The sequence below is a fragment of the Miscanthus floridulus genome, chromosome 6, assembly GCF_019320115.1.
Source record: "Miscanthus floridulus cultivar M001 chromosome 6, ASM1932011v1, whole genome shotgun sequence".
Classification (NCBI taxonomy): Eukaryota; Viridiplantae; Streptophyta; class Magnoliopsida; order Poales; family Poaceae; genus Miscanthus; species Miscanthus floridulus.
The window spans coordinates 41596493-41736327 of record NC_089585.1 but is presented as its reverse complement, the minus strand read 5'-3'; the positions used below and the strand labels follow the sequence as shown (position 1 = coordinate 41736327).

General features: G+C 41.3%; 5 protein-coding genes, 3 long non-coding RNA genes, 1 other non-coding gene and 1 pseudogene across 18 annotated transcripts; 6 read left to right on the top strand and 4 right to left on the bottom strand.

Annotated features, from left to right (window-relative positions):
- Positions 1 to 14080: 14080 nt before the first annotated feature.
- On the top strand, positions 14081 to 14728 carry LOC136458142 (uncharacterized). The gene is made up of 3 exons (XR_010759915.1): positions 14081 to 14220; positions 14329 to 14506; positions 14592 to 14728. It is a non-coding gene; the product is annotated as an uncharacterized lncRNA (long non-coding RNA).
- A 4525-nt stretch (positions 14729 to 19253) lies between these two features.
- On the bottom strand, positions 19254 to 19904 carry LOC136458141 (uncharacterized). Its single transcript, XR_010759914.1, has 3 exons — positions 19868 to 19904; positions 19586 to 19765; positions 19254 to 19484 (listed from the first exon to the last, which is right to left on the bottom strand). It is a non-coding gene; the product is annotated as an uncharacterized lncRNA (long non-coding RNA).
- A 4313-nt stretch (positions 19905 to 24217) lies between these two features.
- On the bottom strand, positions 24218 to 34589 carry LOC136460527 (uncharacterized). Its single transcript, XM_066460187.1, has 4 exons — positions 34258 to 34589; positions 24609 to 24704; positions 24507 to 24560; positions 24218 to 24464 (listed from the first exon to the last, which is right to left on the bottom strand). Exons 1-4 carry the CDS (start codon positions 34587 to 34589, stop codon positions 24218 to 24220), a joined length of 729 nt encoding a protein of 242 aa, XP_066316284.1.
- A 5451-nt stretch (positions 34590 to 40040) lies between these two features.
- Positions 40041 to 70197, top strand: LOC136460526 (peroxidase 2-like). The gene is made up of 4 exons (XM_066460186.1): positions 40041 to 40096; positions 40390 to 40525; positions 56762 to 56768; positions 69266 to 70197. Exons 1-4 carry the CDS (start codon positions 40041 to 40043, stop codon positions 70195 to 70197), a joined length of 1131 nt encoding a protein of 376 aa, XP_066316283.1.
- Positions 41453 to 46914, bottom strand: LOC136455971 (uncharacterized). 10 transcript variants are annotated; one of them, XR_010759305.1, is made up of 9 exons: positions 46510 to 46885; positions 46246 to 46409; positions 43090 to 43143; positions 42638 to 42748; positions 42317 to 42414; positions 42079 to 42172; positions 41973 to 42000; positions 41814 to 41863; positions 41453 to 41669 (listed from the first exon to the last, which is right to left on the bottom strand). XR_010759305.1 is itself a non-coding variant. In XM_066455711.1 (6 exons), the coding sequence occupies exons 2-6, from the start codon at positions 46300 to 46302 to the stop codon at positions 42119 to 42121; spliced, it is 486 nt and encodes a 161-aa protein (XP_066311808.1). In that variant the 5' UTR covers positions 46303 to 46409; positions 46510 to 46886; the 3' UTR covers positions 42078 to 42118. The 10 variants fall into 10 exon arrangements, 4 of the variants coding, with proteins under 4 accessions (XP_066311808.1, XP_066311811.1, XP_066311809.1 ...); XR_010759304.1 differs by having other exon boundaries at positions 41453 to 42000; XM_066455711.1 differs by lacking the exons at positions 41453 to 41669; positions 41814 to 41863; positions 41973 to 42000 and having other exon boundaries at positions 42078 to 42172; positions 42317 to 42526; positions 46510 to 46886.
- LOC136457272 (uncharacterized) lies at positions 49854 to 52633 on the bottom strand (annotated as a pseudogene).
- On the top strand, positions 62545 to 63726 carry LOC136458140 (uncharacterized). The gene is made up of 4 exons (XR_010759913.1): positions 62545 to 62709; positions 62790 to 62862; positions 63513 to 63579; positions 63665 to 63726. It is a non-coding gene; the product is annotated as an uncharacterized lncRNA (long non-coding RNA).
- Positions 70198 to 78768: 8571 nt separating the features above from the next.
- Positions 78769 to 80167, top strand: LOC136458139 (peroxidase 5-like). The gene is made up of 2 exons (XM_066458133.1): positions 78769 to 79190; positions 79289 to 80167. Exons 1-2 carry the CDS (start codon positions 78957 to 78959, stop codon positions 80048 to 80050), a joined length of 996 nt encoding a protein of 331 aa, XP_066314230.1. The 5' UTR covers positions 78769 to 78956; the 3' UTR covers positions 80051 to 80167.
- Positions 80168 to 91479: 11312 nt separating this feature from the next.
- On the top strand, positions 91480 to 92576 carry LOC136458138 (peroxidase 5-like). Its single transcript, XM_066458132.1, has 2 exons — positions 91480 to 91719; positions 91815 to 92576. The coding sequence occupies exons 1-2, from the start codon at positions 91480 to 91482 to the stop codon at positions 92574 to 92576; spliced, it is 1002 nt and encodes a 333-aa protein (XP_066314229.1).
- A 32750-nt stretch (positions 92577 to 125326) lies between these two features.
- Positions 125327 to 125435, top strand: LOC136461985 (small nucleolar RNA R71). The gene has a single exon (XR_010760517.1). It is a non-coding gene; the product is annotated as a small nucleolar RNA R71 (small nucleolar RNA).
- The last annotated feature ends 14400 nt before the right edge of the window (positions 125436 to 139835 follow it).

Sequence of the window (139835 nt, the reverse complement as noted above, 5' to 3'; positions counted from 1 at the left end):
ACCTACAAATTAATCATTTGTAGGATCGTGCGTAGGACCAATCTGTGGGTGGCTAAAGCACACTATTCATGTCCTTGAAACAAATTGTCTGTTGTGATTTGTGCTAACATATCTTGAACGTTGTTTATTGTGATTGTGGTAACACACACCTCTTATTTGTCCTTGTTATTTCATAGAAAAAATTGTCTCTTGTGATTTGTGCTAACACATCCTGAACTTTGTTAATTGTGATTGTGCCAACACACACCTCTTATTTGTCCTTGTTCTTTCATAGAAAAAATTCTCTTGTGATTTGTGGTAACACATCTTGAACTTTGTTAATTGTGATTGTGCCAACACACACCTCTTATTTGTCCTTGTTCTTTCATAGAAAAAAATTGTCTCTTGTGATTTGTGCTAACACATCTTGAAATCTATTAATTGTTAGTTGTGTCAACACACATCTCTTATTTGTCCTTGTCCTTTCATAGGAAAAAAATTGCCTCTATGATTTGTGCTAACACATCTTGAAGTCTGTTAATTATGATTTGTGTGAACACTGACCCCACCAAAAACAGATGGTATACCAATTAACTTGCATACACGGGTAATAAGATTGTATAAGCTTCAATGAATTAAACGCATTTTATGACTATCCTCGTACAAAAAGAACATTGTGTCATAAAATATGAAAAAAAATATGGTATCATCCCGTAAAAACATAGCACTATAGTGTTATGAGATTGTTTCAGGGTGTTGTCATTTTTTTGTCATCTCTGTGAAATTTCTTGATAACCTGGGAAGTAGGACTCCATTCATTCACCTGCTAACTCCTTTGTTGATGTAATACAACATCTGTCAAGAAACTAAACTGCTCATTTTAATGCAGCCAGTCTTGAGATGAGGGACAGTGACCCCGAGACGACACTTGAGGTAGACCCGAAGGCGAGCGAGAGCTTCCTGAACTAGAGAAAACTGCAGCTAGAGAGCTATGAGATGTCCCAGGCTCCCAGCAATGCAGGAGCAACACGCTGCAGCCTGGCCTTGTGATCATCTCACTGGTAAGTGGTGAACATAAAGTAGAAATTGCATTTTCAAAAAGTAATAGTTACAATAACTGAAACGTGCAATTTTCTTTTGTATTGTATGAAATGATTGTCATGGTATAAATAGTAGAACAATTGATTATGCAACTGGTGGAAGAACTTTCAGTCTTAGTTACACACATATATCTGGTGTTGCAACTGAATGTAGGCCTTAGTTTTTGTGTGTGCGAAGTGTTGTGTGTCAGTTTGATCTCTAATTGGAAGGATGTGCTTCTAGCAGCTCATGCATGTCGATACAAATAGGATCATGCAAGAATGGTTAGCAGGATCTTCTTGTATAGATCAGATTTGTAGTTTTTGTAGCTTGTCACTGTCTGATTGTTTCTGACAAGTGGTAGTGATTAGAGAGTCAAGTTTATGCCTCTACGCAAGTCTAGGAAGCTCTCAAATATCTTGTAGAGTGATTATGGTCCACTCTGAACATCTAGTTCTTGAAACTGAGTAGCAAGTTACTGATAACTATTGCACCATATTTTTAGTTTTAGAATTGCATGGAACCACTTGTCATTGTACACTTTTAGCGTTGGCAAAGATCTTGCATTTGGGACCGTAAAAGCTTTGTTCGTCCTCTCATAGTGGCCTATTTTTACTTGTGATCTTTAATTGTCCAGTATGGGAAACATTAAACTGAAGTTTCAAACAGGTAATTGCAGTCTACTATAATTTAAATTGCAAGATCCGCGCACTGCAATTTTAGTTGCGAGCATATGCAATATGTTGTTGTTGAACAAATTTGCCTCATGGTTGTCTTTTCAGCTAGCTGATTTAAGTGGCTGCTGATTTTTGCATTTTCTGCAGCTTGTCTTGTATGGAATGACGTGCTGAACTCGACAGACTATGCATACATGTGTTAGGAATACTACCTGCAGTTTGAGATAACCACTGTCAAATACATTTAGAGTGAGTTAGGGATTTACCTATGAATTTCTATACTGTTAGACTGACAAGATTTATGTTGCTTTCTTTGGTAGTTTCGTGGACATAATTTGCCGATTTACAAGTTCATGTATAGTTTTCCTTCCATTCTTTCTTGTGGCTCTAAGGTGTAGTTTATGTGTTTCTTACCACTAAGTTCAGTCTGTTTCTTCCCTTTGAGAAGTTATATTATCAGATTGTCAATATTTTGGTTTTTTCTTTTGTCTACCTATATATTTGTCATCATGGTTAATTGATTCTCCAGTAAAATTGTGGTAATTTGTCTATATTACCTGATGATTGCTCTTATGACTTTTCTCATGAGCCCCATAAATTCAGATACTTTCATTACTCCCTGTATTAATAAGATTATCTATTGTAGCAATAGATGGGTAGCTATCCATTCTTTCATCACAAATCACACTTATTGATGTTTTCTGCATGCTACATATTTGTGGCTCATGTCATCTAAATTAGTTTTGTAACCTTTTTGATCATTGCCATCTCTGCTAGTAAAATCACTTCGCTTCATAATGTTATCTATAATGAGCAGCGTCCTCCATTATGTTAATTGATTGCAATCACCAATAATGTAAACTGCAAGGATAGAGCATTGCAAATTTAGTTGTGAGCATGTGCAATTTGTGGAATTGTAATGAACATGAAATATGTGCTTGGTTGTATCTACTTATGATCTCTAAAAATTTTGCCACTTTGTTGTGATCTGCAGTCTGATGATGGGCGTGAAATGTGTGCAATCATTATTTACTGTAAAAACATTTATTGACAAGATGGATTGCTATGAACACCTATGCAAACACTAGGTACTCATTATGTCATTGTTCTATTTTAATATATGCACTTATTGCAAGTCACTTAGGCTGATATGAAATTGTTCTTTGAGTCTATATGTGGAGAGGTTGGTCATTCTTTACTTAAAATATCATTTCCCTTGTGTATAGTTTGTGTTGCTAAATGTCTATAGAAATGACAATTTGACTAGCGTAGCTTCATTGGCTCATTTTAATTTAGTTTCTAGACTGGTAGTAGTGTTTTAGCTTTGGAAACCCAATTTAACTGAGGTGGAAATGGATGTGCAATGAGACTTGGAGATTAGGTAGATTGCAGTTTCAGAACCTATCATTTTTAGGCAAAACTGGAGAATATTAGAACAATGAGTTTGGATCTTTGTTTTGTCAAATAAAGCTTTTTGAGAGATGCGGGATAATACTTTTCTCTGGATCTTTATAATATGTTTTCTTTTTTCTGTGCTCATTAGAAGTCATTAATTATGAATATAGGGCACCTTCACTCTGAATCACTCCCTTGATAGAGCACTGTCTAGTTAATTGTAGCGGCACAACTACTGGCCTGGTATGGTTTGATCTTGAGTTGTCACCATATATGCATGCCCTACTTGTAATTGCTACTAGTAGCAGTACTTGACAATAATACAAAAATAGGCAATCATGCAGGGACCAATGGAACGTTGAAGGCATGCATGATTATGATATGCATGCTGACTGCTGGTGGGAGCTTCGCTTCCGAAAGATGCAGACTATGATAGGGAACCACCAATTGTGACTGCTATGGCAAGAATGGAGAGACTAGTAGCGGTTATTCATTGACATTGTTTACTGAGAACATCTCATTGTGTATCTAGATTCAATCGTGGTGTTTCTTTCTGGCTGGAGGTTGCAGTGGCAGATTTGTAAATTATGTGTAATATTTTACTGGACCAATAACTACGTTGTGGCCCAAATGAGCACTGAGTTGATATAGCGGGTATTGGTAACTAAACACGTTTAAGGTTTGGCGGGCTCAGTAGCGCGTGGGTTGGTTTTACTGGGTTCATTTGCGGATCCGTTTGGCTTGCTAGAAGAAGAAAAACAACAGGGACAGATCTGAGCCCTTGGATGCAGATCCAAGGGTTGTGGACGTTGACTGAAAAAGATGTAAATTTCAGTCGACTGGGATATAGCAAGTCCCATAATTTTTTATGTCGGCCAACATTGTAACGAAAAACTAGTTCTGCCTACTCTTTTCAAAAGCTTGCCTATAACGATTATTAAATTAAGAACAAATATATAGTTTAACACATTTCCTATTGTACAGTCGCCTGAAATCTGGGCTCTCTCTCAGGCGATGTTCATGCGGTCTGTTGGGTATGATCTTTGTTATCGGGTCCGGGCACTGGAGGCCGCATCTGCTACTACCCAACGGACCGAGAACCCAATTCAGACACTGTTCGTATTCCTCGATCCCCGCTCATAGACAGGAAAGGTATCGTGCTTTCTGGAGCTCGTCGTGGTGGCGATTGTTCTGCCCCTCTCCGTGGTTCTCCCCATCGAGGCTTGTCGACGTCCCCTCCTCGGCGATTCGGAGGCTCGCTGCTCTGCCATAGCTTGAGGTCAGTAGGTACCTTCTTACGCTGCGCTCTCTCCCCTGATTTGAGGTCTCTTTTTTTGGGTCATCTCTGTTTATGGTTCAGTAGATCTACGATTTGATTGCATCTTTGATGTATTTGTGGTTCAATTTCATGGAGGATGAGTCTGCTTGCTTTTGCCTCACCTGGACGGGCGTTGTCTCGCCGAGGATTTGGCTTGTGTCGTCGCTTCAGCGGCAGCCGACGAGCGACCGGGCGGAAGCAAGGTGGGGTGGGGATGATGTCAGGCGAGGTGGAGGCGGGGTGATTTGTGCTTATTTAGCCCCTTGATTTTGCGCTTGTTTGATTTTGTTGCGGGTTTTTGGAAGCCCCCTGCTCGAGGGGTAGCAGGACAGGCGCCAGGGCAGCTGCAGCTTGCCTCCATGCTAGGATAACGCCTCTTTGGTCTCCATGCTTTGGTCTGGTTCGATTTGCGGCTGGGATCGAGGGGGAGCTAGGATTTGTGGTTTGATTTGTTTGATCTGTTTGACTTTGATGTAGTATGTGAATTTATATGTTGCTTGTGTCCTGTATGGATGTTTTTCTGACTGAACTGATATCATCACTTCCCTAAAATTCCAAATGGTGGTGAGAATGACTGGGCAACCCCCTTCTCTGCCGTACTGCACCAACGCTTGCAGTTGAGGGCGTTTGGCTACAGAGAATGGTGGGGAGACATTTACGCTGCTTGCTACTTAAGTGCTTAATCTAGCCAAGCCAAATTTTGGATGCTTTATTTTACCAAGCCAAACTTTAGTGTAGTTTTTGTTGTTCTGCTTTGCCTATGCTGCTACATGATGTGGTGTCGATTTGCTTGATTGGTAAAATCTTCTAGCGTGAGGAGGTCATAGGGTTAGAGATTGGTGGTGTTTATGTTTGTTGTGTTGGGTTGAGCGAGCTAGCTACGGCCCGTGCTGTGCGCCATGGTGTAGCAGCCTGAGCATTAGGGTGATTTGTTATTGTTATTTGTGTGCAATGGTTTTTATGGTCAGCAATGGTGCTTGTTTTTTTTGCTTGGGTTAGCTCAGCTATTGAATTTGATGTCTCTCTATATATCCATCATTTGTGAGAAATGGACAACATTCATTTCTATTGACTCTAATAAACCTAAACCACCAAAGCCTTGGGTGGGGTATGTCCTCTTCCCATTTAATCACACGCTATTTCTTCTTGTTCCCCAGCCCCTGTCAAAAATTTACAGTCCTTTACAAGCGCCTCACAAATCCCTAATAAAACTAGAAAAACCAGAGCATATGACATGCATGGAGCACGTAGATAGGTGCTCCCAAATGGGAGTTTGGGACCAGATAAGGAGATGCCTTGTCCGGTGCCCCTCCTCACCTACAAATCAAACCACTTCCTGAAAATTTGAAATGCCAATGAATCTTGTGGAAGATTGCTTACTTTAATTAAAGGGTCGGCCAGTGCATGCAATGGATTGAGTCTACTATTAGTAGTAGTCTGGTACTAGTATATGCATGTTAGTGCAATGGATTATGTCTAGTGTTGCATGTGTTTTTAAAGTGTGAAAATCATGGCCCTTGTCTTGAGGTGATTAAAGCTCTAAACCCCTTCGTGGACCATCATTAGTGCACTGAACTGAGACGTGCTGCAATGCAGTTTCAGTTTCAGTCTTTTAGGGTGACTGTAAGTCTGTGATAGCCTTTTTGCAACCTGCATATGAAAAACAAGTGGAATTTCATCAGAAAATGCATGCACAGCCCTTGTCTCGAGGTGATTAAAGCACTAAACCCCTTTCAAAAGCTAGATGGAGCACCATTTGTAACGGCAAGGCACGGTCTTTGCAACCTGCAGATGAAAACCAGTGGAATTTCATCGGTCAGTTTATTTGGTGTCGTCAGATCCTTTGGCTGGTGACTAGTGAGAGAATCTTGGACCTCCTAGTTGCAACGATGAAAAATTCAGGCAGGCAAGGTCACCAACATGGCCCAAAAAATATTCAGAGAATCGAGTTGGGTGTTCTAGAATATATAAACTTAGCTCGGATGGATCCATGAGCTCTGAATAGATTATCATAATATATGTGTGAGGACATTTTTTTTACATTTACCAATGCTTGTGTTTTTAGTTCCATTTTTTTCAACAGTCAGATTTCTTGCTTTTGGTTGGTGGTCTAGCCATGGTTTGTGGTGGTAAGGACTGAATTGATTTGTGTTTGTGTCTGCATGTGTCTGTGTTCTTCATGTGATTGGTTCTTCATGTGTCTGCATGTGTCTTTGTTATGTAATTTTGATAACCGAATTATGTGTTGTACTATACTATTGTACTATCTGCATATTAATAGGAAACCATGAGAGTGGTATGCATTCCGCATTTCAAGACTGAATTTTCTTTGCACAATATATGAAAATTCTATAGGGTGAGCAATACTGTCCACAAGCAGCATGTCAAGCATCTAGGTGTTCTGGTCAAAATCATGCTCCTGTTCTAGTAATTTCCTTCTTTATATAGAAGTCCTTGTACTAGTAATTTTAGCTTCTTATGCACTTGACATGCTAGGTCCTGACCCCTCATCTGTCGAGAGCTTTGCTAAATTTCAATTCGATTGGTTTTTTACTGCAGCTAGCAATGAGATCATTAACCATTTTTTTGTTATGTAGCCATGGATGATGATGAGTTTCTTTCTGATGGTGAGTCTACAAATGGTGAGAGTGAGGATGATCTTCCTAACAACTCAGAAGAGGAAACTTCTGATCCTTTCAATGATGGCGAGGTACTAAGTTCATTTTGACTTTGTTTTTGTGTGTGCACTTGTGTATTATAATAATTTGATATTTGATATATCTTGTTGCCTTTTTTAGGATCCAAATCCTGAAGATGATAATATTGATACTAGTGAAATGCTGAAAACTTTGAAGCATGTTCAAAAAGCCGTTTGTGGAGTATGTTCTGAAACCTTTGTCTATTAATATCTGATATATCATGTTGTGGCTGTTTTAGTTTTGTATTACTCCTGTAGTAGTAGTAGTTTAGGGTCCATGCTAGTTTATTGTTCCTGTATATACTGCATGATTATTATACTGTAGATGATTGAGTGATACTGGTGGCATTGGTCCTTGCCTATTTTTCTTTTCTGTTCTTGAATGCTTGATCTCATCATGCACTTTTGTTCTTGTATAGTGCTATTTGCATTTGAACTGTACCTGATATTTTTGTTTCTATTATGTATTCTCAGTTTGCTAAGTTTGTTGAGAAGAAAGGGAAAGCAAGGGGTTCAAGTGTCCAGACTGGAAAGGTAAATTCAGTAGCATTACGATTGAGCGGATGCATGATGAGAATGATATTTCAGGGAATAGGTTTTGTTCAAAAAACATAGCCAACTAATCAAGTTTTTTGCTAAATTTGTCACCATGTTTAGTGATTCTAGTATCCTAACCAGATTTTCTTTTTTGTTGCATTGTTTTATAGAGTATCAGAACAGTTAGAGGTAGAGGTAAAAAGAAATTGAGTGACGCTGCAGGTACATCAGAGAGACCAGGAAGTAGGTTTAATAGCAAGTACTTTGGAGAAAAGATAATAGCAAAGTTGGATGAGCGCAAAAAGAAAATTATCAGGCATCATGGCTTTGGAATTTTACTAGAGTACGATGGTTGCTCAGCACCCAGAGGCTTTATGCAATGGATAGCAGATCAAGTAGATGTGAGTTGTAGTGACATAGTAGTTGGAGGGAAAGTGATTCCATTGGATCCATTGTCAGTCCATCTCTTTTTAGGGCTTCCAAATGATGGTGAAGATATTAAGGAGAAGTATACTGAGTCTACGAAGAGCAACTTCCTTTCAGCAATCAAAGAGCCCTCTTTGCCCATGATCAAGACATTTGGGGACAAGTTGGTAGGAGGCACGTTATCTGATGATGACGTGCTTTGATACTTCATGGTTGTAGCCTTGTCTACATTTCTTTGTGCTAATTCTAGTACTTATCCGAGCCTGCAGTATCTAGGTGCATTGATTGATGTATCTAAGGTGAAAGAATGGAATTGGTCAAAGTTTATCTATGATTGGATGTTTTCTTCCATTACAAACTACAGAAAGAAGCATCGGAGTACAATTGGTGGTTGCAGATATTTTCTAGCTGTAAGTGTGCCTATATTTGTATTTTTTTTTCCTTTATTCAGTTGTCCATTTTTTGGTTATGCAACATGTTTATTGATGCCTTTGAAATCATATGTAGGGTTATTATCTTGATTATATCAACTTTGGAGTACGTAATCAGCTGCCCCTAGATCTACCAAGAATCCATTGTTGGAAGGGCTTGATGATCAAGACCTTTGCTTCATATGATCGTGTGTCTGGTGACATTTATGGAAAGCGATCGGTGAGTAGTGAACCTAAAAATTCATATTTATAGTTGTGATGTTGTGTATCCATGAGCTTTATTGATGTATCATGTATCCTTGCTGCATGAGTTTAGATCTTTCTAGAGTTGTATAAATGTTTCTTAGTCTTAGTGCCCTAAGGCTCTTCTGATTCTTACTGTCAGCAAAATGTTGACCTTGTGCTTTCTTAGAAAAAATTCTCTTCTGATTCTGCTAACACAACTTTTCATCTATTTATTGTGGTTTTGCTTGTCCAATATACATTGGTGTTGTATTGTCTAGTATGAAAAAATTCTACCAAAAATCTTGAGTGTTGATCTTAGGTTGCTTACTTGATCAAAGGCATTTATTGCAATCACCAATAATATAAATTACAAGTTATGACCATTGCAATTTTAGTTATAAGCATATGCAATATGCATGTTAAATCTGTGCAAGTGTCATCTTGTATTAAGTTCATAGCTCAAGATTGTGATTTCTGTAGCGATGTTGTTGGTCTGACTGTGATTAATTTTAGAGGCTGCCTGTTTAGTTTTTAGAACCAGTGGCTATCTATTTAGTGAAATTTGGTAATACATTGAAGAAGCATGTTTTAGCCAATTATCTTGATGGATTGATAATGTTCTGTAGTCATAGAAGAACAAATCTTTCTTTAACTTTTTCCTTTTTTTATATCTTTGTAGTAGTTGCAGGCAGTGTTTCATTTTGTCCTGTGTAGTATTTATTAAGTTTTAGAAGTAATTTATCTGTTGTGTGATATCTCAAAACTTTCTACATCTACTTGTCCTATCCAAATAAAAGCTCTCCTTTACTTTTCTTAGCCAAATAAATGGTCTGAACACCCTATTGAAAGAAAGCTGTGTTGAAATAGAAAATATCTTTCTCTAAATTTTATTCTAAAAATCATACATGCATGATGAATCCTGGGGCGTTGGATGGTAATCTAATAGCCCCTAGTTCTCTATGAAGTTTGTGTGGCTGCCCATGCCTTGTTAACATTCTGTTATTGAGTTTTTGTTGACTTCTAATGCACATCTAGAGTTGTATTAGCTGTAAGGGTTTTTGGAGATCACTGGTTGAGTTGATTTTATGTAGGTTAAATCCATCGATGACACATGCTATGCTGAAGAGTATCTACCGGAAGAGGCTTGTGCTCTTTTTAGGAGAACTTTGGATAGACGTTGTGATTTCATCAGGACAAATGTATGTGTCTTTGTGCAATCCTTTGATTTGATCATTTCATTACTCTTGTATAATGAAATTTACATGATTCATATGTTACTATTAACTTGGCATTACAGGACATGGATAACATGTGCAATATTTTTGAAAACCACCATACAAGACTAGGCTTTAGGAGCCTGGGCACACTTGTTGCTAAGATGTTTATGTACATGCATAGGACTCATGTAATTAATCGTGGTGGTGATGCTTCTGATGAGGCTGAGGGTTCTGCTGCTAGAGTGCCCCCTCCAAGACATGATGATGGTGATGATGGAGTTGTTGATGGTATCCCTGCTGAATATGAAGCTCCTCTTCCTTCTCCAGCACATCATAATGGTGATGATGATGCTGTCCGTGCTGAATATGAAGCCCCACTGCCTTCTCCAGGACATTTTGTTATGCCAGATGATGTCTTTGATGCGGGAATGGCTGGTGATACAAGTAAAACAGCTGTGAAAGAAGTGGATGGTGCTGCTATTGCTGCAAATAATACCATTATTGAAGATGTGCATCCTACAGTTGCTGCTCCTACTGAAACAAATGAAGAAGAATGCTCTGTGACTGATAAAATTGAATCTGATGGATTATACGATGGATCTAGTGGTGAGAATTGTTGTGCTTCTTAGTCAACTGAAATTATTCCTTCCAAAGACTCATCAGCTGAAGGTACATGGAATGTCGTGTAACATTTATTTCTGCATTTAGTTGATTTGTTTGTATGTGTGTTCATAATCTTATGATTATTTTCAGGTTCAGCTATAAGTAAAAGGAAGAGGAAAAGATGTGCATCACAATATTCGAGTGCCAATAGTGTAGCGTCTAGGACTCGACTCTCTCAACGTCTTGGCAAGTCCCCTCTGAGTCACATAAAAGATCATAATGCTGAGGTGAATGTTCCTATTTATCATTTTATTTGTCTTCAGTTGTGTATTTTCTAAATTGTTATCTTTTTAGGCAACTGTGCTGGATCAAACTGGAAATGGATGTAACAAGGATAATACTATAGTTACTGAGGAAGACCAAGTGTTAACTACTAATGTTGCAACTAAACGTCAAAAGCTCCATCTAAAAGTGAGTTTTGCATTATTTGGTTCTTGTTTTTATATGCTTTTGTAGCTGTTCTGCTATTCCATGATCAGATAGACATAGGTTCCAGCATATTTTTGCTGTTAGTAATATACACTACTAGGTATTGATGTAGTAAATGAAATACCCTACTGAATAGACTTGTTTCATTCTGTTCTCTATTGTTTAGGAAGGCGAAGCAACTATTGCATATACTGCTTCCCCCTTGGTTCCTACTATTCATGAAGGCGAGACAACTTATGCGACCGCTGCTATCTCCTTGGTTGGTATAGTTGAGAGGGCCCCAGGTTTGTCCTGCTGATGAAAAAAAATGCTTTATGAAATCTAAGATATGTGAATTGGGCTCATGTTTGAGCATGGTCTCTATGTAGGACAAACAGGAGAAGCACCGAGTCTAAGGAATGCTATTGGTTCTCTGAGTGGTCTTGGTCCATGTGGAGTGGAGAATGCTCAAGCTGGTTCTAGAGCTGACTTGGATGAAAATGCATTTTCTACTCAAGATCTTAATGGTTAGTCCCTATTTTTTATGTTGCATTCTCTTTATCAGTAAATTGCACCTTTGTAATTCTGCAATTGTAGTATTTGAGTTGTGCAATATGACTTTTTTTTATTTCATTTAAGTTTCAGCATTCTTTATTGTCTTTTTTTTTGCTGGAAAAGCACCTGTCAAGGAACCTTGTCTGAAGACGAAGACTCCATTCTTTCGTAGCCCTAGTGTACCTTCGTTCAGAATGTTTGAAGAACTAGATGACTTAGGAAATTATGTTGCAGATCCTAACTTGAGGCGCCCTATTGGTACAACTTGTGATACATCTTGTCCTCTTGATAGAGCGTTGTCTATGGTACATGTTCTCTTCCATCTTGTTTATTCTTCCCATGCTAAGTCATTATATATTATGTATATGAAATTTTATTTATTCTTTGTTGCTGCAGTTGAGTAGAGTTTCTACTTCGGGTCAGAAAGTTGGTGCTAATATGTTCCATGGAGGTGTCCCTGGAAGTGCATTTTGTTTTGTTTCTGTAGATGCCAAGTAGTTTTTGATGTACAAGGAATGTTTTACCACCTGATTTAGTTTCATTTTTTCATAGGTTGAAACCAAAAGCAACTTGAACTTGAAATCTAGGTCTACATCTAAAGAATGGGTTTTTGTTGATAAGCCGACGTCTCCTAGAGGTGGTAATGTGAGCAATGAGGAGACCATTGGCACTGGAAATGCTGGACTAAGATAAATGGGAATGTTGAAAATGTAATCCTCCCTATTGCATTATATCGATTTTGTATTGTGATGTAACTTTTGATCTCTCTGGTCTTATTTCTATATTTATTGTTGTTTTAGGACATTATCCGTATGGAGTCTTTACCTTTAACTGAATATTTTGAGATCGAAGAAGATCCAAGTCAACCTATTCCTCTTGCTGCAGTCAGTCCTTATGGAGATCCTATAGAAATTGTAAATAGGCGTACCTAATCTTATCATTCTGGAAAGTTTGTGGTGGGAGATAATGTGATGGTGCCTGCTTCCTTTTGCTTTATCTTTTTTGGAGACATGGTAGTAGAAGGGGAAGTAGTTAGTACAATGCTACATGGTAGTAGTTGGGGCTGCTTTTGGATCATGTAATAGCTTGTATAAGTAGTTGTAGTAATGTTCATACTCTTGCGAACCAGTACTAGTGTTGTATATATATTTGGAGTAAATGCCCCCTTCTTTTTTCTTTGTAAGTGCATCGTATTGTGTTTGTGTGATTTTTTGTGATGCAGTTTTAGGATATATTGAAATTATTAGATCCTTGCTCTAACACTATTAGTTTTTCCATTTTTCGAAACAATTTTATGTGTTCCTTGTTGTATGTTTTGCAGACACCTATTCAATCACGTCTTCCATCCCATCAGTGAAAAGTTTGTGGTTGGTGGGCCTTGCTTGTCTGCAAAGTCTGTTGGCAGCAATGGATTTGTATTGAACTCTGAGTCGTCCAGTGAAGCTGTTTGGTAGTCTTCGAGTTCAAAGGTTGCTATTCATCATCCTAGACAGCTTGCGAAGCCCAGCATGTACAAGATCAACCCTTTTATCATCCCTCAATCCAAGATTAGTGTGTCCAAACTTGAATCTAATGTGTATGAAGCTGTTTTGAAGATGGGAGAAAGCAGCGAACACTTGAAGTAAGTTTGAAATTTACACAATTTTCCCATTCTTAGCCTTCTGCAGCACCATGTGTTAATACTTGTACCATTTCACTGTGAATTGTTTTGTTTTTGTGTTTGCAGTCTAAAAGTGGTGGATTATGGGTTTGTTGTTGTCTTGTTGAGTGCACTTTCATCTTCTCTTCGGCCTGGCGAAAAGGTCAACCATTTTATAGTGAACGCATTTTGCAAGCTGCTGTTCCTTAGAAAACACCCTAGGGATTCTAGAAAGCATTACTTCTTCTCTAAAGTTGGGGTTAGTAGTCGCTGATGTATTCTTTGTAAACTATATGTTTGCGCTATATGGAAATAATATCAGTCAATTTGTTATTGTAGGATTATCTTATTGGAAATCATGGTCGTGATGATGAGAAGGAGAAGGAGCTATTTGAGACTGTTGTGAGATGCTTTAAGGGTGCTCATTGTGCCAGGCCTTTAACATCAAGCGACTATGTGCGTAACATATCTTCTCTATTATTTGAAAAAGAGTACTAGCATAAATGTTGTGTTCTAGTCCTACTATGTGATGTTACTAATAATCACAATGTTAGTTATTTTGTCAGCTCTATTTTCCAATACTCTTCTATGATTGGTGGTATGTTGTTGTACTGTATTTTAGCCTGAGATGTTGTATAATCTTGGATTCATGCACAGTGTGCTTTGGAGTAGACTCAGCTTTCCACAAAGCTGTGAAAGATGATTTTGTAAGTATCAGTTTGTATTTGTATATGCACCATTTGTCTATTTTCAGTATTGCAGTGGTAGTTTTTTCCCATCATTTTTAGTGCTACAGTTTTTTACTATATCCTTCATTGAAACAAATATTATTTTGCATGGTGTAGTCATTTTCTTTTTGCCTGATTTGTAGCTAGAAAACTTGGCCACCGTCTGGAAACAAGTTGTTAATATCGACTATGGCTTACATGCATTCCATGTCTTCTTTGGAACTGTACCCCAGCAATCTGATAAGTATGTGATTGTAATGTAGTCCTTTGATTTATATAGATCATGTGGATTTTGTTTGTGCTTATAGTCCCATTATTTCCTATTTTTCCCTTTTTGTTTTTCTTTTTTCAGCATAATCAATGATAGTGGTGTGTATGCTATAAAGAATCTAGAGCATTTTGAAGTCCATCTGAATATGTTGGAGAAGTACACCGAAGATGATATTAGTCAACTTCGCATCAAACTTGTTAATGACATGGTTTTCAATGAATACAATAGTGCATATGATGGTACATGCAAAGTGAAGGAGGTAATATTAGTTCCAACGTCACTTTGTTTATTATAACTTCATGTTTTTTAATCTGATTGTTTGTTTCTATTTTTTTCTTTCTCAGGTCTCTGGCAATTTGAATCAGGGAGCATGATTTGAGGCTTGTCTCTAGATCTTGCGTTTAGGTCAATATAGGGTGTAGGTTCTTGCTATGAGTGCATGCCACTTTGTAAAGAAGTAGCTAGTTTGGTGAGAGCATTTGATGCTAAAGTGGTTGTAAATTTTAATATACATTGAAGAGGCTAAAGTAAACAAGATGATAATATTCTGTTGGATTGCTGATGTTAACTCTTTTGTACCCATTATTCTAGCTTTATGGTTTTCTCTATAAGTGTTTTTTGTTGTGTACTACTAACCTTTTATAGGGAAGACAAGGAGAAGATTGAGGGTTGTGCATGTTCCTCTTGTCTTCTTGTTTATAGATAGTTCAATTGGGTCTTGTGTTATATTATTATGAGTTTGATTTTGTTCTTATAGACCAAGATGTTGAAGTATGACTTTTGTGCATGAATACTAGAAGCACCATGAGGGTACGCGGTCAGTTAAAGTCCAACCAGCATCTTATTGAGATCCTTTGTCCTCAGTACCATGGCAACAGGTGAGTTTTGCATTTTTTAAATTTAGTCTGTGTAGCACTTGCTTTTTAACTCATTGATAGTTGTTGAATTGATCATATGATGACAATATGAGTCGCCTTGTTATATGTTTCTTGTGATTTCTTTGTTATTTGTGATTGTGCTTACCCTCACCAAGTTTTTATCCTTGTCCTTCCATAGAAAGAAATTGTCCTTTGTGATTTGTGCTAACACACCTTGTCTTATGTTTGTTGTGTTTGTGATTTCTTTGTTATTTATGATTGTGCTAACCCTCACCAAGTTTTTATCCTTGTCCTTCCATAGAAAGAAATTGTCCTTTGTGCTCTATCCTATGTGATCTGTGTTTGTGTTAGATGAAGGTTTGTGGAGGTAGGCCAAGATGTGGGGGTTGTTCCATCTATGTTTTTCAACAAATTCTATGCTTGGTTTGAATATACCAGAGTATTTGTTACTACATAGTTCATAGGAGGTTCGATGGCCTCATCAACAATTGTTATGTGTTTTTCTTGATCTAGAATGATTTCATCATTTAGTTGTCTTTCCTGTTCTGTATATTCTGTGCAACCATTTCTTGCATATTGATTATGTATGCAACCCTGCTTTTATTTAATTTGGTTGTTTTCTTTAGGGGTTTAAGAATTTTTCCAAGTCTGCAAGAGAACTAGTAGACCGAATGTAGAAGATTGATAGTCCATGAGGAAGTAAGTTTATCCATTTGCCTTTGTCGTTACAGTTGGATCTGATTTTCCCTTTGCTTTTAGTCTTATGAACTGCATTTATCATGCAGTTCTACTTGTGTCCGTGGTACCTTGCAGTATATTATACTATAACCATGCTGCCATGCTTGCTAATATTTGTGTCAACTTTTTCCTATGTATTATGATTTGACTACATTGTCTTGTTTGTTGGGGTTGTCTGTATAGGAAGATGGGAAGGCCACCTAGCTCCAATTCTGCCGATATCAGGAGTGGGAGGCCACCTGAGCAAGTTAGAGCAGAACATGCCATTGCTCAAGCAGAGGGTCTCCTTTCTTGATATTGCTAGGATTTGTGAACTCTTTGTGTGAGTGATTGAAATATTTATGTGTTGATAATTTTAGTTGTGAAGCATGATGGTAATTTTCATAACAAGGATGACTTAAAAGTTGTTATTTTTTGCAGCTTGCAACAAAAAAGGAAAATGACAATCCAATTGAAACCATGGATGAAGCATATGGCAGGTATGTATGTCTGCACCAAGTTCTCTTAGCAGTAGCAGTAGCTGTAGGCCACTGCATATGTAAACCAAACAACTTAAATATTCAGTTATGTAATTACAGTTTGATGTAATGTAAATTGCAAGTGTAGGGCACTGCAATTTTAGTTATGAGCACATGCAATCCATGTTTTATCAAGTTGCGGCCCAGTAGTCTCTTCCAGTAGCCTCAAATAGATACATTTCATTGTAGGTCTAAAGATATAATAGTACTGAATTTACAATTGCTCTATTACTAATAAATTACATAAATTATTTGGCCACTGTAATTGCAGCTATTAGCATTCCATCTCTTGTTTTTGGTTTTCTCAATTCTTGACTTTCCCCTTCTTTGGTTTGCTTGCTGCACTTGCACTGCTACTATTTATTGGTGTTGTCAACATCTCCTGCATGATAATATCAACAACATTAGATGAATATACATATGAAGAAGTGACATCTGTTGTTGTAGTGCTAACATTTACTTTTTGCCTATGTTTCTCTGTGTTACCTGATTTCCTTTTCTTTGTTTTTTAGGCACAGGAGGAAGATGCTTTTTTTGGCATGTCTTGATGTTAGACCCTCCTTCACGACAGTGTGTACAGGTAAAGTTGCTTTTTGCTTTGCTTCTGATGTCCTCAACTATTCCTATTTGCCTGGTCACTTTCTTGGGCCTTCCTCTTTTCTGAGCATTATTAGGGTCTTGCAAAAGCATTGTATCACTTTCTTGAGCTGATTCTGTTTGAGGTAGTCTGACTACATCATTAGCATCTTGCAAAACATTAGTACCACTTTGTTGAACAGATTGTGATTGTTGCAGTCTGACTTCATCTGCTGGTTCATTGAGTTTTCTTTGCATTCGCTCGGCTTCTTCTAGAACATAGTTGAATGTTTCCATTGTTCTTGATCCATCTGAAGTAATATTGCTCAACTTGTTTGACAATATGTTGTGCCTCAATGGCCTGCTCTTCTCAATCTCTATTTCTGGTACAGTATTCTACCTTGTCAACTGTTTCCTCTCTTTAGCCCTCCATCTTTCAATGAAATAATTGTCATCTAGCTGAGATATATTTAGGTTTGTGAGCACCTTGATGATATGGCAGCATATTATACCATCTTTTTCAAATTTGCAACATAGACATCTGTAGTTTTTTTGTGTCAAGTCTACTGTCACAATGTATCTCCTTGTTTTGAACTCAAACTGCCTATGGTACTCTGATTTTAACACTGCATAAACTTGATCTTTCTGGAGTTCTTGAGCCTCATACGTTGTTGCCAATATGAGCTCCTTTTGAAACTTGAAGAATATCTTTCTATTGTACAGCCTTGTAGCCTGCCTTTTGAACTCATATGCCATACTCAACCAAGGCATTAATCTGGTTTCAAAGTCCTGTTCTGCTTGATTCTTTTCTGTTGTATCTGAAATTCTTTGGAACTCATTCATAAATCTCATAATACTATACCTTGGTGTGACATCCAGTTTGAATAATGCATTTGTTCCTTCACTTCTCGCTATAGAGTTGATGAAAGGGAAGAAATGCTTCTTGAAGTAACATGGAACAAAATTTTCCCTATTAAACCACATGTCATCAAGGTATCTGAAGCCACCGACATCATATGTTTGTGGCAACTTCTTGTACAAGTACTCAAACTCTGTTTTGGTCAATGAGTTCCTAAGAATGTCAAAGAGATCGTCATGTAGCTTCTTATTCCTTTCCAATGAAAATATCCTACCACCTTTCTCCTGAGCTTTCTTCACAATGTGGAAGAAGCAGTTCTGATGAATAGTGTCCAATAGAACATTTCTGATAGCAGCCTTCATTGCTAGGTCCTGGTCAGTGATTATAGTTTTAGGGTGCTTTCCTCCCATACAAGTCAGCATTGTCTGAAACAACCACTCAAAAGTTTCTGTAGTTTCATCCATTATGAAAGCGCAGCCAAACAGGCAATTGTCCCCATGACCTATAATACCAACAATTGGTGCAAACTTGAGGGAGTACTATTTGTGTTGTAGGTTGTATCAAAACGATGCAATCTCCAAATTCCTCATAGTACCTTCTGCTTGTACCATTGGACCAGAAAATGTTTTTCACTTTGTTGTTTTCATCTATGGAAAACTTGTAGAAGAACATTGGGTCCTCAGCCTATTTCTTAGAGAACTAGTCATACACTTGCTGCATGTCATTATCCGATGTTGCCTTATTTATCTTTGTCTTCTCATTGCTGATATGTTTCTTGTTGTACGGAGTGACATCCCCTCTTATATAAGATAGGACTGCCATAATCTTCCTATCTGGTAGGTTCACTTTGTTGAATGTTGCAATAAGTTCCTTCTCCATTTCAGTCATCCTAATCTATGAAAATAGTTTATTCTTCTGATCCTTGCTTGCAAACGCATGATTATGCTCAAGATTCAACCTTGTTATTGTCCATTCTCCATTCTGTAGTGTGACAACAAGTTCAGCGGGGCACTCGGTTGGTACAAGCGTACTTGTTTTCCTTTTGTTTGGCACAGGATTAGGTGTTGGTGGTGTACCAGAAATCTTCTTTTTGTTATTTCTTGCGCTTTGGACTCCTAAAATAGAAATCTTCCTTTTGTTGTTTCTTGTGCTTCGTACTCCTGAAACATCAGTGCTATCATCCTCCTTTCTCTTACCAGACTAGTTACACTTGTATGTGACCCTTGTTACCTGGCCATAGTTGTGATCTTTCTTGTCTTGGCACTTGTATGTGTGCCATTTGACCAATGAAAACCTGACTATAAATGAATAGTCATTGTAGAAACTGTACGCATCTTCTGTTGTTTTGAATTTCATGCCTAGCTGAGGAACATGCCTGCTAGCATGTTCATGAGACAAACGCTCAGCTACCATAATACTTTGGCTTTCAATCTGAATTGCCCTGAGCTCTTCTTCATCTTGTTCTTCACTTGCTACTAGATGTTGTTTTGTCATGTTGCCATCTGTATCTTGCTCCCCTTCACTGCCTTGTTCATCTTGTCTTTCCTCATGTACCATGTTTTCTTCATTTGCAAACTCTGGTACTGCTTCTGATTCTTCATTTCATAGGCCGTCTACATCATCTTGTGGTGGCTCATAGATTCTGTTGGTAGTGATGAACATCCGGTTCTGTTTTCACTGGTAAGGAAAAAGGTGTACTGTTAGATATTTCATCTTGTATTGTAGCAAACAAAGTAATTTAGTTGTATATGTAGAGAACAAGTAAATACCTCTAGTGGAAATGGCTCATTGAGTATGTCCATGAAACTTCCTGTCATTTCAGATGACAAAAATTCTTCATAATTCTGATTTGAAGATTTAGCCTGAGCTATGACTTGGTTCATAAGGCTTGTATAGCTTGATCCGCCCTGTGATAGTACATAACTTGTTCCTCCTGGTGACATGATCTCCTGCAAATTTTGGGGTTCACCATTACAATAAAATGTTAGTTCTTTTGTTAGTACCCATTTTTTTAAAAAAAAATTGTGAAATGCGAGTTTTAGGAATCTCACTTCTTGTCTCTGCATTTCTTGTTCTTGTCCATAGCTGCTGCAGTTCACTAGTGGTATTGAGCTCTGCTGTTATAGCATGAGGTCAGTCAAATGCCAAGGAGATAGAGAGGAAGACAAAGTAGTGGAATAACACATTGAAGCAAGACAAAGTAAGTCAAACTTGTAGTGCCTGCTGCATTATTATTATTATATTTTTTGCACAGGGTTTGATGAACTTATATATGTCACACTGACAATATGTGTTATAAGTTGAATTCCTTTTTACCTCATGAGTATTGTTGGCATTTTCAATGTTTGTATGAAACATGTAGTAGCTCTCAGGATTGAATTCCACTTCTCTTTCGGACGCACCCTGCATATGAAGAAGACTATCATGTCCATAACAGTTGTAGTCTAGTAGTGCTGATGAACTATCCTGTTCATTACAAACAAACAAAAAGAAACTCAAATACCAGTAGTTGCAATTAGGAATATTCTAAATTACAAGTTTGTAGCATTGCAATTGTAGTTTTCTTAATATGTAATAACTGCAATTTTTATTTACCTCATTAGTATAATTGAGGTTTACAATGTTTGAATCAAAATTGTAGTAACTTTGAATATTGGCTTCTAAATCTCTTGCTAAAGCACTCTGCATATATTAAGATAAACTGATTAGTGAAAGCAACACTGCCAAAGCACTCTGCATATAATAAGATAAACCGATTTTTCAAACATGTTCACAATGTATGTTAGCTGTTATCTCTGATAATTGTGTAAGTTCCAGTCCGGTGTCATCACATCCAATACCCATTTCCCTTAAGAAGTCTTCATCTCCTATTTGATGCAGTCCTTCGTTGTGAACCTGCATAAACATGCAACAAACTGTTATTTTTAGGTGTAAGAAGATCTTTTGCATTGCAATCAGCTAGTGGGCAGTGACATTTGTGGTGGTCATCTAAACTTACAACCAAAACAAACAAGCAAGAAAGAAGGGTGTCTGCCTCTATGGCAATTCTGTCATGTGCAAGGAATTCCACAAGCTGATTAATTTGTGATCAAGTTGCCTCTGAGTTCTTTAAAAGTTTCCCCAAAATCCTATACAAGTTACCTCTAAATCCTATACTAGTTGCCTCTGAATTCTATACAAGTTCCCCCTAAATCCTATACAAGTTGTCTCTGAATTCTATACAAGTTGCCCCTAAATCCTTTACAAGTTGCCTCTGAATTCTATACAAGTTGCCCCTAAATCCTATACAAGTTGCCTAGATTTATAACACATTGTTCTTGTAGTCATCAACCACCATGTAGGCATGGATCCCACTAGATTTGCTCTATGGTCACTATTATGATTTGTAATTGTTGGAGACAGATAACTGGAAATCTAAATCGGTTTGACAAGTGTACTTTACTTTGGATAACTATAGAGCTATAGCAACAGCAACAAAGAAGACAGAAGCAAGATGGTTATGGTTCAGGTGTTTCAGTGAACTGATGCAATGAGAAAAAGGAGATGAAGGCAAGAAATAGAATAATCTTGCTGGTTAGTACCTTTTTCCTAGGCAGATCATATCCTTTGCCCTTGTTCATCTTCTTGTGTTTTACCTGTGCATTTATTCTCTAATTTTCGCTCTTCTCTCCACTCTAATTCCCCTTCTAGATCCAGATTAATTGGGGGTGTTTCTTTCTTGCTAGAGGGTGTAGTGGCAGAGCTGTAATTTCTGTGTACTGTTTTATTGGGCCGAATATTGGGCCGAATAGCTGCTTTGTGGGTCGAATGAATAGTTATTTGATATAGCGGGTATCGGATCTTGCACCCGCTAAGGTTTGGCGGGCCCGGTAGCTGCTTTGGTTGGGTTTGCGTGTTCATTTGCGGACCTGTTTTGTTGCCTGCTATAGAAAAACAACAGAGAACAGATCTGACCCTTGGATGTAGATCCAAGGGCCCTGGACGTCGCATGAGATGGTTCATATATTTTAGGCGACTAAAATATAGCAACTCCCATAGTTTAAAATAAATTCCAAACTAGCTAATGTGCCGATGGGCCAAATTTTCCTTATAAACTTTTGGATCAGCCAACCTGGATCATATGGACTCAAGCGGAGCGCGCTGATGGGCTGAATTTGGCCGGCCCGTTCCAGTATCAAACCGAGATACGATCCGTCTATTTTACCTATCTGTCATCTGAATAAAAGAGCGCTCTAAGTAAAAACTAACAAGGAAAATCAATTAGATTTCAACAGCGCGAATCCCTTGGCAGGTTGTAATATAATCATGTGCTACATACTCACGTCTTTCTTCGTCTGTCAACAGTGTGCCACCCTCTCTCCCAAATTATAGGCCATTTTGGCTCTTCTAGGTACACAGTTTTTGCTAGACACCTAGATATACAATATGTCTAAATACATAATAAAAGATGTATATCTAGAAATTAAAAAACAACTTATAAATTGAAACCGAGTGAGTACATGTTTCTGGTCTACCCACAAGCCCATCTATGAGGTGTCGTTGTCCCCCGCCCGCGGCGTTGCCGACTAGCGCTCCTGCGTGAGCCCTTTCCACGCTGTCAGGATACGCCTTTGTGTTGTCTAGGACGATCTCTCCCTGTTGCCACGCCCGTTGCTGGAGGTTGTGGAGGTACCCCATGCGCCTCCGCCAACAGAGGTGGTTGCCACCACCGAAGGGGGCCTCGCACATCCCCACGTGTGCGCCGCCACCGAAGGGACTTTTGATACTTACCGGGAAGTCATGTCTGAGTTTTAGTTTCGTGCCATTCTTGATTTTTTTCTTCTTGGATCTTCGATCATAGCACTGGTTGACAAGATCCATCCGTGACCTCATACCATCCTTCGTCTTAGTCTTGATGTCTAGCAAGACGCCAATGGTGCTTTTGAAGACATTCTTCTCGAGGTGCGTGCAATCGATGGCATGGGGCATATCAGCTCCTTCCAGTATGACATGTACTTGAAGAAACATGACTACTTCTTGAAAGGAACGGGGGCAATAGGTGGTTCCTCCATCTTATCCCGCTTCCTCTTCTTCCTTGTCGTGGTCCCATCTTCCTCTTTATTCTTCTTTCCAAACTCAACATCTATGCCCTTCACCATGTCAAACACCTTTTGCCCGTACCTCGTCCTTTCTAGCTCATCAATTTGAGGCTCATCCTGGTTGTCGAAATGCTTATTCATCGTAGCTGCCCGGTACCTGTGCTTTTTGATGAGGAATCGCCTATGCCTCATGTACACCATTTTCTTGGATGCATTAAGGTAAGTGTAGCAGGTACCATCAATGCAAACTACACAACCTGACTTACCTTTGATCTGCCCCGACAGTGAAAAAAGACCAGAGTAATCGTTGATGATGACAAAGATGATGGCTTTTAGAGTGAACTCCTTCTTTAGGGACGCATCCATCATCTTGAACCCTTCTTCCCATAGTATCTTCATGTCCTACATGAACGGCTCTAGGAACACATCTATATCATTGCCTGGTTGCTTCGGTATAGAAATAATCATGGTTAGTAAAAGATACTTGCACTTCTGACATAGCCAGGGAAGTAGGTTGTAGATGGCGAGGATGACCGTCCAAGTGTTGTGCGAGCTGTTGAGATCACCAAACGGATTCATCCCATCGGTACTCAGGGTGAACCTGACGTTCCTCGCCTAGTCACCAAACTCTGGGAACTTGTCATTGAAACACTTCCACTGCTTGCCATCGGCGGGGTGTCATAGCTTGCCATCGCCCTTCGTGCGCTCATCAAATGCATGCCAAGATATCAGCTTAGCATCCTCGGGGTTCTCGAATATAGCACGCAGATCGATCACGGGTAGGTACCACATCGACAGGGCTAGACTTTTCCTCTGTGTGTAACCCTCTTCTTCCTCATCCTCTGGAGACGTGATCTGCTTCTTTGTGGTACTCTTCTTGGCTATCTTCTTCTTTAGCCCTCTCGAGGCTCTCTCGTCGTCCATGTCCGCGTGACAACCAGCATTCCTCTTGTACCAACTCGCGCCACACTACGAACAACTCTGCAAGTTCTCATACTTGCCCCGATATAGGATACAATGATTAGGGCAGGCGTGGAACTTTTTAAGCTTAATCGCCACTGGCCAGATCAGCTTCTTCGCTTGATAGGTATTGGCGGGCACCTTGTTACCCTCTGGGTATGTGTTAGCAAGGATACATAATAGGTCATTGAAGCTAGTGTCGGACCAGCCATGGCAAGCCTTTAGCATCAACATCTGGAGGTTAAAACATAGTGTCGTCCACTGCTTCGGACAATCCTTATAGAGGGGTTCAATTGCTGCCTGGTTCATCTCTCTAAAATTCTCTAGCCACCTCGGGCTCCCAAACAGGATGTTGTCATGGTCCTAACGGTTAGCAAGTTCCTCAAAAAGCTCCACATCCTTGGCCTTCATCACACCAGCCGGCTCACCGCCATCCCCATCGCCACTATCATCGTCGGCCATGTCTTGGAGCTGATCATCCATCGTGATGTAATCACGGTCTGTATTGTCGCCGACCACTGCTGGTGAGGGTTGTTGTTCTACATTCACCGTCGTCGTCATTGTCGATGAGATTCCTCCAGATGCACCAACACTCGGATCCTCTGCTTCCCTGTGAAACTTCTAGACGGTGTAGTCCTTAACAAAACCATACCAGACCAAGTGAGATTTCACCACGTTATCTTCGTTGGCAAGAAGGTTCTTGCAGCTATTACACGAACAAATGGTGTGTTTCCGCTTCAGCCTCAGACGATACCTTTTCGCAGCGACAATAAACCTTGTCACATGATCCAGGTAAGAAGCATCCAGCCTTGATGTCTTGTACATCCATTCCCTATCCATGATCATGAACCTTCCATGATAAATAATGAAAATGGCACATATAAGCAGAGCAGTACAGAAAAAATGTAGCCGAGTAGCTCTAGATCTGATTTCTCTCTCCTCCATATGGATCTAGATCTAGATTTAGAGAAAAAGCAACCAAATCATGGAAAAGAGAGAAGATTGAGGGTTGGAGAGCAAGGATCAACCTCTTGTGGTGCCCCCTTCAACAAATCCAAGGGCAAAACCTCTTCCCCTAGAAAATGGCCACTTTTGGGGGTTTTGAGGTCAAAACCCGAAAAAATCGAGGAGCCGTGGGGAAGAAGGGTGGGTGTGGCTGCATTTATAGCCTAGGCTTAACCAAGGCAAGCACTATAAGAAAACTACATCTGTTAATAGCCTCTTAACAGAGATGGTTGCATTGTAGCAAACGCCTCGATTAATATATTAACCGAGGCGGTTACCCTAACTCAACCGCCTCGGTTAATGCTGGTTAACCGAGGCGGTTGCGTTAGGGTTAAAGATGGCAACGGGAATTCCTCATCGGGGGGACGACTCTCCATCCTCGTCCCCGCGGGGACCAAAATTCTCTGTCCCCGTCCCCGTTAACACCGTCGGGGCTTGAGTTCACCCCATCCACGTCCCCGAGTGGGGAATTATCCCCGCAGGGATCCCATCCCTGTTCCAACGACACAACCATTGCCCATGGAAGAGCAGCCAAGAAAAGTGCAGGAGCAGAACAAATTGAACACCATGAAATTCCAATAGCTTCCAACACAAAAGCGAGACCATTCCAACACGTCTTACATTCATCATCGAACTCACAAATGGATCTAGCAGCACACAGATCTAGACGGCAGGAGCATCATTATACATACATCATAGCACTTACAGATGGATTTAGTAACACACTCAACAGACCACATGTTAGCAGTAGGTACAGCAAGGGATTAAAGAAATGGAGCAAGGAATCGGAAGAGCAGAGTGGAGACCCATCCCTGTTGCTTGCTGGTTTTTGGCCGGATTTGAGCCGCCAACTACCGTAGTTCTCTCCTTGGAACGTGCAGCATAGCAAGAGCAGGCTCCGGCTCAGTGGCATGCCCGATGGCTCCGGCTATCAGATTCCATGCTCCACCATGCCCTGGCGCACACAGCGGCCAAGCAGTAAGGGGCTAGCGGAGGTGTGCCGTGTGTGTGGAAGGTAGAGTGGAGTGGAGGGGAGAGGCGAGGCAAGAGACGGAGCAGCGTAGGCTGGCGGCGCTGTGTTGGCGGCTGCTACCAGGAGGAATGAACGAAGAGATAGGATTAGGGTTAGTCACGATATATATATATAAAGTCGCCTGGGTCTTTAGATGGGCTTTCTCTTCTGGGTCACGCTTGTTCCTTTGTTAGCGGGGCGGGGATACGGGGAACGTGCTACCATCCCCATCCTCGCCAGCCCCGACAGCGAGCAAGTTTCTACCGTTTAAATCCCCGTGGAGATGAATTTACTACCATCTCTGTCCCCTAATAGGGGACTTCCCCGCGGGGATTCAGAGATCGAGTCCCCGTTGCCATCTTTAGTTAGGGTAACCGTCTCGGTTAATATATTAACCGAGGCGGTTGCCTTTCTCGGTTAACAAGCATTAATCGAGGTGGTTATATTACAATGCCCACCTCGGTTAAGGATTAACCGAGGCGGTTACTGGTCCGGCTGCCCTGCCTCAAATAAACGAGGTGGGCAACCAAGCCGCCCGCCTCCGAGGCCATTTTGAAAACGCCGCATAAAAGATTTTTGTGTAGTAGTGTCTCTAAATAAACGGATTATTATGAATCTGTAAATATTTATTTATAAGCGCTACATAGAAACCTAAAGAAAATATAAATAGATCTTTGAACAGTATGTGAAGCAGGGATAGCACGATATTTCATTTCACCACTTTGAAATGAAACACTTTATCATTAGCCATCTTATTATATTGTCCATAACAACATATTGCCACCATTGCAAATTATAAGTTATTCTAGTTTTTTCTAACTACATAGTTTTTTTACTGTGCATCTAAATGTACATTATGTCTCAATATATATTAAATGTTATCCCTACATTTTAAATTATAAAACGTTTTGGCTTTTCTAGATATATTGCTTTTAACTATATATCTAGACATAGTGTAGCTATATATATCTAAAAAAGTCAAAACATCTTATAATTTAAAACGGAAGGCGTATATATATATATATTATATATATATATATATATATATATATATATATATATATTAATATATATATAATATATATATAATAAAAGCAGAACGATGTAGAACGGAAGGAGTAGAACCTTAGAAATGACTAGGGGCTGAAGAGGAAGCGCTCGTCATTGCAGTTTGAACCAAATTGGCTGTATCAACGTCTATGTACTGCCACAGCCCAAACTGGCTGTACTAGCCTATAATACCACGTTTAACCAGGTCAGCACTCAGCAACACCTTTAGGTATGCATTGCTGCAAGCTAACATTATGGACGTACGCACATTATGACTCACCAAAGTCGCAAGACGGGCACCTTCCCCGTTCTGCTGCTCTCATTACCGGCGCCACTAAGCTCAATCATTGATTACTGAACCGGTAGCCGAAGCCATGAATATAAACCCTGCAGGCCCAGCCTGAGAGCTCAGCATCCGTCTCTTCATGATCAGCTAGACAGCTACTCAGCGTGCCACCCGGCTTAGCCGATCAGGCTTCAGAATCAGAAAGAAAAAATGATGCTCTCGGCGGCAGTCATCTTCGCGCTTGTGGCTGTCCAGGCGGCGGTGCTCCTCGCCTCCGTGCCGTCGGCGCAGGTTAGCGAGCTGGAGGCACTACGTCAAAAAGCATTTGTAGGGGCGGTTGTAGACCATTTGTAGGGGCGGTTTACCCAGCCGCCCCTACGCAAGGGTCTCTACAAATCATGCATTTGTAGGGGCAGTTCCCAGGCCGCCCCTACAAATCGATTTGTAGGGGCGGCTGGTGTTTCCAGCCGCCCCTACAAATCTATTTGTAGGGGCGGCTCTTATTACCAGCCGCCCCTAAAAATCTATTTGTAGGGGTGGCTGGAAACACCAGCCGCCCCTACAAATCGATTTGTAAGGGCGGCTGTAGTACCAGCCGCCCCTACCAACGGGTATTTGTAGGGGCGGTTCAATCTAGAACCGCCCCTATAGTACGTTTTCCCGCAAAAAAATCGTTTTTTCAATTCAAAATCGCTTTGCCGAACGTCCCACAACCAACGTTCCGAACCGCGTTCGCGTTGCCGAACGCTCCGTGACCAGCGTTCGCGTTGCCGAACACCCCGCGACCGCGACTACAAACATAAGAGTATTCTATAAACTACAATTACAAGTCCAATTCACATGAATATATACAATCCATCATTAAATATACAAATTCCATACACATTGTTATCAACGTCCTAGAGCTAGCCTTTCTGTCTCACGAAGGTGTTGGTACTGAGGATTTGTACCTAACTCAGACTCTCGGTCATGGTAGGCGCCTCTGACGTGTACAATCTAGTCCAATATGAAGTTGCAAAGGTCGTCGACGAGCTCTAAGAGTTGGTCATCCTTGTATGGGTCTCTTTTCATTCCTTTCTCTTCTCTCCACTACAAGAAAACAAGTTTCGGTTTAGTATTTCATACCATTTACGAAGTTTTTATACTATGGGTGAAGGGGTTCAAACTTACCCTTAAGGAGTGTCTCCTGCAGGCATCGGTGTTACCCATCATAGAACATATATAGTATTCACAATGTACACTCCCAAGCTTCTGCTTGGGGCACTGTGTGTTTTGCATATGAAAATGTTTAGTAATGCTTTTGACAGCCATGTAACGGAGTACTGAAGAAGTAAGTTACACTTACCGCACATAGTGTTTTTATAGCCAGCTTTTTCTTCCTTGCTGGATCATGCCTTCCATGATGATTAGTGACATAGAACCTAAATGCCCTGTTCGAATTATTTTAGCAAATACAACTTGTTAGTATCCAAAAGTGAACGTTACAAGTATGTATATAAACATATAAGCTAATGAGGATTGTCGATATGTACACGTCTTGAGAATCGATATGAAGTCTTTGTATGTCACCGTGTCCTTATCTAATGAATCAAAGACCCATGCCATGGTCCTCCCGACATCGACGGCTATACAAATCCAGTGGTTGCTGCATGGATTTAATCATAGAACTAGATAAGCCCTTTTGCATCGAATGAAATATATCGAACAAAGCTTTAAGTATAGAGTTGAGCTTACTCGAAGTTGTATGGTAGCCATATAGTAGAGTGGTGTTGGAGATTTTTGAAAGCCAAGGCAATGTATGCCGCAACCTTAAGGGACTCTTCCCTTGGCTTCGCACTACGGATGCGCTCTTTCTCCCGAAGAGTCTTTGCAGCTGCTAGCTCTTTGGCATCAAGTGTCCACCGTTTAGGGTAATAAAAATTTGTTTGGGCTATAGCTTGAGGGTCTACATACCTGGCTTTCACACTTGGCATTTGTTTGACAATGTGCACTTGCATTCTACAAATCACGGCGTGGGTTAGTTACAACATAATTCAAAGATTACATTCATATCATATCGGGAGGACAAGGACTTACAGGCACCACGTGCGAATTAGATTCATCTCCATTTCTCCCAGGTGAAAGCATGTGTGCATGTCATTGAAGTCAAAGACAATTTTCCTGACTGGGCTTCCAAATGTGTCGGCCGCTGAGAAACACCAAGGTGCAACTAGTAGGTTCCCGTATGAGATCGACTGGGGTTGTGGCTGTAGTGAAACCTTGGCTGCTAGGAACTTTCGGAGGGCTGCCAACTAATGCCAGTTCTCTCGGCGGCGTCACTAATATACGTGGCTCCGTAGACATTCCTTGCTCCTCTAGCACCTTCACAACTAGAGCCTTCACTTGGAGCTCAAGACTAGTCTCCTAGTCTCGGCCATGTTTCTTGTACATGTGTCTATCCTCTTCGAATCCTTGCTTCTAGGTCATCCTTTTCCCTAGCCCCCTGGTGCGGCCTGTGTGCTCCTTGTTTCCCAAGCCAAGGCTAAGCTCGTCCCTCTCTCTGGAAGGATTGAATGAGCCCGTCTCTTTGTCTTCAGCATATTTCAGTATCCTTGATACCGCCTCTTGGGTCTTCGGCTTATCAAACTTAAAATTACTGCCGGATGGTTCTGTACTCCTCGCATATATCCAGTTCCTTGAGCATACCTTCAAGTTCGTCACATCGATATTCCCAGCAGCTGTGGCCTCTTCATCCATCTTCCTAAATTGCTCTTCCTTGGCATAGTAGCCACCGGGGCCTAGATGATGGTGGTGTTTGTTCCTCTTCGCCAGCTCGGTGTTATGGGCACTGAGCTCCAATGCCTCCGCTGAAGTCTTCTGAGCCACGAGCTCCTCCCATTGACTAGGAGTTATTTTGCCGAACTCGTTGAAGGGAGTTAACCCCTTTTGGATATACTTCGTGTTGAGCTCCGACCTCCAACGTCGAAATGACTCTCCCATCATCCTGATAGCATTTTTTACCAATTCGTGCTTACCCTCCAGAAATCTAAAATTGACCTTCAGATGCCTATCCCATAGTGCACTCTTTATGTTCTCTGGTACCTCTTTCCAGTTAGGGATTGCTGGGTTCAATTTGTCTCTTACTAGGGCCTCGATCGCATTACGGAATCGTCCTCTTAATTCCTTCAGCTCAAGGATCTCCCCTACTGGCCCAACCTCCGTTATCACATAGCAAGCCTTATCTGGATATAGATTTCCTTTTCTATCCCCTTATTTCCTCTTAGGCTTGGTAGTCGTGGTTGTGTCTTGAGTTTGTTGAGCAGAGCCATCGTGATCCGTCTCTGTGGTTGTTGCCTCTGCTCTCCTTTCCTCTACTCCGTCTTGTCCAGCGAGATGTCGCGGACGTCGATGTCATCTTTTCTGAGTTTCAGGAGGGACCTATATATAGGATAGGTCAAAGTGTTAGTAGAGGTAACACAGCCAAAGCTTTAGCAAAATTTACATGCTAAGGCTTCTTCCCTACCTCCTCGTTCGGGTTCAAAATCCTTGTCCAAATCTTCCTCTGTTGGCCTCCTTCTTGCTTCAGGTAGGAAAGGATCCTTGGGACTTTCATATCCCTCTTCTGACTCATCATCCTCTTCTTCTTCGCCTTCAGCAGCCTCTCCTTCGGGGCCTTCCTCCTCGTCACACTCCTCCTGAGTAAGCATCACTTCTAGATCCTTTTCTACCTCATTATCGAACTATTCCTAAGTAAGCTGGTCCTCTAGTGCTTGCTCCTCAAGGGTTGGCTGCTCATCATGCTCAGGGCATCGAGCTGCACTATCTGTTGTCCGCGACATTATTTCGCGCTTTGTTCTAAAAGATGCAAGAAAGTGTGCTTTAGGTATGTGAGAAGGTATAAGAAATCAAAAAGGTCTATAAACCAAAGTAGTCCTATAAAACAACAATATAAAAAACGAGAAGTAGCAGTGGTAGAGGCCTCAGAAATATGTCAATCATCATCTGATCTTGAACTTGGAGCATCAAGGCATCATAACAGAGAAGAGAGGAGAAGGTAATGTAGGGGCGGCTGCTAATGATGCCAAGTTCCTCACAAGTTCTTGATCATCAGCTCATATTCCATATAATGTATGGACTTAGACAATTTCATCATCGACAAAACAAAGGAGAGGAGAGGAGAGGGGAGATTTGGCAAAAAAAGCAACAACTGCTTAACAAACATAGAGAGGAAAATGTGTAAAAAAGCAGCTGCTGCTTCCCAAACATAGAGGATAGGAAAGGCAGCAAAAATAGAGGAGAGGGGAGATTTGGCAAAAAAAAAGCAGGTGCTGCTTCCCAAAAAAGCAACAGCTGCCATACTGACTTTGCTCGATCACACATGAACATCATATGCTTAATATCTTCTGAACCTAATAGGCAGATTGGACAATCAGGAGTAGTAGACAGTAGTAGTAGGGAAGTAGTAGAATTAGTTGACAGAAGTACAAGTAGTTGATAGAAGACAGAAGTAGAAGTAGTAAACAGTAGTATTAGGGAAGTAGTAGAGTAGTAGTAGAAGTAGCAAAAGCTGCTTAGGAGAGGAGAGGAGTAGAGTGGAGTAGAGGAGAGTATAGTAGTAGAGTAGTAGTAGGAGTAGCAAGTAGTAGTAATAGGAGTTGTAGGAGACCAGCCAGCAGCTAGCAGCCAGTAGTTAATAGAAGATAGAAGTAGAAGTAGTAAACAGTAGTATTAGGGAAGTAGTAGAGTAGTAGTAGAAGTAGCAAAAGCTGCTTAGGAGAGGAGAGGAGTAGAGTGGAGTAGAGGAGAGTATAGTAGTAGAGTAGTAGTAGGAGTAGCAAGTAGTAGTAATAGGAGTTGTAGGGGACCAACCAGCAGCCAGCAGCCACTGGTACCAGCCAGCAGCCAGCAAGCCCGATACTGCCTAATAAGTAGAGTAGTAGTAGGAGCCAGCAAGCCCGATTACAGCCAGCCAGCAGCATTCAGGTACCAGGTAGATCACAACATTAGGTAGATCACAGCATCAAGTAGTTCACATTCAGAAAATAGCACTGAAATTGAAACTGAAATGAGCACTAAAACTGAACTGAAATGAGCACTAAAACTGAACTGAAATGAGCACTAAAACTGAACTAAAATGAGCACTGAAAATTAACTAAAATGAGCACTGAAACTTAACTGAAATGAGCACTGACACTTAGCTGAAATGACCACTATCCAGTTTTTAGAAATTTAATAGTACTGATAGCTAGATAAAATTTAATAGTACTAACAGCCACTATCCAGGTCATAGGCTTAGCTAGATAAAATTTACTAATGGAATGCATCTATGCTGTCTAATACTCACATCGACCTAGGTACCAGAGAAGCAAAGACACATGATCTGCTATGCCCTATTGTGCCATCTTCGATAGCTTAAGGCTCAGTTTAGACAAGTGAGAAGCAAATGACTCATTTGGACTAAAAACTTCACCTATGCTATCTGAAATATATGTTTTTTGCATCTACATTATATATGCTCTTGTATTGTAACAAATATCACTAATAGCAAACAGTAGACTAAAGATGATGAGTACATATTCAAAAAAGAAAGAACGATCACTACAAGCTGAACTGTAGTAAAATTAGCAAGAGATGAAAAAGAATCCATATATGCCCAGAACTAGAACATCCACACATGCAAAGCCTTTTAACTAAAGCATGACCCTTCTAGTTCAAAAGGCAAAAAAGAGTTAGAGGGACCAAAGTGGATCTTGCCATATTGTTGGGATCATGCACCTTAACTCCTGGAAAGGTGAAGACGCCCATGCAAAATGCATACACCAGCCACAAAAAAGGCACGAAAGCAAATGAAGGGTTACGATCACCAGGACAGTCAAGTGAAAACTTCAGGCCTTCAGGGGAAATTCTAACTTGGCCATAGTGCGAAGGTAGCGGTAAATTTACCAACAAGTAGCCAAATTATAAAGAACAATGAATGATGTCTTTCTACTGGACATGTAACTGTATCAACCACAGCATTGCATTTGACAGATACCTGACTATGTCCGGACAATACATTACAGCCATATTATTGGGTCACATGGTATTTCTAACCTATAGTGGACAAAATTATACAAGAGCAATATAGAGCACTCTTAAATGGATGTAGCACTCAGATGTAACACATTACAGCAAGTGAAGGCAACTTGAGTAACGATGAGTGACATCTGTGTACCAGTCATGTAACTGTATCAACCACAAGATTGTATAAGACAGATACCTAACTATGACCGGACAACACAAAACATATTACTGTATCATACATCTTTAAATAAATACTATGACCTAATGAAACTATCATGGGAGAAAAATATACTGCCCAATGGAACACATAGTAGCATTACGAGATGCAATATGTGTAACGATGAGCAGATTACATACCCTAGGCATGTAACTGTGTTCAGCCAAAGAAATAAGGCAGACACCTGACTATACCCGCGTAGCACCTAATTGAATGGCACCCACAAAACCAAATGACACATGCCACTACTCACAAAGCAAATCAAGAAGTCAAACGCGAGATAAATGTGGGATCAGATACAAGAGCAAGATCAACTAGAAGCTATTCCCGCTCGGTCAGGTGATCCCGACTGTACTCTAGCTGGTAAAGGGCCATTACAGAACCAAACTGTCTCATATGCTATCATGTTTGTCCTGACCTGATACTCTGCTAGTTAATGTGAACTATCTGATCTCTCCCATCTCAAGACCTATCATCTCAAGGAAATGCAATGGGGTGAAGAGGCGATGGAGAAGTAAAGGGACTATTGGGCTGTGGCAAGAAAGTCACGACCTATACTTTAGCTGATGAACATTATTTGACCACCACAACCATCCATGCTCGCAAACATATGGGGGAGAACAAGCAATGGCCATCACACAGTGAAATAGATCCAATGACAAAAGAATTCATCTGGAAATTGCGAGAAAATAATGTACCGATAGGGCGTGTGTGCAGCATCCTCGGTGTGCACGGTAACAATGTACCGATAGGAACTAAAGTCAAGAAGAAGGTTAAGGGATGGAACAAACCTGAGCCGAGGGCCGGGCGTGGGTCGTCGGCGTGCGGGGGTGGGCGCCGGGGGCCGGGCGCGGGTCGCCGGGGGTTGGCACGCGGGGGAGGACGCCGGGGGCCGGGCGCGGAACGCCAGGGGTCGGCGCGCGGGGGCGGGCGCCGGGGACCGGGTGTGGGTGTCGGCGCGCGGGGGCGGGCGTCGGGGGCCGGGCGTGGGACGCCGGGGGTCGGCGCGCGGGGGAGGGCACGGGACGCTGGGGTCGGCGCGCGGGGGCGGGCGCCGGGGACCGGGTGCGGGTGTCGGCGGGCACGGGACCGGCGGCGGAAACCCTAGGCAGCTTGACGGCATCGGAGGAAGAAGACAGCGCCCAGACGATGACTCCCGTGCGCTTCCCTCCTATTTATACTAGGTACTATTTGTAGGGGCGGTTCCTGATCCAGCCGCCCCTATAAATGAATTTTTAGGGGCGGTTCCTGATCCAATCGCCCCTACAAATATTTTTTTTAAATTATAAATTCTATATTTTTTATATCACAAAAACACAAAGTAATATAAAAAAATTGTGTATATACACAAATATAATATTTTTTATTATTCTATATATGAAGAAATATATATATAAACAATTGTAGTCAAAACAATATAGAAAACAAAAAAACAAAAATTAAAAATTTGAATTTTAAAACTTCGAATACAATTTTATGACGTTAAATGAAATAAAATGAAAATGTTGTAAACATAAAAGTTGTATAACTCATCAACATGTACAACTTTTATTTTGGTCATCTTGTCATGTGACTTTGTTTGAACGATTCAAATTTTAAAATTCAAATAATTTCAACTTGAAACAATATTTTGAAAGAGTAAATGATTTCACATGAAAAACTCATGAATACCAAAGTTGTAGAACTCATCAATATGTACAACTTTTATTTTGATCATATTTTCATTTGACAAAATTCGAACAGTTCATATTTTGAATTTCACTAAATGGCAACTTCAAATAAGATTTTGAAACCTTAAATGATTTCAACAATAAAAGTCGTGAACAAAAAAGTTGTTGAACTCCTCACTATCTACAACTTTTATTTTGGTCACTTTTTTATGTGACAAAGTATTAGTAAACATTGTTTATAAATTCACATGACTCATAGTTTCATAAACTATACGAGAAACATGTTGATTTGTGAACAATGTTTACTATCACTTTATCAGATAAAGAAATGATCAAAATAAAAGTTATAGATCTTGATGAGTTATACAACTTTGGTATTCATCACTTTTTTAGCTCAAAACATTTAGTGGTTGAAAATCTCGTTTGAACTTATCATTTTTTTAAATTTGAAAATTTGAAGTGCTCAAACTTTGACAAATGAAATTTTGTAGTAATAAAGTGGATGTTCAAATAGAGTCATCTAGATGTTGCAAAGGGTAGTCTCACACACATGCATAAAATGTAGTCTCATACACATACAAAAATATGTAGTCTTACACACATACATAAATATATAGTCTCACACGCATGCATAAATGAAGTCTTACAAATACACACTTACACAAACACTCCACGTTCAACAACTAGCTAGCCCGTTGTAACGATTTTTCCTTTGATACCTTTTCGTTCCCATGGCATTATGTCTTTGGGGAGGTTCTTTTCCACAACACTGATCTTCTTAGGAAAGTCTGTGAATAGCGGCATCTCATCATACTTATTGTAAGCTTCAACATCATCCACGCCATCGACTCCAATAATGTGTTGTTTCCTAGAGGCAACCACGTGCTTTGTCTTCTTCTTTGGGGGGAGGTTACTTTGTGGGTCAGACATATAGAAAACATGTGCGACACGTGAAGCGAGCACCCAAGGGTCATCTTGGTAGCCTAGATTCTCGAGGTCCAGGACTCTCAATCCGATCTCGTTCAGTTGGTGTTGTTTGATCCAGCGGCATCGAAACAGGGCCACCGTTATATCCCTTCCATAGTCAAGTTCCCATATCTCTTCAATGATGCCAAAGTATTGGATCTTTCACCCTAATCCATCGAGAGCCTCTATTCAAACACCGCTGTTTTAGTTCACATATTTACTATCCTTTGTGTGGGTATAGTACGTGTACCCATTGATGTCATAAGCATTCCAAGATGTCACTTATCTCGATGGCCCCTCCGCCAACCTACTGATGGTAATAGAGTCTATGGTTTCTTCAGGCGGTATGTTTTGGTTCTTCAACCATGTAGTTAGTCGTTGCTTGTGCTGTTTCATGACCCAATCATCCGAATGGCCATTTCTCTTCGCCATAATGATAGCCAAGTGTTCATCAATATACGGTTGCATCAGTTGTGTACTTCTGCAAGACACTGTAATGCGCTCGACTCACCTCTTTATAATCATGGTCGATGAACACTTTTCTACCACTGGTGCCCTTCCCAGCCAGCCTATCCTTATGACGAGAATCGGGTTTACCAATCCCTTTCTGTACTTTTAGGTACTCTTGACAGCACTCGACGACTTCTTCAGTACTATAACCCTCTATCATGGAGCCCTCTAGGTATGCTCGATTATGCACGTATCGACTTAAAACCGACATGAACCGCTCATATGACCATATTTCATGTAAGTAGCAAGGGTCAAGCGCCTGTATCTGATGAACCATGTGAATCATGAGATGTGGCATTATATCAAAAAAGCAGGAGGTAAACACATCTCTAGTTGGTTTTGTGTCTCCACCACAAATTCATGTAGGTCACTCAGCTCTTCCTTGCCAATCGTCTTCTGTGAGATCTTCGAAAAGAAGTAGCACATGCGAGTGATGGACATTTTCAAGAACTCTGACTTTATAGCCCTGATTGTAATAGGTAGAAACACTGTCAACATCACATGGCAATCGTGAGCCTTGCAGTGTGTTATTGATAAGTCCTTCATTGACACTAGCTTCTTCACATTCGCTGAAAACCCTAGTCGGGACTTTGATCCCCCTCAGGAAAGTGCATATAGCTCTCTTCTCATCTTGTGTTAGGTTGAAGCACGCCGCGGACAGAGTGTATTTTCCATTAGCCTCAGGCACCGGGTGAAGCTACGGCATCACGTTTAGCTGCACCATGTCTTTCCATGCTTTCAGACCATCCTTTGACTTGCCTGTGTCCATTAAGGTAGCAATGAGACTCTCAAAAACATTCTTCTGCACGTGCATAGCATCAATGGCATGGGGGACCTTCAAGTCTGGCCAATAGGCAGATACTGAAAGAAGATCGATTGTTTCTTGAAAGGTACGCCTTCGACAGGAGGTGTGCTTCTATCTCTGTTGGTCCCATCCAGATTCTTCTTTCCATAGACGACGCATATGTTTTCACCATTCTGTACACATGTTCTCCGTTATGACGTCTCTCCGGAGGGGGTTCAATCTCCGGGGTGTTGTCATAAAATCTAAAAACAATTTGCTGCGGTACTTGTGACTTGTTTTTAAGAAGCGTCGGTTCCTTAGGTAAACTATCTTCTTGGATGCATCTAGGTACACCCATGTAGTACCATCCAAGCAAACCAAGCATCATGTCTTCCCTTTGATCTATCCAGACAAAGCAAACAGCGCGGAGTAATCATTGGTAGTAACAAATATTATTGCTCTACATATGAAGTCCTCCTTTCGGAACACATCGTACATCTGCTCCCCATGCCTCCATAGCCTCTCCATTTCTTGCATCAAGGGCTCGAGGAACACGTCTATATCAATGCCTAGTTGTTTAGGGCCAGAAATAAGAATAGTGAGGAGAAGGTACTTTCTCTTCTAACACAACCATGTTGGAATGTTGTACATGGTCAAGATCACTGGCCATGTGCTATGGTTGCTCATCCTCTCATTGAAGGGATTCATTCCATCGGTGCTCAGGCCAAACAGTGCATTCCTTGGGTCATCACTGAATTCTTTATGCTTCTTATCAAACCTTTGCCACTGACTATAATCAGCCGGGTGTGCAATCTTATCATCATCCACCTTGCGCTCATCATCCCACCATGTCATGAGTGCGGCTTCTTTAGGGTTTAGGAACATACATCGCAAGCGATCGGTCACTGGCAGGTACCACATTACCAGAGCAGGAATTCTTCTCTGCTTTGCATCGTTGCCTAATGGAGTGTCCTCTGGGGGCTGAGATTCTTGTACCACATTTTTTGTACCCTTCTTATTCCTCTTTTTCCCCATGGATGGTTTGTCCCCACCGTAAAGGTCATTGTTCTTGTACCGGCTGGCCCCACACCGGGGACATTTATCCAATGACTTGAACGTTTTGCCATGAAAAAGTATACAGTGGTTGGGGCATGCATGTATTTTTTCAACCCCCATTGTCAATGGACTTATGACCTTCTTCGCTTGGTACGTGTTGGCGGGAACTGAGTTTGGTTGTGGCAGCACCCATGACAGGAGATGCAATAGATCATTGAAACTACAGTCTGACCAGCCGCACTTAGCCTTCAGGATGAGCAGCTCAAGCACAAAATGTAGTAATGTCCAATGTGTCGGACAACCCTTTTCAACACCATACATAGTCTCCTTCGATGCTTTTGTCACTCTTTCCAAATTTTCTAGACCTTTTGGGCTATTTAGTAAAATCTCTGGTCCAAGGGTTCGAATCATGTCATCTAAATCATCTTCAACTCCGACACGTGCTCCACCATCATTATTGGCACCACATTCGTCGTTACCATCCCAACCACCAGCATCACCACCTTATTCATTGCTAAACTCAAAATCCATTCGTGCATCAAGCTCTGCTGAATATTGGGACAGGGATTCTATGGTTTCGTCGTCGTATTCCTCCTCATCCTCGTCGTTAACAATAACCATTTCACCATGATGAATCCACACTGTGTAGTCCTCAACAAATCCTCGCATAATCAAATGTGATCTGATGATAGTCACATCTGTCCATGCCATACGGTTTTTGCAATCTTTACAGGGGCAAATAATTATATCCTTATTCTCTTTCAATGTCGTTGCATGCTTCGTTGCGGCTTCAATAAATTTATCCACCTCTTCACGGAAACCTGCCTTGAACCTTAACGAACCATACATCCAAGAGTTCCTGTACTCCATCTTTTACAACAACAAAACAAACATTAAAGGACTACTTATTCAGATATATATAAAAATGAATCAAAGTAATAATTATTTGAGAATAATTGTATATACCTCAGATATATATGAATATAAATCTAATATAATTACATGAAGCATACAAACACACCATGGTAGAGAAAAATTAATTAATGGCTTATTTATCCATAAATAATTAAAATACATATTTATTGATTACAATAAACAATTTCAAAGACAACAATTAGCAATAATTATACTTTACCCAATATCTTTCATACAAACTCTAGTCCAATTTTATCAAACATAAATTTATAAAAACGAAATTAATAAAAAAAACCAAACCCTAGATCTAGATCACATGCACATGAAACATCCATAAAACTAACTAATGGTTCACTAAAATCAAGAAACATGGACCAAATAAGGGTATGATCTTGTTTCCCTCCCTAATTTACCCTAGTACATTTAAAAGTTGGGTCTAATTTGCTCATAAATAGCTCAAGCACTATAGAAGAGAGAGAAAAACAAAACTCTAATTACTCACTAACCAACCATTAAAACTTCAAAAAAAAGTTTGGAATAGCATTTTCTTACCTTCTACAACCTCTCCACCAAAGGATTTGAGACCAAAACCTTCCCCCCCTTAGTAGAGCAATTTTTGGGAGGTGCCCAAGGTCTCCCCACTTTTTTTTCATGGGTTGGAGTGAGTGACCCGATGAGGAAGAAGGAGCTACATTTATTTTATATGGAGGGCATTTGTAGGGGTGGCTGGTGATTGAGCCGCCCCTACAAATCGGTGCTATAAATACGGGGCCATTTGTAGGGGCGGCTCAATCACCAGCCGCCCCTACAAATACCATTTCCAGGGGCGGCGGGTAATTGAGCCGCCCCTACAAATCAGACCCCATTTGTAGGGGCGGCTCGTAACATCAGCCGCCCCTGCTGTTCCGTTTATAGGGGCGGCTGGTGTCTGGACACCCTAGCATGCCACTGTAGGGGCGGCTCCATCACCAGCCGCCCCTACAAAAAATTTGAATCGTTGCTAAAAATTGTTTTCTACGTAGTGAGGTCGGGTACTACAGCAAGAAGTGCAAGGGCGTGGAGAACGTGGTGAAGTGGCACGTTATCACGGCACTCAAGGCCAACCGCCGCACCGGCGCCGCTCTCGTCCGCCTCCTCTTCCATTACTGCTTCGTCAGGGTAAGCACGCACATGAACGTCTGCTGATTATATTTATTGTAGTAAAGTGTGTGGCGTGAAATGCATGTATAACTACTTGACGGTAACACTAGTGCAGCGCAGGGATATAGTAACACTGTGTTCCGGTAGGTTAGAAAAAGTGTTACTAGTTCTCTTAGTAACATATTATTTTCTGTGTTCTAATTGGCCATTTACTATAGACTGATTTATTGTAACACATTTACTTGTCTATAGGAACATTTGTCTAGTGTTACAATGATTTTTGTTGTAACACTTTTTTTTTCTCCAGTAACACTTCACATTATGGTAGAATGGATAGTTTGTAACACATTTACTTATCTATCGGAACATTTGCCATAGTGTTGCAGTAACAATTTTCCCCTGATGCAACAATCTAAAATTGTCACAATAGGCCAAAAAGTGTTGCAATAAACAAAATTGTAACATAAATTTGGTTGGGATGCGTTGCCACTGATGTCGTGGCAATAGGTTTGCACAACACTTCATTTTGGTGTTGCAATAGACCCTCTATTGCTACGACAAATATTTGGTTGCTACAGATGGAACCCTCTATTACTACTGAAAATATTTTAGTTGCCTAGAGGTGTCCTCTCTATTGCCACACTAACCATTGTGATTGCTATAGATGAAACCCTCTTTTGCCACAAAAAAGATGACCTCTCTATTGCCACGCTTACTATTTTTGTTGCTATATGTAGTAGACCCTATTGCCACTAATTATTTCGTTGGTTTCAGGTCTTTCAGCACACCGTTTGTTTGTTACTGTAACATAATAGCTAGCCAAATAATTATGCTGATAGTCGATATTGCAATGCTTTGTTTAGTAGCATTAAACAATATTTGCACGCCATTATTTTTTTAGAAAAATAATATATGGTTAATAAAACATTTAGAGAGCCATTAATCCAAAATAGACAACCATTCATTAAATAGACAATCCATCATAACAGTATGTGAACTTCATGAAATCTCAAAATTTGCAACATTACAACATTTTCTAACATCTCTACAACACTTGCAGCCTTCATGATTGTGCTTGGCCATAGCTTGTTTGGAGTTTTATAATTGCTTCACTTATGGTCATGTCATGATTCCAAGCACTCCGCTAAGTTAGATCTTCCTGCTGAATAAAAACATTAACATTAGCATATGGATTAGCAAATTTAACAACTTAGGCGCACATAGAAAAGATCAACTAAATAATGCAACATACAAGCTAAAATTGATTACACGACATTAAATTGTCATCATTTTGTACACAGCTTACAGTTTCAGCTCTGATGAATCCTTTCTGAAAGTCACTATGAATAACTCCAGCTGCTTGTGGTGCAGTCATGCCCATATGTAGAATTGCATGCATTTATTATGATTATTACAACAACTTCTTCAAATATTACAATAGAATAATTCTGAGGAAAAAGGAAACCTGAAAGAATAGTCCAAGCTTTTGTTTCCTAAAAGGATACAGTTAAAGGTCTGTCAGTTTGTGTTAACAACTGGAAGAAAAACCTTTAACAGCACAAAAGTTGCACCTTGTCTCCGGTTGTGAAATAAGTTCTTAGTCCCAATAGATTATATGTTGCCTTTACCAAATTTCCTCTTCCAAAGGTAGCTCAGCAAGTTCAGCTTCAAATGCGTTTATGCATTCCATGATTTTGTTAGCATAGATAGAGCACATATGGATAGGCAACATCAATCAGGCAAAAATATGAAATTATTTCACAGAAATTTCTTCAAAAGCTTCTTGTAGTTTAGATGCATACAACAAACCTGAGCTGATATTGTAACCATACCAGACTGCAAGTCTGATGCTGCTTTAGCCACCTCTTTGACATGAGGATTGCTATCAGGTTCAGCAAGATCAGATTCTGTTACATTAGCAACATAAATGACAAGTTTCATAGTTAGTAGACAAAGATGTTGTATAGCTTCTTTCTCATGCTCAGCTAAATCAACCGATTTTGCAGGCTTTCCTTCTATCTACAGTTATTACACAACTGTCAGCCGTTGGACAGGATCATAATGTAGCATTAGAAGTTTCTTTTGAAATGTGTGATAACAAGACAAATGGAAATTCCTTCACCAAATTACCTGTCCAAGATCCGAAAATATCATCTCTAGGTTAATGACATCGATGTCTGATCTGGGATCGACCTTGCCATTGACATGAACTATATCATCATCCTCAAAGCATCGCACAACCTGAGAATCCAATAAAAAACAGATAATTACTTATTCCTAGAACCTCAACAGCTAATATCTTATAAGAGGCTTGTCCTATAATATTTTGCTATCTCCAACAAATAAGAAATGATAATGAAGCACCACCAGTGAGTTGCAGTGCTGGATAAAGATAACAGAGTGGCCCCAGTTTTACTTCACATATCACATATCAGTAAAATTGGAGGAAAAAGGGATATCTGATGGAGAATTGTATTAGCCTGTAAAGTATAAAGATGACAGCAGGATGGCGCACAGTAATTGACAGACACTAGAAGTTGGCAAATATATGAGAGCTTGAGCATACAAGACGATAGAACAACCTGAAGTATGGAATCCACTTCACGGATGTTTGAAAGGAATTGATTTCCTAGTCCCTGTTGTCATTGTCAACAATAACACCGCTATGTATAAACTGAGCTGAAACTGTAAGCTGTCTACAAAAGATTTATTTTGACACTGTATGAATTCAATGTAAAGGAAAGATGCGAGTAGCAATAAATTCAAGTGTTTCACAACGCAAAGAATACAGTTCATATATAGAGCTATCTCACAGGATGGCAACTTAAGGCAAATGGCTTAAGATGTCTACATCTACAACAACAACAACAACAACAACAACAAAGCCTTTAAGTCCCAAACAAGTTGGGGTAGGCTAGAGTTGAAACCCAACAGAAGCAATCAAGGTTCAGGCACGTGAATAGCTGTCTTCCAAGCACTCCTATTTAAGGCTAAGTCTTTGGGTATATTCCATCCTTTCAAGTCTCCTTTTATTGCCTCTACCCAAGTCAACTTCGGTCTTCCTCTGCCTCTCTTCACGTTACTATCCTGACTTAGGATTCCACTACGCACCGGTGCATCTGGAGGTCTCCGTTGCACATGTCCAAACCATCTCAACCGGTGTTAGACAAGCTTTTCTTCAATTGGCGCTACCCCTAATCTCTCACGTATATCATCGTTCCGAACTCGATCCCTTTTTGTATGACCGCAAATCCAACGCAACATACGCATTTCCGCGACACTTAGCTGTTGAATATGTCGTCTTTTCGTAGGCCAACATTCTGCACCATACAACATAGCAGGTCTAATCGCCGTTCTATAAAACTTGCCTTTTAGCTTCTGTGGTACCCTTTTGTCACATAGGACACCAGACGCTTGCCGCCACTTCATCCACCCTGCTTTGATTCTATGGCTAACATCTTCATCAATATCCCCGTCCCTCTGTAGCATTGATCCTAAATATCGAAAGGTATCCTTCCTAGGCACTACTTGGCCTTCCAAACTAATATCTTCCTCCTCCCGAGTAGTAGTGCCGAAGTCACATCTCATATACCCAGTTTTAGTTCTACTAAGTCTAAAACCTTTGGACTCCAAAGTCTCTCGCCATAACTCCAGTTTCTGATTCACTCCTGTCCGGCTTACATCAACTAGCACTACATCGTCCGCAAAAAGCATACACCAAGGGATGTCCCCTTGTATGACCCTTGTGACCTCATCCATCACTAAAGCAAACAAATAAGGGCTCAAAGCTGACCCTTGATGTAGTCCTATCCTAATCGGGAAGTCATCCGTGTCTCCATCACTTGTTCGAACTCTAGTCACAACATTGTTGTACATGTCCTTAATGAGCCCGACGTACTTCATTGGGACTTTATGTTTGTCCAACGCCCACCACATAACATTCCTTGGTATTTTATCATAAGCCTTCTCTAAGTCAATAAAAACTATGTGTAGGTCCTTCTTCTTCTCCCTATACCGCTCCATAACTTGTCTTATTAAGAAAATGGCTTCCATGGTTGACCTTCCGGGCATGAAACCAAATTGGTTCATAGAGACCCGCGTTATTGCTCTCAAGCGATGCTCGATAACTCTCTCCCATAGCTTCATAGTATGGCTCATCAACTTAATTCCTCGGTAATTTGTACAACTTTGAATATCCCCTTTATTCTTGTAGATCGGTACCAATATACTTCTCCTCCACTCATCAGGCATCTTGTTCGATCGAAAAATATGGTTGAACAGCTTGGTTAACCATACTACAGCTATGTCTCCGAGGCATCTCCACACCTCGATTGGGATACCATCCGGTCCCATCGCCTTACCTCCTTTCATCCTTTTCAACGTCTCTCTGACCTCAGATTCTTGGATCCTCCGCACAAAGCGCCTATTGGTGTCATCAAAAGAGTCATTCCAACTGAAAGGTTGTGTCCATATTCTCACCATTGAACAATTTATCAAAATACTCTTGCCATCGATGTCGGATCTCATCATCCTTTACCAAGAGATGCTCCCTTTCATCTTTAATGCACTTAACTTGGTTGAAGTCCTGTGTCTTTCTCTCACGAACCCTAGCCATCCTATAAATGTCCTTCTCTCCTTCCTTCGTACTCAAATATTGGTAAAGATCCTCGTACTGCTCTACCCTTTGCCACACTTACAGCTCGCTTTGCAGTCTTCTTTGCCACCTTATACTTCTCTATGTTGTCCACACTCCTGTCATGGTACAAGCGTCTATAGCATTCTTTCTTCTCCTTAATAGCCCTTTGGACTTCCTCGTTCCACCACCAAGTATCTTTAGCCTCACGTCCTCTTCCTTTGGTTACTCCACACACCTCTAAGGCTACCTTCCGAATGTTGGTTGCCATCTTGTCCCACATATTGTTTATGTCGTCTTCTTCCTTCCAAGAGCCCCCTTTGATAACCCTTTCCCTAAATACCTCTGACGTCTCCCCTTTCAGTTTCCACCACTTTGTTCTTTCAATCTTAGCTTGTTTATCCCTACGAGCACGCATCTGAAAACGAAAATCTGCCACCAAAAGCTTATGTTGAGAAACAACACACTCCCCTAGTATCACCTTGCAATCCAAGCATGCTCGTTTGTCCTTTCTTCTTGCGAGGACAAAGTCAATCTGACTATAGTGTTGTCCGCTACTGAAGGTCACTAAATGGGATTCTCTCTTTCTAAAGAAAGTGTTGGCTATCATCAGGTCAAAAGCTACCGCGAAGTCTAGAGCTTCCTCCCCCTCCTGATTCCTACTACCATACCCAAAACCTCCATGAACTGCCTCGAAACCTGCGCTTGTAGTACCTACATGCCCATTAAGATCTCCTCCTATAAAAAGCTTCTCACTACTAGGTATAGCTCTAACCAGGCCATCTAAGTCTTCCTAGAACTGTCTCTTAGCACTCTCGTCGAGGCCTACTTGGGGGGCATACGCACTAATTACGTTCAAGACCATATCACCAACGACAAGCTTGACTAAAATAATCCTATCTCCTTGCCTTCTCACTCCCACCACACCATTCTTGAGGCTCTTATCAATCAAAACTCCTACTCCATTTCTATTCGCGACTGTCCCTGTATACCAAAGCTTGAAACCTGTATTGTCCACCTCCTTCGCCTTCTGACCCTTCCATTTAGTCTCTTGAACGCATAAGATGTCTACATCTCACAGTTAAAAAAAAAAGCAGCGACATACCACTAGGATGCGATTGTTAACGATAAATAACCTACTGATCGTCATTCCCGCTTGCATCCTGCACGCACGCAACAAGCAAAAGACATTTGTTAGACTCCCTCTTCAAAATTGGATCCTGCGGCAGCTACTCTTCAATGGTCGACAGTCTCCAGGTTACCAAGGCCCTGAATCAAATCAATTCCCGGCCAACACGAAATCAAATCGAGCAATTCAAAAGAGGGGGGGGGGGGGGGGGGGGACGGGGAAGGATCCATTGGAGAGCACCGTTCTTCAACGCAGGGCACGCGAAAGGTTGCGGGCCTAGGCCAACACGAGCATCAGATGCCACCGCCGCACGTCCTCCTCGATGCATCCGATAGTGGTTGCCGGATCTCGTGCCGTCCTCGACGGATCCGGCCATGGCCGACGGATGTCGTGCCCTCCTTGACAGATCCGACCATGGCTACCGGATCCATGCCTCCGCTGCTCCGCGACGTGAAGCGCCCGTGGGATGCAGGCTGCCCACCGCTGGGCCTCGACGAGGATGACGAACGCCGTCAAGCTCATAGGGTTTCTCTTAAGCAGGGGGCGGCGACTGCGGGAGGAGATAAGTGTCGGGAGTTCGGGACTCGGGAGGCAGTTTCTCTTCAGCGGGTTTTGGGCTTAAATTGTTACCGGTACCTATTTTTGCCGCTTTATTTCACACGCCCGTTCCTCTCAAAAACAAAAATTTCACCCGCCAAATTTTGCCGCCTCATTTAGTCATTTTCCCAGAGTTTAGCTCACGGTTGGCTGCCATGTTTGTTGTTTTCTAAATTTTAAAAAGCCGTACTCCCTTCGTTTCAAATTATAAGTCACTTTGATGTTTCGGCACATCTAGATAACAAGCTACCTCGACTCGGCTCAGCTCGTTCTAGCTCATTAAGATAATAAGCTAGCTCATCTAAATTCAGTTATCTTAAGACCCTCCACAATGTAGTCTCTGAGTGGTGCCAAAAAGAGAGAAGATTGGAGCATCACTCTTACCGCCGTGAGCAGTGATTCTAACTCCGAGTGATGCTAGAAAAAAGAAGAGCGGTACCACACCATACATCCGTCCGACGTGCACGTAGCCACTGGGAGCTTGCAAAGCTGGCTGAAGCTATTTTTTTTTCAGGTTCTCCTCTCTCCTCTCTGCACGAAATATGTGATTTTGTGTTTGTGATGAAGCTGTTGCACCGAGGAACCGTTCGGCGGATGAAGCTCTAAAACAGCTTTGTGAAGTCGCTGCTGAAGCCTTGCCAAATTTGCAAGCGAGCTAAACAGGTGGGAGCGCTGCCTCTTGCCGATGACGGAGGTGATGGATCCGGTCGTCTGTTTGATTTTTTTGGTTTGTGAATTTTTTTTGTTCTCAAATCTTTTTGTGGGTATGTATATGTAGTAGTACAATACCTAAGGTGTTTCAGTTTAATTTGGATTCTTCGTCGATGAAATACCAGTGATGACCAACATGCGGAGTCTCAGGTGTTTGTTAGCTTTCCTCAATTTCAATTTGGGTTTAATTTGGATTTTGTGAGATCTTGATTCCCCGATCGGGTTGTGTCTCTATCTTTCTTGGACGTTCTATATGATAGCCGTGTGTTTTCATACGTGAGACTCTTGTAGGAACGGAACCCGAGCCATGGACAGTAACAAAACCGTGAGCCGTGGACGGTAACAAAACCGTGATAAAAACGTGTACGAATGTGGGAGGCCAGACCAAACTAAAAAATACGTTAGAAATTTTGCCTCTTTAATATTAGCTTTAGATAAATGATTGAATCCATTTTAATAAAGTTGGGCTATTCACAAAATAGATACATCTCTCGCGTAGTTTCATATAACTATACGAGAGATATATCCATTTATGAACAATAAGATATATGTATTTATGGACAATGCACAATATAATTTTGTTAAAATTATTTCAATTTTTTACGAAATGACTATACACCAAAAACGTGTTGTCGTGCAAGTGTACAGAATTTTCTAACCAAAATTAGGTATTATTATAATTTTTCTAGGTAATTCCAGAAAAATAATTACATTAATATCAAAATTCTGTTATACAAATCTACAAACTAGCAGTCTAGCACAGTGACATATTTTGGGCTCATAAGCTTTTCATAAAAAGTTCAATCTATTTTGATAAAATTGCACTATATCTTCTTCACAAATAGATATATCTCTCACATTGTTTCATATATGCAAGTTTATAGAAGTTGGCCAAACCTACCTGGTTGAACCAACCATCTCGTGCGTCCGATTTTGGACGCCTGGTAGGTAATGTCCTGTAGGGCTGTATCAAACACACAAAATATATCATCCGCGTGAAATTTTTCTAATTAGTCAGTTAATATAATTTTTTTATAAAAAAGTAAAATCAGAAAACAATCCTTATTTTTCTCTCAACTTTTTTTTTGGCCGAGTTCTTCTGAGGGCATTCTGGAGTTTCTCCCGCGTCTCTTGCCCTTGCATCCCTAATATTTTTTTTTCTCCTCTCCCGCGCGACATCCTTGCGACGGTCTCAAAATTCACTACACCACAACACCAAGATTAGCGATGGACGATCTGACGCTAAAAGCGGCTACAGCGATAGACAATCTGACGCTAAAAACTTACAGCAACAGACTTCTGCAGACGATATAAGTTATGTCGCTAAAAATCTTTAGCGTCAGACAGTACTTTTAGTGACAGATAGTCCGTTGCCTAGAATTTTTTTAGCGACAGATAGTCCATTGCTACTTTTTAGCGACAGATGCTCTGTTACTAGGCATATACCGACAGATCATCCAACAATCCATGTATTTATAGCAACAGATTGTTCTACAGGACAATATAAATATATAAAATAAAATACAATGAGAAAATATGTAGCACATATCATACCCAGATTCAAGCTTAAGGTCCATCACATAAAGATATAGAAACACATACCTCACATAGAGATCAATACATATATAACATACAATCTTGTCTTGCATAGTACATCATCCAACAAGTGATGCCACCAAAAGATCACATGAATGCACACCCAGCAAGCAATACTAGTAGTTTGTGTTTGACATACTAAGGTTTGTGCACACAATTATTTCTATGAACTCGAAAACCAAAAGCAATGGCTTACCAACACTAGAGCCTCCACCAGGTTATGTGCAGAACAATTTTTCAGAAACTCAAGCCAAAGCCTGTCCAACACTTTCTGAAAAATATAACAACCATGTAATTAGGCTGCATTGAGCATGGTCTATGGCAATTTTAACTAGATGACAAATAGAATTACTAGCAAATAACATATAAGTAAGAAATATATGTTGAACGTTATGATTACAAAAGTAACAATGTGGACATCCATTCCAATTTCTTTTGACTAGTCTATCTTTAGCCAAGATGGTGCCTCTCCCCATATACAACAAATGACCTTAATTTGAGTTAGTGAGTCTTAACTTCCTACCCATTTTGTTTTAATAAGAGCTGGATTGCATCGAATGGACTACAATCTTTCATATTTAATTGCGGCTATGTCACTTACTATTGTTGTGGTTTTCAACAAATAGTTGGAACGAAGAAGCTGCTAAACAGACTGGGGACTGCTACTGGTATTTAATTTTCTATATTTCCAAGACTCTCGAAGAATTTGTGTCAAAGGATGGTGCTTCACCCATGGCAATTGACTGTTTCAAGAAAACTGTAAGTACAAAGTTCATGACATATGCATACAAAACATCCAGTTTGTTCTTTATTCAGGGTAGGCACTCCAAATCAACAGTAACTGAGTAGCTAACCTATGTAATTTTCCTACTTTGATTTATTTGAAATGTATAGATAACAGTTGTGAACTTCAGTTTACATATTTCAGCACAGTTCATAGTGGTTGGATACATGTGCAAGTAATAGTTATAGTTATAATTTTCATCTCTAAACAAATGCCTTCTTTCTCTATCATATTTAGTATAGCTATTACCTATAAACTACTTTGTGACTTTATGACTTTGTAACAAGTGCACAAGTAATTTCTTGTGCTCACTGCAATAGTGAGGAACCTATAGAAACTAAATAAGTGATAGTAGCTCAATTGGTAGTCTTCACTTTGTGACTTTGTGACTTTGTGACTTTGTAACAAGTGCTCAAGTGATTATTGGCTCATATTTACCCTATGCATGAGATGTACGACGATCTCATGCACTAACTAAAACCTGCTCACCACCCAGAATACCTAGATACACTATTCAACCATAATTTGGACGCCTTTTATATCCAGTATTCCCATTGAAAAATTTCATTCAATGCTTATCTAGAATTTAGAAAATGACAATGTCAAGAAGCTCTAGGATATGTAATTAGTCAAGGAGACAAGCAGGCAGACCGTGTTGCATGAATAATTTCAACATGATTGAAAAGTCGATAATGCGAACATTCGATCCAAAAGTGAAGATAGCAAGTTTCTTTCGACCTACATACTAGTGTGATCTTCTTCATACTCCTAAGATCAAACTGCTTGGTGCTGATGTAGGTATCAATTTTAAAGGTGATCTATTATACAGATAACAGAAACAAAAAGTACCTACCTACCCATCATACTCGCTGCTATGATACTTAGCAATTGGTAAGTCAACCAGGCAGATAGAGAGACCCTGTAGTTGCGAATGAGATATTTCTAGATGATTGAAGTTGTCTGGGAAGCAAGCCCATTGCAATAATAATCTTGAGGGCCCTATTGCTAATAGTAGAAGCCATCACTTTGTGACTTTGTCAGACCATGAGCAGTACTACTAGCTAGTACTTGCATATGTAATTGAGATGTTATTTTCTGTTCACTTGCAGCCTCTATTCACTTTGTCAGCCTCTAATTTAGGGACATACCTGCAGTGCCCTTAAGAGGTGTACTAGATGCCTTCTTCCTTTCCTTCTTCTTGCATTCCTTTATCTATCATAGATAGGTTTAATTAGGACATTGGTCATGCATCACAGATCAAAACAAAATGAAAATTATGTCAAGTCTAGTTTATTACTTTATTGTATGGCCATGCAATGCTCATCTTGAGAGCACTAGCCATAGTCTGCATCTCGCCATAAGTTCGAGGCAGCATAGCATCCCTTCTCATCACAACATTGACAACTACTTCATAATATTCATTCCTGAGAGGCTGGCCTCCTACCATGGTGTTTGGATTAGTTGAAATGATTGTTCCCCTAGTCACAGCTAACTCAGATCTCAATATAGCAAATAATATCACATCCTTTCCAACCTGAAATATATGATGCTCCCATAAGAATTTTAAAGCAAGGAACGTATATGAAACCACAAAAGAATGTAGGAAGACAGGAAGATTACAAGGTTATCATGAAAGCGAGGGCCATCATTTGTTGCTGTAGTTGTCTTGTTTATAGGTGAATGGGCTGCATCGTGTCTATGGGGGAGCAAGCTCTCATCAGTTTCAACCTGAAGTAAAGATACACTCATGAGAGCTGTAAAACATGGAACATTTAAAATCACAGAGAAACATTGCTGCAGCATTGCAAGATTACATGTGTATCATTTGTAAAGCGAGGGAGGATACCATTTGTTGGTGTAGTAGTCATGTTAATAACTGAACGGGCTGCAACAGGCCTAGGGGGTAGCAAGCTCTCTTCTGTTTCAACCTAAGATAAATGATGCACTCATGAGAACTATAAAGCATGGAACATTTTTGAAATCGCAAAGACAAACATTGCAGCAGAAAGGCAAGATTACATGTGTATCATTTGCAAAGTAAGGGTGGATATCACTTGTTGGTGCAGTAGTCATGTTCATAGCTGATCAGGCAACAGTAGGCCTAGAGGGGGGCAAGGTCTCTTCCATTTCAACCTGAAATAAATGATGCACTCATGAGAATTGTAATGCAGGGAACATTTTTTAAATCACAACACAAATACTTTGCAAGGGCATAGGAAGATTACATGTGTATCATTTGCAAAGCAAGGGCGAACATTTGTTGTTGTTGTAATGTTCATAGCTGATCGGGCTGCAGCATGCCTATGGGGGAGCAAGTTCTCATCCTCCTCACCATAGTCATCATAGTCTTCATCCTCTACATAATTATCATAGTCTTCACGCCGAAGAGCATTATGTGCCTCGTCGATAGGTCTTTCAGGTGTTGGACTCTACACAAGAATCGGAACAATAATATTCATTGGCTGCTACTAGAGAAATATATGTGCACATTACGACATGTAAAGAGATAATTTAGTTTGAGTTCTTTACCGCATTATGTCATGAATTAGAGCCATGCTGTGATAGGACTTCAACATTTGTCCTTCCTTGTGCCATCCTTTCCTCTTCCAATTCCGCAATGCGTTGCTCAAGAGTTCTATTCTTACTTTCAGCTTTCTGTTGAGCAAAAATTTCCATTTGCATCCTTGTTGACATGAGTGCATTGATCCCTGGGGTACCAATCTCTTGGGGAGTTGGTCCTAGACCCAAAACACGAACACGTCCTCTTAGCTCCTTTGCTCCACAAACAGCAGCATACACATCGCCTTCTTGAATTGTTCTATCCTTCAACTCTGGTTGAGCTTCAATAATGGCTTTAATTTCATCCTACAAAATATGAATAAGTAAAGTGTATACAACAGATCCATGTTTCTTTTTTTAGGGAAAAACTTATGATCGTTCCTGCTGCCTTCCTTAAAGGTACTCCATTTTTTCTTATATGTGTATTGATGTACACTTCATCTCTTCGAGGGGGGCATCCAAGTGCTTTACCCTACAAGTTTATAACTATGTACCAATGAAAATGCCCCACAATAATTTACAAGATGAGTAACATGATAGGATTCTATACCAGATTATAACTACGACAAGCATGGCTAGTGCTTCCAGATGTATGATGAACCCTCAACTTCGCATGATTTGCTTTTCCTCTTTCAGTGTGAGCCTATGGTAGTAATAATTGAGATTTGCACATTCATAGAGGAGAATCTGCAGGATGCCTAAGAACATCATCTCTTGTTCTCTCCTTATCATTCCATCTTGTTAGACTTGCTATTTTAGAATATAGAAACAATCTTTGGAGCCTTTTCTTTATTGAAAAGTACCGAAGAACCTTCTTAGGAACCTTGTACACATGTTTCCCATCTAGACTCTTTCTAGCTGATTTCCAACAGTGAAATCTCACACTTTGGACATGATTCAGATTTTTCATGTTCCTTCCAATATAGAATACAATCATTGTCACAGGCATGAATACTAATGTACCCAAGTCCTATGGACTTAATCAATTTCTTAGTTTCATAGTAGTTTTCTGGGTAGTGTTGAGCCCTCAGGTAAGACATCATTAAATAGATCTAGTATAAGGTCAAAACTTTTGTTAGTCCATCCTCCAAGGAGCTTGATGTGAAGTAGCCTAATCAGGAAACGCAGTTTAGTGTACTTCTTGCAATTAGGAAATAATTCTTGACTATTAGCTTCTACCAACTTTTGGAGGTCAACTAGTTCTTTAGGAAGCTCAACGGAATTGTTGTCTTCGAAATCCCCTCTATCATCTAAACCACAAGCTAAGTCTCTAAGCAATCTAGATATGTCATCCTCTTCACTAGAATCTTCCACAAGTTCAGCACCATCACCATTGTCGGTATTCACATAAGAGGAACTAGCTTCCCCATGTAAGTTCCAAGTTGTGTACCCTTGTAGAAACCCATCACATATCAAGTGCTCTCGTATCTCACTTGAGTCTCTCCAAAATGAGTTAACACACTTTATGCAAGGGCATAGTATCTTGTCCCCTACTGCTGATTTTCTAAATGCAAAAGCTAGGAAACTATTGACCCCTTGTAAGTATGCCTTTGTGTGCCTAGCATCACTATTGATCCATGATTTATCCATGAGTCTTTATGGGGACTGAGCAGTGTACCTGTAGTACTTGAATCTATTGGCTGCAAGCAATGCGAAGAGGACGACGTCGATGCAGCAGATCTATAACTCGTTGGGTTTAGTGAGCTAGCTCCACGGTACTTTCACCTAGGGAGCTGAAATGAATAGGAAAGAATAAATCAATTATGCCTGCTTGTAACACCGGAAAAACAACAATCTCTTAGTATTACTAAATATATCAAGGCCTTGGTAATTGTAGGATGATCTCTTGAACTTAGACATGCTGGATGTACTCAACTATAAGTGAAACGAAGCATGTTCAGAAAGCATGGAAATTAATTTCTTCAGTAGCTAGCAAAAAAAATTGATGCACAAAGCTACACGTGTGCTGCAGCCTCAAAACTTTTACCATACAAACATACATTCAGAACTCATAGTTAATTTGGGACACAAATTTCTCAGGATGGTTGTTCAGTAAGAAACAAATATAGAAGCCCCAAAAAATTTCCATAATAGTTTTGGGCTTCCAGTAAGAACAAGTACTTAGACCCCTAATTATTTTCCGAATGGTTTCAGTAAGAAGGAAACATGGGATTCAATACATTAACCTTTGACTCTTGTTGATGGTAAGATTACAACAAAAAAAGAGAGCACAATTTACCCTTATAATTCATCTTCTTCATGCTAGTTGGACAAGGCATAGGGCATAAGGTATGAGGATTCAACGGGTAGTGTAATTGCTGGCCCGTCATAGCTCTAGTTTTTTTCTAGACAGATACATACTAGAACTAGCAACAGATGGAGAAGAAAAATCTAACTATAGATGCCGAATATCCCAACCTAAGAGCAACTCCAAGAGATTCCCAACCATAGCTGAAAGCTCTAGTTTGGTTTTGGTGAATTGATGAAACCCTAAGTGCTAACCTAGTTCATCAAGTGATCATGAGATAGGTAGCACACTTCAAGTAGAGAAGCAAATGAAGATCATAACATGACAATGGTGATAGCATGGAGATGATCAAGGGCTTAAACTTGAGGAGAAGAAAGAGAAAAACAAAAAGCTCAAGGCAAAGGTATAAACCATAGGAGCTATTTTGTTTTGGTGATCAAGACACTTAGAGAGTGTGATCACATTTAGGTTTGATAACCGTACTATTAAGAGGGGTGAAACTCGTATCGGAATGCGGTTATCAAAGTGCCACTAGATGCTCTAACTCATTGCATATGCATTTAGGATCTAGTGGAGTGCTAACACCCTTGAAAATATTTGTGAAAATATGCTAACACATGTGCACAAGGTGCTTGTAGGGTTGAGATGGGTTTGGGTCCCTCTCTCCCTCCCGCCGAGCTTGCGAGGCGGGATTCGGCGCTTTTGGAAAAATGAAATGTCTATTTTCTATTACGCCGGATGCAAAATTCTTGGTGGTTGGCACATTGGAGCAAGGGTGAAGAAGTTAGAGTTGAAATGGAGTTGGTCGAAATGATGCTGGCGTCGGTCTACTGACCGGACGCTGGGTCACTCAGCGACCGGACGCTGAAAGGCTGCGTCCGGTCGAGCTGTCAGATGGCATAGTAGGTAGGGTTGAGCACCGGACGTTGGTCTACGTCCGGTCAAGGTGGACCGGACGCGTCCGATCGAAAAAACATGTCTCGGGGAGCTTACTGGAAACAACCGGACGCTGGGGCTTCAGCGTCCGGTCAGTTTTGACCGGAGCGTCCGGTCAGCGTCATAACCGTTGGAATCTGACGAACAGCGTTTGAAGGGGATGACACGTGGCGTCCATCGGGCGACCGGACGCTGAGGGCCAGCGTCCGGTCAGTTTGACCGGAGCGTCCGGTCAGAGCGCGTTTTGCTCAGTGAAGGGGTATAACGGCTCTATTTGTTGGGGGCTCTATTTATAGCCCCATGGCCGGATCAAGGGATAACTCTTGCACATTTTCATTGACATAGCAACCTTGTGAGCCTAGCCAAAGGACTCCCACTCATCTACATCATTGATTCATCATCATAGTGAGATTGGGAGTGATCCAAGTGCATTGCTTGAGTGATTGCATCTAGAGGCACTTAGTGATCATGTTTCGCTATGGATTTCGCTTGTTACTCTTGGTGGTTGCCGCCACCTAGATGGCTTGGAGCAGCGAGGATCGTCGAGCGGAGGTGGTGATTGTCTCCTGGCTCCGATCGTGGTGATTGTGAGGGGTTCTTGACCTTTCCCCGGCGGAGCGCCAAAAGGTACTCTAGTGGATTGCTAAGTGGCTTGTGTGATCCTCATCTTGTGTTGGTTGTGCGGCACCCTATTGAGGGTTTGGCGTGTGAAGCCAATTAGCGCGTGAACCTCCAAGTGAGTGAATCGCCACAACGAGGACTAGCTTGCCGGCAAGCAAGTGAACCTCGGTAAAAAATCATTGTCTTCATCATTGATTCCGAGGTGATTGGTCATCATTGTTATTCATCTTCGTGATTGATTGGTTCATTCATCTACACGGCGATATAACCCTCTTGATCACTCTCTTTACTTTACCGCAAACTAGTTGACAAGCTCTTTAGTGTAGCTAGTTGTGAGAGCTTGCATGCTTGGTTGGTGTGGCTCTTTAGTTAGCCTTTGAGAGCACACTAACATAGGGTAGTGTCATTGCTCTTGTGTGAATTGACACTATCTAAACTAGAATTGTGGTAGGTGGCTTGCATTTTGAGTAGGCTAGCGCAACACTCGCTTCGCCTCATAATTGTCTAACCTATTTGGTTAAGTATTGTTGTAGAATTTTTTATTAGGCTATTCACCCCCCCTCTAGCCATTAGGACCTTTCAATAGCCCAAAACAAAATTTTAGAAACTGAGGTATAAATTCCGCCTACAACATCTCCCCTTTGTTTCTCCCAAAATTACCGCACCTCCAAATTTCTCCCCTGCACCCTACATATCTGCTACACGCTGAAGTTCCCCCAATCCTCTCCCGTGCTTGTTCACTGGCCCTTTGCTTGCTCTATGTAGGTCTCTCGAGAGTGCAGCTGTGGCACTCCACGGTCAGCGATTGCTGCCGATGATGATGCAGATAAAAAATACAAGGAAATATCACTAGCTGCCAATATTTAATTGCAATGTGGCTTATTTTTAGCTCCTGTAAAGGACAATCGTACTCTTATAAAGGACACCTTGAATTAGTAGACCCACTAGAAAGAATGCCTACTCCAGTCGAGTTAGGACCCTTCACACATGTTAATTGACTAATCGTCTACTACTAAATTCCAACAAATCCTACTCCAGTTGAGTTACGCATGTTAATTTGACTAACCATCTACTACTGAATCGAGGAGTTGGTGATAAAAAAAATGCAAGGAAATATCACTAGCCGGCGATGAAGCTTATTTTTAGCTTTCAGCACATGAAAGAAAGAGGCAGGGGAGAGCATTTGGACATACCAATGGATCTGCAACAGAAGCACGAATTGGAGTCACGGAGAAGGCGGAACCACTCCCAGTTGTGTGCTCCACCAGCGAAGTCGTGGAGATGGCAGAACTGCTCCTGCTTGCGTGCTCCACTATCACGTGCTCCACCGTCGTGTGCTCCAAGTGCGGGGCAGGCGGCACCAGGGGGTCGATAGGGCTCTAGGCGACGCTCCCGCGAGGACAGTTAGGCAGGGCCGGCGGGTTCTTGGCGGCGCTATAGGGTGGGCGGTGCAGTAGCGTTGGGCGGTCACAGAGCGGGGCGACGTGCTGAGTCACAGCGTGGGGCGGTAGGAATTGGGGGCGGGCGGGATTTGGAGCGAGCAGGGCGGCGGGCGCTGAGCTTTGGGCTGGGCGGGGCACTGGATTTGAGTGCGACCACGTGCTGAGAGGCAGAGGGCGACCGGCGCAATTTGGGACGGCGCGGTAGGTGGGAGTAAGGCAGCTACGGCTGGATTTGGGATTAGAGTGGGGGTGAGAAGCATCTAGGGTTTATCAATTGTCATTGTATTTGTGGGCCCACGCTAAAATTTTGTGCGTGAACTCAAAGCAAGCAGACGCGCGAGCTCAATGTAAGCCCGGTGGGCGAGCTAGGTGGGGGCCACTTCTTTTTAGTGTTAGATAGATTGACACTGTATATCCTTTTAGGGACAAACAGATTGACGCTATACATGATTTAAAACTTTAGAAAAAAAAAACCAACACATTTGGAGTTAGTATGAGAGAGAACAACTAGTTACAAAGTTTACCCATAAATTAAAAATAGAAATCACACTATTCTAGATGATCCTTACATGATCTTAGTGAACTAGTGTGATTTTTTTTAATGTGTGGGTCAACTTTGTAACTAGTTTTTCTTCCTCATACTAACTCCAAATCTGATGATTTTTTTTCCTAAAATTTTCTAAAATCATTCTCTATCAATTTATTTTGTTTGTTTTGTCAATATATACATATGAAAAGTTTGAGCAATTTAAATTTTGAATTTAAAAAATGCAACTTTCAGACAAGATTTTGGTTCCCCAAATGATTTCAGCTAAAAAAATAATAAATACCAAAGTTGAATAACTCATCAAGATCTACAACTTTTGTATTTATCATTTCTTCCATATGATAAAGTGGTAACGACATTGTTCACAAATGTGACACATCTCTCACAAGGTTTTATAAACTATATGAGACATGTGTAAGATTAGTGAACAATGTGTGCTAAGAATTTGTCGAAATGAACAAAATAAAAGTTGTATATATTCATGAGTTGAACAACTTTGGTATTCATCACTTTTTATGTTGAAATCAATTTGGGTCTCAAATTTTGGTTCCAACTTGTCATTTTTCAAAATTTCAAATTTGAAAGGTTTAAATTTTGTCAAATGAAAGAAATGACTAAAATAAAAGTTATAGATATTAATTAGTTGAACAACTTTGGTATGCATCACTTTTTATGTTGAAATCAATTTGGGTCTCAAATTTTGGTTCGAACTTGTCATTTTTCAAAATTTCAAATTTGAAAGGTTCAAATTTTGTCAAATGACAAGATGACTAAAATAAAAGTTGTAGATATTAATGAGTTGAACAACTTTAGTATTCATCACTTTTTATGTTGAAATCATTTTGGGTCTCAAATTTTGGTTTGAACTTGTCATTTTTTAAAATTTCAAATTTGAAAGGTTCAAATTTTGTCAAATGAACAAGATGACCAAAATAAAAGTTGTAGATCTTGATGAGTTGAACAACTTTTGTATTCATCACTTTTGCAGATGAAATCATTTAGGGTTTAAAAATTTGGTTTGAACTTGTCAAAATTCAAATTTCAAAATTTAAAATGTGTAAAACATTGTCACATCCAAGTTTGATCAAACTTAAATGCTGAAGCATGATTTTAGAAATTTTTAGAAAAAAAACCATCACATTTGGAGTTAGTATGAGAGAAAACAACTAGTTACAAAGTTTACCCACAAATTAAAAAGAGAAATCACACAATTCTAGATGATCCTTACATGATCTTAGTGAACAGTGTGATTTCTTTTTTTAATGTATGGATCAACTTTGTAACTAGTTTTTCTTCCTCATACTAACTCTAAATCAGATGATTTTTTTCCTAAAATTTTCTAAAATCATTCTCTATCAATTTATTTTGTTTGTTTTGTCAATATATACATATGAAAAGTTTGAGCAATTTAAATTTTGAATTTAAAAAAAGTGCAACTTTCAGACAAGATTTTGGTTCCCCAAATGATTTCAGCTAAAAAATGATAAATACCAAAGTTGAATAACTCATCAAGATCTATAACTTTTGTATTGGTCATTTCTTCATATGATAAAGTGGTAACGACATTGTTCACAAATGTGACACATCTCTCGCAAGGTTTTATAAACTATATGAGACATGTGTAAGATTAGTGAACAATGTGTGCTAAGAATTTGTCGAAATGAACAAAATAAAAGTTGTATATATTCATGAGATGAACAACTTTGGTATTCATCACTTTTTATGTCGAAATCAATTTGGGTCTCAAATTTTGGTTCCAACTTGTCATTTTTCAAAATTTCAAATTTGAAAGGTTCAAATTTTGTCAAATGACGAAATGACTAAAATAAAAGTTATAGATATTAATTAGTTGAACAACTTTGGTATGCATCACTTTTTATGTTGAAATCAATTTGGGTCTCAAATTTTGGTTCGAACTTGTCGTTTTTCAAAATTTCAAATTTGAAAGGTTCAAATTTTGTCAAATGACAAGATGACCAAAATAAAAGTTGTAGATCTTAATGAGTTTAACAACTTTAGTATTCATCACTTTTTATGTTGAAATCATTTTGGGTCTCAAATTTTGGTTCGAACTTGTCATTTTTTAAAATTTCAAATTTGAAAGGTTCAAATTTTGTCAAATGACAAGATTACCGAAATAAAAGTTGTAGATGTTGATGAGTTGAACAACTTTTGTATTCATCACTTTTGCATATGAAATCATTTAGGGTTTGAAAATTGGTTTGAACTTGTCAAAATTCTAATTTCAAATTTAAAAATGTGTAAAACATTGTCACATCCAAGTTTGATCAAACTTAAATGCTGAAGCATTATATTATAAATTTTTAGAAAAAAAAACCATCACATTTGGAGTTAGTATGAGGGAGAACAACTAATTATAAAGTTTACCCATAAATTAAAAAGAGAAATCACACTATTCTAGTTGATCCTTACATGATCTTAATGAATAGTATGATTTTTTTTTAATGTATGGGTCAACTTTGTAACTAGTTTTTCTTTCTCGTACTAACTCCAAATTTGATGATTTTTTTCTAAAATTTTCTAAAATCATTCTCTATCAATTTATTTTGTTTGTTTTATCAATATATACATATGAAAAGTTTGAACAATTTAAATTTTGAATTTAAAAAAAATGCAACTTTTAGACAAGATTTTGGTACCCTAAATGATTTCAGCTAAAAAGTGATAAATACCAAAGTTGAATAACTCATCAAGATCTACAACTTTTGTATTGGTTATTTCTTCATAAGACAAAGTGGTAACGACATTGTTCACAAATATGACACATATCTCGTAAGGTTTTATAAACTACATGAGATATGTGTAAGATTAGTGAATAATGTGTGCTAAGAATTTGTCAAATGAAGAAATGACCAAAATAAAAGTTGTAGATATTCATGAGTTGAACAACTTTGGTATTCATCACTTTTTATGTTGAAATCAATTTGGGTCTCAAATTTTAGTTCTAACTTGTCATTTTTCAAAAGTTCAAATTTGAAAGGTTCAAATTTTGTCAAATGAAGAAATGACCAAAATAAAAGTTGTAGATATTCATGAGTTGAACAACTTTGGTATTCATCACTTTTTATGTTGAAATCAATTTGGGTCTCAAATTTTGGTTTGAACTTGTCGTTTTTTAAAATTTCAAATTTGAAATGTTCAAATTTTGTCAAATGACAAGATGACTAAAATAAAAATTGTAGATAATAATGAGTTGAACAACTTTAGTATTCATCACTTTTTATGTTGAAATCATTTTGGGTCTCAAATTTTGGTTCGAACTTGTCATTTTTTAAAATTTCAAATTTGAAAGGTTCAAATTTTGTCAAATGACAAGATGACCAAAATAAAAGTTATAGATCTTAATGACCTCTACAACTTTGATATTTATCAAATTTTCATTTAAAATTATTTGGTGTCTCAAAATTATTTTAGTAGTTTTGATTTTAATTTTTTAAAATTTATTTTTTTTTCTCATTTTTAAAGTTTCAATTTTGTAATTTTAAACTGTAGTTGTTTTAGTTATTGTATTTGTAAATATATCTATAAAAAAATTATAAATCTTTGTACTGTATTATTTATTATTTACATGTGAATAATTCATTTTGATTTAGAATTTTGAAAAAAAATTCAACTATAGGGGTGGCTTATAACCTCAGCCGCCCTCTACAGTGGAAATAAAAGAATGAGGGTCATTCCCCTCCCCTCCCCTCCTTCCACTGCGTCGGCCCCGGAGGCGAATAGGGGCGACTAGGGTTTCAGCCCTTGGCGACACGTCGCCGCTGGACTACACCAAACCATCAGCCGCCGCCTCCCTCACCCCACCTGACCATCGCGGTCGTGGCTGCCTGGCGCAACACACCACACCTAATCCCGGCCAGTGCGCTCCACTCCCACCCCATTGGAGCAGGTCGAGGCTGGGGCATGGCGCATGGAGGAGGCAGGCGGTAGCACCCCACCCTAGCCAAGCGCTTGTCGTCCCACCGTCGCCCCCTCTGTCTTCCGGTCAGCTAGGGCCAGATCTGGCCAGAGCACTATGATTCTCACCGACAAGTACAGAGATTCAGGTAGTGGAGTATCTATTTCGGCCGGGCACGACAGATCTGGCGGCGACGCAACCCTGCTAATGCTCGTCCATGCGATGCGACTCGAGTCGTGGCGCCGCCGACCTTCCTCCTAACGTCGATGCGTCTCTCGGCGGTGAGGCAGGTCGCTGCTCATTACAAAGCTGGCTGATGCCCCTTGCCCAGCAACCACAAAGTGCGCTGGTTGCCTTTGCCCGCCTACCCTGGTCCATCTCACGCTAGCTGCTCCTTTCTGTTGGTTCCTCTGCAGGGCTATACGCTGCTGTGCTTGGGCTCGAGGATTTCTTACACGCGTTGCCTATCTCTGCACCCAGGTTACTTGTGGTGACGCCCTGCTTCAGGTTACTTTGCTTTAGATTTGATAATATTAAAAACATGCTTTGTTCTGATGCAGAGCCAGACTGACAGAGTGGCGCTACACTGGGTGACGGCAAGCACAGGCACATCAGGACGTATGTTGTAAAAAGGTACAGAAAACATGTGTAGTCCCTACATTCAGTTGCTATTTGCTATCCGATTTATTGAATACTTGAATTATATTGCGTTGGAAAAAGTGGGTGCAAAACGTTAGATTGCTCATCGGCCAATTGCGCATAATTTCTGACTGCATTAGATAAACATGATGGAACTAATTCTTGGTCGCAGCCAATATTTCTCATATTGGATAAATTTAATTTTTGTTGCATCTCACCAATCTTGTGGAAATTTAAATATTTGTGATACAGAATCATTGTACGCATGTCTCTTATATAGTTTATAAATAAAAAGTAAATTTGCTACTAGTAGTACCTTTATATTTTACTAATGTATTAAATATTTAACTGAGCCATAGCTCAAGCACTAGTTATGTAGTTTTGATCAGTTTTGATGTTCTGAAGCATTGCACACATATCTGTGATTCTGCATGTCACACTATCCTGCATGTTTACTTGTTTTTCAGTACATCAGCTAGTTTGTTCCTTATGCACATGTCCTTATGTGTTCTTGTGCTATTATAATAAGACTTAGAGAACGTGGACCTAGTATCTAAAGAAATTTGTTTAGTCGGATAACAATCCGTTTTCTTGCTATTGCCAAGAGAATTGACAATTCTACTTATTCATGCTCATATGTGCAGTGGAGGAAGCAAGCATGGCTTGAGCAGCAACATGGACATGGAGACCCTGTCGAAAAATTGAGAATGGGTCCGTTCCCTTTCTATTTGATTGTTGTTTTCTATTCGATCAATGTGAACCTGCACACTTAATCCTCTGTTCTGCCCCGTATCAGAAATGCAGCCAGGGAGCTGCTCACCCTGGATGAGAAGAACCCATGCTGTATCTTTGAGGGTGAGGCGCTCCTCCGCCACATGAACCGATGAATAGGTATCTTGTCATATATTCTTTCTCAATCAGTTTCTAAATGATCTTCTCATTTTAAACCTATGATCTTATCTGACATGTTCATTATCTTGTAGGAATCAAGTGAAAAGAAAAAGCAGAATCGCCGTAAAGTCAAGTATCATCAAGCTACGGGTTCTCGCAGCTATGTGGCACACTTACATGCTTATGTAAGTAAAGAGTACCATGTACATATTTGCACTAAACAACTTATTTTGCATTTCATCTGAGAAAACTTTGTTGTAATTGGTTATCTATGAAACAGAAGAAGAAGAAAAACAATGCAGAACCAAGCACAAAACAAAATGAAGAACTTGATGCGGTGGAGGCCTTCAAGACCCGCCATACCAGCTCCAAACATGGTCTGACTGAACTAGCAAGAGAAGCAGTTGTAAGTCACGACATCTGTTTCGCTGTGCCAACAACTATTCATTAATTGGATAATATGTCTTGTTTCAAACATTTTGTATTCTGTCTTTTGCTCAAAACTGGTCATAATCCAATATAGCTAGACATACTTGCTAAATAATAATCCTATGTTGTTGACTTCTACTTGTATTCAGTTACCTGACAACAAATAAATGACTCATGATTGCATACCTGTTTGGCATCAGTTTCTATCAATGCAGCATAGGTTTTTATTTTTTAAAATACATCTTGTATGATATTTCCTCCTCAAATTAATGCAATAAGTATCAACTAATGATGGGTCATTGCTGTTTCAGTCAAATATGGAAGCTTTGTGGACAGAACCTGTTGCTGAAGGTGAGACAGCAGTGTCCAGTGTGCAGGTTGACCTAGGTGCTCTCCCAGAACAGCTCAAACCTTTTCCTGAAGAGTGTTGGCATCAAACTAGTGCCATCCTCCAAATCATCATCGTAAAATGAAAGCGAGCTTCGGGAGCAACTAGCAGCTGAAGCTACGGCTGCTGTACAAGGTGAAATCGATGAACTCAGCTAGAGAAGTGAAGAAGCTAAGGAAAAGCTGGCGAGGACACAAAAGGAGATGGAGGAGTACAAGAAGCTGACAGAGATAAGCAACAAGGCAATGAAAGAGAACAATGCGCTGGTCAAGCGTATCTTGGCCATCAACAATGCTTCTTTGACATGAGCGCTGCTCGTAGCTGCTGGTTCATTAAGCAAGGGGTCTATTGGTGATTTTATTTATGTAGTAACTTATGTTGCTGGTGGTTGGCAACTTTTTATTATTTCCTGTGATGTTAATGTGAACTGAGATGAAACTAGTAGTTCAAATGTGATGTCTAGTGAGTTATGTGAATCGAGTTTAGAATTGTTGATTAAGTTGTTGGTCATTGGAATACTGGATCTGTTAATTTATGGAAGCTTTTGGTCATTCCAGTATTATTTGCATTCTGTAATGAAATCAGCATGTGCACTTGTGATGAATTATCTGACTTTTATGTGACGATTTGGTAATTGATTTTGTGATGAATTTCTATTTACTTCAGTGACAAAAATGAGAACCTATCACAGCAAGCCTTGTGGCCCAATAAAAATTGGACACGTGGACCATTCACATCACTGGCCACGTCGCTGCCACGTGGTCGGACACGTCACCTATAATGTGGACGTGCCACGTGGACAAGACACGTCAGCTGCCAGCGTGGCAGACGTCGTCTGGCCGCCTAACAGACGGCAAGTCATGACGAAAAAGAGGATATATCAATGATGAAAATAGATCATCATAGAAAGAATACACTTCTATGACGACAGCCATTTCGTCATAGAACAAATACACATCTATGATGAAAATAGACGTTTCGTCACGGTAGGTAAAATATGACGCGCATTCAATGACGAATACCATATCGTCACAAATTCGTCATAAAATAATATATGTGATGATTTTGGAGTCTTCAGTGATGAAAGAAGAGCATCATTGATGTACACATCCCTAGTAGTGGTCGTTGCCAAGCTCAAGCACCCCGCAAAGAGCAGCTCCGACCTCCAATCACGGCTACCCGCCTCGCCTCCAGCGCTTGTCGACCCCTAGCAGACCCCAGCAATGATGAAGGAGGTTGCTCGCCGCGTGTCATCGTTGCCGAGCCACGTCCCTGACGCAGCAGCTTCGACTTCTCACAGCAAGACCCACATCCACGCGTCGTCGAGGCGCCAAGAAGCGAAGAACAATCATCGAGGAGACATCGAGGCCACAATGAAATCCAAACGCGACGCCTTCAGGAAGGTAGCGACGTCGATGGTGCCACCATCGCTCGTCCAAAGTGGACCGGGCTTTCATCCTTGGATGATAGTGCTAGAGGGGATATACGACGCCCCCAACAGGGAAAGCGGCACCCACAGGTGTCGCCGTCGCTAGGCTTTCACCCAAGGAGTCCTCAAGCATGAACATCGGGCCAAGAAGCAAGGCCCCTTGCCATCTGTCACTGCCTTCACCGTTGTCCTACCAGCTCCACAGTAACCCCTTCAGAGGGGCCTCGACGCGTCAGCTGCACGCAGCAGCCACACAGCTGCGTCGACTTATCACCTCCTCCAGCCGGGCAATACGGAGCCAGACCTGACTCCGCTGCTCGTGAAAACACCACCGCACGACCAACGCCTTAGGCGGCCGCCGTCGCCGGCTCTTGGCACGTGCTGCCGGCGCTACGATCTGACATCAGCCACCAGCAGACACGTGCCCCACCCCCGTGGGCGCCGCCCCCTGTCCAGCGGCGTCAGAACCGATAGTAGATCACCGATGCCGACACCTTTTGCTGTCGCCGCCGCCTCCGCCTTGGCCAACCACCACCGTCGCCAGCCCTTCGAGAGAGTGCCAGGGTCTAGGTACCGAAGCTCCAGATCCGGCAGCGTGGGCACCGGATCCAGTCGCCCCGGACCCAATCTAGCGATCCGAGCCAACGTAGCCGCCACCGCCAAGACTGGAGGAAGGGACGGGCGAGGGAGAAGGGGATCCACCGTCGTCCCCACGCGCCAGTCGAGCACCAGCCGACGCCGCCAACAGCTGCGGCGGACGCCCCCGCCGGGCTCCACGCAGCCCGAGTGGGAGGAGATCCGTCGGACTCGCTGTCACCTGTGCCACCACATCACGAGGAGAGGAGGAGCCCCGCCATCGCCATCCCGGCGAGCCACGTGGCCATGCTAGTGGCTAGCTCCGGCGGCAGCGTGGCAGGGGGAGGGGGGAAGGGGTGGCTGCTAGGTTTTGGGAGGGCGCGGCCACCCGTGTCGCCCGCGTGGGGGAGCGACGCGGGGGCGAGAGAACTGGCGCATGTGGCATGTTTGAGATGCATGATTGGACATGTTAATGCAGTGATTCTGGGCTTTTGATGCCTCTTGTTCATTGGAGGTGCCTATATCCTGCAAAAAACATTGTATTGCAAGAACAAGTCTTGCTTGTTCATTGAAATTTGCTTATACAATTTAAGTTTGTTTGAAAAATGAATTTTATGATTATATAAAAGCTTGGATCGTTTGAACTATATAATCTTTCACGTTTAATCATAATTAAAATCCTTTAATTAATGGACTACGGATTAACAAAGACTAGAAAATGAATGGTTATTTTATCCTTAGCTGCAGTGGCGGAGCGTGAATCAAAGTTAAGGAGGGGTCAATTATACTGTAGCATCCTTGAACTACCACTTGAGAGCAGCTAGTTGTTCTGCTGCAAGTGTATTATTTATTACTGGCACGGATATACTCATATTATTACTACTGCATCTCTACTATTGTATGGCTAACTTGCTTGCTCGGACAGTCCTGCAGCTTTGCACTAGCTAGCATGACGGAGCTTGCACATCCGCAGCATATATCCTCATTTTTTATGGGGCAAGGGGGGCCAGAGCCCTCTATGGCCAATACGTGGCTCCCCCATTGCTTAGCTGCATAACTGAAAGACAATGTTTTTTCTAGTCTGAAGAAATATAAGGGTGAAAGTGGGGTAGTTGGTATGGAACTTGGAAGTTGGTATGCATGAAGTTATTGTAAGCTTGGCATAGTGACATGATGTTTAGAACCACTATATATATGCGTCTCTACTTTTTGTTATCTAAAGTTAGCCTTCCATGTTGTATTACTGGCTACTAGTATTTTCAATCGCTCGTTTATGAACGTTTCAGTATTATTTGATGATGCACACAGCATAGTAGAGTACAACAACTTATTGCAACGAACACACTAGCTTATAGCAACACAAAAAATCGTGGCAATAATAACATGTTATTGCATCCATCTAGGATTAAAGTTGCAATAAGTATTTAACAATTGCAACACCACGTAAGATTATTGCAACCCCAACAAAACCGTGGCAATAGGAACATGCTACTGCAATCATTTCAGAATTCTTGTTGCAACAACCGTCTAGCAATTGCAAGACCACCGAAAATTATTGCAACTCAGAATATCCATGGCAATAGTTACAAACAAAAGCAACCAAATCCAATATAGCTGTAATAACACCAAGTAATTGCAACGAAAATCAATACTAATGCAACTCCAATGCGCCATGAGAACTAATTGTAACACAATTCTAAAATGGTTGCAGTAGCACATGCCTGTTGCAACGACAAACTCACACATATTGCAACACATTTAGTCTATTGAATTATAGGCACATATTGCACCTATTTTATGGAAAGGTTGCCATACGCCCCTATTACTACCAAATTAGTAGTGTTGCAATGGTGTGGTGTGGCATTAGAGGGAAAATGAGTGATAATCGAACCAACTTTCTTAATCGTAAAAGATCCTATTCTAGATCATCTTATATAATTGTAGGGTCGAGTAAGTAGAAGGTTTGACCAACATGTTTCTTTGTTCCTTAGTGTACATGTTGCTCTCATGATTTTGCTCCATCTAATTTTATGTACTTTTTTGTTTTCAGATTTTCAGCTTCAGTGTATATGTTCCTCTAGTGATAGCTCCATATGATTGTACTTTTTTTGTTTTTGGATTTTCTTCCTAAATATACATGTGTCCTCTCGTGATCTTGCTAAATCTACACTATCTTCAGCATGGCCCAATAGCTTCATAATAGGCTCCGACATCTACACGACTTTTTCAATCGTCACTCAGTCCTGCTCGGGTGTCATGTGAGGACCTTGGTACAATTGTCTATCAGCCAGGACGACACCACTACAATGCCTTTTGTCAACCACGAATTGGAAGATGATCCACATGTATATGTTTCTCTGTAACACTTTGGTTATAACATTATGTTGTGTTACTATAGGGAATCTATTTGTCACATATTTTACGTGTTCCATTTATGTGTTACAATATAGTATCACTTTTGTAACATTTCACTTGTAACATTAACTTTTGTGTTACTATAATCGTTGCCAGTAACATATTTTTATAAAAAACGTGTTTTGTGTTACAATCCAAGTTTGTAACACATAATCTGTGTTACTACAAAATTTCTTAGGAACACATTGATGAATGTGTTACAAGCTAGTGTAACAATATCCTTATTTTGTAGTAGTGTAATTAAACTAAATAACTAATAATTAAACTAGACATCCATGCAGGGGGCCTGCTGGACGCTTCCTCCGACAACCCTCACCCTGAGAAGGAGGCGCCGGTGAACATCGGGCTCGCCGCCTTCGACCTCCTGGAGGAGATCAAGGCCACCGTCGAGAAGAGGTGCCCCGGCGTGCTCTCCTGCTCTGACATCCTCATCTACGCCGCCCTCAACGCGGCCAGCGTCCTCAGTAATGGCCACGTTCACTTCGCCGTCCCCGCCGGCCGCCTGGACGGCTTCGTCTCCAAGGCCGAGGAGGCCCAGGCGGAGCTCCCTGACTCCACCCACGACGTGCAGCAGATCATCGACAACTTCGCCAAGAAGAACTTCACCGTGGAGGAGCTCGTCATCCTCACCGGGGCGCACTCCATCTGCCAGGGCCACTGCTCCTCCTTCAGGGGGCGCCTCTCTGAGCCGTCGAGCCAGATCACCCCAGCGTACTGCGACCTGCTCAACTACAAGTGCTCCCAGGGATCCAACCCGCCCGTGGACAACAACATCCGCGACGAGGACTATGGCGTGATGGCGAGGTTCACGCCGGGGTTCACCAGCCGGGTGCGCAAGATCCCGGACTTCCTGGACAACTCCTTCTACCACAACAACCTCGCCAAGATCGTCACCTTCCACTCCGACTGGACGCTGCTCACGCACAAGGAGGCGTTCGGCCACGTCGTCGAGTACCGCGACAACGGCACGCTATGGGACGAGGACTTCTCCGACTCGCTGCTCAAGCTTAGCAAGCTGCCCATGCCAGCGGGAAGCAAGGGCGAGATCAGGAAGAAGTGCAGCGTCGTCAACCACCGCCTATATACTAAGCCAGCTGCTGTACCTACTACAATGGAAATCCAAGAAACAGGTCGTGCCCAATGGAATAATGCCTACATCAAGCTTATGGTTAATTTTTCCCTGTTCTATCCATTCTCTTGATTCTGATTAGTTGTACTGCTCTTTATATATTTTTTATTTAACATTTTTTTGTCAAATTGTTAACTTGTCTAACTCCGCCTATGGTGGGGCGTCTTTGGTGTTCCAGCATAGCAGGTCCCAAGCCCTGGTAAAGGAGGAGGGTTGTGTTAGGCGTGGCGAGCCAATGCAAAAACTTAGCCACTTAAATGGAGATGAAACCCGAAAAAAAATCGTTGGGGCGTAACCCTCTTAGTGACGCGCTATATCGGAACCCAGGTATGGTGTTAAATGGGTAAGGGCCGGGTCATCACCCCCGTGACACGCCGTGTCATGATCTGGGCATGGTGTCAAGTAACCAAGGATCGGGTCGTCGCTTCCTTAGTGACGCGCTACATCGGCGCCCGGGTGTAGTGAAAAATGAGCAAGGGTCTTCACATCAGAGTCGACGGGTGCAAAGGGTAAGGAAGCTAGTCGAACCAACTAGGATCCGTTTAGGTAGTTGGAATGTAGGGTCACTTACAGGTAAGTTAAGAGAATTAGTTAATACCGCGACTAGGAGGCGTGTAAATATATTATGCGTTCAAGAGACTAAATGGAAGGGTCAGAAGGCGAAGGAGGTAGACAATACAGGTTTCAAGCTTTGGTACATAGGGACAGTCGCGAATAGAAATAGAGTAGGAGTTTTGATTGATAAGAGCCTCAAGAATGGTGTGGTGGGAGTGAGAAGGCAAGGAGATAGGATTATCTTAGTCAAGCTTGTCGTTGGTGATATGGTCTTGAACGTAATTAGTGCGTATGCCCCCCAAGTAGGCCTCGACGAGAGTGCTAAGAGACAGTTCTGGGAAGACTTAGATGGCCTGGTTAGAGCTATACCTAGTAGTGAGAATCTTTTTATAGGAGGAGATCTTAATGGGCATGTAGGTACTACAAGCGCAGGTTTCAAGGCAGTTCATGGAGGTTTTGGGTATGGTAGTAGGAATCAGGAGGGGGAGGAAGTTCTGGACTTCGCGGTAGCTTTTGACCTAATGATAGCCAACACTTTCTTTAGAAAGAGAGAATCTCATCTAGTGACCTTCAGTAGCGGACAACACTGTAGCCAGATTGACTTTGTTCTCGCAAGAAGAAAGGACAAACGAGCATGCTTGGATTGCAAGGTGATACCAGGGGAGTGTGTTGTTTCTCAACATAAGCTTTTGGTGGCAGATTTTTATTTTCAGGTGCGTGCCCGTAGGGATAAACAAGCTAAGATTGAAAGAACAAAGTGGTGGAAACTGAAAGGGGAGACGTCAGAGATATTTAGGAAAAGGGTTATCAAAGAGGACTCTTGGAAGGAAGAAGACGACATAAACAATATGTGGGACAAGATGGCAACCAACATTCGAAAGGTAGCCTCACAGGTGTGTGGAGTAACCAAAGGAAGGGGATGCAAGGCTAAAGATACTTGGTGGTGGAATGAGGAAGTTCAAAGGGCTATTAAGGAGAAGAAAGAATGCTATAGACGCTTGTACCATGACAGGAGTGTGGACAACATAGAGAAGTATAAGGTGGCAAAGAAGACTGCAAAGCAAGCTGTAAGTGTGGCAAAGGGTAGAGCGTACGAGGATCTTTACCAACATTTGAGTACGAAGGAAGGAGAGAAGGACATTTATAGGATGGCTAGGGTTCGTGAGAGAAAGACACGGGACTTCAACCAAGTTAAGTGCATTAAGGATGAAAGGGAGCATCTCTTGGTAAAGGAGGATGAGATCCGACATCGATGGCAAGAGTATTTTGACAAATTGTTCAATGGTGAGAATATGGACACAACCTTTCAGTTGGATGACTCTTTTGATGACACCAATAGGCGCTTTGTGCGGAGAATCCAAGAATCTGAGGTCAGAGAGGCGTTGAAAAAGATGAAAGGAGGTAAGGCGATGGGACCAGATGGTATCCCAATCGAGGTGTGGAGATGCCTCGGGGACATAGCTGTAGTATGGTTAACCAAGCTATTCAACCATATTTTTTGATCGAACAAGATGTCTGATGAGTGGAGGAGAAGTATATTGGTACCGATCTATAAGAATAAAGGGGATATTCAAAGTTGTACAAATTACCGGGGAATTAAGTTGATGAGCCATACTATGAAGCTATGGGAGAGAGTTATCGAGCATCGCTTGAGAGTAATAACGCGGGTCTCTATGAACCAATTTGGTTTCATGCCCGGAAGGTCAACCATGGAAGCCATTTTCTTAATAAGACAAGTTATGGAGCGGTATAGGGAGAAGAAGAAGGACCTACACATGTTTTTTATTGACTTGGAGAAGGCTTATGATAAAATATCAAGGAATGTTATGTGGTGGGCTTTGGACAAACATAAAGTCCCAACGAAGTACGTCGGGCTCATTAAGGACATGTACAACAATGTTGTGACTAGAGTTCGAACAAGTGATGGAGACACGGATGACTTCCCGATTAGGATAGGACTACATCAAGGGTCAGCTTTGAGCCCTTATTTGTTTGCTTTAGTGATGGATGAGGTCACAAGGGACATACAAAGGAACATCCCTTGGTGTATGCTTTTCGCGGACGATGTAGTGCTAGTTGATGAAAGCCGGACAGGAGTGAATCAGAAACTGGAGTTATGGCGGGAGACTTTGGAGTCCAAAGGTTTTAGACTTAGTAGAACTAAAACTGAGTATATGAGATGTGACTTCAGCACTACTACTCGGGAGGAGGAAGATGTTAGTTTGGAAGGTCAAGTAGTGCCTAGGAAGGATACATTTCGATATTTAGGATCAATGCTACAGAGGGACGGGGATATTGATGAAGATGTTAGCCATAGAATCAAAGCAGGGTGGATGAAGTGGCGGCAAGCGTCTGGTGTCCTATGTGACAAAAGGGTACCACAGAAGCTAAAAGACAAGTTTTATAGGACGACGATTAGACCTGCTATGTTGTATGGTGCAGAATGTTGGCCTACGAAAAGATGACATATTCAACAGCTAAGTGTCGCGGAAATGCGTATGTTGCGTTGGATTTGCGGTCATACAAGAAGGGATCGAGTTCGGAACAATGATATACGTGAGAGATTAGGGGTAGCGCCAATTGAAGAAAAGCTTGTCCAACACCGGTTGAGATGGTTTGGACATGTGCAACGGAGACCTCCAGATGCACCGGTGCATAGTGGAATCCTAAGTCAGGATAGTAACGTGAAGAGAGACAGAGGAAGACCGAAGTTGACTTGGGTAGAGGCAATAAAAGGAGACTTGAAAGGATGGAATATATCCAAAGACTTAGCCTTAGATAGGAGTGCTTGGAAGACAGCTATTCATGTGCCTGAACCTTGATTGCTTTGGTTGGGTTTCAACTCTAACCTACCCCAACTTATTTGGGACTTAAAGGCTTTGTTGTTGTTGTTGTTGTTAACTTGTCTCACTGAAAAAAAATCTAGAATATTCCTCCACACGAGTGTCAAGTTATAGAAGGCTCAAAGCAGGGGAATTGAATCATTACTACTATGTCGTTTTAGTTTTGTGTGAATTCAAAAGTTATTTTAAGTTTGACCAAATTAACAGAAAATTTCACAAAAAAAATACCGTATAAAATTAGTTGAGTCCACCAGGAAATATGCTTCGTCATGAATTTGCTACGGGAAGGATTACTTTTTTTTAATGGAAATTCAACGTGAAGGATACTGAATGGTGAAATTCAGTAATCAGGTCAGAAGGTACCTTAATGGGCTGAACGGCAGAGATCATGTTGGTATGGCCCGGCCCATGTGCTCGACGTTGGGCCTCACTCTCTGTGTGTATAGGTGCACGAACTGTGAGATATTAATCGCGCGTGACGGTTGTATCAGATACAATTTTAACGTTGCCAAAAAAAATCAGATACAATTTTAATAAAATTCTGAACCCTTAGTTATCTAAATCATCTTCACGACGGAGCTCCTGCCGTGTTCTTCTCTTCTTGTTCCCCATGTCTTGCAATCTCCTCTAGAAAATCTCTATACAAAATTGCAAACCGGTGAAGATCGTAACAAAGTTCCAAGTCACCGAAGGAAAATTTTGATCGCTTGCACTTTGGGCTTCATTGGAGTCAGTAGAGTCGGTTCAACACACAAATGTCCTGTTGGATTTAGTTGGCCGGCGGTGTTGACACTTTGCATATGATCCTGAAACGATCCTCCTATATCAACAGAGAGATTTCTTGTTAACATTATTATCTGTAATGAGAACGGAGGCGATTAACAGTGGCGGCGGCTGCTAGAATTTTCACGTAATAGAGTAGGAAGGTTCAAAATTGGTTGGGTCAGCCCGTAACATATCGCAGGCACGGAAGACACCGTCGCGCGAGAGCAGTGAGCGCCGCCTCCACCGTGGGCCTCCACCGCCGCTCCCCGTCTTGGCATATCGTCGGAGGCCGGAGGGAGTGGAGATCCATCGTTTTTAATAAATTTTTTCTAGTAGATCGAGTCCTTAGGGTTAGAGTCTCTATGCCAAGTTTCTTGGTTTTGAGATTTATCTCCTCTCCGGTGACGGCAAGATGGTAGAGTGGGACCGTTTTCTCCACGGTGGCTCTGTTGAAGATGAGGGTGACAACTATGGCGTCAACATTCTCATCAGTATGACATGGAGACTTTTATTTCCGGACGGCGACATGAAGACGGAGATGGTGTCGCCGTCATAGAATAATTTTCTCCGTTCTCTTCTCCGTTTTATCGTGGCTAGATCTGGCCACGATGAAGGACTAAGGAGAATAAGTTTCAGATCGGTCTTCCTCATTCTTCGGTGGCAGAAAGAAGAAGAAAGAAGACACCAGAAAAAAAGAAGTTTCTCAACTCCACCTATATGAATGTTCACTGTTGTTCGTTAGACATCTGTTCTCAGGCCTTTTGCAAAGTGTTTGCATGTGCGGTCATCCATACTACAAAGCGTCGTATAGGTTTGGTTTTAAGATATAGAGCTATTCACAGCGTAGATACAATTTAGATGAGAATCAGTTTATGTATATCCGTGTATAATGCTTCTTTGGTCGCAAAAAAGAAGGTTTTAAAATTGGTTTAGAAAGAGAACATTTCATGGAAAGAGAGATCAAAGCACTTAACTGTAGCCGTTTGTCTTAGGGCTTTTAACCTTGTCTGCCTTTCCAAAGTACTGCAGTCCCTCCGTTTAGCATGCGCACGAACGTAGTCGAGAGGTCTCGTACGTGGCCAAATATATTAGTAGTCCTCGAGATCGCATTAAGTTGATGCTGAATGGGCCGAATGTGTGGACGTGGGCCGAAAGTCTTCCCGTGGGCGAGATGATTGTCCGCGTCAGGCCCCAGGGCTCAACAGCGATCCTAAGCACGACACTATGGACACGGGTGCTGTTTGGATACTGGGTTACAGGTGACGGGATAGGGAAATAAGGGGTGATCAATAACTTATCCATTATTTGGTTTTAGCCGTGTCCGGCCTGGCCTGGCCTGTCCGGTAGCCAGATAACATAGATCACAGATGAACAACAAATATAAAAAGCTAAAAATATCAATAAAAATCACAAGAGATTATAGATCATCACAGATCAATCAAAGTATATGCTCATGAAACCAGAAATCAAAAGGGAATTGTCCTGAGAAGCCATGGATCTAGCGCGATTAGTGCTCTCGCCGTCTTCACCTATCCCACACCCACACCAATTAATGCACGTTCTGCTCGCCTACCACCGGGAGGAGACTGGAGAGAGGGAGGCATCGGTGGCTAGGGGAAGGGAGCGGCCGGTGGCTAGGATAGGGAGAGAGTGGCTGGCGGCTGGGATGGTAGAGGAAACACCAGATCAGTTGTTGGCGTTAGGCTGGTGCCATATATAGCCTTTCATCCTCGAGGACATCGAAGTGATCACAACCTGTCAAAAACATAGTGATATTTGGGCTTGTGTTTAGGATTGGCATGAATTTTTGGTCAGGCTAACCAACCTGAAACTGTTGGGGCAACATAATTATTGAGATCTTCAAGTAAGAAATAGGCCATTTATTCTACATTCCAAAAAGGGTTTCTCCTTGAACAAATGTCTCATTTATGGGCACATTGGGAACAAATTGGAAACCCTAGCCAGTACTTATTTTGGAAGATCAACAAGGCTGTGCACAAGGCGTGCGACCCGTACGATGGTATGCCCCCCCAATTTTTTAGGGCCTCAAAACTATAGCTCATCATCAGGTAATCAATATTTATTACTTTGTGCTGATTTTTTTCTAAGAATCACTACATCTCATCCTATTTGGCACTTTGCAGTTTCATCTACGTCATTTGTCCGTCCATTCGACTACTCTGTCCCAATCCAACTTACTGACTCACTGTCTCCACTAGGCAGCTAGGGAATCTCTAGTCCAGTACTCCACTCCAAACATCAAAGTGCAACTTGTAATTTGTAAAGCGTTGGTGAGGGACGCTAGGAGAGGGTGTATAGCAAGTGCTTAACTATCATAGTGCCATGTATCCATCGAAATTTTTAGAAGATTGGAATTTGGAAGCCAGCACCCAGCGAGTTTAGCCTAATTCCTAAATATATTTGTAGTTAATTAACTATTTGTCTTGTATTACCATTGAAAATATTTTTTTTCGGTTAACTATTAGACGAGGTTGTTGCTATAAGAGTATTATATATATAATTATTGTTCTATTTATCGTTAGGGCCTACTTTAGAGCTTGGAATAGGGCCTTGGATTTTGCCGGCCTGAAGGTCAAGAACCCAGTCCCTGTGTTTCTGGTTTAAGACCACTAGCTCTAACTGGCCTTGTTTGTTTTCCTAAATGATAATGATATGACGTGGCCCGACGCCGCGCGCTCGTACTCCGCCTTATCCACCACCACTAGTTAGTTTGCTTCTAAAAAAAACAGCACAGCTCCCTTCTCCAGCGTGAGGCTCCTCGCCGCAGGTAGCGAGCGCGAGGCCGCTCGTCGTGGCCTTCTCCAGCAAGGCGACGCCGTATCAGCCCCCATCCCGCACGCGTGGCCGCCCACCCCACTTTGCCGCACCGCCGCCGCCATCCCCCCCGAGGCGTCTCCATCCCGCGCCGCGGCCCACTCCAGTGCGCCGGCGCCGCCATCCCCCGCAGCGCTCCCCATCCCCCGTGGCGCCTCCGTCCCCTACCGCGTCATGTCGTGCTCCGTCCTCCACCGCGCCCAGGCCAGGCGACCAGGAGAGGGGGCCGCGCTGGCCGGGCTCAGGCCAAGCGCAGGCATAGCTGGTCGCTGCTAGACCGCGCCATCATCCTCCTCCCCCCCCCCCCCCCCCCCGCTTTGTGTTACATCGTAAGGAAGAAGGGTGAAAAACTCATGTTGTAAGCCTATGTCTCAAGTGTTTCTGATGTTTTTTAGGTATATTGCAAATGTTTTATGTGCATGTTGCAAAAGTAAATCGGGATGTTGCATATGTTGTAAATGTTTGTTCAAAATGTTTCATCTATTTTTCAGACGTATGTTTGTAAGCTTTTTTTTATTTGGATGTTGCATATGTTTCACACAAGTTGAAAAGAGTATGTTCCAATAATTTCAGTTATTTTAGTCTTATGTTGCAGTAAGTGTTTTTATTTTGCAAGTTGTAAGTGTTTTATCTGGATGTTGCATATGTTTCACACATATGTTTCAATCGTATGTTCCAAATGTTTCATTTGCTTTAGACGTATGCTGCATTCAAGTGTTTCATGTTCCAGAGGTGTGTTCAGAGAGTCATGGGCGCCGTGAGATGGGGTGCGGCGAGTCGGGTGCCCGCGGATGAGGCTCGCTGGGGGCTAGTGATCGGGGTGCGTGGCGCGCCTGGGTCTTGCGGACGGGGGCCATGTTCGTCCTCATCTCGGGTCCCGAGTCCCACCCGCGTGGAGAGAGGCTAGGGATGTCGCGAGAAGGAGCCGTGGGCACAGTGACATGGGCGAGGTGCGCGTGCGGGGTGTTGCGAGGCGGACAGGGGCGGGCTGCGCGGGCATCCGGACACGCGTGTCCGTCTAAATTAACGTCTAGGCGCTAGCCATGTCCTTCCTAAACCTTTTTAGGACTGTAGGTTCCCTTACGACAGTGCAGGTGCAGCAGTAGGAGATTCGGTGGACAAAGGGCACCTCAACCAAATTCAATAATAACAGTAACAAAGAACTGTTGATTTAAGTACAGAAGCAGTTTTTCTGCTTGGCGATCAAACGAGTTTGTCGGCCGTTTTAATCTTCGTATGATTGCTGTCGGCGTAAGCACATTGAGATGGATCTATCCTTGTGTGCTAGTACCATGCCTGCATTCATATGCTTGAGGGTGTATGGTACAATGCTTACCTGGACGACATCAAAATTTGGTGCAATGCGACCATTCCAGCGTGGTCCTTCAATCTGGGACCCCGTATGGAATTTACAGCGCAAATCCTGTCTCTCTGATCAAATCGCCTGCTGCATGATCCTCCCCCATCTTCCTGCGATTTAGTCCTGGCTGTCCATCACGCTATGCATGCCAGCAAAGTCAAATGCACCGTGTGTCGGCGCCATGCCATGTTCGAAGCTTCGTCTAAGAACAGAACAGAGTCCAGGAGTGGCAGTGACAGCATATATATATATATATATATATATATATATATATATGCACACGAACGGCCAAACACCATTGCATCTGCACTACCATTTGCTAGTTGCTACCTTATATATACCTAGATCTTGCATCCTCTTTGTTTAGTGTTTCAGGTCTCGCCTGTTCTGCCTCTCGATCTAGCTCTGCATATCTAGGGAGCAACGCACCGCCAGGAAATTTGAAGTAACACTCCCAGGTCGCGCCAGCCAGCATGTCACGTGGCGCCGACGTGATGCTGCTGCTCTTGGTAGCGCTCCATGCGCTTCTGCCGACAATCTTCATGGATGCCGGTGCCGCTCTGCAGGAAGGTTTCTACACGAGCAACACCAATTGCACCGTCGACGTCGAGGCCACCGTAGGGAGCGTCGTCCAGCAGTTCATCTCCGCGGACCGTGGCGTCGGCGCAGGCCTCATCCGCCTCCATTTCCACGACTGCTTCGTCAAGGTATACTACGTACCGGAACTTAATTTGCACATTATATTCTCGAATCCGGATTGAAGATAAGACGATTAAATCGAAATGCATGATCTCGTACGTGCCAGGGTTGCGATGGTTCGGTTCTCATTGACGCGAGCCCCGTGAACCCGGACCCGGAGAAGGGGTCGCCGTCGAACGGCGGCCTCCGCGGGCTGGAGGTGATCCAGGAAGCCAAGCGCCAGCTCGAGAGCGCGTGCCCGGGGACCGTGTCCTGCGCCGACATCCTCGCCTTCGCCGCGCGCGACGCGGCCAACATCCTGAGCTCCGGGGCGATCAACTACGGCGTCCCGTCCGGCCGCCGGGACGGGCTGACCTCGGCCGCGTCCGACGCCAGCCAGAGCCTGCCCCCGCCGTTCGCCCAGCTCGACCATCTCACGGAGCTCTTCGCCGCCAAGGGGTTCACGCAGGAGGAGCTCGTCACGCTCTCCGGCGCGCACTCCATCGGCCGCGCTCACTGCGCGTCCTTCTCGCAGCGGATACACCCCAACGTCAGCGACACCATGGACGCGGAGTACGGCGCTGGGCTGCAGCAGCAGTGCCCCCCAGACGCCGGCGAGGCGGTGGCGGTGGACCAGGACCAGGGCACGCCGGCCGACCTCGACAACCAGTATTACAGGAACGTGCTCGCCGGGAAGGTGCTCTTCAACTCGGACTGGGCGCTCACCAGCGATAACACGACGAGGCAGATGGTGGCGGACAACGTGGGAAACCAGGCGCAGTGGGCGGCGAAGTTCATCGACGCCATGCGCAAGATGGGCGCCTTGGGCGTGCTCACCGGGGACCAGGGCGAAGTGAGGAGCCTCTGCAACGTCACCAACAGCGGCTAACGGAGCTGGTCATCACCGGCGGACCAGCAGTGTGAAAAATAGGGTAGTCATGATTCATGAACGTACATAAGGGTAGCTACATACTGCATTATTTGTAATCTGTTACTCCCTCCAACAGTCACACTCACACAGAAGTGTGTGTGTCACGTACAGTTAAACTATATAAACATCGATATCATGTATAATTTACACTAGTAAAAATTCAATATAATACTTCTATTATTCTTTCAAGAATGCTATTAGATTAAACAAATGCACATAATCATGAAAGAATGATGTGATTTTCCTAACTGCTTCTGCTTCAAGCAGTTCACTCTGTTTTATGCCCCCCCCCCCCCCCCCCCCCCCCCCCCCCCCCCCCCCCCTGGACCCATCTTCCCCCGTTGTGCAATGCACATGAACATGGCCCAGCCGCCCAGGAATGTTACATTATTCTTGACTGGGTGGTTCTCAAGTGGATGTATGTAATGATGGAAACGTAACATATGCATCTTTATTTTACTATTGGTAGAGAGCCATCAAATGTACAAGAGGCATCACGATTATAACATGGGGGTTACAAAATTTTGATAGGTGAGGTATTATTTTTCTGTAGCTTGGTGTAACTTACCAAATTTTTTTTACTGTGCTTAGAGATCGATAAACAACTTGCACGATCATATCACTTTGGTTCAACAACTTGTCTCTTATGACCATATACAGTTCAAATATGCCCAACAGACTGCACCTGATCACACACCAGTCACATGACATGAGTGCACCAGTTGGTTTATGTACATTAGTGATTTGCGCGTGCAAGGTCGTGCGTAGAGACACCTCGAATTGATGTTATATTTCTCCCGTGTAAAAATTGCAGCGGTAGTTAATTGCAAATAGCATATTAATATGGACATGATTGCAACATAACATTGCGTTAGTCCCCTTTGTATGATGCCATGCACACGTACACCATGCAATTGTTATACATGCCATAGACTATTCCCAGCCCAACAAGAAGCCCACGCATGTAGATGTGTGCTTGCTGTCATCAAGGACTAGGTATGTTGTAGTACTTGTGTGTTGGGCTTGGTGTGTTTGTCTACCGTGCTAGCTGCATGGCTCTCACCACCGCCAATCCTTTGAATCATTAATTCAAACGTAGATTGTACTGATGAATACATTGTGATGCCGTTCTGCCATACATGTATTTGTTTTGCGTGTTAATCTATCATTGTATTTGTGCATCACTACTAGTAATGCTAAATTATTAGTTGAGATACTAATCGAATCATGAAAATACTTATTGCACCATTGTTCTATCATCCATGTGTTCCTTAGATGTGTTTGAATAATGTATACACAAATTAGTCTTAGTTCCCGTATTTGAGATTTTAGTGCAATGCAAAAGAATAGAGAAAGGGTACTCACTGTTTTTGTTGTTGTTCTATTCATGTGTCCAAACAGGCATTGTCATATGTATATCATTGCTACTGTTTGAGTCACCTACTGAATAAATAAGTAGCACTCGGTGCTTAAATTAGTAATGTTCCGTGAATTTGCAAAATTAAGCCTATTTTCAGGGGCTCCCCTGTTGACCCTTTTAAAAAAGCCTATTTTCGGGTTCATGGACAAGCCCGCTTGCATCCCTAGTTTTGACATGGATATTTATGTTTCTCTTAGTTCTACAATGGTAGTGGACAATTGTTGGTGACTATGCTAAAAGTCACAAGTCACGAACTTTTTGCGTGAAATACACGTTTGTACAGCGACCAGGAATCAAAATCATGACTTGAGGCCTCACACGAACCTCCCCTACCACTCCACCCAAAAAGTTACTTGTCACTAATTGAATTTCCTTTTGTATTCACAATATTGAATCTTGTAATTAATATTTGAAACCTGAATGATTTTATATAAAAAGTTTGAAACTGAAATGTTTTAGATCTCACCAAGTAGTACAACTTTGGTTTAGATCGTATCTCCGTCCGAGGTCATTTGAACAAACTGAAAAATTTGAATTTCATACTATGATAATTTAAAACATAGTTTTTGGACTCTAAATGATTTTAAATAAAAAATTGTCATATACAAAGTTGTAGATCTGTTATAGCTCTACAATTTTGATATAAAGTTTGTCTTCGCCCGACTTGATTTGTACAAGTTATGATTTTTTGCATTGCATTGTATTCTTCTTCTCCTTCTCTTTGTGTTTACTTCCTTCTATTCTTTTAGCTGGTTGATCCACAGATTGTGTTCTCCGGCTGGATGGACAGATGCTAAATTTTCTGCTTGTTTTTTGTTCTTCTTGCTTTGGGCTAGAGCACCATGGAAAATGTGTGCTCCATCCATCTATCCTCCACTTTGGGATTTTGAGACCTTGGTTATTTATCGATCTCTCGCTTTTCCCATCATTCTTATCTTATTTTCCTTATTTTCTATTCTTTTTTATTTTTTCATCTTATTCACCAATTTTGTGCTTTGTTGGTTTCTTGAAAAAAAATCCAATGATCTCAGTTTTGATCTGTGTGATGTTTTATTGTTTGGTTGTAGTCTCTCTCTCTCTCTCTATCTCTCTCTCTACCCTCCCTCCCTCCCTCTCCCTCAACCTCTACCTCTATGGCCAGCAGCCATACACCTATGCAACAAGGTGTGGTACTGTGTACTGCTATACTTATGGTTTTACTAGCAGTTGTGTTGTCTTATATGTGTACGTGATGTTTGCTTTCATTGGATTTGTAGTGTGCTCACTTGCATAATTTCCTTCTATCTATGCATTCTAAATCTATGGTTTTTCTTCTTCCATTCTTTTTAGTGTGTTCTTTTACATCTCTGACACGATTTTCAACCATATGAACTAGTATAATGTACTGCATTAGTGTTGTGCACTCATCTACTCGATGCATTCATGCACAAAGAACAAGGCCAGACACTATTCCTGGCCTAATGCGAAGCCCACATGTTTGTCCTAATGACTATGTTGTCATCAAAATCACCAAAACCACACTTAATCGTGCAAAAGGGCACATCATTCTTACAATCGCTCTCCATTTTGTGATGATGCCAACACAATCAAAGGAAGCATAAAATGCAATAATAGGATAAAGTCAACTAAAGTATACATGCACTAAGCTTACTAGAAACTTCATTGGATGCCTTACCATTCATCCAAAATGTGCCTTACCATTTCATCCAAATTCTTTCCCAACTTAATACCACTTGTAGTACCCACTTGATACCACTTGTAGCACTCACTTGTATGCTCAGGGGCCTTCAGTTAGTAATAAAAAGATGCACTCCCTCCATTCCAAATTGTAAGACAGTGCGTTTTGATTTTTCTAAATACATTATTGCTTTTACTATGTATTTAGACATAGTATATATCTAAGTATATAGCAAAAACTATGTATCCAGAAATCTACAAAAAGCCAAAAACGTCTTATAATTTTGAATGAATAAAGTAATTGTTACTACTCCTGCTTCCAAATTATAAGTCGTTTGGCCTTTTTTAAATTCATAGCTTTGCTATGTATATAGACGTAGTGTATATCTAGGCGCATAGTAAAAGCTATGTTGAACCTAAAAAAGTCAAAACGACTTGTAATGCGGGGCGGAGGAAGCAGCTTCTAGCATATGGTACTCGATACAATGCAATAGGGACATCCACTATAACCACATAGTTATCATATTGTCACGACAAACATGATGATTTAACTTATGTGCAACTCTATTCTAGCTTATCTTTGTTTGTCGTCCTCAGTCTATCATAGACATAAACTACTTTATATCTATGATTAAAGAAGCCATATTTAAAAATACAAAAGCGAGTTGCATCCCCAGCTATATATTGAAGCGGCCCATCTTAGAAAGCGCATTCTAATTCGACACTGAATCCAGTGCGAAATTTATTTGTGTTCCTTTGTTCGGTTCCGGTTGGCAAAAAAGTGAGAAGAGCGCGGTGCCGTTCATGCTGTGTGTTTGTAGATTGTAGGTCGGCAGCACATCGCGGAACTCGGACAGCAGCTGGAAATCCGATCCCAATGTGCAGCATCGGCATTTGCGCGCGGTGCGGCGGGGATCGATCTCCACGGGGTTGACTGTGGACGCTGGAGCAGATGGCCTGCACACGCGTGCCAGTGGAAGCACGATTTCCAGTATTTCTTCGACCGTTTGCAAGAGAGGAATGATAGAGAAGAACGAGCAAACAGAATCACAGAATCCGGCAAGTCATACGCTGCAGAGCAAAATTGGCACGACTGCCCACGAAACAACGTCTATCTTTGACAGTTGACACGACACACTCTTTCCAAGGGGCTCCGCTTTACCCAGTTTTTTTCTTCTAAAATAAAAAAACTTGTGCCCAGCTTTATCTTCGTACTCCCGTATCAAAAAATACCCATATTTTATGAAATTAAATAAATGTCATCAAATTTCTAACGGAATTTGTTTTTGTAGTATATCTATTTAGAACTATATTTATTGATACTATATATTTGGAGATTGATGTTCTTGCCCCTGCTTTTTGAAGGCCAATTATGATTTTATCCATAATTTTTCTAATTTTATTTTGATGTCAGCATGTTTACTATTTTTAGTTTGTTAAAGTCATGTAATCCTGATCGTTACTGCATCATGTTTAGTTAGAACGCGTAGAACCACACGCCTGGGTGGAGATGTGCCTAGTCCGGGGTGTGGCCGCGTGAGTCGGGTGAGTTGGTCACCGCCACTGCATGGTCGTCGTGCATGTCGCTCGGCATGGCGCAAGAACCGGATCGAGCAGCGATCGTGTGGTGGCGGGGGACGGCCTCAGGCCATGTATCTGCATCATTTATAAAGGAATAAAAAACCTAGAAAAGCTGTAGCGGTTGTGTAGCGCAAACTTGTCTCCATTTTCCAGTTCTTCGTGTGTGTGCGTGGTGATTGCGCTCCGGCGTTCACCGGCGTTCCAGCAGCAACAGGAACTCGACGGCCACCGTAGGTTCCAACAGACAAGTTTGCGCTACACAACCGCTACAGCTTTTCTAGGTTTTTTATTCCTTTATAAATGATGCAGATACATGGCCTGAGGCCGTCCCCCGCCACCACACGATCGCTGCTCGATCCGGTTCTTGCGCCATGCCGAGCGACATGCACGACGACCATGCAGTGGCGGTGACCAACTCACCCGACTCACGCGGCCACACCCCGGACTAGGCACATCTCCACCCAGGCGTGTGGTTCTACGCGTTCTAACTAAACATGATGCAGTAACGATCAGGATTACATGACTTTAACAAACTAAAAATAGTAAACATGCTGACAAATCACCCCCTTAATCCTGATCTAACTTGATGATGCCAAGTTTCTGTCGCAGCTCCACAAACCTGATCCTGGGCAATGCTTTTGTCAGTATATCAGCCAGCTGATTTTCAGTTCGAACATATTCAACATCTAGCTGGCCATTGCTCACACATTCTCTGATGTAATGGAAACGAGTGTCAATATGTTTGCTCTTTTCATGAAAGACTGGATTCTTGCTCAACTCAATAGCTGATTTGTTGTCCACAAGAAGCCTGAATTTCTGAACATCTCTTCCCATCAATTCAGCAATTAGCCTACTGAGCCAAACTCCCTGACAAGCACCCCCACAAGCAGCTACATACTCAGCTTCACAGGTTGACAATGCGACAACCTTTTGCTTCTGTGAAGACCATGTCACCAAATTTCTACCAAGGAAGAAAGTCATGCCACTGGTGCTCCTTCTCTTGATCAGATCACCACCATGGTCACTGTCTATGTATCCCAATAAGTTCAGACCTCCTTCTCCCCCTTTGGTGAATTTGCAGCCATAGCCAATTGTCCCTGACACATATCTGACAATTCTCTTGACCACAGCCCAGTGCTCACTATTTGGTGACCCCATGAACCTGCTTGCCAGCCCTACTGCAAAAGCAATGTCTGGTCTTGTGTTAACCAAGTACCTCAAGCTTCCTATTACACTCCTGTACCTGGTTGCATCAAGCACCTTGTCTGCAGTTCCTGAAACAAGCCTTACACGCTGTTCCATTGGTGTGTCAGTTGGGTTGCATCCAGACAGACCACACTGATCAACTATCTTGGTTGCATAAGCGCTTTGGCATATAGTGATTTCACCATTCCTCTGTTGCACTTCAATACCAAGGTAGTAACTTAGTAGGCCCAAGTCACTCATACTGAAAAGCTTCATCATCTGTTGCTTGAAATTGACAATTTTGGTTTTGTCAGGCCCACAAATGATTAAGTCATCAACATACACACCAACTATGAGGAAAGAATTACCCTCCCTTCTTCTGTACACAGCATGCTCATCTTCACATCTTCTGAAGCCAAGTCTGCTTAGTTCATAATCAAGTTTTGCATTCCATGCCCTTGGAGCCTGCTTTAGCCCATATAGAGCCTTGTTCAACTTCAACACCATCCCTGCATTCTTTGGATCTTGAAACCCTGGTGGTTGATGAACATACACCTCCTCCAACAGATCTCCATTGAGAAATGCTGATTTTACATCCATGTGATGGACTTCCCATCCACCATTAGCTGCTAGAGCAAGTAACAATCTCACTGTCTCTAATCTAGCCACAGGTGCAAACACTTCATCAAAGTCCACCCCCTGTTTCTGAACATACCCTTTTGCCACAAGTCTAGCCTTGTGCTTCACTATGTTTCCAGCTGCATCTCTTTTAACTTTAAACACCCACTTGAGACCAATGGCATGTTGATCTTTTGGTAGTTTTGTCAGTCTCCAAGTGTTGTTCTCATTGATGGACTGCAGTTCAGCTTTCATTGCATCCTTCCAGCAATCTTCTTCTAGAGCTTCATCAACACTAGCTGGTTCATCAGCTGCTAACAGGCACAACCCACTATACTCATAGTCATGTATCTCATCAGTGGTGTCAAACAAGTCAGTCAAGGTTCTGTATCTCACTGGACCCTCTTCTGAACTTGAGCTCCCTGCAGAGTTTGACCCAGTCTGGTCATAGCCTGCTGCAGACCCAATACCTTGGTTTACTGGTGTTGATGGTGAGCCAAAATTAGCTAATGGTGATGCTTGAGGAGACTGCACTTGGCCCTGCCCCCCCTGGTTCTGCTCACTGCCTCCATCATTCTCTGAAACAGCTGGTTCCTCTATTGTCGGATTTTCATCAGTGGGCTGAAACTCAACTGTGAATGAGTCTGTTACAACTTGATCTGTTTCCACTGATGAGTTCCAATTCCAATTTTCTTTTTCTTCAAACACAACGTCCCTGCTCACATGCAATTGGTTGTTCAGCGGATCAAACACTCGGTACCCTTTGGTTCCTGACTCATATCCAAGAAACACCATCTTGATGGATCTGTCAGACAATTTTGTGATACCAGTCCCAACTGCTTTTACATGTACTAGGCACCCAAAAGTTCTCATGTGATCTACTCTGGGTTTCTTGCCATACCATGCTTCAAATGGAGTCATGTTCTGAAGACTTTTGGTTGGAGCTCGATTCAAGATATATACTGCAGTGACAACAGCTTCTCCCCAAAATTTACATGGCATCCCCTTTGACTTCAACAGACACCTAGCCATCTCAACTATGGTTTGATTTCGACGCTCAACCACTCCATTTTGCTGTGGGGTATATGGAGTGGTGGTGAAGTGCTTGATGCCTGTCTCATTGCAAAATAGAGTGAACTGAGTTGAATTGAATTCACCTCCTCTATCAGTTCTGAAACCTTTCAGTTTCTTGCCATGTTCAAGTTCAGCTTGCTGCTTGATCTTCTTGAAGTAAACAAATGCTTCATCTTTTGTCCTCAAAAGCTCCACCCACATGTACCTGCTGTGGTCATCCACTACCAACAGAAAGTACTGCTTGCCACCAGGGGTTGGTGGACTGATCTTTCCACACAGATCTGCATGAACCAGTTCTAATCCCTGGCTTGCTCTGAATGCAGATTGCTGTGGAAATGGTTTTCTGTGTTGTTTGCCCAAAGTGCAACTATCACAAACTTTTTCAACTTGATCAACAACAGGTAAGCCTTCTACCATTCCCTTTTTGCCTAAGTTATGAAGTGCTCTGAAATTTAAATGACCATATCTAGCATGCCATAACCAAGATAGATCATCTAGCTTCATGTGCAGACAAACAGGTGAAACTAGTGCATTCTTCAGAGTGTACAGCCTGTTACTTGTGCGAGGAACACTAATGATCAAAGTACCCTCTGAATCAACTACTGTCAGTTTGCCATTTTTCAGTCTCACATCACAACCAGCCTCTTCTAGTTGTCCTAGGCTTATGATATTACTCTGCAGTTTAGGAATGTAATACACATTGGCCAATACCTTGTGTTGCTGATCACGCCCTTCCATGATGATTGAGCCGATTCCCTTGATCTCGACGCAGGAGCCATCACCGAATCGAACAGTGCCTGACACTTGTTCGTTCAGTTTCGTCAGTGCTTCCCGCGTTCCAGTCATGTGGTTGCTGGCCCCAGTGTCCAGCACCCACACACTATTGTCGCAGTGAACCGGCACCACTTTCTCCTCCGCCAGATGCACGGATCCTGTCGATGATGTGTGCACGACGCCGCTCACCGTCGCCAGGTACAGTGCCGGCTGAGCATCGACGACAGCCACGTTCGCCTCCTCCTTCTTCTCGGCTTTCCTCTCCTTCTTGGGCTTCTTACAGTCTTCGGCCCAATGGCCGTAGATGCCGCAGTTGCGGCACCTGCCTTTCCGCCGGGGAGTGCCCTCCGACGTGAGCTTGACGGTGCCTTGACCGCCAGATCCGCCGCCGCCCTCACGCTTCATAGGCGACCTGCCCTTGTACTGACCACCGCCGCCACCGCCACTGCTTCCTTCCTTGGACAGAAGAGATTGTGGCTTGATCTTGTGTTTAGCCATCCAATCTTCCTCTGCTAGGAGCAATCTCCCCATCTTGTCGGTGACCGGGTCCATCTTCGCCTCCATGCGATCCTCCGCTGCGCGCAGTCTCCCCACGAGCTCCTCCACTGTCATGGTTTTCAGATCGCAAAACATCTCGATCGAAACCACAACTGGAGTGAGTCTTGCGGGGACAACGCGAAGGAATTTCTTCACAACGCGGGTCTCCTCCACCGTCTCTCCCAGGGACTTGAGGTCGGCGACAAGATTGTTTATCCTCATGCCGAAATCGTCGACTGTCTCCCCATCTTTGAAGCTGATGTTCTCAAATTCTTGCAACAGCTTCTGGGCGTTGACGTCCTTGACACGATCGGCACCGAGTCGCATCGTCTTGACCACCTCCCACGCCTCCTTGACGGTCTTCTTGTTCCCCAGCGTCGTCCACATCTCCTTCGGGACAGACCGCATCATGGCACTCAGGGCTTGACGATCCTTGCAACGCTTGACGTTCGTCCCCGGATCAATGGCCTCCCAGATCTCCAGCGCTTCAAAATTGCATTGCATAAGCATTGCCCACTCGGAGTAGTTCGTCCGCGTGAGCATTGGCCACATCAACGAGCTCTCGCGGACGCCGCCCGCCAGACCCGCTGAGGTGCTCGTCTCGCTCATCGTCGCCGCCGGCGCCGCCTTGGACGGGATCACGAACTTCTTCCGAGGTGGTTCTCGCGGTGGACTGACTGACCCACCGTAGAACATACACCGGGCTCCGATACCACGTGTTGGAACCTACGGCGTTCACCGGCGTTCCAGCAGCAACAGGAACTCGACGGCCACCGTAGGTTCCAACATTTGATACCCTCGCTTTACATCTAAAATCACTATTCACCTGTCCTAGACTCTAATAGCTGAATGCCATTAAATAAATTTTAGAAAGAGAAAAAAATAAAAATTAAATACAATAGTAACCCCTTACCTTATCCTAATAAGCCCCAAGTTTCTGCAGGGTCAATTAAACATGTGTAACTTGTTAAACTTCACTTCTATTAAAATATTTGCAATTTCATTGTAAAAGTTCTTTCAGAATGTAGTCCAAATATTTGATGTCAAAACATATGTAAATGTGACAGAGTACTAACAAAACTAGGTGAAATTGACAAATTCATATGGGAAAACTAATCTATTTTAGCCGAGCTGACACTGTTATTAACTCGTTTAAACCGAAGAGGAGTAAATTCTTGTTTGGAAAAGAATGGGCAAAATCATAATTAGACTTCAAAACAAGGTTAAGAACACGGGAGCTCTGTTTTCTATGAATTTAGTCAAACTTAAAATAAGTTAAGTTTGACTGGATCTAAAAGTACACTCTTTTAAGATGGAGGGAGTATTTGTTTATTAACTAGTATTCATTGACACGAAGAGTCCATCGTATCAAATAGCAAAAGAAGATGAATTGAGCTTTAGAAAAATTATAGCACAAGTTAAAACCTTAGTATAACATACTTCATTAATGTTCCAAGTATTACTTACAATACAAATTTTGTATGACAAGCTTCTTATTAGCGCTAACACACTAAGCCATGTCCTTAAAGAAAACTCAAACTAGTAATAGACGCTCACATACAAGAAAGGAAACATAATATGCTAGCTGCGGGACTCTACCAATAATAAAGGATTAAAGTATTTCAACAACTACTTCTAGCACAAAAGCATTAGGAAGTCTCAAGAAATGCATGAAATTAAGTTTAATAAGTAAATGGAGATGTTGATACTAGATATTTTTCTACCAATGGTGTCAATGCATTGCCACATCCCCTAGTTCACGCAGGAACTCCCACAACCAAGCCCGAGCTTCACTAAGAGTACCCTTTTCCCATGTGAGAATTGGTGGGTCTCAAACCAAGCGCATAACTTGTGTGGCCTCCCAACAAACATAGTTTAAGTGGAAGATCACCGAGCCACAATCACTTGGAGTAATAAGGCTTGATCTGAGAGAATAATGCACATATTCTTACTCACACCATGCACTAACAAGTCTTCAATTTTCAATCAAAACCCTTGCTAATAATTACCAATATGTTCTCCTCTAGGAATAAAACTCTCAAGAGAGGATGTGTGTATCCAAGCTAGAGCTCATGGAGGGCTCAGAATGAGTTATATTACACATTTTTATAAGCCACCAAGGAGAGCTAGTTTACAAAAGCAGGCATGTTACATTTTATAATATATTAATTTGATATTATAAATATTGTTACAAACTTCAATAATGTTAGTCAAATTTAGGATAGTTTAACTTAAGGTGATTGTAGGATTTAAGGGGTACGAACTAGTACGCCTTGAGGACCGTTACTCTGTATGTGCAGGTCAACTCTTGTTCAGTTGTTTGCTCCGTTCGTCTACTCTAGCGTAGCCTAGGAAACACAATCGGTGAGTGCATCGCTTCATCGATTGGCGTATATAAATTATCGCCATCATCTTGTTTCCCTCCATCTATACTAGGGACGCATTGATCGAGCACTGCCACTGCCGTGTATCACAAAACCCCAGCAGGAACGAGATCCTGACACACTCCACAGCACCAGAGATGAAGAGAGGCAGCACTCGTGTTGCTCAGCTTGCTGCTCTTACCATCCTGCTGTCGTGGATCGTCGTCTCCTCTGTCGCATCATCGGAGTCGGAGGCCCCGTTACAAGTAGGTTACTACAGCCGCACTTGCCCACGGGCAGAGGATCTCATCCGCAACGTCGTCCACGCCGCCATCCGCCGTGACCCCGGCAATGGACCAGGCCTCGTGCGCCTCTTCTTCCACGATTGCTTCGTCAGGGTAAGCAACAAGCCCGTTGGCATGCATCTACTCGAACTGATCAACTCTAGCCTCTAGGCAACAAGCGCGCGAAGCTTAACTCGTCCACACTGCAGGGGTGCGACGCGTCCGTGCTGCTGGATGCGGCACCTGGCAGCAACGCCAGCACTGTGGAGAAGGCGTCTCAGGCCAACAACCCCAGCCTCCGCGGGTTCAGCGTCATCAACCGCGCGAAGCGCGTGCTGGAACGCCGGTGCCGGAGGACCGTCTCCTGCGCCGACATCGTCGCCTTCGCGGCCCGTGACGCCTGCGGCCTCATGGGCGGGGTCGACTTCGCCATGCCGGCGGGGCGACGCGACGGCCGTGTCTCCAACGCGTCCGAGGTGCTCAACAACCTTCCGGGGCCCTTCGCCAAGGCCACGGTGCTCGTCGACAGCTTCGCCGCCAAGAACCTCACCGCCGACGACATGGTCACCCTCTCGGGCGCCCACTCCTTCGGCCGCTCCCACTGCTCCGCGTTCTCCTTCCGGCTGTACCCGCAGATCGCCGAGGACATGAACGCCACCTACGGCAGGTACCTCCGGACGCGGTGCCCCGCGGCGACGGGGCGGCGCGACCGGGTGGTGGACCTGGACCCGAGGACGGAGCTCCGGCTCGACAACCAGTACTACAAGAACGTGCAGACGCGCGAGGTGCTCTTCACGTCGGACGTCACGCTGCTCAGTCGGAACGACACGGCGGCGCTCGTCGACCTCTACGCGCGCAACCGGACGCTCTGGGCCTCGCGGTTTGCGTCCGCCATGGTGAAGATGGGCCACCTCGACGTGCTCACCGGCAGCCAAGGGGAGATAAGGAAATTTTGCAACAGAGTCAATTAGAAGTACTAGCTGTGCTAGCTAGTTCATCATCTGGGGTGGACCAGTGGATGGATCTTCTTGCTGTCCTAACACAATTGAATTCGCGAAAATTAGATAAGTTGCATAATGTCTAATATTCTTCGTTCTTTTTTTTTTTTTTTTAAAAAAAGATTCATTGTATTCGTTTTTTGATAAAGAAAGATGTGTTATGTTGTGTTGGATTAGTTGATTTTCTAAGAGCATAATAATGTCACACTTAGTTCACTGCTCTTTGCACGCAAATGGTTTTTTTGCCGGTGTACTTTTAGGTGGTATTTACATGCAAATTAACCTTTATCTCAGTCGCCTACTCGCCTAAAAGAAACTTGAATAGAAATTTGAAATGTCATTTCTGTGACCCTAAGGGCACTCACAATGTAGAAACTATCATAATTTTTATATGCATTAATTATCCTGTCACCTAAGCATTTTGCTGATGTGATAAGCGATTTATTGAGGAGAGAGAGAGAGAGAGAGGAGGAAATGGCTTCTTAATAAGAAACCATGTCTATACGAGAATCAAGACATAAAGAGATGTGATAGGTATATGACAAAGAGAGAAAATATGTGATTGGATAAAAAATTATTCTGTAGAAAATATCCATTGAGAACATAGTTTTTATATGTAGTGTCTACATGCATAGAAACTATATATGGTTTTTAGCATTGGGACAATGCTAGAAACCACTGGTAGTTTCTATGTTTATTAATTATTGAAGACACTACATGTAGAAACTATATTCTCAATGGATAGTTTCTGCACAATAATTTTTTTGTCCAATCACATGTCTTCTCTCTTCATTACCTACCAATCACATCTGTCTAGGTTCTTGCGTAGACATGGTTTCTTCTCTAAGAAACCGGCCATTTCCTCATCTCTCTTCTTTAATTGCAGTGCCACATCATCTTTTTGCTTAGTTGGCACCATAATTAATGAAGATAGAAACCATCTAGTTTCTTGGTTGGGAGTACCCGAAAACCATTAGTTCTGTGTCACTTTGGTACAGCTATATTATATGACAAATTATCATATACTGCATGCCTTCTCGAAAGAATCAAGATACCATGCAGAGAAAGGTGAATTGGACTTGTATAAAGTCTTCACGGAAATACCTATTACTTGCCAAATTCACTCATGTGCTAAGTTGATAAGAGTATCCTTTAGGCACATAGAAATTCTAATTTAAAATGGATAATCTATGAAATGGAAACAAAGGAATGCGGAAAGTAAATGAAACGATTTCTTTGTGAGTTGTCAATAAAGAGTCGGTAATCCCCCACTAGAAAATTACGCCTGATACTCGAACATTGAAGCCGAATCTAAACCTAGAAAACCAAAGATCGACCTAAAAAATCGAGTTTCTTCGGTTGTGAAGTCTACATATCTAAAATTATTTCAGAAAATTTGGATACATACCCCGGTACTATAATATCCTAATGGAGCCAAGTTAAAAGAAAGACCTATTGTAACACTCAAAAATTTCAGTATTTTGAAATAAGAAAAATTGATTTAATTATGTTATTATGTGAGCATTCAAATATAGGAAAATTAATAATTTTTGAGAAATTAAAATTAAATATAAGGCTAGTAACCTTTTTATACATACATGCTGCTGCAATTTACTTTTGTGATGATTGGTCTTGATTCCAAGTTCAAATGAATTCAAAATCTGTTTGAAAGTGCTTTTGGGAAATCTATTTAGAAAAAGAAAATGAAAAATCCTTCTCACTCCCTCCCTTCCTCAATTCGGTCCCGCTGGCCCAGCTCCCCTTTCTCCCTCCGCGCCTAGCCCAACAAGGCGCTGGCCCACTCGGGCGAGCCAGCCCGGCTTCGCGCGGCCCTAGCACCAGTGCGCCAGCAACTGCCGCCGCGTTTTTCCCACGCCTTAGCCGCTGCCAACCTGGGTCCGCGCGTCAGCGCCGTCCCCCTCCTCCCGCAACAGCAGCACCCGGTCCTGGTGCAACTGTCGCCGCTCCGCGCCCATGTCGCGCATCGTGGGAGCGCCCCTCGCGCCCGGCCTCAACAAAAGCGAGCTGTGACCCCGCCGCCCTCCCTGCTGTTCGTCCCCGCTCCAATTCCGCGCTCGCCTGTGCATGAGGAAGCTGTAACTACCGCGCCGGGATCCGCCGTCCGCCCTTCGTGCGGACTGCCGTCCCCGAGCTGCCTCCGTCTCCGAATTTCGCCGCATGAGCTTCGCCGTGCTCCCCTCTTTCTCCCCATGCCCTTAATTCCTTGCTTCACGGCCTCTACGGCTCTATTCGCGTGCGTCCGATAGCTCCCGGCCACCGGCCATAGCGACCGCCGCCTCGGTCGCGTCCTCTGGCCGCCGTATCGACCTGGCCGAGGTCCCCTGCTCCCCCTCTTTCTCCCGGTGCTCTCGGTTCATCGAACCGTGGACCGTAGCCCCTGAACCGAACACTCCGGTGAGCTCCACGCCGCCGGCCATGGAGCGCCGCCGCGGGAGCCACCTGTTCCGCCCAACTCTTTCTCTCTCCCACCCCCAGATCTAATCCGAGCCATCCATTCTTGATCTAACGGCCACCGATGGCCGATACCCTTTCGCCTTGGCATAATTGCTAAAGAGACCCTGAGCTTTTCTACGTCCTAACCCGCAGTCCAAAGCACATTTCCAGAGTACGCTTTCCCCTTTTGAAAACATAAAATACACTATTTTAGTCCAAAATACGTTTTCGGTATTTACAGAAATGCCATTGCATAGTTTTGCTCATAGAATCGTCGTTTTAGCTCCGAATCGACCCGTTCAAATTGCGTTAGTTTCGTAATTTCATAACCTACGTGTTAGTACAACTGTTAATCATGTTTGCAACTTTTAAATTTTGAGGTTAGATTTAGTTAAATAAATTGCTATAGGAAATCCCATTTAAATCACAACTTTCGCGTTTTAGCTCCGTTTGTCGTGAACTTGCGTTGCCGTGATCGTAGCGAGACATAGATTCTTTTCATAAACATTTTAATTTGTTTTCTAAACTGTTGGTGTACCGTTCTAACTGTAGTATTGTTTGCTTTGCATGAATGTTCTTGGAATGTTGTATGTTGCTGTGTTGGTCGTGTTCATACGGTGAGGAGAACGTTGGTGACCAGGAGTACTTTGACGACCAGCAGGATCAGCAGGAGTTTGCTAACCAAGGCAAGTATAGCATGGGCCTACCTTGATAGTCCTATTCACTTTAATCATTCACTAATATACATGTGTCTAAATTTGATAACTATAAGGACATCCTAGTTATTGGATGATATGTTTCCTTGACTCCTATAGGTTAACTGCATATGGGTAGATTGCTAGCGCTCTAACTGAACGTGGTCTATACAATGGTTAATGGTTCTATGGAACTAAAGATAAAACATGCTTTTTAACAACTGATCCATAGGGCGAAGAAGCAAATGACTTTCGATCATGTTGCAGACCGACAAGCACCAACGGCTAGAGGGACAACGGCAAATAGGAGGGAGTTGACTTTTGTAGGGCGGCACGGCACGTAAAACTCAACTGACGATTGCGCAACGTTCTTGTTTGGCGTCGATTCCAAAATCTGCGGCTGCCCCCTGTTTTTATTTTACACACTGTCTGCAATATGTGTCGTGCCTCTGGATCCTGTTCGTGGCTTGTGCCTCCGCTCACCTGCAATTTTTTATTTTTGTTTCTGCTTCTGCACCGGTGAGATGTTCGATCTTACACGTGCCAAAGTGCCGAGCCAAGCCCGCACGATGTTCCAGTTCATGCATCAACGTGCTCTGACGTGATTACCTCGATTTCGTACAAGTTTATACTTGAGCCTCTCGAAAAGTGACCCAAATTAATTGATAGGTTGAAACATGACCGAGCAAGAGTTGATTTGCTTCCTCGTGCAGTGGATGGTTCCTCCAGTAACCAAAGTTTATACCGGTAGTTTTTCAACGTTGCTTATTATGATTTGAAGAGTCAAATTATATGTACTATGTTATGTTTAAAAACTATCATTAGTAGAGAAACGATTTTTGATCCACTTCGAAATTTGACTTTAGTCTCGGTTGGTAACTCTAACCGGGACTAAAGGTCCCTGCCCAACGGCTATCGAGGTGTGTCAGAGGCACGTCAGTGCGAGAATCTTTAGTCCCGGTTTGAGACATGAACCCGAACTAAAAGTGTGTGACTTTTAGTCCTGGTTTGACTCACAAACCTGGACTAAAGGTACCTTTAGTCCCGGTTTATGTCTCAAACTCGGACTAAAGGTGTCTCCAAACTGAATTTAAACGGAAAGCGTATCTTATCTAAGTTAGATATGTGGTGGTATGTGAGATGGTAATGCGTGCAAGAGCTGCAGTGGAAGGTCGTTAGTTTCTAATCTCCATAGCTGCAACTTTTTTTCACCCAATAAACACCTCTACTCCCGATTAGAGGAACCGGGACTAAAAATCAAGACCTTTAGTCCCGATTGCATAGTTCCCGGTTCCAAAACCGGGATTAAAGGGTTGAGAACCGGGACTAAAGCTTGTTTCTGTACTAGTGTATATTCATAAATTGTATTTCACATACCTTTTATATACAAATACTTTTTTTATGAAACACAATATAGGCCGAAGTTGATGTTGATTAGAACATAAAGGAGGAGTAAAACTCAAATATATAAGTTACATCATAAAGAATCTAAGGAACGACGTTTTTGCGGAAAAAATGAGGGGTAAAAAGCTTTTATTAAAGAAAGTAAAAACAAGAGTAGAAAGAGAACGAAGTTAAAAAAAACAAAGAAAATGAGAGATATTACAATCAAGCTTCTTGCCATAAACTAATATAGGGAAAGTATTTCTATTTTGCCAGATGGATAACCATGGCAAACACCTTCCTGAAGACACACTTGACTTGCTCCACTATGGGCATAATTCGTTGAAAGATGGCATCATTATGAACTAGCCAAATACTCCAGCAAAGAACAACAATAATCTCCATGAAGAAAGGGACTCTTAACCGGTCATGTTCGTTTCGCTGAAAAGCCTAGCTGAAAAGTATTGTTCGTTGATTTGTTGTGAGAGAAAAACACTGTACCATGTCTGATAAGCGAGGCTGATAATAGTTCAAGTGAACAGGGCCATTGAAGATTACCATCAAAATGAATATTAACAAAGTTCTAGCATGCACGGTCAGAAATATATTGAAGAAAGAGATGGTCCAGACATGTGCTGATGACATTGTTTATTATAATTGACTAGCAAATATGTCCGTGCGTTGCAATGGTAGAAAAAAGACTATTGTACATTCATGAAAAAGATGAAAAAATATATATATCTATTCATATTTTACTTTTTTTTATAGAGATTCAAATCTATAATTTATTTTGTGATGATCATGACATCTATAATATAAGCTAATATTGGCAATAATACAACAATGTCCTATTAAGGCCGTATCAAATTTAAAATATAATCTTTATAGGTTATTTTCTCCGGTTACAAAATGATGAGGACATCATTGGCTCAAATATGACCATGCCAACCACTTCTATACCAAAGGTGCAACCATTCTATATGAGGCTTATCATTGATGCATTTGATGAATTGATGCTGCACCATGATGTGTGTTCATTCTCATTTTTAGAATTAATTACATGGATCAAGGGAAGGTTTGATTGCATATGGAAAGCATGGAAGGTTAATGAAGTTGATTGGGGACCAAATCCAAGTATTCCTAACGTCCTCCGCTAGGCCACCACGTCACTTTGGTTCCAAGGACAGAAAGAGTCCAAGTCCAACATGTTTTGGAAGTTGAATTCGGACTGCAAAATAGTCCCAAATTGCGACGGTCGCCACAACTTCATACGGACTCCGATTGGGATGTTCTAGCACTGTTTGGAAAGCTTATCAAGTCTATTTTCCAACGGATCTGGACTCATGGCTATATCTTATCCGATGCTTCCGCAATCAGTCGTTTCAACGCCGGGACCTTTTCTGCCTTTGGTACTGCATCACCCTATTTTGGGCCGATGGTCCATGTATCAAGTTGGGTCCATTAGGGACACGTTCTAGGGTTGGAGAATGACCCCAACACCCCCCTAGTCGTTCCACTAGGTATTAATAAGGATTAGAGCCGCCACAAACAGATTGAGTTTTATTTTGTTGAAAGTTTAGCCATTGCTACTTCCTTGTAGACGCGTGTGTTGACTAGACCATCCGTTCTACTTGATTCAGAACCCCAACTTTGTGAGTTCAGATTGGTTTTTCCCCTCCATATTTGCAATTGAGTTGCTTGTTCTACTTGTTTTTGCTTGTTCCTCGATTGCTTGCAGGAATTACCCTAGTGGTTTGGTTGATCGTGCTCCACAAGATCGCGACGGACGTTGGAGGTGGTGTATCGGTTGCTAAGGTGCAGCATCCTTGGATGGTTGTAGTCGGGCCATGAACGTCATCTCCATCCCCAAATCGAGTTATCCACCTTCTCTCATCGAAGGATCGGGATTCAACCCTAGCGGGTGCATATCAGTTGGTAATCAGAGCAAGGTTTATCGGTGAGAGTCTTCTAATCTTTCGTTGTTCTAATTTTTCCTATAGTCCAGAAAAGCCAAAAAAATATAGTAGATTAGTTTTACCCGCGATCATATAAACCATTTGAGCCTTTGCTAGCACTGCTTAGTTACAGCTTGTTGAGTTTTCGGTTGCATCAGTTGTGTCGAGTTGCTGGTCTTAGTGTCTATTCCTTTAGAGTTTTGAGTTCTATCACGTTTTGGTCACCACGAGATCCACCATCACCATATACATCATTGCTACGTTTCTGCCACCACGGATCCATATCATGTCCGATTTAGGAGTTTAAATACAATCTCGAAACTTGAAGTTGTCTTCTTTCCAACGGATCTAACCTTGCAGCAAAATTCGATCTGAGCACTCCACAATCATCTTAGAGATTTCCGCATCTGCGGTATTAACAAGAGTTGTTAAATCTGAATTCGAAGGGGCTATGTGCAATAGCCTTATTGTTTGGGTTGTCATAGTACCAAATAAAACATTTAGGCCTCTGCAAAAAAAAAAAGAAAGAAAAAGAAGAAAAAAAGAAGAAAAAAAGACAAGAGAAGGAGAAGAAAGAAGGGGCTGAATCTGTTGTTTTCTTCATGCTGTGCTAGTTGTTCTTTTTCAGTGACTACCTTTGTGCCTAGGCTCACGTCTCTAGCATCGTTTAGCCTAGAACCAGCACAGTACCAGCCAGTTGAACAATTATTCAGCTTGCTTTTGTGACTAACGTGGTGCTAGTACTTCCTTGCTTTAGCCCACCTATAGCTCCACATATTTCGACTATAGCTTGACAGGTGTTGTTGTTGCGGCACCGATACACTTCACTCCATGGTTGTAGACTTGTTGGTTGCCGTCACCTCCTGTTTGGCTTGGTAAGAACTTGTAAGGGCTTGTCTTAACAAGTTGAGTTTGAGAGAATTACATCCGACACATCCTAGTAGTTGATAGGAGGATACATATTATTTTTGTGTTTCTTATTTTCTACTAATCATGGCAGGTGATATGGAGATTTTTGAGCTGTTGAAACTAGACCCTCATATTCAGGATGTCATTCAACACTTGCCATTATATGATGGTAAGTTTGATCCTCAAGCTTACATTGATTGGGAGTTAAAAGTAGACAATGAATTTGATGAGCATGACCTGTCCGAGAAACAAAAGATTTGTATTGCCTCTAATATTTTGATTAAATATGCTTGGCTAGAATGGAAACACATTTGTAGGCACAACAAAGTTCTAGAATCTTGGAAAGACTTCAAATTTCTTTTTAGAGATGCATTCGTTCCTGTATATTATGTTGATTATTTGCTTGCAAAATTAGACAACTTGAAGCAGGGTAGTAAGACTGTGAAACAATACTACCATAATTTTAAGATTTGTATCATGTTTGGTGGATTGGATGAATGCATGAAAGATGTTATGAGTAGATTCATGAGAGGGCTTCAATTCTGAAATTCGAACCTTGTTAATTAGCAAATCATATTGCCATATTGGTCAATTGTTTTGTCTGGCTCTCAATGCTGAAAAAGAGATTCTATTATCTGTGAATACTTGCCAGAATGATGTGACCCATAATGTCCAAAATTTGTCCACTATGCATGCTAATGAAGAGCAACAAATAGTGGAACCCACTACTGATTTTCCTTTATCACAAAATGAATTACTCGCTGTTCCTTGTGATAAAGAGGAGTTATGTGCTGATGATTCTTTTACTCCTATGCCACAAGTAGCGAATAAGTGTGATACTTTTGGTTTGGAACCATACAAATGTGCTCAAGATAAGCTTTTTCATCCTATTACATGTGCACAAGACGAACTGAATTTGCTGTCCTCTTTAAATACTTTGGGTTATATTGAATTTGATATTCTGTGTAATCTAAATTGTCTAAAAGAGAAACTTAAATTTGATTCTGGTTTGCCGAGTTTTAATCATTGTTCGCTTCATGCAATTGGCAAATATGACAGCAAAGGAGAATATTTGGTGCATAAAGTTTATATTTGCTCTAATATGAAATATCCTTTTGGGCCACAATACCATGATCAAATTGAGGGCTGCACTAACACTAATGATGTCTTGCAAAGTTTTCCTAGTTTTTCCTATATGCAATAGGATAAATATTAAGAAGGGGAGCACGGTTCACTTTTACCTACAACACATCCTCCAACAAAGGTCAAACCGAGGACGGTTTGCCGTCAAGAAGGGTAGAATGATAAGGACATCATTGGCTCAAATATGACCATGCCAACCACTTCTATACCAAAGGTGCAACCATTCTATATGAGGCTTATCATTGATGCATTTGATGAATTGATGCTGCACCATGATATGTGTTCATTCTCATTTTCAGAATTACTTACATGGATCAAGGGAAGGTTTGATTGCATATGGAAAGCATGGAAGGTTAATGAAGTTGATTGGGGACCAAATCCAAGTATTCTTAATGTCCTCCGCTAGGCCACCACGTCACTTTGGTTCTAAGGACAGAAATAGTCCAAATCCAACACGTTTTGGAAGTTGAATTCGGACTGTAAAATAGTCCCAAATTGCGACGGTTGCCACAACTTCATACGAACTACGATTGGGACGTTCTAGCACTTTTTGGAAATCTTATCAAGTCTATTTTCCAACGGATCTGGACTCATGGCTATATCTTATCCGATGCTTCCGCAATCGTCGTTTCAACGCCGGGACCTTTTCTGCCTTTGGTGCTGCATCACCCTATTTTGGGCCGATGGTCCATGTATCAAGTTGGGTCCATTAGGGACGCGTTCTAGGGTTGGAGAACGACCCCAACACCCCCCTGGTCGTTCCCCTAGGTATTAATAAGGATTAGAGCCGCCACAAACAGATTGGATTTTGTTTTGTTGAAAGTTTAGCCATTGCTACTTCCTTGTAGACGCGTGTGTTGACTTGACCATCCGTTCTACTTGATTCAGAACCCCAACTTTGTGAGTTCAGATTGGTTTTTCACCTCCATATTTGCAATTGAGTTGCTTGTTCTACTTGTTCTTGCTTGTTCCTCGATTGCTTGCAGGAATTACTCTAGTGGTTTGGTTGATCGTGCTCCACAAGATCGCGACGGCCGTTGGAGGTGGTGTATCGGTTGCTAAGGCGCAGCATCCTTGGATTGTTGTAGTCGGGCCAGTGAACGTCATCTCCATCCCCAAATCGAGTTATCCGCCTTCTCTCATCCAAGGATCAAGATTCAACCCTAGCGGGTCAATATCACAAAGCACATAAATACTGTCTATATCCATTGATATAGTGAAATATCGAGTTCTATGACTTTCTTTATAGGCCCATAATCAAGAACCGACATATTTGCTGCTGATGATGATAGATATGACGAGAGACTTTTTTAAGTTGCCACATGTAACCTTTGTTGAAGATTGCACTGAGTTTAGAGACAAACTTATTTAGACCAGACCAAACAATAAACTGGTTAATATTTCAGTTTAAAGTTTGATTAGTTAGATCAAAAGTTTAACCGGTTATAATAAAATAATTATTTTACCAAGAGTAAAAAGATCCATAATATTATATTTATATTTTTTTAATTTTATGGAAACAATTGAACAAATTAGAACGAAAACAGTACAGAAAATCAAATGAAGAAAAAGACACGGGAGTCAACATTCGGAGAACGAACGTGACAAAAGAAAAGGTAAAATAAGAAGCAGAACGTGGAAGAAAAACGGACAAGGAAAAATAAAGGAACAAAACCTAAAAAAAAAGAAACTTGAACCCATACGACATGGACCTAACGTGGAAAAACTGGAAACTGTAAGAGTTGGGAATAACAGAATCGAACATCCTCGGAGATAAAAAAAAGAACAAAACTAATAAACTCTTTGTATATATATTTGAATCGAACTTCATATCATTGCTAGACGCGAGTTGTTCTAGCACATATGAGCAGAGACCCAATATGTTTTGGACTTGGACTCCATATTGTGCTAGACAAGAGATATTCTAACTCGTATCAACATGGGTTATATATATAAGTCCGGACGGAAGAAACTCTCCATTGTCTGGTAGTTAGAGGGAGACGGACTAAAAACAATGGATGGATGAAAAAATGGGCTGAAATTTTACCTCTTTATTATTAGGTATAGATATATATCATATTAGTTGTGAATCACAATTTATAGTATAAACGCGGACACATATATATACATAGACACTCACGCCTATGCATGCACATACATACAGCCTACCCCTATAAACACCTTCAAAAAACAGAGACCGAACTGGCAGACATTGACGAAGTTACCATATACCCTCATTGTTAGCGGTCATGTCGCCTACCACTAAACAACTCCCCCCCCCCCCCCCGTTTCCTATACAAACTATTTTCTCCTTCTGAAACACAAATGCCTAAACATCAACTATGTTGATGGTTTACCCAAACCCTACCCTCATATTCAGACCCCCTTTTTATGATCCTATTATTTTCATATCGTGCATTACTTGTTTTGGCCATATGATGAGAGCTTGTGGAACACCATCTTTGATACATTGTGTAATTCTATTTTTGACACCTATAACGTATATGCTATTTCGATACATTGTGTCAAATGTTCTATTTGATCTTTTCTCGATGGTGTGGGGGGGGGGATACCTCATGTGGTGTGAGATAACTTGGTAGGATCGGCGAGTGAGAGTTCCTTTAGGGAGATACTAGCCTCGGTCATATAATGACCAGCTCAGTTTGACATCTCACCTAACATTCTTCATGCAACCACATGTTTGTGTTGGTGGACTTGATCTCACAACCCATTAGGTATAAGTCAATACTATCCAGAGGTCGGAGTGGCAATGCATTATCAAGAGAAGGACATAATTGTTGTGTGTTCTGTCCTGGTCCAGTCGACATAGATGTTGTTTTTTATTCCATGATATTAGTGCCATGTGTGAGCACCTTATTTGAACCTCATGTATTTTTCATCCCATGATAAGACCATTGGAAGTGTTGTATGGATACCTAAGGTCATGTCCATCCGTGTAGGAACTTGGTAACCCTATCTTTGGTCCAGTCCATAGTTGAAGGCAGGTGCCTACCATGCGGGGAAATTGTACAACCTCTATAGGATGTATGAATCTATTTGAATAGCCACACCCTTGATGCTAGGCACATGTTAGGATGAGATGTCATTATGATTAGACTATCTTTGTGATTTTTGTGTAAGTATATGTATGTTCGTGGTTTCCACAATGAAAAGTAACACTAGTAGAGAACAGACTTTCGGTTTTAGGCTTTAGTCCTGGCCATTTTTGGGCCCTGGGACTAAAGAAAGGATTAGTCCCAGTTGGAGCCACCAACTAGGACTAAAGTCCCCTTCTCAATGGCTAGTGACGCAGGCCAACGGCTAGAGCCATAGGCTTTTGCAGGAGGGAACTTTTAGTCCTGGTCTGTGGCTCCAACCGGGACTAAAGGTCATCCTCTAGTCTCGGTTGGTGGTTCCAACCGGGACCAAAAGTCCCGCTGGCCTTTTATTCCGGGTGGTGGCTCCAATTGGGACTAGAGTTGCACCCTTTAGTCCCGATCGGGTCCACCAACCAGGGACTAAAGGTCCCCACTATACATCTTGGCCGCTTCCTCGGTCCCTGCCACCAGCCCGAGGCAATCTAGTTCAAAATTTGCGCGTGTGTTCTTGGTTGGGGGAGCAAGAGCAGTTCTTGCCGGCCACCATCAAGCATCTTCTTCCAACCATTCTTCTAAAGGTTAGCATCTTCTTCCATCCATTCTTATTTTCTAAAGGTTAGCAACTTCATCTTCTAATCTTCTTCCACCTTTATTAAACACTTATAGTTTTCTAGATCTTTGTTAGTAACATTAGTTCTTGATGAGAGTTAATAATCATTGAAAAAAATATGTCCCAACAAGAGTAGGGTGCAAAATGGTTGCAAAATGTTTAAGTTTACTTGGCATGCATATATATATATATATCTTGATGATTTATTTTTATATGTTTCTCTAATATATATTGTTGCATGGTATATTTATATGGGGGTTCTATATTTATTGGGATGTTTTTTCAGTTTTTTAGTTACGATGAATGGCAACAGACTTCCCCAGCCATAGGAACCAGGTTTCCACCCTGGCGATCTTCCATTCGCGCCATCGCCAGATAGGACCATTCTGCGTCACCTAGACCCATCAATAGTATGGAATATTTTAAGTTTTGCGTGCTAATATAATTTTTGCATATATATATATATATTCATTCATAACATGATTGTTTCATATGTCACATACTATAAAACCGGTTAAGTGGCTGGATGCAACACTATGGCTGCTCGGGGTGTGGGACATCTTTGAGACGACGATAAGTGAGATCGTGAATGATGAAGGAGGCGAGTTATGGATGTGCAGTTGTTGATGGTAGTGAACAACCATTATAAACCGTCAATTAAACATGTATAAGGGCATAAATGTAATCACCAATGAAGGTTTAGGGGTTTAAACTAATGAATTCCACTGAGCTTTGGTGATTTCATGACTACAGGAGGATTTATCCAGGAAAATAGCTCCCGAGACCACTGTCATACACTCCAAATAAGCAAACCGACATCAATAAGTGATTCTACCCGTGACACCTATGAAAGTCGACTCAAGACGGAGCCCAAGCCTTGCCACCAGAAGAAGGAGCCCACCTGGCACCATAGTGGGCCGGCCAACCCATGGGGGTGGCCATCGCCCTCCGCCGCCGCATATTCCTTCCTACGATCTACACCATTGATTCTAAGGTGGTTTTAGGTCAGGTTCATCCAATAGTGGTCCAGAGAGTTGACGCGGATCGATGACATGGCAATTCCTTTACTCCTACTCCTCCTAGAGTCCTTGCCCATTACTCCACCTTGATTCCTTGGCCACTACTCTACCTCTGGCCTATATATAGCAGCCCGTACCCCCTCCCTCACCATATCCTAAAACCCTAATTCATATCCTCCTCCTTAGGATCAGAGCCATCTCTCAAGATGCAGAAGTAGAATAGCTCTAGTTGAGAGTTAGGGAGAGTTGAGCCATGCTCAGGTTCTAGAAAAATCTTCATAGGTTAGGTATATTTTTGTATCTTACCTTTGCAAGACTTATACTTTAATATAGATATCTTCTCTATTCACTTTTATGCCTTTCATATGTATGGTTAGTATAGTTATCATATCTTAGCATCGGATCTTCGCTCACATCGAGTGCTCTAGTTATTATATGTGATTAGAGTAGTAATTAGTAGTGTAGACATAGTGTCTAGACTATGAGTTACCTGAGATTGCACCCAACCCCACAGATAGTTGTGGTAGCCCCAGGTGGTGACAGCCCTGATGGCTGATGTAGTCCACCACGTTTGGTTTGGTGTTTGTAGGACCATAGTCGGAGCTTCCTAGTCCCTTTCTCATCCCTTTCTGTGGCTAGTGTTTCGATGTCCCAAAGTGCTATTGTGTGTGATCGCTATATCTACCCATGCCTTAGTTATATCCTCTAGTCTAAACAAGAATAGAACTGAAGTGGTGGAGAGGTATTTTGGAACCTTGAACTCAACCATTGTCCTCTCAATTTAGCTAGACTGCTCATTTATATACCATGGAATTCTCTTATGTGTGTTATTATTCATAACTCTTATCATAAACAACACTTACCCCCACTTTAGTTTGATTAGTATACTAGTTAGTAGATACATGATAGTGAACTATCAACTTCTTTAACCATTATTTCCCTGTGGATAAATACGATACTCTGGAATACTCCCGGGTAAAAGCTACAACGGTATCCGTGTGCTTGTAGATTTATCCTATGTGCATTTAAAAATACCAACAAGCTTTCTAGCGCCATTGTCGGGGAAACAATTGGCATAAAGATTTTGATACTAGCTTGATATCTGATAATCTAGTTATAACTAGCTTTTGTGGGATTACCCCTGTTCCGTTGAATTGTGGAAAAGATAGGACAACAGACTCCATTGCGACCTTTCAGCGAGTTTCAACAAAGAAAGAAGAAACATTGAAGAACCCAGGGTGCCTGAACATTCAAGATCCATCAACATTGAAACCCTGCTATCTCACAGGTTTGTATAAACATATATATATATATATATATATATATATATATATATATATATATATATATATATATATATATATATATATATATATATATATATATATTCTAACCATGTGTAGATTGGAGAAAAAGGTCAACGTCACAAGAATTCAAATCACGTCTCAAGTGACGAATACAGACACTGCACTACTCACAAATTTCATCATGTGAGTCATGGTAAGTATGATCGAGAAAGGTGAGATAGTCTTGCTCATGGACTTTAAACTTAATGAGTAGTTATCTCTAAATTTTTGTATTCCACTGCACATTTACTTTGAATAATCCATGCATCCACTCCGTTTAGTTTAAATTCTCTCATATCAAATCCACAACATATTTAGTTCCTTCTATACATTCATGCCACTTGTATCATGATCATGTTGTTTTATCTCTATTTGAATAAATCTCTATAATGCTTTAATATTACCTTTTGTTTACTATAGTGTGTTTAGGTTTGGGAGTATCTTTATACATCTTTAAAAGTAAGCATGGTGCTTAGTTTAAATCAAGAGGTGTGTGACCTTATTTTCAAAGGCTTTTTAAATTAAGCAGTGGTGCTTAGGTTAAAGTGTCTTTCTTAATTAAATTAGACATGGAGTTTAGTTTGGTTATTGAACTAAAACTTGTTGTAGTAGATACTGGTTATTTTGTTGGACTAACCCCTGTAGAAAACTCTCAAACTAAAATTGGGGAAGTCCTAAGATAAATTTATACCAGAGATGAAGCAAGGCATATGAATTCCAAAAACTTTGCACAAAGAAGACCCAGCTCATTCTTCATGATAGAAAGAACTACGAGTATCAAGGTTTATTCACTTATCTTTGTTACAAGTTATCTTAAGCCTTAAACCAAGCTAGAATGCAGCCAACACATAAAGTTTGTTAATAAAAAAATCTATGCTAAAACAATCCTAAAACTATCCTTTCATTAGCATAGAGGAAAACTACAAAAGTTATGGACAACAACCCGTAATGCAAATTTGTTTTATTCCCTCGGGTATGTGTTCACTAATGTTTTGTAGGAAAAAATGAGTATAAGCTATGCATGTTCATGGTATGAACCTGAAAATCCAAAAATCACCACTATAGCTGTAGAAGTGGACGAACATATCGACAGGCTATGAGCAACATCAAAGACAACCTAGCATTGAGCCTTTCCAAGACTCAAGCTAGGATGCTGATGAGAAGCAGGATGAAACCCACCTTGTATTAGCCAAAATATACCTGCTTTCATCATCTTTGATGGGACCAGCTCGCGCAGTTGGCAACAAGGACCAAGACAACGAGATGCCACTATATCATGGCATGCATCATTATGTCAACAAGCATCGGTAATCAATGAGGTCTATTGACGGTGTCTCGTAATGTCGCAAATGACCATGGACGCGAGACGACATCCCTTAATCATTGGAGATGAAGCTTTCATGCAGTACCAATGAGGTTCCTTCTTTGACCATCAAGACGGTTGGTGTATCGCCAACAAATAAAGAAGAACAACTCTCCACCATGTCGTTAGACAATCAAGGAGGAACTTGAGTTTGTATCTCTAATGAACCCCAACTCATCAACCAAGAATCAACAAAAATCAAGAAGGGTTGATGGAAGAAGAGCATGCAACTATCTGCATCCTCATCTCCAGGATCAGATGGTGCAAAGAAAAGCTAAAAGCAAGGGAGTGGTCCTGCTCAATGGACCTAAAACCATGAGTTCTCGTCGATAGTATCGAGTGACGTAAAGGTCCAAGTGAGGGGGAGGAAGGCTTAGTTTTCTACAGTAGATACAACCTTGCTGTTCTTCCTCCCAGGCTCCTGTCGCTCTAACACACTGGTTTGCAATACCTCTGCTCAATATTGTTTTGTTTCTATAAGTTTGAATATGTTTACAAATTTCATATATGAAAATCAAACTTAAGATATAAATTAAAATCAATCATTGCGAGAAGAAATTTTGCAACAATTGAGGCACATTATTTAAAACAAGGGATAAAGATTCTATGCTAATTAAAATGTTAAAACCAATTCTGTTGTAGCATAGAAGATGACCTTTGGCTCTATGACAACACTATCCTTGTTTCAAATTATTTGTACATCCCTTCGGGTATGTGTTGTCCACTAATCTTTTGTAGGAATAAAACAATGAATGGAGTAGAACGTCCAAACAAAATGCCAAGATTCACAAAAGAAAGAAGAAAAAGATGGCATCATAAAAGAATGAGAAAGAATGAGTGCGATATAGGAGACAAGATGCTCATGAACAACTCAAGCAAGGAAATCTTCAAAACAGGAAGAAAGGATCACCACATCCATCTACCTCATCACATGGTGTCATCACGCTCCAATGATGAAGGTAACATCTTAAGGTTAGTGGTCATTATTTAGAAAGCTTCCCTTTGATCTTGGTATTCACATAAATGAAGAAATAAACATGTTTGAGTTACAACTTTGCTTGATCCAACCTGATTAACTCAACATGTCTTGTTCCTTAAGCTTGTTCATAGCACCACTTTCTTGAACTCACAGTCTTAATCAAATGAGCTAAAATATTGCATATCTTATCTTTGGATGATGATAGTCATAATCATATAAGGTTTGATACTTTATAGACAGTCCTTCCATAGGTTAAGCAACTCCACTCTTATTGACAAATGTATTCGAATGCCACATTAATACTCATCCTTGTGATCTTGTCACCCATGTTGTAAGAATGAATGCACATAATGTCAACTGTAACATGATTCGATGTACCTAGGCTAGAAAAATAATAATAATAAATAAAGTTTTGGTTCTGTTGGTGTCTTTCCACCAATAGAACCCATGCACTTGATCTCTACCTTGTCTTTATGAGCAGAACACACTTTGAGCAAAGTGTGGTTGAGTTGATCCCCAAATTCTATAAGTGAAAGTTTTGAACTGGCAATAATGATGCACACAAGATGTCGCCGGCTTCTACTACTAATGCCTGAACAAAGAGGGAGAACAAGTCAAGAAAGATGAACTTGTCAGACTAAAATCAAATTTAAAACCAATACGGGTTTGACAAACAAAGGTGGCATGACCATTGGAAGCGCCACTACTAGAGGCGCTACCTCAAGAATCCTCATCTTCAAGAGCAAACTAAGGTATAATGCACTTCCATAGCTACCAAGGGCAAGATCATGAAGCAACCTCAAGTGGGCATTAGGGAGGACACATGTCTTTCTCTGAACGAGGGTATTATGACTCTCAAGAGGCCTTCCACCTCTTCAACAATAGACTCACAACCGTTGAAGAGACAAATGCTGCCATACAAGGCACGTTACACAATCACACATAATGGCAGGTAAGCATGGGACAAGAGATGGCCAGCTTCTAGCAACAACAGCAACATCAAAATCAAAATTGGAGGCTCCGTTCCAGCACCTCCACATTCAGCCACCTCATTGAGCAACCACGTCAACAACTAGCTTGGGCAAGGAGCATCCCCCGTGTATCCAGCTAAGTATCACTTTTCCCTTATTATTTTTACTATTCTTAGTTCGTTTTATATATCTAGAAGAAAGATGAATAACTAAAACAAAATAAAAAGTTATCTTTATAGAAATATATATAGTTATAATGCGTGAACTAAAAATGAAAACAAAACAAAAGGATTGTGTCTAGTTTGCTTTAATTTCTTTTAAGAGCTAAATAAATAAAAAGGAACTCTGAAGATAATCTCTTATAATGGAAATGATGAATAGTTGCTCTGTTGTAATTCCTTTCAAGTACTTAGTTTTCAACCTTGAATTCTCCTGAGTTTTGGATAAGATTGTTTTGATATAGCATTTTCCTTTTTTTATATCTATAGGTGCATGTGTCTACCCATATGCCTAGGCAAACTATAGAGCAATCACAAACATTGACATAGATTATAGTTACATCATCCGCTCGTTAGAGAGAGAAACGGAAGTGAGGGCAAAGAATGCGGAACAAGTTCCCTAAAGGACATACTATTGTTGTAGAAGTGGTTAGCCCTATCAGCGAGCCCATACAACCTGATGGCGTATGCTCCTACTTTGCAAGCGTGATAGGAGCGGTGGTCTAGGACATTTTGGATTGCTCAATACTGCATTGGAACGATGTGCCTGATAGTGATAAGACCAAGATATGGAAGAAGATGATGGGGGCATTTAGTTTCCCTCCTAATTTGGAAGAGCTCATCAAGAATTTGGCAATGAAACAGGTAGCAAAAAGTTTCCAAGGTTGGAGGTCCCAACTAAATACTTAGTTTTCGACTAAAGGGTCATATGTCGTTCAAGGAGTTCGGGAAGATCAAACCTGATCAATGGCAAAGGTTTTGTGAATAGAAGTGCACACCTGAGGCCTTAACCTTGAGTGTCTTGAACAGTGAGCTCGGGAAGAAGAACATTCACCCTCACCATCTTGGCTCGGCTGGATATGGCTTGAAGGTTGAAAAGTGGAGAGCAGAGGCTAAGGCTGCTAAGCAAGCTGGTGTGCCGTATAAATATGAGAACTTTGATGAATGCACAGAGCACTAGATTAGAGCTAGGGAAGTTAAGGACAAAGAAAGTGGGCAACTAGTAATCCTTGATGCACATACTGAAGTAGCCTTAGAGGCCATAAAGGCAATTGCTTAGAAGAAAATACAAGGTGAATTTAAACCCAAACGGGAGGTGGATGAATTTAGTGTCGCCCTAGGCAACAAGGAACACCCTAGCCATGTGCGGGGCGTCTCCTCCAAGACAGGACTTAAGCATGGTTTTTCACAGGAGGTGAGTAGCTATAGAACAAGGCAATGCTACAAGGACAACCTTTTTGACACCCTTTGCAAGAAGGCCGACGCATATATTGACAAAAAGATTAATCAGTTGAAAACTTCACAAGGTTTGTTTACCATGGAGCCAACATCATCTCCAGTGCTAGTGCCAAGTAGTGTTGCATCAATCATGCTTGAGACTTTTCCTGTGGACACCATTGATAGGCCTACACCATGTGCTCTGCACATTCCATACAACAGGAAGGGGAAGACGGTAAAGGTTGCCAGCAGAACTGCTTATCTAGGACACACTATGCATAGTAATGTACTTTCGAATGATTATGCTAGGGTTGAAGTGCTCTCAGTTTCTCTGAATCATCTTGATTATGAAGTTGAGATCCCTTCTCCTAATGGTGAGACAGTCTTGGGCAACCTTGTAGGCTATTTCATAGCTTGGCAACAATGAGACATTATGCTGTTAACCACCCCGTCGGGTGCACCTTCTGCTTCATGTCGCTGCAATTGGCTCAGGTAGAGGAACAAGTAGAAATAGGCCCCATGGGTGAAGCATGTGCGTAATTATCATGGACATATGAGCAGCAGATGACGGATCCATTCTTGGATGTTTCAGTAGTCCAGGCAAACACCAATCTCAGCTTCTCCTATGAAGACTTCATGGAAGATATCATCGCAAGGAAGGAGAGTACCTGAGTTTGAGGAAACATGCAATGAAGAGGCACATCAGGATCAGACTCAACAAGGAACATAACAAGTGTTAGGGGCAGTGCTCTGCCATCTCTGCCACCGCCACCCTGACCCCTATCAGAACCACTTTTGTATGGAGGAACTGCTGCAGCAGCACCACCACCACCCCCTGCCATTGCCACCACCATCGCCACCCCAACCGGCACTGCTTCCATAGGTACAAACTGTTGTGCCAGCACCGCCACTGCCACCAAGCTCCCAACCTCCTTTGCAGCCACAAACTGGTTGCGCCCCCACTGCCACTGTAGCCACAAATAGCTGACGCCGCCACCTCCACTGCCATAGCATCTACAAATGTTTCCTAAGATGGTGAGAGAATTTGAGAAGGCTAGCAACTCGTCCGATGCTGGCATATTTGTGATGTGGAGGTCTCTTGGCAAAAAGAACCCCTAGGACACTTCTGCAATCAAGGGCAAGGTGGTGCCTTCGTCAGCTAGAAATGCTAAGGCCAGCATGGCAAAGGAAGGATCTAGAACAATCTTTGGTGGGCAACACCATTTGAGCCAAACCCTGGCGAGCGTTGAATTCGTTAAAGACATGATGGAACAAAATAGTCCCAAGTGCCCCTATGAATATGTGCTAGGCAAGGAATTCCTACCTGATTTTGCCCTAGAATGCAACAAGAGATTGCTATACATGAGGGTCTTTCAGATGTGGTATTTGGAAGCGGTAGAACTTGGCTTAGAGTCAGTGCCAGTGAATTACCCTACTAACGATATATTCGCTACCGGTGTAGAATTTTCAAAACTGACCATATCTTTTGAGGAGATTCAATTTTTATATCGATAGAAGAGACTCGGTGTAAGTTAGATTACCTTGTGGTGCATGTAAGTAGTGTTTTCTTAAACTCATCCTCAATTTTTGTTTTATGTGCTTGTGCTATCCTTTTAACCACACATTTGCCTTACTTTCATGTATGAAAGAGTGGATGGATTCGGCCAAGTTGAACTTGAGGAATGCATACCTTTACCCAAATCTCATTTGCGAGGCACGTCACGCTGGACCTCTATTGTCGCAAAATGATCATCCTACATTTAAGGGTGCCAAGGGCAAGGCAAGAGAGGCTTTGTATAGGGAAGCAAGGAATGAAGCTGCATTATATATATTAGGAAGGCGTTCATAGCTCATCAGAGATTCCAATATATAGAAGCCCCGTACAATTTCGGGTAAGATCGACTACTATATTTTTTCATGCTATTTGGTAGATGGTTGACAGGATTTCCATCTTTGACTCTATGAGAAAACATAGAAAAATGTACCAAAATTTCATCAACGTGTTACAAACGTAAGTAATTGTATAGTTCATTACTTGTGATGCTATTTTTCATCCGATTATCGTTATAGTGAAAGTGATTATTTTGTTCCTTAAATAGCGCGTACAGATGGTATGTTAAAGAAAGTGGGGTACATGACCCAGCGAAGTCGGAAGAAGATGGATGTTTGTGTAAATCAATGGGTACGACCATTTTCTAACTCAAATAGCTTCTCATATTCCTTATATAGAACAATGTGTTTCACTGTATTATTTTTTTGCATGTCATCGACCTGCAGTGCTCGAGGCAGCCTACCGGAAGGGTGCTTTGTGGCTACTATGTATGTCAATGGATGAGAATGAACGGGACCTACCACAATAACCCTGAAGACATAAGCTGCTCTATCGAACCATATCATATGCATATGTTCATTAACATGAATCTAGCTAATTTGTTCCCTTTTTTGTGTAGCATGAAGTGATGAGGCCAAACGAAGTAATTACCCAAAGCAATGTTCAACTTGTTGAAGAAGATTTCTGCAAGTTCATGGTGCGGGAGGTTCTTAATCTGAAGGGCTTATTCTATGATCATGGCTCAGAGTATGCAACACATCCCAAGTTTGAGTCCCTTCGCCTAAAATGCTTGTATCCCTTCTTTTCATTCTTTGGGTAGGAGCATAAATAATGTTGACTTGTAATTTGTAATGTATAAATATTTTGTTGATCATGTGTGTATAACTAGTGCACTACTGTGTATTTATGAAGATAACTTTAATCATTTGGAATCGGGTATGAAATTTGGTGGGAAAAACGTGATTTCAAATTTGGCGGGAAATTTCAAATTCAAAAATTTGAAACTAATTTTCAGAGGAGGTTTATAACACCGTCCCTGAAAATACATTTTCAGATGCGGTTGCATTGCCACAACCCTCCTTTAAAAAACATTTTTAGGGATGGTTGCACTACAGCAGCCACTCCTGGTAAAGCATTTTTAGGGGCAGTTCATGTATTGGAACCACCACTAAAAAAATTTTAGAAGCGGTTTGCCTACTGCAACCTGCCCCTGAAAATGCATTTTTAGAGGTGGTTCTCTTAATTGAACCACCCCTAAAAATACCATTTTCAGAGGTGGAGATCCTAACAGAACCGCCCCTAGAAATGCATTTTTAGGGGCGGTTAAAAGCCCATCCACTAGAGACGCCCCATCTTCACTAACGGTGGTATTACAATGGTTGTGCTGACTACCCCTGAAAACCTACTTTACCCTGCCTCTAAAGATGTTTTCTATAGTAGTGAGTTTTAATAACATGAAAGAATTGGCTTTTTTCTTATGCATTTATTTTCAAGGAGATAAATGTAGGAGATAGGTACCGAGATACAAACTAGCGTCTCATAATGAGATGAAGTCCAATGAGTTGATGTTGATATGTGAAGTGCTTCTGTGTCTAGCCTTGGTGTTTTTCATCGAAGGAGATGTTGCTTAAGCTGGGGTTGGGTTGCCCAACCCCCACACCTATTCCTTCGACATTTGTGCTTATTCAAAGACACAAAGACTGAAAGCAACAGGGTTCCACTAGTACAAATGTACTAGTGAACCAAAACTTTATTCCTCTTATTGAAAGGCAAACAGAGGCGCATAACATGATTGGAATTGAAACAAAAGTGCCTAAACACTTATCATGCCAAAGGGGAGATCATGGTGAAGGAGAAACATACCTATGTCATGTATATTGTTAAGTTAAATAATGTTCCTAGTGAAAGTTGTGACACTTCTTAAGCTAATGACCCCACAAGATAACATTTGAGATCATGGAGCTATTATTATTATTTATTTATTTATTTTATATAATATACTTTTAATATACTTGGACCTTCATGTGCCCATTTTTTTATTTTACTTGGACCTTCATGTGCCCAACTTTTTTTAGCTCCATGTCTCTCTTCACAAAAAGGCAAAAAGGGGTATTTATGAAGGAGATAGTTCAAATCTTTGAAGTGCCACTAGTTCATAAGGTCATAAAATTTATCCAAACTCAATAGGTTGCATAAGAAGAGGTTCATGTTTAAGCATTTGTTTTAGAGATGAGAATGTAAAAACGAAACATGATCATTCAATTTTAACATCTTAATCTACACTCTTTCTATGTTGGATTAAGACAAGACAAGATAGAAGAACATATGCACAATCATTTTGGGCACACATCTACTGCTCAAGGTGACAAGAGTTTAAATGAGTTGGCTATTATTATGTACAAAAAGAAGACATGATTGAAAAGCTAAGCTTGAACATTGTGTTAGAAAAACTAAACAAGTTCAATCATATCAAATATTCATGCTTATCGGGTCAAAGGTAATAATTTAAACATTAACCACATGCCTTAGAGATGTTAACTTTGTTGTTTTGAAGCATGACGGCTCATGATGATGACTTTGAATGGACCATGACATTTGCTTCCAAGCTCTCCATGCCCGATTAGCCTCACTCTTGAATTTTACATTTGTACTTTGTCCTTGACTTGAATTCCTTCTTCTTGATGTCACTTATGATGCTTGCTCAAAATGTCTTGATTCATGATTTTAATATCTGCAACAAAGACTAGTGCAAGGTGATACTACAAACCCTGACCGATGTGTGAGTACATCGGCCGATGCAACAATCAAGCTCAATCTTCATTGGGTTCGCCCTATTTTATTCGAAAGGAAAAGCAAAATTTAAAAGGTAAACTATTTTTATTTATTACTACTACTACCTATGATAATAAGATGATAGAAACTAAACAAACTTTATTGAATTGAAAATAACTAGCTAACGAGTTATCTCCCGGCAGTGCTTTGTTTTAGGTCACAAGCTCGACCTTTGTAGTTTCAACTGCAAGAACTTGCGCTAAGGCAACTACGAGCCTTGGAATACTTGTGATAGACAAAAGCATCCACAACCATCCTCTCGAGGATTTGATAAAATAGAAGCATAGGATGGGTGTAACTCTCATAGGTGTAGGTAGTTGTTGGTATTTATTAACCTATCACTTGTTTTATTAGCCACCTATTAATTACCTACATCTCCTAACATTACTTTACTAGGTTGTCATCCCTAGTGATGGTGCTAGAGATGCTTGTTGATGCTGCCTAGCATCACTAATAGAATGATACTAAGTAGTTCTTTATCATCTTATGTGACTAGAAAGAATATATAGATATGAATGAAAGAGGATCTGCAAGCGCATAGATAATATACCATTGTAGCACTTCACTCGAGAGTATTCCAGGCATCGTTATTTATATTTTTACCATAGGGAAGGTCTAGCATGGATAAGTATTGATAACTTATACTATTAATGGAGAAGTAAACCATAACCAATATTCTACTCATAACAGGGGTAAGTCATAGGATAAGATATATATATATATATATAATAATAATAAGTATTGATCAATGATAATGATAAATCACTCAGAGTACTCCTTTCTATGGCAATATCATGGTCAAGTAGAATATTAGAGGAATAATTCCTAAGTCATCGTTAATTATAAGTCAAAGCATACATTGATATGTGTAATTACACCTAGTAATCATAGGCTAAGATCATCTTCATATCTACACATAAGGGATATTACTAGGGAAGTGTAAGAACAGAACTTATCTTCCTTCGTAATTAGATCCTACATGCTACGTACATTGAGGAGTGGACTACAAAGGACTCAATGGGAGTGTCACATCCACGATCTACCACATGACCCAGAATATAGGGTGTGTTCATAGGTAAACAATGTATAAGCACCATGCTTACACAATGTTGACCACCCACCCATGGTACCTTAGAGTGAGCGCTATACGAAAATTTTGCATGAACATGATGATAATCCAACTATACTAAGCATATAATCAAAGTAGACAATGAATTATAATGAAGAACATGAATAAGATGAATACTAATGTTGTCATAACAATTGTAGCAAGCATATAAAAATAATGGAGATACAAAAGAGAGAGGAGGTACAAAGATTATACCGAACCACGCTCTTGACATGATCGGGAATCCAAGCGAAGCCTGCTTGCCTCCCTCTAGACCTAGCCTAACTAGCTATGCCCTAGAATATGTTGGAGCTCTGAGGATGATTAGGGTTTCTGTCTTCTCAAATGACTTGATGCCTTAGGGGGCATGGGCTGATATATATATATATATATATATATATATATATATATATATAGGCCAGAGTGTCCAACTTGACCCTTGTATCAAACCGACTTAATGAATGGTGTAGATGCAACCTAGGAGGTGGTGAAGAACCGACATTGTGATGAGGCTGACAGTTGGGACCCTAGGGGCCAGGCGGCCTCTAGGTGGGGCTAGCTAGCCCCACCTGGCATTGTCTTGGCTCTCACTTCGGTGTGGAGTCCTCTCGAGTCTTCTAGAGCCTTCTAGTGTCCGTTTCGCAGTGGATAAGCGCGATTAAATCTAACATGTAGGTCCACCTTGATGGTTTTCTAGATAAACCCTGCAGAAATCATAGATTCACCAAAACTCATGAAATTTGTTAGTTTAAACCCCTAGACCTTTGTTGGTGATCTCAATTGTGCCCTTATACATGTTTTATTGATGGTTTATAATGGTTGTTAACTACCATCAACAAGCTCCCCCAAGCTTAACCTTTGCTAGTCCCTTAGCAAAGCTAAACTCACCAAAATGGATCAAGAGTTGCGTCCATCCTTTCACTCCTCAAAAGTGCACATGCGTTCAAATAAGAATTCTCCTCTGGATTAGATTAGAATGAACTGATTTGACTTTCAAGCTTTCCCATATTACCTTCAATTATTAGGCTCCTTAGCCTTCACTTGGGTCTTGAGTAATTAAAAGATAGAACAATCAAGTCAAGCACTATGTCTCAAGTTCTTTGCTCAACCATTATTCCAGAGTTTTTATAGGTTTTCAAAATAAAACTCAAAGCTTCCATTATATGACACTCTCGAGTCTCTCAATATATGTGGTATTTGTGGATCCTTACCAAGGCAATAATAATGTTATGCCTTTCTCTTCCAACAACTAAGGCTTATGTGGAGCTCATAGGAGTGAAAAAGCATGAAAGAGCATACTTGGAATGCATGTATTGTAAAGTCAAACCTCGGATCCAAAGAGAGTTAAGTCATACAATCAAATCAAGATGTGCATGTGTGTGGATGTATGGTGGATATATATGGTGGATAACCTAATTCTACTATACTCCTTAAAAACTTATCTCTCTTTTAAAACTTGGAAACAACTTTGCAAGAAAACATGGGCTATCTTATTCAATCTCTTCTTTTTCTTTTCTTTTTAAGGTGGGCATCTGAGTACCCATTGTTTTCAATATCTTAGACACTTGTCCATTTTTTTCTTTCTTTATTTTTTTATGAATAACTTTTGCATAGCCCCATGTCTCTTTTGACTGCAACAAAACTTTTGAGAGATAGCAACAAGAATTTGGAGCATTTATTTGGTGGATATCCTATAGGGCATTTTTGGTGTTCACTCCCAGTGTAAGAGTAAAACATTTTTGGGTGGATCTAGATGGAATGACATGTTGTTATGCCTACCCCCAGTGTAGGAGTAGTGCATATGTGGGTGGTGTGTACGTGATCTTGATTTTAAGAGCATGACAAACCTCTCATAAGGGTCAACAAAGCTTGACTAAACTCAATGCAATGCAAGCAACATATATGAGTGAAAGTTTTTCTAATCTAAATATCATATATGGCTCTGGCAGGAATTCAAGCTTTGTCATACAGGAACTCATCATGTAACATTTTTATGTTTTTCAAAAGATAAATCTCCAGAACTTTAGTATCACTTGGAACAAGGTAAACAGCAGCTTAGACCTTCTCATATCATATTCGTCAATTACCTAGACTTAGATCAAGCATATGCTACCCACGAGTTTCTAGCTCAGAGTAAATTCTTATATCAAAACAGTCATATCCAAAACTCGAGAAAATTCAAGGCTAAAAACTAGGTACTTGAAAGGAATTACAATAGAGCAACTATTCATGATTTCCATTACAAGAGATTATCTCATAGTCTTTTATTTATTGAGCTCTTAAAAATAGAAAACCAGGACACACACTTTTTATTTTGTTTATAAGTTTTAAGATCACACCTTACTAATATATATATAACTGGCTAGGACAAATTTTTATTTTGTTTTAGTTTGTTATGCATCTTTTTATTTCTTTAGCTAATATAAAGCAAACTCAAAAATAGTAAAACTAAAGGAAAGAAATACTTAGCTAGATACATAGGGGATGCTCCTCCCCCAAGCTAGATGTTGCTATGGTTCGATTGTTGAATGTTGAGTGATCCTTCTCGGAGCGGGTTTGCCTAGCTGATGTCCTTCTCATTCATCCAAAAATTGGGTTCCTCATGTGTAGCGAGTATAGCAGCGGTTTAGGAAGATGTACTTTGGGTGGATGAAGATAGCTGGGTAAACTTGCTCTTGATCTGATGTGTCATCCAACAAAATACTCCAACAAGAACACCAAAACTCGTGGCACAGATTAGGATAAGGGGTTAGCGGTCAGCCATTCAAAGATTTATTGTCCTTGTGGGTTCAGATAGATTTTCTTTTGGCAGAATTTTAGCATGATGTCCATTTAGTATTTTTAGATTTTCTATTTTATGATATGCAGAACAAAAAACATGTATGCATAGTATTTTTAATTTTTATGCCACCACAATGAATATTCCCATGGGTTTTTACACACCGTAGATTTATTCACATGGGGCTTTATGATGCAATGATGAAATGTAGTCATGAAACTTTTTATCTTTCTTTTATTAACACAATGTAAATGCATAGAAGTAAATATGCTAAAGTGAAAAATAATTTATGCAATGCTAGAAAGTAAATATGGATAACTACCATTGTTACCTCACTGGTGAGGGTTCGGATTTTTAAGTCCTCTGGACATGACTTGATGTAACACCCCAGAAGAAAAGACAACAAAAATCTTCTAGAGAATTACCACTGTTCAGCACAAAGAAAACAACCCAACATTAGAGTATGCGGAAGCAACAATAATCATAAAGATCAACTATAAAATATCTTTACTGATCACTAAATTGTCATAACTCATCCAACCAAAAACCAGATCCAACATGAAGCATATAGTTTGAACTAACTAAACCATGGTTACTTATTATTATTATTACAACACATGTGTCCCACAGATTATTTGACTCCAAGGTGACGTGCACATGTGTTGCTATTCCCGTCCCAAGCATGCATCTTCCAGGCTCAAACACCTGAGGGGAAAACAACGTGTGAGGTTTATGGAAAACCTCAGCAAGCAAACTGCCTTAACTGAGTTATTCAAATCATAGTTGATTAAATATCAAATTTAAAACATGATAGTAGATACATCCATTGTTTCATAGAACTGTAATATAAATATATTAAAAGTACAAAGGTGAATGATGCAATGCAATGCAAATACGAATGATGCCATGCAATACATATGTGAATGATGCAGTGCAATGCAAATGCGAATGATGCCATGCAATGCATATGTGAATGATGCAGTGCAATGCATGACTTCACTTCTACCCACATGTCCCAACAAGAGGGAATGAGGGCTGCAACCACAAAGCTCATCAATGTGCGTTGCTGTACCGGTACTTACCGCACCAATTTGGCTACGGTTTCTTCAAATGCATATCAACGAGAAGAGTGCAAATGCAAATGTTGCATTGTGAGTAATTCATGTACTTCATAATTAAATAACAAATCCAAAAGATATAAATCCATATACTTCAAGGTAACTTCAAATTTAGATTAAATGTCTAGTGCGAGATACTAAAAATTAAGTGGAGGCAATTCAAACAACCAAGCTAAAGCATGTGAACCACATCGTCACGTTTACTTGCCTTCACCGAAGATCAAAAGTGAGAGCTAAGCATGATCCGAAGGTGCACCACCTGCTCATAAGAACATCTCAGTACTAACACCATCGTACAATCGAAATAAATAACAAATTATACAATTAAAGCGTCCCAAACCCCCGTTTAAAACATCTACCATCTCGCTACCGATTGTGACAGCAGCACTGTCCCTTCTCTTTTTCATAGACAAACAACCATACATTAATAAATTACTAAAATCTACCAGATGATAGAAAACTCATTTATGTACAACTTTGGTATTATAATATTTGGCATTAGAGGTCTCCAAGATAGCATAAACATTGACTTAAGTTAACTGGACTTTTCTGTCAGTCAAAACAGGACAGCAAAGTTATAAAAATCATAACTGGAGACATACTCGTCCAAATAACGTGTTCTCTAACAATATGGAAAGATAAAGAAAAACTCTACAACTTTCATTTAGATACCAAGTTCAAATTCTTCCAGTAAAAAGGCCAAAACGGATTAGATCTAAAACTGTCCAGAAACTCGTCACTGGAAAACAGCCTACTTCACACGATCATATCTCCAAGAATACGGAGGCTATGGGGGTGATCTTGGCGTCAAAAGAAAGATAACGAATTCCTCTACAACTTTGTCCATAGTGGCAAAAATTATTGAGGCCAATAAAATGACCTAAAACAGCGATGAACTAGAAACTGCCTAATCTGATGGGGTTTCCGAACGTGGGCGAGATTAACTTCGGGAATTACTCCATCTAAACTCCACTTAAAAAAGATGATTTGATCCATGGAACTTGGTCCAAACAAGGGGATAAAGGTTTGATGTCTTACCAAGAGAAACCGCAGCAAGCACGCCGACAAATCCTAGGCGATTCACTCCTTTCTTCTTCACCTCCCGGTCATCCTCGTTGCTGCGATAGGATCGTGGTTGGATTCCGGAGAAGAACGGCACGTCAACGGCGGCGCAAGCCCTAGGTCTCCTCTTACTCCTCTTGTCGCTTCGTTCCTTTTTCTCCCATGCTCGAAGACAAGGGGCGGCGGCTGTTGGGCTGGCCAGGACGGTGGGGAAAAGGAAGGGGAAACGACTACGATGCCGACCAGAGTAGGAGTCGGACTCCAAAGGTACGTAGCCGCGCGGTACTGTAGCTCCATAATCACTGTATTGTTTTTTTTATTTTCCCTTAAATCTTCCAAAATTCAAAGAGTCATGATCCGAACTCTAATCCAAGCACATGAGTAGTCAAATAAAAAGTATTTGATGAGCTCTACGCATTACTAACCTCCGTTCTTTCATGCGAGAAACAGATCATAAGTCAAATTTTAGTCTCTCATTAAAAATCGGTCAACCTCTGCTAGATAAGGAACTTGATCCAAATTAAAATTCATATTCATGACTTTCTCTTTTTTTGTTTTACACTTGACTAGGGAGAAGTCCTTCATACCTTGGGTGCATCATCCGGTCTTAGTCGTGGTGACCCAAATGACTGCACATCTTGTGATGGTGGTTCTGATGATGATGTCACCTTTTCTTTCCACACCTACCTAGACTGTGGACTTGTCTTAGGCGGAGGAGGTTCATCTTTCATAGGCACTTTAGGTTCTTCATCTTCTCATTCATTCCATTGGGGTTGGTTCCTTTGATGTTGGGATGATCGACGTCTCCTCCTAAAGCTGCTCTTCTTCGGCTGTTCATAAGTAGTATAACTATTAAAATAATAGTGTACCTTTTCTCCAAGGAATTGGAAGTGGACTTGTCTAGATCCAAGGTAGATGATCATGTTGGTGGTGTTGAGGAACGGTCTTTCAAGGATGATGGGTGTATCGTCTTCTTCTTCTCCCATGTCTAGGACCATGAAATCGGCAGGGGCATAGCGATCTTGTATTCTTACCATAACGTCCCTCGCTATTCCCTTAGGGAATCAGATTGATTGGTCTGCCATCTGCAACTACATATATGTAGGGAATAAAGGTTCATCACCAAATTAATATTCATATGTTACCTTAGACATTATATTGATGCCCGATTCAATGTCACAGAAGGTCTTGTGGAAGATTCTTTTTTCAATGGTACACTCGATCGTCGGTACACCAGGATCATCCTGCTTAGCAAGGAATGGTGAAGCAAGGAGGTGGTTGTACTTAGATTAGAGTGTGTTGATCATGTTGACCATTTCTTCTTATGGCTGACTGGTCTTGTTCTTCCTCCTTCCGTTGTTCTTCTTGGTTACTGTTGTCTCTTTGGGCAGGTATGCCTTTTGTGGATGACTAGGAGATTGCAAGATGTGGTTCTTGAAAGAGAACTTCTCCTTTTTATCCTTGATCGTGAAATAGATCTTAGCACTGTCCATGTAGATGATGGCTTTTGCAGTGCTCTAGAAAGGTCGGCCTAAGATGATGGGTGCCCTTTCATCTCCACCTATTTCTAAAACCACAAAGTCTACTGGAACATATGGTTGTCCCACTCGAACAATGGTATCTTCAAGAACTCCCTTGGGGTAGCAGAGTGACTAATCTGCAAGCTGTAAACGCATATTTGTGTACAACATCCCCTAAAATTTTCTCATAGATTACCTTAGGCATGATGTTGACACTTGCTCCGAAGTCACAGATAGCTTCTTGGAAAATATGAGGTCCAATGGCGATAGGGATGACAGGTCTCCCTGCATCACCTTTCTTGTCAGGCAAGGTGTAATCTATCCACCTTCCCATCAATGGCTCCATGTAGTAATAAGTTGCATTGTGAATATCGATAAGATTTATAGTTTCTAGATCTTCCGACTGTCCCAGAATCTTACCTTTGTTGGATGGAGGAACAGCAGCCGCCAGCTGGGCTATTTGTGATTCTATTATTTTATTAAAGCTATGCTAGTTTTTAATGGTAGAAGCAAAGCTATCCATTCTATTACTTATATTTTCTAGAATTTTATCATTGGTACCTACCTTCTTAGATAATCCTTCCATAAGTCTAGATTGGCCAACAATTAATTCTCTCAAGGGTGGTTGATTGAAGTTATTATAATTATTACCTTGAGGGCTACCTTGGTAGTTTAGCCTTTGTTGTTGGTTCCATCCTTGATTCTGTTGAGGACGATAGTAGTAGTTGTTGACAAAGTTCACATCCTCTTGGGTTTTAGGACAGCTATTCCCTAAATGGCCAGTGTTTCCACATACTTCACATGTCATGCGAGAATCATGAATGTGTATGACTTCTTGCTTCTCATTAGCTCAGTCTTCGAGCTTCTTCATCAGTAGGTCCATCTTGGCAGATAGCATGTCTACCTCCTTGAGTTGATGCATACCTCTGCCTCTCTTGTAGTTCTAAACATGTTCTTCATTCCAGCCTTCGTTGGAGGCCATCTACTCCACAATAGTGGTCACAATTGGAAGTGTAAGTGACAAGAATGCACCTCCAGCAGCAGCATCCATGGTCTCATGGGTATTGTTGGTCAACCCATGGTAGAACATCTACATGAATAGTCAATTCTCCATCCCATGATAAGGACATTCTGATATATAGTCTTGAAAGTGTTCCCATGCCTCAGGGACAGATTCATCATGTTGCTGTTGAAAACTTGAAATTCTCCCATGCAGAGCATTGGTCTTGCCTATGGGAAACAACTTTGCTAGGAAGGTAGTGGAGTAGTTATCTCATGTAGTGTTTCTATCTTTGTTGGTGTAGAACCATTGCTTTGCCTTCCCCAAAAGTGAAAAATGGAAAGAGGCGAAGTAGTATGGCGTCCTTGGTTACTCCCTTGATCATGAAAGTGCTGTAGATCTCTAGAAAGTGCTGGAGATGTGCACTCGCATCTTCATGTGCCTTTCCACAAAATTGGCTCGCCTGCACCATGTTGATGAGAGCTGGCTTGAGCTTGAATCCATTGTCTCCCACATTGACTATGGGTCTAGTTTGGATGTTGGCAGTGGTTGGAGCAGAGAATTTGTGGAGAGTCCAGTCAGCCATGGCTTCAAATTCTGGTGTTAAGCTTCGCCTTATATGGTTGTCTTCCAACTCTAAAGCTAAAACTTTTTTGAGTTTAGCCTTAGTCCTCTTAAGTAGTGCATCTGGATTGTCAATGTAGTTTGTCGGAAGGTTAAAATCGGTCATACATTACCCTGCATAAGATACAAAAGTAGACAAAACAAGGGTAAGCCTATTTGAGCATAGGTCAATGGTTATTTTAATCACATCAATAAGTATAAGTTTATCAATACTTCCTTTGTCTAGCTACATTCCCCGACAATGGCGCTAGAAATGCCTATTGGTATTTATTAACTTGTCACTTGTTTTAATAGCCACCTATTAATTACCTACATCTCCTAACATTACTTTACTAGGTTGTCATTCCTAGTGATGGTGCCAGAGATGCTTGTTGGTGCTGCCTAGCATCACTACTAGAATGATACTAAGTAGTTCTTCATCATCTTATGCGACTAGAAAGAATATATAGATATGAATGAAAAAGGATCTACAAGCGCACAGATAATGTATCATTGTAGCACTTCACCCGAGAGTATTCCAGGTATCGTTATTTATATTTTTACCACAGGGAAGGTCTAGCATGGACAAGTATTGATAACTTATACTATTAATGGAGAAGTAAACCATAACCAATATTCTACTCATAACAGGGGTAAGTCATAGGATAAGATATACATAATAAGTATTGATCAATGATAATGATAAATCACTCAGAGTACTCCTTTTTATGGCAATAGCATGGTCAGGTACAATATTAGAGGAATAATTCCTAAGTCATCCTTAATTACAAGTCAAAGCATATATTGATTAGTGCAATTACACCAAGTAATCATGGCTAAGATCATCTTCATATCTACACATAAGGGATATTACTAGGGAAGAGTAAGAACAGAGCTTATCTTCCTTCGTAATAAGATCCTACGTGCTACCTACATCGGGGAGTGGACTACAAAGGACTCAATCGGAGTGTCACGTCCGCGATCTACCACATCACCTAGTATATAGGATGTGTTCGTAGGTAAACAATGTATAAGCACCATGCTTACATAATGTCGACCACCCACCCATGGTACCTTAGCGTGAGTGCTATACGAACTTATGCATGAACATGATAATCCAACTATACTAAGCATATAATCAAAGTAGACGATGAACATTATAACGAAGAACATGAATAAGATGAATACTAATGTTGTCATAACAATTGTAGCAAGCATATAAAAATAATGGAGATACAAAAGAGAGAGGAGGTACAAAGATTATACCGAACCACGCTTTTGACACGATCGGAAATCCAAGTGAAGCCTGCTTGCCTCCCCGTAGACCTAGCCTAACTAGTATAATGCCCGTGCTAACGCAATGGCGGCATTTCAGGGATGCACACGACAACAACCAAACAACTATATTTTTTTTCCAAGAAGCAACCAAAGTGGTAGGAAGCTGAGTAAAGCACCAATTTTTTTCATGTAAAAGAAAAATTACAAGGTTGCAATTGAACAATTAGGACAGCTTTCCTGACATCATGAACCATTAGTTCTTGTGGCATGCTGGATGACTTTAGAGTAGAATAACAGGGAATCACATCACAGACATACAAATGCACATGTCTCAAGAACACGTCAAAACTACACTAAACATTTGATGATTTTTTGATAATTCCTAGCAACTAGTTCAGCCTTCAACATTGTCTCCCTGGTAGATCAGCTGTCTTCCATCGATTCTGTCGATGGAGACAACGACCAAGCTTATTTGTTGTCACCTGTCTACTGTATGGTTCTTGGAGCTGCAGGCAAATGGACATAGTTCAGAACCATACAAGAAGTATTATAGCTAAATGAAACAATTCACCAAATTATAGATTCCAAACTGAAGTTTCAGATTCAGGCACGAAGACAGGAACTATTAGCTGCAATATATAATCATCTAATTATTCTATTTTTTTGTGCTCTGTTATCAGCCAAGAGAAATGATCTATGCATACAAGCTACAATCCGTTTGCGGCCAGGATATAGTTGCACCTAATAGGGATGACTTTGCCTAACTTCATGTCTCATTTTTGCAATATAAATACAGGATAGATCCGAAAGGAAACAAATCATACCCCTAAATTAATGAGCCTACAATATCATAACAAAGTCACCAATGACCACATGAACTGGAATGTCAAACTAAGCAGGTAAGCTACTTTACCACAGATTCTGGAAAGTCAGAAGCATGATACCTTTTGATACTGGATGGATGTGGTCTAGTGCGGATTTCCACGAGAGCAAAAAATGAAAAGATAGAAATGCTCATCGCCAAGTAACTGGTGTGATTAGCTTGGACAATTTCTAAAACCTCCTACATCCACAATCAGAAGAAAATGGAAACCTTTCTTCATATATTTAAACACCAACTAATAATATTGTGAAACATGTACCACCCAAACATTTAGGTCCAACAAACTAAAAGAGTTAGCACAAAAAGAGGAAGGAAAACTAAGTATCCACCTTGCCTGTTTTCCCCTATCAAAACCAGAGGGTTCAAACCATTTGGACCCGAAGAAATGAATCCATTCTTAGACCACACCAAACTGTTTCCTCTTGCAATCCAAACTGAACCAGTCCATCAATAAGTGCAGCCCATTTGCATCCAAACTAAACTTGACCCAGCAGAAAAATGAAATAAGCAAAATTTTCATTGCACCAGTCACAAATAACTTTTTTTCAAAACTCAATGCCGAAGTGTCAAAAGGCCAGCTAACATATCATTTTGCTTATAATAAAGTGCAATCTAGCAGAAGAGGAACCTCTCACTTTGCTACCAGGAACTATGTCCTCTTCTAGATAGAAAGATGCCAAAAAAGTACTTATTGATTGGATGCCATTAGCTAACAACCATGCTTATGCAATTCACAAACAATTTGCAGCTCTATGTGGCCACGAATATTCAACTGGAGTAAACATTTAATTAGATCATGCTGCTCAACCATGGGTTAACAAAGCAGGTCTACCATCCAGTCAAAGCTTATAGTCTTGTCAAATTCTAGAATATTATGATATTATACACTTTTGTACCAAATATAATATTGTACATTTTTTGTAGGAATAGTACATTTTTTCCTTATTGTTGACCATAAATAGAAGCATTTAGTGGAAAGTGTTGCCCTAAAACTTAAAATGAAGTTTGTTTGTATAGCAATGTAACTCCCTAATGAAAGTTGACTCAATATAGTAACTCGATAATATCTGCTAGGAACCTTTTGACATAAATTTAACCATTAGTAGTAATAAAAATAGGAGACTTTGAACCATGCAGATAAAAGAGCATCGGATAAGAATCAGCATTTCTCTATAATACATGTTGCTACCAGTGTTCTGTTTAGTTTTAGATTTCAGCAGTGTCTAAAACAAGCAGGGAAAATGCATGGACAATTGGACATTATGACAAGAGAGAATTACCAGCTACAAAACCGCTTGACACACCAAGGGCAAGGGATCATTAAACTTAGCAAAAGAATTAAAAGCTGAAGCAAAAATTGCAGTCAATTCCCATCAGATTAAGTAACATGATATAAATATTCATATTCAGGCATCAAGAGAAACCTTTCTATTTTATACATGTTGCCTTGATTCTCTCAGCCGTCTACTTCCTTTTGGGTGCTGGAGGCAAGCGCAGAGCTATAGGGCGCCTCACCGTGACACTAAAATTCATCGTATCACAAGATTCTATTTACCACTAACTATTTGGCTTAATTAAGCAAAAAACCTACTTTTGACTAAAAGAAATCAGTAGCCTAGAAATCACACTAGGAAGAATATTCAATTCATAAGACATGGGAGGATAGATTAGCGAGAGGTGTGAGGCACGACAGGAAAAAAGATACAGCCTGAGGGGGATGCTGCTCTCCTGGATGACTTCGCTGCAATGGCAGGTCCCATAGCTGCTCATCCATTAGGCAGAATGTGTCGATTGCCTGCCTCTGCCCAGGCCAGATCCTTCCCCACACTCTGTCAGAGCAGCCACTGCTGCAACCATCAGTGGAGGTGGTGGCAGGGAGATAGCTCGTGCCTACAATGCAATTAGAGCATAGGACTTCAAAATTTGCACCTAATATACTACTCATCCATACATATCAGGACATCGAGACATAAGAACAATTAGTGATGAAACCTAAATCGAACATGTCATGGAGACCTGAGTCCAATACATCATGAAGAACCAAATTGATTCTGTCTAGATACAAGAGGCCGAGACGGATGTGCCTCGCGTGCGAGGTCCGGCAAGCAGCAACACCACCGCGGTGGAGGAGGGAGCAGGGCCATGGACGGCAACCTCCGACCGTCGGGAGGCCGAGATGGATGGGCGCGGTGGGGGAGGGCGCGTGTCCATGGCCGATGAGCGCCGACCGCCGGCTGATGGGTGACCGACGTAGACGGGCACACGTACCTGTGGCGGCGGCCTATTGGGTTCTGTCGCTGGGATCTAGACAGAGCATGCCAAAGTACTCGAGCAGCGCGGTGAGCACCGCCTGATGAAGCTAGACGCCGAGAAGTGCATGCCGTACCTCCTGGACGGCACGGGCGGCCGGCTATTTGCCTCATCGTTTGGCCTGGGTGGCCGCGGCGGTGGTCTGAGTGATGGCTGCGGGATCCGCACGCGCCGGCGGAGCCTCAGAGGCTGCAGGCGTTGCTAGGGCGGGGGCATGATCTCATGTCGGGGTGCTATAGCTCAAGCACTCCTTGCCTGCGGTCGCCATCACTGCGAGTGGGAGCATCGCCGCCGCAGCTACGAGTGAGGTCACCGTCGCTGCTACGAAAATTTTTTTCCCTGCTCGTGCGTGATTTCGGGGAGGGGTTGCAGACTTGCGGGGAAGGGGAGCGGAGACGCATGCGATGCCTTGGGGGAAGGGAAGCGGAGACGCTCTGGGGTGGGAGATCCAAAGAATATCAGCCATCGGATGTGGTCGAGTAAGGAGAGAGAATGAGTGAGAGTTAATTTGGTGCGTACGTTTTTAATGTTATCTTTTTCTGTGTGCATTTTGTGGGATGGATATAGTTTAGATCATGACTGTAGAGGTGGAATTTGTTTGGTGGCTGTAGGATAATTTGAAGTGGTGTATTATAGGGGTAGAGACTTGCTATGACCTAGAATATGCTAGAGCTCTGAGGATGATTTGGGTTTCTATCTTCTCAAATGACTTGATGCTTTAGGGGGAGCAGGGGCTGATATATATAGGCCAGAGTGTCCAACATGAGCCCTTAGGATCAAACCGACTTAAGGAATGGCATTGATGCAACCTAGGAGGCGGTGGAGAACTAACATTATGACGAGGCTGATAGGTGGGACCTAGGGAGCCGGGCGGCCTCTAGGTGGGGCCAGCTGGCATCCACCTGGCAGTGTCATGGCTTCCGCTTCGGTGTGGAGTCCTCTTGAGTCTTCTAGAGCCTTCTAGTGCCATTTTGCGGAGAATAAGCAGTGATTAAATCTAACATGTAGGTCCACCTTTATGGTTTTCTAGGTAAACCCTACAGAAATCATAGATTCACCAAAACTCATGGAATTTGTTAGTTTAAACCCCTAGATCTTTGTTGATGATCTCAATTGTGCCCTTATACTTGTTTTATTGATGGTTTATAATGGTTGTTAACTACCATCAACAGTAGCACAAGGAAAGATTGATTCTAGAGATTTCTCATGAAGGCTATTGACGGTAGTTAACACTCATCACAAACCACCAATGTAACTTGCATAAATGGCTAAAATAGATCATCAACATAGACTTAGGGGTTTGAACTAACAAATTCCACTAGTTTTCGTAAATTTGTGTTTTTAGTAGGATTTAATCAGAAAACCATCAAGGGGGACCTATTCGTCAAAGGAAATCACGGAATTCCGTTGTGGGGTCAATGTGGGAAGGTTCCAGAAGACTCAAGGAGGCTTTCCAACGAAGCGGGGCTTGACCCACTAACATGTGGGGCCGATCGGCTCCATCTAGAGGCCGTCTAGCCCCTGTGGGCCCCACCTATCATCCTCTTTGTTATGTCGGTTCTCCACCGCATCCTAGGATGCATCTCAGCCATTATTTCAAGTCGGTTTGATCCAAGGGCTGAGGATTGATGCTCCAGGCTATATATACCTACCTGCACCTCCCCCTAGAAACCCTAATTCATTACCAATGTTCTGATCCTAAGAGTTGAGAAGCTAGAAACCCTAATTCATATGTCCACTAGGATAAGGGCTAGCAATCAAGAGAAGACTAATCCTTGATAGGATCTAGTCTTGTATTAGAGATAGAGAGATAAAGTGAGAGGGAAGAGTTTTGGAGGAGTCCCAGCCTATCAGTGCTCTCTCTACGGCTTGTAGCCTAGCGGAATCAAGTTCTTCTAGAGCTTGCTTCTGAGATTTCTCTGGTAATCGACTTCTAATTCAAGTAAGCATCTTGTTCATATTATTCTTCAGGTTTGCGACTCTCTTTTGAGTACTTTAATCCTTGTAGCTCCTAGGTTAAAGTAGTATTCATAGTGTAAGCAGTGGTGCTTAGACTCGGTTACTCGTGGATGTACCCGTATTTTCCGGATCCATGGTAGCTCGCAAGGGTGACTCTTATAGCCTTGTTGAAGCCTCTGTAGTCCATGTCCCATTAGTAGGCCTAGCAGGACTTTGTTACTATAGGAAACATATTGTGACAGAACCACCCAATTTATATAAGATCAAGTACGGTTGTCCCCGTTTAACATGTTGACGCACGCATACTTTCACTTATATAAACCCGGTAGTCCACCGAGTGTCACGAAGGACCTCGGTAAATCAACATCACAACCAAGATTGCATAATTAAGCAAATACACATCACATACACAGAGTTATAGCGGAAATAATATTACAAATGGGTTCACAAATAATAGTACAAGTTTGGGTTATAAAACCAGTTAAGGGAAAACAACATAGCTTTCGAATAATTATATTAATATAAGTTCTAAATACATTGCTAGCATAAGTGACATTCTCCAATAAAAGCATATAGATGAGAAATAAATATAGAGTCACCGAGCCCACTTGCGGTTAGTCACCATCTTCAGCAGGCCAAAAACTTCACCTGCAACATGGTGGGATAAACCCTGAGTACTCGAATGTACTCAGCTAGACTTACCCTGTTATAAACCAAAAATAAAGTGACACCAAGGAGTATGCAAGGCTTTATCGGTGGAGTTAGCTTGACAACATTTTAAATAAAACCTTAAGTAACATAACTTGGAGATTTAATATCTTTAGCATCAAATTGAATACCTATTCAATTAAGCATCTCTAGATTAGCACCTATACTAGAACAATCACGTGATTAAGCAAACAAGCATTAGTAACCATATTCGGTGTATTAATTTGAGCATCATCATAACCATCAAGTTCCATCAATTAATGCTATGTTGCTGCTGCTCAGTCAAGTTCTCACTATTCGGGAGAGACTGGTGACTCGAATCGATTCCAACCAGCTAGGGAGTTATTCCTAACACAAACCCATGCATCCCCCAGTCGGGGTCGCATCGGGTCACCTTTGGTACAAGTCAGGTACAGTCGTGGGTCCGATCAGTGCTGCACCCTTAGGGATACTACTAGTCTACCAGGAAGTTCAGGCCTGGCCTGCCCTTGGACTCATGCCACTGGCTCCTCGCACATCCTTACTTCCTCTAGTGTGCGCACTTTCACTTACCGGGTCCTGGCCTGAGTTGAGATACTCGGCTTCGTGGTCAGAACAGCTTATTCGGCCAACCAAGTGCAAGGCATGCGTTCAATATGACATGAGGATATATAGTGAATTGGTCCTTAACCGACACAGACGGGGATTCAAGATATATTTGTCTAGACAAGGAAAGTATATGTAGCAAGTGGTTCCAATCAACCCCTAGTACTTAATGCATCAACATAAAAGGACTCAAGTTGATATTTAGAAAACATAGGAGGCTTAGAATGCTCTAGGGCTTGCCTAGGATCCGATACAAATCAGTTCAGTTAGCTCACACTATCTTGGTGATATCTCCGGTCCTAGCACTTGCTTAGTCCTTCCATCTTTAGGATAGGTCCACCATACACCATCTTTGGGTTGGGCTCCAACATCATGTCCTTCATGTGGTTCATCTAGTGCACCTAGATGAGATGCGAGATGCAAGTGCATGGATATGAAGAATGGTAATAAGAGATGCATCACATAAGAGTGTTCAAGACAAGCACAAGATTATGCAAGACATAGACATCTAGAGTTATTTAACTAAACATCACACAACCTATTATAGAGGCATAGCAAGCATATTAGGCATGGCACACAAGTGAACTTAAGTTCAGATATTCCATGCATGCATCGATCAAGAACTAACCAAACATGTTTAGCCAAAACAAGAGCAAGCTAAAGCAATCACCAAGCACATGTACAAAATCTGTACAGCAGCACAACAGTCACTTGTTTCAACTATAACTGAAGTTATGTAACACCCTAAAATTTGCAATATTTTAAAATAGGAGAATTTGATTTATTATGCATTTTTGTGGGCATTTGAATTAGGAAAATAATAATTTTGTTAAAAATAAAATCAAATATAGGTTTACAATCATGTGTGTGCATTCATGCTGCTGCATATTAATTTTTGAGTGGTGTGATTTGAAATTAAACTTCAAATTGTTTGAATTTGCATTTTAAAATTGGTTTGGAAATTAGAAAAGAAAAGGAAAAAAACTTTCCCTCTCTCCCTATTCGGCCTACCTTCCAGCACCGGCCTAGCTCCGTCCGCGTGGCATGTTTCCCGTGCAGCTTGTTCTCCATGCCCCGCTTCTCCCACAGTGGCCCAGCAAGTAGGCAGGCCCAGTTGCATAGTCGCCCGCGCCCCTCCTTTCCTTCCTCTCACTGATGGTACCTAGCCCACTCATTAGGGGCGTCTTCTTTCCCCCTCGTCAGTGTCTGAGCCAGGACATCACTGGCTAGGAGTCCACGCCACCCACATTGCCCTCCGTGCCTTGTGCCAGCAAGCTGCCTTGCCTCTTAAATAGCCGTGCCTCCTCCCCCTGAACCTTAGTTGAAGCCGCCGTGGCCTAGAGTACCTTCGCCGAGCCGTAGCTATAGCCCTAAGCACCGCCATCAACCATCCTGAGTCGGTTGTCATCGTCACGCCTTCTCCATCCACGAAAAGCTTTTTGGTGAGTTCGCGATCATCTCCTCTCGCTCCCCATATTTCCCTTGAGTCTAACAGTGGCCTAAATCGCTAGATTTGTGAACTCTGATGAGCTCATCCATGGTGTCCGTCATAGACATCTCGTCCGTCGGCCCTGTTCTGGCTAGCCAGTCTTCTCTCTCTCCCTTCTGATATGATCTCAGCTGCTCGAATCTAATTTGACGGCCCATATCGAAGGATACCCCTTCGCCTTGTAGTTTTGCAAAAGAGGCCCTCATAAGTATTCAGTTTGTAACCCATAGTCCATAGCGTCTTTCCAGATTTTGTTTTCTTCTTTTGAAAGCGTACTTTGTTTCGGTTAGATCTAAAATACGTTTTCACCTATTTACAGTTTTGCCACTAATCTTGTTTTAGCCATAAAATCTCTGTTTTAACTCTGATTTGATCCGGTCAAGTTGCGTTAGGTTTGTAATTCCATAATCTACATGTTTATACTACTGTTAAGTATATTTTCAACTTTTAAAATTGGAAGTTAGATTTAATCCATTATTTTAATTAAAGGAAATCTTGTTTAATCCATAACTTCTTCGTTTTAGCTCCGATTTTTGTGATCTTCAGCATCTGTGTATTCGTAGTGGGACAGTAGATTTGTTTTACAAACTTTTCATCTTGATTATATGATGTTTGGTGTACTGTTTTAATCTATTGCTTTTCTTTGCTATGCATGATTGCTCCTAGATGCTTGTATGTTGCTATGATTATCGAGTATAGATGGTGAGCAATTCAGTGGGAGACCAAGAGTATTACTTTGATGCGCCGGATCAGCAGGAGTACTTTGTTCAAGGCAAGTATACCATGGGATCATCCTTGTTTTCTATTCACTTTAATGCATTAAATTCATGTTGCATGTGTCACCTTGTTAGGGATTCCCTAGAATTGAACTTATACCTTGTCACCTACGGGATATGCATTGGGTAGCTTTGCTAGTGCTCAATTAAACCATGATCTTATAACATGACTAATGGTATATGCAATAAACATTAAAATATGACTTTTTAGCAACTTGGAAATAGGGGACTAGAGTATTTAGCTACTTTCTAAATGCTTCAGATTCCTCTCCCTAAGGACTTATCTATAAGTGATCATTCGGGACTTACAGTACAACTATGAGGGCTATATGGCACTGGCTGTAGCTCAGTATGAGGATCTTTTCTAACTTGTTAGTGGTTACCTTCATTGGCATAAGAATGGCTTGATGAATCAGGTATAGGACAACCTCTACTCTTATGTGTATAGCCATGATGGAATTGTGTCATTCGATAGGGGGGTTCATATATCTGTTTGCTGAGTGAATCTAGTGGCCCTAACTTGTTAGACGAACCTTTGAAAGGCTTCATAGTGAACCCTACCTGCTCACCTTGGAAGTGTTATGGGAGTTGCAAACCTGGGCATATGGGTATCACGACTCATAGTGAAAGTGTACAACCTCTACAGAGTGTAAAAGTGGTATATAAGCCGTGCTCACGGTCACGAGCAGCCTTGGAACATTTATGGAATAGATGAACACTAAGAATTATTTGTTTATGCTATTCATTATTTATGTTTACATTGATCATGTGTTTTGCTTTGGGAATTGAAATAACTTGTTGCTACTCTTATGCTAAAATTATGACAACTAAAAGCTGAATGCTATTAAACCTGTGTTAAGCCTTTTGAGCCTCATGAACCCTATGTTACCCTTGTTGAGTACGACATGTACTTACACTTGTTTATTTTCATTATTTGGATAAAAATCTTAGATGGGTAACAGATGGCTATGGTAATGACGATTTTCCCTGAGGATTACTAGACTTGTGGTCAACAGTTGACATCCCTATGATATGGAGCTTCCATGAGAGATCCTTTTTTTATACTTCTGCTCCATTTGTGTGAAGACTCTGTCTTATTCATGATGTAATAAACACTTGTGATGATATTATTCATAATTTGTCGGCATATGTGTGTGACTGATCTCTGGGCGCACATAAGATTATGCATCCCATTTTATCCTTAAAATCAGGTGTGACACAAACATTAAATAAAGGTGATCTTGGACTTTCTAGAAAGATAATGAAAATATCTACAACTCTTTTATTTACACTCAGAGCTGATTCTAAAGCTAACCAATTCAAAGATACATAACTGGAATTCTAATCATCCAATAAGCATGATTCTTAACTTTATGGAAAGCTTATTAAGTTACCTATAACTTTCTTATTATCATAGATGATTCTATAGCTAACAAGGTTAAACAACACAAAGAAGGCATCTCTGCCTAAATTTGGACAGAAATCTACCGTTCCACTTTGAACAGCTATAACTGGAGTTCTAGACCACCCAAACGGGTGTTCTCTAACATTTTGGAAAGGTTAAGAAAAGTACTACAACTTCTTTATTATCATCAAGAGGTGATTCAAAGCTTAGCTAAGTCAAACAACATAACCTTTCAGATCTGAACAGAGCATATGCAAAAGCTGATAGCAAACTTGTAAAATCTATAACTCCTAAACCATCAGGCCTAAAATCATGAAATTTTATTACAAGAAAGATAAGGAGATTATCTACAACTGTTGTATTCACTACAATTACAGAAAACATCATTTGCATCACGAAATTATCACCACCATAGAAACTGTACATGCAGCCATAACAACAGAGATATAACTATATGCATTTATCATTTATGTTGTTAACAACTAACATTTTGTTGCTATATATGCAGTTCCATGCAACTCCTAGTCATGACCAAGCAATCACATTACTTAGCACCAATTACTTAACTCCATGAAAATCTGGTCTCTAAGTTGCAAGCTAAATACTTTCATATATATATACCCAACATATATATACTTCTGTACCAAGGCTACCCATTAGTAAATACGTCTATACATACATATAGAATATGCATATATAGCCAGTACCAAAGCTAACCCATAATTAAATACTTCCATATATATATGAGATATATATACTTAAGTATCAAAACTACCTCTCCCCTTTGACCGCATGCTCACATCTTGCGGTCATGCCACTCACCAACTTACCTGGGCAGTAGAGGTATATTGATCCATACATTACCATTCAAGCGAATAACATCCATACAATAGCACACTGTATGGACGATGAAATAAAAATTACAATTAAGAAAATCCCCCATAGTTAGTATCAGTTTACTTAGCCACCTAGTAGTCCTTAATTGGGCTTAACTAGAGGTTGTTGCTAGCACAGTTTTGCAAATTAGTTTTGACAAATTTGCCTCTAGCTAAAGTTTTAGTCCAAATAGGCTTTTAAAATCAAAACTTTGTTTTTAAAACAACGTACATGACAGTATTATGCTTAATCTTGCTCTGATACTAGCTGTGACATAACCGCCTAATTTATACAAGATCAAGTATGGTTGTTTCCGTTTAACACGTTGACGCACGCATACTTTCACTTATATAAACCCAGTAGTCCACCGAGTGTCACGAAGGACCTCGGTAAATCAACATCACAACCAAGATCTCATGATTAAGCAAATACACATCACATACACAGAGTTATAGCGGAAATAATATTACAAATAGGTTCACAAATAATAGTACAAATTTGGGTTTCAAAACCGATTAAGGGAAACAACATAGGTTTCAAATGATTACATTAATATAAGTTCCAAATACATTGCTAGTATAAGTGACATCCTCTGACAAAAGCATATAGATGAGAAATAAATATAGAGTCACCGAGCCCACTGGTGGTTAGCCACCATCTTCAATAGGCCGAAAACTTCACCTGCAACATGGTAGGATAAACCTTGAATATTCGAATATACTCAGCTAGACTTACCTGTCATAAACCATAAATAAAATGAGTCTAAGGATCATGCAAAGCTTTATAAGTGGAGCTAGCTTGATAACATTTTGCATAAAAAGCCACTAATTTAGCTATATATTTTATAATTCGAACATCAAGTTAATTATAGCTATTCATCCCTAGATTAGCAACTAACCTGTGCTAAACATATGGTATATTCATTTAGTAGCATAACAATAGTAACCATAGCTGGTGTAATAATTCCATATTCAACATAACTATCATATTCCATGATCCAGTTACTACGATGTTGGGGCTAGCCAAGTTTCTCACTATCTGGGAGAGACTGGCGATTCGAATCAATTTTAACCAGTTGAGAATTTATTCCTAACACAAAGCCAGACATACCTACTGCTAAGGTAGTCTTAGGTCACGTTTGGTACAACTCAGGTCCACATTTCACGGGTTCGATCAGCACCGCACAACTAGGGACAACCAGCTGATAGGATGTTCAGGCTCGGCCTGCCCTTGGGACTCATGTCTGGCTCCCCGCACATCCTTACTACCATCTAGAGTGCCCACTTTGACAGAACGAGGCCCGACCAAAGTTGAGCTACTTTGCTTCACGGTCGAAACGAGTTATCCATCTAACTAAGTGAGAGGCATCCGTTCAATCTTGACAAAAGTGCTAACAACGGTATCGTCCTTAATCAACACTAGATAGGATAAAACATGCACACAAGACCTCCATGTCCTGCAGCCTCTCAATCACCAGATCCCGTCCGATCTCCGTTTATTCATCATCACATGGTTATTTTCCATGATAGCAAATATAGCCAACTGTGCTTTGGTATCCACCTATATCTCACAGGTGATAGGAAATCACCCGACTTCTATAGGTCTAAGCATTGCTAAGTATATATTCGATCCTAGACCTACATAGGGTTCAAGGTATATTTCTGGACAAGGAAATTATATGCATCATGTGGTTCTAATCAACTCTTATAACATAATGCATCAAACATAAAAGGACTCAAGTTGATATTT

Excerpts from the sequence above, each read along its gene's own strand:
- LOC136460527 (XM_066460187.1), bottom strand. The coding sequence starts at position 34,589 with ATGCCGTCAAGCTGCCTAGGGTTTCCGCCGCCGGTCCCGTGCCCGCCG. Across the intron at positions 24,705-34,257 it reads ACGCCCGGCCCTCGGCTCAG|GTTCATGATCATGGATAGGG; the intron begins GTTTGTTCCATC and ends TTATCATGGAAG. Across the intron at positions 24,561-24,608 it reads TTTATTGTCGCTGCGAAAAG|CTGCAAGAACCTTCTTGCCA; the intron begins GTATCGTCTGAG and ends TTCGTGTAATAG.
- LOC136460526 (XM_066460186.1), top strand. The coding sequence starts at position 40,041 with ATGAGGAAGAAGGAGCTACATTTATTTTATATGGAGGGCATTTGTAGG. Across the intron at positions 40,097-40,389 it reads GGCATTTGTAGGGGTGGCTG|TGAGGTCGGGTACTACAGCA; the intron begins GTGATTGAGCCG and ends TTTTCTACGTAG.
- LOC136455971 (XM_066455711.1), bottom strand. The coding sequence starts at position 46,302 with ATGCAAGCGGGAATGACGATCAGTAGGTTATTTATCGTTAACAATCGC. Across the intron at positions 42,749-43,089 it reads AAGTGGATTCCATACTTCAG|GTTGTGCGATGCTTTGAGGA; the intron begins GTTGTTCTATCG and ends TTGGATTCTCAG. Across the intron at positions 42,173-42,316 it reads TGGTTACAATATCAGCTCAG|CTGAACTTGCTGAGCTACCT; the intron begins GTTTGTTGTATG and ends ACGCATTTGAAG.
- LOC136458139 (XM_066458133.1), top strand. The coding sequence starts at position 78,957 with ATGTCACGTGGCGCCGACGTGATGCTGCTGCTCTTGGTAGCGCTCCAT. Across the intron at positions 79,191-79,288 it reads TCCACGACTGCTTCGTCAAG|GGTTGCGATGGTTCGGTTCT; the intron begins GTATACTACGTA and ends CGTACGTGCCAG.
- LOC136458138 (XM_066458132.1), top strand. The coding sequence starts at position 91,480 with ATGAAGAGAGGCAGCACTCGTGTTGCTCAGCTTGCTGCTCTTACCATC. Across the intron at positions 91,720-91,814 it reads TCCACGATTGCTTCGTCAGG|GGGTGCGACGCGTCCGTGCT; the intron begins GTAAGCAACAAG and ends TCCACACTGCAG.